The 144,179-nt window shown below is 42.6% G+C and overlaps 2 protein-coding genes across 5 annotated transcripts; both read right to left on the bottom strand.

Moving 5' to 3' along the window:
- Positions 1-49,465: 49,465 nt before the first annotated feature.
- Positions 49,466-52,582, bottom strand: LOC139556103 (H2.0-like homeobox protein). 3 transcript variants are annotated; one of them, XM_071369642.1, is made up of 4 exons: positions 51,997-52,582; positions 51,309-51,470; positions 50,890-51,074; positions 49,466-50,172 (listed from the first exon to the last, which is right to left on the bottom strand). In XM_071369642.1, the coding sequence occupies exons 1-4, from the start codon at positions 52,430-52,432 to the stop codon at positions 49,855-49,857; spliced, it is 1,101 nt and encodes a 366-aa protein (XP_071225743.1). In that variant the 5' UTR covers positions 52,433-52,582; the 3' UTR covers positions 49,466-49,854. The 3 variants fall into 3 exon arrangements, with proteins under 3 accessions (XP_071225743.1, XP_071225744.1, XP_071225745.1); XM_071369643.1 differs by lacking the exon at positions 51,309-51,470 and having other exon boundaries at positions 50,890-51,092; positions 51,997-52,581; XM_071369644.1 differs by lacking the exon at positions 51,309-51,470 and having other exon boundaries at positions 51,997-52,580.
- A 24,293-nt stretch (positions 52,583-76,875) lies between these two features.
- On the bottom strand, positions 76,876-111,224 carry LOC139556101 (solute carrier family 35 member F6-like). Of its 2 annotated transcripts, none has more exons than XM_071369641.1 (6): positions 111,206-111,224; positions 85,586-85,658; positions 85,231-85,402; positions 83,251-83,466; positions 78,063-78,173; positions 76,876-77,763 (listed from the first exon to the last, which is right to left on the bottom strand). In XM_071369641.1, exons 2-6 carry the CDS (start codon positions 85,646-85,648, stop codon positions 77,285-77,287), a joined length of 1,041 nt encoding a protein of 346 aa, XP_071225742.1. In that variant the 5' UTR covers positions 85,649-85,658; positions 111,206-111,224; the 3' UTR covers positions 76,876-77,284. The 2 variants fall into 2 exon arrangements, with proteins under 2 accessions (XP_071225742.1, XP_071225741.1); XM_071369640.1 differs by lacking the exon at positions 111,206-111,224 and adding an exon at positions 88,462-88,657.
- Between the last annotated feature and the right edge of the window lie 32,955 nt (positions 111,225-144,179).

Raw genomic sequence — 144,179 nt, 5'->3', positions numbered from 1 at the left:
AAATAAAATTAAACCATCTAGTGTTCAGCGAAATAACCACACGATGTCAAATACAGGTAGCCTAGTCAATTAATTAACATTCTGTTTGCTCGAAAATTGCTAAATGTTTTAAAAAAGTAAGGCCCGGATCCATAGAGACACATACCAGCTCTACTGATAGTACTGCTACTACCAGCAGTACTACACCTGCACCTGTCGATGACACAAGTTGTTCTGCTTCCACGAGCACATCCAATGCTTGCATCAGTAATTCTACATTTGTTGTAAGTCCAGCTAGCATGGAAACTGACAGTTGTGAATCTGATGCAGCCGAAGAGCTACTGCCCCCTTACCGGGAAAGCATCGAACAAGAGAGGCGCAAATAGAGGCGCAAATATGATGAGAACTACATTGATTTGGGGTTCACTTATTTTGGGAGTAGTGCCTTTCCTCAGCCACAGTGTTATATGTGTAAAAGTACTATCTCACAACTCGATGAAACCTTCACTCTTGCGCAGACATTGAGAAACAAAACATGCCAATTTAAAAAATAAGCCACAGGAGTTTTTGGAGCGAGAATTAAGACGACTTTCGAGTAGTAAGACATGTATAAAAGCAACAGATACCATTAATAAGAATGGGCTCGAAGCGTCTTATATGGTGAGCTACCGAGTGGCTAGGACAGGCAAGCCCCATACTATTGTGGAGGACTTCATTTTTCCTGCTGCCGCGGATATGTCTGGGACAATGCTGGGGGATATGGTCAAAAAAACTATACAGACAATGCTTTCATCAAGCAACACTGTTTCACGACACATCAGTGACATGGCAGGAGATGTTTTGAAATAATTACTGCTTCGCATACAAGCCAGTGCATTCTATGCGTTACAGCTGGATGAGTCAACAAATGTGGCGGGCCTGGCACAGCTCCTGGTATATATCCGTTACGTTTATGGGGGGTCAATTAAGGAAGACGTCCTCTTCTGCAAACCACTGGAAAGCAGGACAACAGGAGAGGATATTTTTAAAGTACTGGATAGCTTTGTGACATCAAATGGACTTTGGTGGTCAAGATGTGTTGGTATCTGTACTGATGGCGCAAAATCCATGACAGGGAGACATAGTGGAGTGGTAACATGCGTGCAAGCAGTTGCTCCCGACACCACTTGGGTACACTGCAGCATCCACCGAGAGGCTCTTGCTGCCAAGGGAATGTGTGACAGTTTGAAAGACGTTTTGGACACTACAGTGAAAATGGTTAACTTTGTTAAAGCAAGGCCCCTGAACTCTCAAGTATTTTTTGCACCATGCAATGATATGGGCAGCGACCATGTAACACTTATACAACATACAGAAGTACACTGGTTATCAAGGGGCAAAGTATTGACACGTTTTTTTGAAATGAGAGATGAGCTTAAAGTTTTCTTTACTGACCATAATTTTCACTTGTCTGACCGATGCGTGATGACGAGTTTCTCACATGACTGGCCTATCAGGGTGATGTTTTTTCTCTCCTGAATGATCAGAATCTAGGATTATAGGGACTCTCCGCAACTATATTCAATGTGCGGGACAAAATTGAGGCCATGATTAAGAAGTTGGAGCTCTTTTCTGTCTGCATTAACAAGGACAACACACAGGTCTTTCCATCATTGTATGATTTTTTTGTGTGCAAATAAACTCAAGCTTACGGACCATGTCAAATGTGATATAGCGAAGCACCTGAGTGAGCTGGGTGCGCAATTACGCAGGTACTTTGTTCGAAACGGACGACACAAACAACTGGATTCGTTATCCCTTTCATGCCCTGCCCCCAGTCCACTCACCGATATCTGAACAAGAGAGCCTCATCGAAATTGCAACAAGCTGTTCTGTGAAAATTTTATTTAATCAGAAGCCACTGCCAGATTTCTGGATAGGGCTGCGCTCAGAGTATCCTGCCTTGGCAAATCGAGCTGTTAAGACACTGATGCCCTTTGCAACCACGTTCCAATGTGAGAGTTGATTCTCAGCCCTCACTAGCATGAAAACTAAATACAGGCACAGACTGTGTGTGGGAAATTATTTAGGACTGAGACTCTCGCCAATACAACCCAACATTGCAGAGTTCTGTGCATTCCTTTAAGCATACCCTTCTCATTATGAGTTTTTACCATTTTTTGATGAACAAATACAGTTTTATATGTAAGATGGCTAAATAAAGAGCAAAATTATTTATTATTATTATTTGTGCCCTGGTCCTATAAGAGCTCTTTGTCACTTCCCATGAGCCTGGTTGTGACAAAAACTCACACTCATTCTTATGTTTAATAAATGTATCGTATAGTGTGTATGTGGCAGGCTTACAATGATGGTGCAAAAAACAACATTTGAGAGTGTACTGACCCTGGTGCTAGAGGGGGTATGCAGCTGGAGTTTGAATGTTTGAAGGGGTACAGGACTATAAAAAGTTTGGGAACCACTGCTCTAAACCAAGTCTGGTGTGACTACTTCAGAGCCAACATTGACCAAGAGGTCTTTGTACCTGGCCCTTAGAGAGTAATTTGGTAAACGAAGAATGTATTTCAGCAAACGTATAGCTATGTAAGTCAGGTTTGTGAGGACAGAGGTGTGCAGATTGGGGATTTTCGTAACTGTTGTAGGGTTCAACCAAACAGTCAGCAATTCCTCAGGCTAGAGACAATGTCAAAGAAATAATGTTCTCTGGTTTGGCACTGTAATTATTTGGATCCAGGAGGACCTTTACTTTGGCCCAATTCCTACCCTCTAACATTTCATTAGCAAAAAGCGGGAGTCATGTACTCATGTTCTTCAAACGAGCAGTGGGGAATTCCTCAATGTAAGTAATGCTACCATCGCAGATGTATTACAGGTGTGCCATAATGTGTGACAACAGCTCCAACTACAGTAAACTGAATCCAATAGGCCGTTTATACACATGTGTTCGTCAACGTTTTCCCTTTGGACACACTGGATCTCTCTGACATGAACTTTCCAATAGACCTAGCTTCAACCCAAGGGAAACAGTTTATTATAACTTCTAAAACATATAATAATAGTACAAGGAAACCTCAGATTCCTGCCTGGGACCTTAAAGGGAATGTTGGAGGAATTTTACAGCACTGTTAAAGGTAAAGGTTCTAGTTTTCCTGCAAACGGAAGAAGAAATGATCTTGCCTGGCTTACAATGCAGTGAATTCAAGTATTTTAACAAGTGACTACTTATACGAGAGTTCAGCTGTTCCATAAGATGTCCCTCTCAGTCGGCAGAGTTGCTGCACGTGAATGTTAGAGTCCCGGGAAAGGGGAAGAGTATTGGGAGCCTTCAATAGGGTATTGAACTCTGAGGTGGGCGACTTCTCTATACGATCATTTCAGATTTAATTGTGGTGGATACGGCTGTTGAATTATGGCCTTTTCGGACGGCAGACTGACAGCATGACAGTTTCATAGGGAGAGAGAGGATGTTAAAATGGAATCCTGGCCAAAGGATCATCTGCAAGGAGTCTCTTGAAATCGCTTTGGAATCGTTACTTATAGCACCATAGTCCTGATCTCTTTTAGATCGACATACCAAACCTACTACCAATGGCGTATGTTACTTGTGTTTGAGAGATGCTTTACACTTTTCTTTTTAAATTGTCTATTTTTTCGCTTTTTACATACAATGTAAAGTAGGGAGTATTGATGTATGTTATGTTGATGAGTTAATGATACCAGTGACAAAATAATTTTTTAAGTACCTGTTTAAGTTTTCTCAGGTGTCAGTTTCTTGTGTTATTTTTGGGATGCAGCCTTATCGTGCCTTGTTGTTAGAGCCATAACGGAGACACACTGTATGTCAAAACTAAGTGGCATAAGTATAATGTCACCTAAAGTGACAAGATGTCACGCCCTGACCTTAGTTATCTATGTTTTCTTTATTATTTTGGTTAGGTCAGGGTGTGACTAGGGTGGGTATGCTAGTTTTGCATTGTCTAGGGGTTTTGTAAGGCTAGGGTACGTAGGTCTAGGTGATGTGTAGGTTTATGATGGCCTGATATGGTTCCCAATCAGAGGCAGCTGTTTATCGTTGTCTCTGATTGGGGATCATATTTAGGTAGCCATTTTCCCTTTTGTGTTCGTGGGTTCTTGTCTATGTGTAGTTGCCTGTTCAGCACTCATTTGTATAGCGTCACGTTTCGTTTTGTTATTTTGTTAGTTTTGTTCAGTGTTCATTCTTATTAATAAAGAAGAATGTACGCATACCACGCTGCGCCTTGGTCTCCACCTTTTGACGGCTGAGACACAAGAACCCACAACAAAAGGACCAAGCAGCGTGAAAAGGAGGAGCAGCGTTTTATGGAGAAATGGACATGGGAGGAGATACTGGATGGAGCAGGACCCTGGACGCAGGCGGGGGAGTATCGCCGTCCAAAATAAGAAATAGAGGCAGCAAAAGCTGAACGGCGATATTATGAAGAGAAATACAAACAAGGCAAGCACGAGAGGCAGCCCCAATAAAAAATAAATTTGGGGGCACACGAGGAGATTGGGTGAGTCAGGTTGGAGACATGAGCCAACTCCTCGTGCTTACCGTGGGGAGCGTGTGACTGGTCAGGCACCGTGTTATGCAGAAATGCGCACGGTGTCTCCAGTTCGCATTCATAGCCCGGTGCGCTCTATTCCAGCTCCTCGCATTTGCCGGGCTAGAATGGGCATCCAGCCAGGACGCATTGAGCCAGCTCTATGTTCCAGATCTCCAATGCGTCTCCACGGCCCAATGTATCCTGTGCCTCCTCCCCGCACTCGCCCTGAGGTGCGTGTCCCCAGCCCGGTACCACCAGTGCTGGCACCAAGCACCAGGCCTCCAGTGCGCTTCCCCAGTCCAGTACGGCCTGTGCCTCTTCCCCGCACTCGCCCTGAGGTGCGTGTCCTCAGCCCGGTACAACCAGTAACGGCACCACGCATCAGGCCTCCAGTGCGCTTCCACAGTCCAGTACGGCCTGTGCCTCTTCCCCGCACTCGCCCTGAGGTGCGTGTCCTCAGCCCGGTACCACCAGTTCCGGCACCACGCATCAGGCCTCCAGTGCGCTTCCACAGTCCAGTACGGCCTGTGCCTCTTCCCCGCACTCGCCCTGAGGTGCGTGTCCTCAGCCCGGTACCACCAGTTCCGGCACCACGCATCAGGCCACCAGTGCGCTTCCACAGTCCAGTACGGCCTGTGCCTCTTCCCCGCACTCGCCCTGAGGTGCGTGTCCTCAGCCCGGTACCACCAGTTCCGGCACCACGCATCAGGCTTCCAGTGCGCTTCCATAGTCCAGAGCTTCCGGCGACAGTACCCAGTCCAGAGCTTCCGGCGACAGTATCCAGTCCAGAGCTTCTGGCGACAGTACCCAGTCCAGAGCTTCCGGCGACGTTTCACATTCCGGAACCTCCAACGACGGGCCACAGTCCGGAACCTCCAACGACGGGCCACAGTCCGGAACCTCCTTTGACGGGCCACAGTCCGGAACCTCCTACGACGGGCCACAGTCCGAAACCTCCTACGACGGGCCACAGTCCGAACCTCCTACGACGGGCCACAGTCCGGAACCTCCAACGACGGGCCACAGTCCGGAACCTCCTACGACGGGCCACAGTCCGGAACCTCCTACGACGGGCCACAGTCCGAAACCTCCTACGACGGGCCACAGTCCGAACCTCCTACGACGGGCCACAGTCCGGAACCTCCAACGGCGGGCCACAGTCCGGAGCCTCCAGCGACGATCCCCAGTCCGGGGGCCTCCAGCGACGATCCCCAGTCCGGAGCCTCCAGCGGCGATCCCCAGTCCGGAGCCTCCAGCGACGATCCCCAGTCCGGAGCCTCCAGCGACGATCCCCAGTCCTGGGCCTCCAGCGACGTTCCCCGGCCCGGGGCCTCCAGCGACGGTCCCCGGTCCGGGGCCTCCGGCGATGATCCGCAGTCCAGAGCCTCCGGAGATGATCCACGGTCCGGATCTACAAAGGCGGAGAGATCAGTGTAAAGAGGGGGGGCGGCGTCCAGAACCAGAGCCGCCACCGAGGGTAGATGCCCACCCGGACCCTCCCCTATAAGTTCAGGTTTGCGGTCGGGAGTCCGCACCTTTGGGGGGGGGGGTACTGTCACGCCCTGACCTTAGTTATCTATGTTTTCTTTATTATTTTGGTTAGGTCAGGGTGTGACTAGGGTGGGTATGCTAGTTTTGTATTGTCTAGGGGTTTTGTAAGTCTAGGGTACGTAGGTCTAGGTGATGTGTAGGTTTATGGTGGCCTGATATGGTTCCCAATCAGAGGCAGCTGTTTATCGTTGTCTCTGATTGGGGATCATATTTAGGTAGCCATTTTCCCTTTTGTGTTTGTGGGTTCTTGTCTATGTGTAGTTGCCTGTTCAGCACTCATTTGTATAGCTTCACGGTTAATTTTGTTATTTTGTTAGTTTTGTTCAGTGTTCATTCTTATTAATAAAGAAGAATGTACGTATACCACGCTGCGCCTTGGTCTCCACCTTTTGACGGCCGAGACACAAGACTACTAAGGTTAAAAAGTCAACATTCTGACATATTTCTAATGAGATAGGTCTGGTGTCAGGGAATGCCAACAGGCAGCGTACTGCATAACCTTACCTGTGGATAAGCAGAGGTTTATTTCAACTGTTTCTGGCATGCATTTTGGACCACTATACCATCACCTTGCACCCATGAAAAAATACAGTTGAAGTTGGAAGTTTACATACACCTTAGCCAAATACATTTAAACTTAGTTTTTTCACAATTCCTGACATTTAATCCTAGTAAAAAATCCCTGTCTTAGGTCAGTTAGGATCACCACTTTATTTTAAGAAAGTGAAGTGTCAGAAAAATAGAGGAGAGAATGATTATTTCAGCTTTTATTTCTTTCATCACATTCATCACGTTTGTCAGAAGTTTACATACAGTCAATTAGTATTTGGTAGCATTGCCTTTAAATTGTTTAACTTGAGTCAAACGTTTCGGGTAGCCTTCCACAAGCTTCCCACAATAAGATGGGTGAATTTTGGCCCATTCCTCCTGACACAGCTGGTGTATCTGAGTCAGGTTTGTGATGGCCACTCCAATACCTTGACTTGGTTGTCCTTAAGCCATTTTGCCACAACTTTGGAAGTATGCTTGGGGTCATTGTCTATTTGGAAGACCCATTTGCGACCAAGCTTTAACTTCCTGACTGATGTCTTGAGATGTCGCTTCAGTACATCCACATAATTTTCTTTCCTCATGATGCCATCTATTTTGTGAAGTGCACCAGTCCCTCCTGCAGCAAAGCACCCCCACAACATGATGCTGCCACCCCCATGCTTCATGGTTGGGATGGTGTTCTTTGGCTTGCAAGCCTCCTCCTGTTTCCTCCAAACATAACAATGGTCATTATGGCAAAACAGTTCTATTTTTGTTTCATCAGACCAGAGGACATTTCTCCAAAAAGTACGATCTTTGTCCCCATGTGCAGTTGCAAACCATAGTCTGGCTTTTTTATGGCGGTTTTGGAGCAGTGGCTTATTCCTTGCTGAGGAGCCTTTAAGGTTATGTCGATATAGGACTCGCTTTACTGTGGATATAGATACTTTTGTACCTGTTTCCTCCAACATCTTCACAAGGTCCTTTGCTGTTCTGGGATTGATTTGCACTTTTCGCACCAAAGTACGTTCATCTCTAGGAGACAGAACGCGTCTCCTTCCTGAGCGGTATGACGGCTGCGTGGTCCCATGGTGTTTATACTTGTGTACAATTGTTTGTACAGATGAACGTGGTACCATCAGGCGTTTGGAAATTGCTCCCAAGGATGAACCAGACTTGTGGAGGTCTCCAATTGTTTTTCTGAGGTCTTGGCTGATTTCTTTTAATGTTCCCATGATGTCAAGCAAAGAGGCACTGAGTTTGAAGGTAGACCTTGAAATACATCTACAGGTACACCTTCAATTGACTCAAATTATGTCAATTAGCCTATCAGAAGCTTCTGAAGCCATGACATCATTTTCTAGAATTTTCCAAGCTGTTTAAAGGATAGTCAATTTAGTGTATGTGACCAACTGGAATTGTGATACAGTGAATTTTAAGTGAAATAATCTGTCTGTAAACAATTGTTGGAAAAATGACTTGTGTCATGCACAAAGTAGATGTCCTAACCGACTTACCAAAACTATAGTTTGTTAACAAGACATTTGTGGAGTGGTTGAAAAACAAGTTTTAATGACTCCAACCTAAGTGTATGTAAACTTCCGACTTCAACTGTACCTTTTGAAACCTTTGCCTCCTGCTGTGTTACTAACATTAAACCATATTTTACTGGATTATTATGGCACACTTATGCCATCCATACTCTGTTGTGGTTAACACTTAAATTCTGTGACACCCCCAAAAAGTATTATGTTGGAAGAAAACCTTGTATCTCCAAATTTGATATTACTGATTACTGATACAATTACAGCTAAATGTATATTTTAAAATATTTTAAATAATTCACCCCCATTGCTATGGCAAACATAAATTAGTAATAAAAAACAGCTGTATTGATGCCTAAGGTGTTACCACCAAGTAGTGACTGAGATGAGAACGCCTAAATACAAACAAGGCATCTACAGTGCCTTCCGAAAGTATTCAGACCCCTTGACTTTTTCCACATTTTGTTAGGTTACAGCCTTATTCTAAAATGTATTTTCCCCATCAAACTACATGCAAAACCCCAAAATGACAAAGCAAAAACAGGTTTTTAGAAATTTTAGGAAATGTATTTAAAACTGAAATATTACATTTACATAAGTATTCAGACAGTTTACTCAGTTGTTTGTTGGTGAATCTTCAAGGCCTGAGGCCTGAGGCCAATTTTGATTCTCATATCAAAGGGTCTGAATACTTATGCAAATAATGTATTTCTGTTTTTAATTTGTAATACATTTGCAAACATTTCTACAAACCTGTTTTCGCTTTGTCATTATGGGGTATTGTGTGTAGATTGCTGAGTCTAAAAAAATTTAATCCATTTTAGAATATGGCTGTAACGTAACAAAATGTAGAAAAAGTCAAGGGATCTGAAAACTTTCCGAAGGCACTGTGTTTAGTATTTAGTTTGACTTTCTGTTGTATTTTCTGTTGTATTTTTTGTTGTATTGTATATTTAAATGTAAAAAAAAAAATCTGTTTCCCTTTGACTGTTTGGAGTAGGCAACAATATATTAAAACTGTGCAAGTTGGGAATACTATTGAAAGCACATAAATATTTTATTAATCCCCAAGGGGAAATTGGTTAAAATGGCATTGTATCTAGGACAAGTCAGACCACATGCACAGAGCTGAATACTCTGCCACCTGTTCTTTGTCCTTATTAGTCGCCAGACCAAAGGTTAAGTTCGCTATATCTCTGTACAAACTACTGCTCTGTGTAAAGGATCAACCAAAGACTAAATGCAGAACTTGGTCACACTTTACCTTAAATGTACATTAATTAATATGTAACTAAATAGTAAGACAAGTATTTATAACATAGTAGTTAAATGTAATATAGCGAACAGGAAAATGGACCGTAAACATTTTCTCAGAGACAAAAACTAACTTGTCATATAAAAAATAAAAAAACATCAAATTGATTTCTTTCCAAGATCTACATAGACTTTTCCGGGTTTGCGATTTCTTTACTGCTTGCAGATTAGAGGGGCGTACATAATTTGTATATACACTGCCCTCCCTTTCTCTCTCACTTTCCCTCTCTCTCTCTCTCTCCACCGCATGCCGTGCATTCCTCCATGTTTGCTCATGCAGAGTCCTCCCTGTGGAGCCTGGGTCTGACTTTCCCAAAGCCGATATTAATATCACAGGCCATTGTGATGGAGTTATTTTCATGGAAGTCCCGGAGGAAGTCACGTGGCTATGATTAGTCCCTGGAGAGCCCAGAGTCTCCATTAAGCTCGTTGTTTTAACTCACATAACCATCAATGAAGTGGAAAAGTTGAGGAACTAGCAATCACTGTGGCCGGCTGTTTTTATGTTGTTGAGCACCTATATTGTTAATGGGCTCAGAACCTTTTTTGAGGGGAATTATTCTTAAGCGGATGCTAGTTTTCAAAATGAACACACGTTTGTGCATTTTACTCTGACCCACTAACATTAAGATTGATAACATTGGGATCTGGTGGTTAACACGCTGTTTAAGCCCAGGGAAAGAAGAAAAAAGTCCAGAAAAAGAACAACATAAGGAAAAGCACAAGGATGCACACACACTCACCAATGACACACAAGGGTGAGTCCCAATGCATCGGCCATCAGGAAGACAACTTGAGTTAAGCTGGAAAAAAGCGCCCCTGAAATACATTTACTCTGTCAGGTTGCTACTTAAACACACATGACTGAAAAAACAGACATTGCCACATGCATGTTTCTTCTCATAATTCTGTAAATTCACCTCTCTTCTTGACCTTAAGGCTTCCATTATCCACTGGGCCACTTCCAAGGAAATGTGCAGTACAGAACTGGGCCAAAGAGTCAGTGGCTGAACAGTTTTCAGATGGACTATTGGTGATCTCCACCATGTCCAAAAAGGCCCACTTCACTATATCCCGCCCTGAGGGAAACTTGGACCCGCTCCTGATCAGCATTTTCGAACTGAGATTACTCTTGATACTTAACTGAATGCTCATTCTCGAGTTTCTGGAAAAGGGTGCGCCAGGAATCCAAGATAACGATTGTCTTTGTAACCAAGAGAATAAAAGATTAGGAGAAAATCCCAAGAAGGATGAGCTTTTTTCCCTTTTTGCGAAATTGAGAAATAAATAAGAAAGAAGGTTTCGACTGTCAATGGACATAACCTACCATGAAATTAATGGGTTTGCAAGCGTAGAGGATGACATAAGTCTTCAGAGACTGTCTGTTCTTCCACTTTAGGGGTTGATGTAATGACTAGAAAACTCAGGCAGATGTATAAAATATAGTAAATATTTTGGGGGGGATTACTGACAATGTATATCCTTGTTTTTTAACTTTAACTCAGGAAAGTGACATAGGTCGAAGTGAGGTTGTGAAAGAGCTCTGTCGTCCATTAATACTTGAGGAAAAATGAACAGCTGAAATATAGGAACTAGTTGTCCCTGTCAGGCCTACTGGGGGAAACCTCTCACCTCATCTGGACTACTGGGTGAAACCTCTCTCCCCTGTCTGGGCTACTGGGGGAAACCTCTCTCCCCTTTCTGGGCTACTGGGGGAAACCTCTCTCCCCTGTCCGGGCTACTGGGGGATACCTCTCTCCCCTCTCTGAACTACTGGGGGAAACCTCTCTCCCCTGTCTGGGCTACTGGGGGAAACCTCTCTCCCCTGTCTGGGCTACTGGGGAAACCTCTCTCCCCTGTCTGGGCTACTAGGGGAAACCTCTCTCCCCTGTCTGGGCTACTAGGGGAAACCTCTCTCCCCTGTCTGGGCTACTGGGGAAATCCTCTCGTCCCTCTCTGAACTACTGGGGGAAACCTCTCTCCCCTCTCTGGGCTACTGGGGGAAACCTCTCTCCCCTGTCTGGGCTACTGGGGAAATCCTCTCGCCCCTCTCTGAACTACTGGGGAAATCCTCTCGCCCCTCTCTGAACTACTAGGGGAAACCTCTCTCCCCTGTCTGGGCTACTGGGGGAAACCTCTCTCCCCTCTCTGGGCTACTAGGGGAAACCTCTCTCCCCTGTCTGGGCTACTGGGGGAAATCTCTGTCCCTGTTGTCTATAGGTTCTCTGGGAGGTCTTCACACAGAGGAATACCCAGTGTTGTACTACTGTAACATTTCCCAATTCCAGGGACTGAATCGACTGGCAACAAATCACTGACTTGGAGGATGGTATGTTTTGACCATTACCTGCCATTGAGGCATTGAGGACAGAAAGGTTTTCACTGGACAGGTTGTTCTAATAAAATCAATGGTTGTTTTTTTGGGAAGACCAAGTTGGACATCTCTTTGTGCAAATGGAGGACTTTTCAGTCATCTGTTTTAAACATTCCATTGGCTCACATCTGCATGTCGTCCAAAACTATGTAAGTTCCCATCACTTCCCTTATTAATGTCAGCTCCATGTTGAGCGCTGCACTACACAAACACCCACACACATGTTCATAATACACGCGCAGCAAGACTCAGGCGGGCCCCATTTGACCCGCGTGTTAAACAGACACACATGTAATACACCTTCTATCCCCGCTCGTTCCCCCTGCTTTTCGACCCCCGATAGGGACCCCGGGAAAATTGAAGATCCACATGGAGCCTGTGACACCACCGGTCCTCGCTGTTTTCCCCAATCACCAGGACCAGAGGAGACCGGGGCCGAGCCGGGGTGGGGCTGGGGGTGGGGCCGGGGGTGGGGCCGGCCCTGGAACAGGTGCAGTGAGCCGGACTTCTTTTTCTTTGTTTGCTCCTCAGGAAATCATAAAGCAAATATATTGAGGGAGGACGGTTTTCGGGGTGCCCTGTGAGCAAACTGAGAGGGGAAACGGATCAACGAGCAGCCACCAGGGACAGTAAATCAACAGGCTAAAAGGAGAGCTGAATGTACTGTGGAGGCCCCGGGAGCCCAGCCCAAGGCCAGGGCCTCTGTCAGTCAGGGCCTGGTGTTAATGTCAAAGCCAGCTGGGGCTGGCAGCGCGCGCCTATAAGGAAATGATTGAGCTGTCTGTGTCAATCGCCAGTGCTCCACTAGAGGCCATCGTGTCACAAGGAAGGAGCATGCAGCATTTGGGGGAAAACATTTATGTAACAGTATTTTCTCTGAAAGTTCCCTTTTTTAATGTACCAGATTTCACTGACCATTTTATTTCAAGACACCACAAAACCTTTTTGTCATCAGACTTTTATGGCATTGATATGAATAAATGACTTTTACGGTTGTTTGTAACATTGAAAACCCAACATTGTTTTTACACTGCTGTTACTCGCTGTTATTATCTATGCATAGTCACTTTACAAATTACCTCGACTAACCTGTACCCCCTCACATTGACTCAGTACCGGTACCCCCTGTATATAGCCTCGTTATTGTTATTTTATTGTTATTTTTTATTTTTTACTTTAGTTTATTTAGTAAATATTTTCTTAACTCTATTTCTTGAACTGCATTGTTGGTTAAGGGCTTGTAAGTAAGCATTTCACGGTAAGGTCTACACGTGTTGGATTTGGCGCATGTGACAAATAACATTTGATTTGATTTGGATAGCAAGATATACAGTGTACCTTCATTCAAGATATACAGTGTACCTTCATTCAAGATATACAATGTACCTTCATTCAAGATGTACAGTGTACCTTCATTCAAGATACGCAATGTACCTTTATTCAAGATGTACAGTGTACCTACATTCAAGATGGACAGTGTACCTTCAATCAAGATATACAGTGTACCTTCATTCAAGATATACAGTGTACCTTCATTCAAGATACACAATGTACCTTCATTCAAGATATACAGTGTACCTTCATTCAAGATACACAATGTACCTTCATTCAAGATATACAGTGTACCTTCATTCAAGATGTACAGTGTACCTTCATTCAAGATACACAATGTACCTTCATTCAAGATATACAGTGTACCTTCATTCAAGATATATAGTGTACCTTCATTCAAGATATACAGTGTACCTTCATTCAAGATACACAATGTACCTTCATTCAAGATATACAGTGTACCTTCATTCAAGATACACAATGTACCTTCGTTCAAGATGTACAGTGTACCTTCATTCAAGATATATAGTGTACCTTCATTCAAGATATACAATGTACCTTCATTCAAGATGTACAATGTACCTTCATTCAAGATATACAGTGTACCTTCATTCAAGATACACAATGTACCTTCATTCAAGATATACAATGCACCTTCATTCAAGATATACAATGTACCTTCATTCAAGATATACAGTGTACCTTCATTCAAGATATACAATGTACCTTCATTCAAGATATACAATGTACCTTCATTCAAGATATACAGTGTACCTTCATTCAAGATATACAATGTACCTTCATTCAAGATATACAGTGTACCTTCATTCAAGATATACAATGTACCTTCATTCAAGATACACAATGTACCTTCATTCAAGATATACAATGTACCTTCATTCAAGATATACAGTGTACCTTCATTCAAGATATACAATGTACCTTCATTCAAGATATACAGTGTACCTTCATTCAAGATATACAATGTACCTTCATTCAAGATATACAGTGTACCTTCATTCAAGATACACAATGTACCTTCGTTCAAGATGTACAGTGTACCTTCATTCAAGATATATAGTGTACCTTCATTCAAGATATACAATGTACCTTCATTCAAGATGTACAATGTACCTTCATTCAAGATATACAGTGTACCTTCATTCAAGATACACAATGTACCTTCATTCAAGATATACAATGTACCTTCATTCAAGATATACAATGTACCTTCATTCAAGATATACAGTGTACCTTCATTCAAGATATACAATGTACCTTCATTCAAGATATACAATGTACCTTCATTCAAGATATACAGTGTACCTTCATTCAAGATATACAATGTACCTTCATTCAAGATATACAGTGTACCTTCATTCAAAGCATTCCCCAGGAAGCGAATGCTACAAGGTGCGGAGGCTGTTCCACTGGCTCTTCAGAGTAATGCGACATCACTAATCAATTGGTTGTGCCTGTGCGAGCTCAAGTGAGATATCCCTGTCCCTCTGTGCAATGCCTGAGCACACACAAATTTCTCGCCGGCTCAAAATACAGCCCTATCTGCTACTGCACTTGATTTCAATCGTCGTCAATCAGTACCATATGCGGTTCCCTGCATGCCTGCCCACTCTCTCATCCCCACGAACCCCACCAGCACCACCATGCTCAGTGCCACACACATTCTCCCTCCCTGCCCGGAGTTCCTTTTTTTCTTCTTTTCCTAGTTTACAAATTAGCACAGCTGACGTTTACTGCTACTTCAAAAGGGGGCCAGCTTGGCCAGTAGAAGTGGGACCCACTTGATTACACACTGCAAGTCCTGTGAATGGACCATTATCATGGTCTGTAATAGTCACAAGCTGGTCTGGCCCAATGTTTCTGATTGAGCATTTCAACACATCATATAGGGAAACAGCTGTAGTACAAATTAGCCCTTTCGCTGTGACGTTGACGAATGTGCTGCTTGGGTTGCTTAAAAGCCCTGTAGAGTTTCCAGAGCCCACACTCCCCACATCGCCTCTTCACCCCCGCATTCTCCATTCCACCAGCACCTCCTTCCCCATTCCTACACTTGTTATTCCAGATAATGATCTTACAAAGATTTGAAATATTGAAAGATTTTGGTTATGTTTCCAAACCAAGGACTGGACTAGCCTACCTGATTAAATAAAAATAAAATAAAAAGCGTAAGCTGACACGTCGAAATTGATATCAGTTTGAGCGTGACATGACAACGGGTCATTGTCTTTAGTTATGTGGCTTACCGTGTTAAATGGAGAAGTACAGTGTGAGAGTGTGTATGATAATACATAGAAAGTATGACATGTTGCCAGTCGGAATGTCACCTCAGTCATTTGAAAAGTCAGTTCCAATCCACACAGTGTGGTCAGAGGGAAAGTTATGAAGGACACAGTTTCAGTTGTTTAGACATGGAAAACCTCCCTTACTGTTAAGGTGTTGCAAATGAAAACGAAGATGAGCGTTTCCAGAGAGAACTGAAACTTTTTTGGGGTGCAACCTCTGGGGGTAGCTGGATATAAATATATGTTCTGAGGTTCAAGTAACAGGACAATAAAAGCTACTTCTTCAATTTGATCTGTGCTTCAAATGGAAAAAAAACTCTACACAAAAAACATGCCACCAAAGATATCATCATATCATTCTCTGAAATCATTGCAGTGTCATGATACATTCAAAGTTATGCCTCTTTATTTTAAGACATATCTCATGAAAAATGTCAAAATGTTGACATTTAATCATTGTAGTTATATAGTGACATATAACTAATACTGTACGTCAGTATACGTGACATATAACTGCAAATGCATATGCCACTATTTTTACATATTCTAATGAGACCATGTTGTTATTCTAGCTCCCTCAAACTCAACTCTGGACCTTGAAGCCAGTTGCACTGCTTGTTTTAATTGTTCCCCTCTAATCAGGGACTGATTTAGACCTGGCACACCAGGTGGGTGCAATTAATGATCAGGTATAACAGAAAACCAGCAGGCTCTGGACATCAGAGGGTCAGAGCTGAATAACCCTGTAAATCTAGCTATTTGGTGAGGTTTTAGCTTGTTGTGGAGAAAATACACACTGTCCCTTTGCTCAAAGTAAAAGTCAGCGAAACCACAGTGACTTTTCCAGTTTTATTCAGAAAACGATATTAATACCACAGCAGCATCTTTACTTCCTTATTCTGATAATGACACATTGTCACTACTTCCTGTTCTGTTGTCATGGTGCTCAGTATTACACTTTAGTCTAATCAATACAAAGACAATAATAATTTACTGATAAACACAAAGATAAACATACAAATAGTGGGCTTAACTGACCACAAAATTCCTTATACATCACGCAATAGTCTCAAAAATACAGTTTATGAAATAATGCCCCACCCTATGGGTCGATTTCTTTAAATGCAACTTATGTTTGATGAATGATCTGTAAATTCAACAGCTAAGATTCGTGTTGTCTGCTCCAACTCAGGTCTGCTGATCTAAAATGAGAACGTCATAATAAATAAGGAGACCACATGGAATAAAGTTTTTAAACTCACAGAAGCTGGGGGATTTTGATGTTGTAGATTTAGCCTGACCAGGCCTCTGAAGTATAGCCAAACTAGTCTGCTCCAGTCTTTTGATGGGAAACATCCATACTCACATAGGCAAATGAAGGGCGAGGCTCAATGTTATTCTCCAGCCCTTTAACTATGAAGTGGTGAAGGCAAGTTAAATATCTACCCTTAAATTTGACTCAGTAGTATTGGCTGAACATTGGCAGGGTGTACCTTTGTCCTGAATGCCTAGCCCTTTACGCCGCAGAAATCCTGATGCTCCAAACCAATCGCACCACTTGGGATTATTATTAATACGGTTGCACATATGTTCACGGGCCATATACCCTGGCCTTCATTCTCCTCTTACTGTTTTATATATTTTTTGGTGCCATACATGAGAGTAAGAGGGGTCACCTCTGGTTGTTGTTTTAGAATCAGACCCCTGGAAAGTATAAAACTGTCTATGTCTTTGTACAAATATAAGGCTCGGGGTATGAACAACTCAGCACATTTTCTGGGTTAGCAACCAAAAGAGGCAGCTATGCAGCATTGTTACTGTGTCACAATGGCCACGATTACCGTGACAAGGCCTGGGATGTGTCAAATTTCTTAACACTGGGGTTGACAAACTGTTTGGGGGTAGATTATATACTTTTTCAAAGAAACCAAGGTCTTGGAACAATTTGGGCAGACTCTAAACTGCATATTTCATCCAAATTTCTGCCAAGAGGGTAACAAAATCTCACATCCCACTGGCAAAATTAACGTTTATGAGTGTTTTTTGAAAGGGCTCTAGCTACCTCAGACCTGAGCTTTTTAAAATTATGCTTGGGCTACCAGTGCCTGTGAAAGGATTTCAAAGTATTAAAGAAAACATTATTTTCTACTGCCCATACTGAGAATAAGAGCAATTTCCCCTCAACAAATCATTTCATTTATGAGAATGAAGGAAAAGCCCTCGCTTCTAAACTTTTAGTTCATCAAACACAATGTAGTTTCTTCACCTCTGTGATTTTTTTTTTTTTTTGCAATATAGTACCGTAGTGATTTGCACAGAGAGAGAAATTGGAAGTAAAACAATGAGATTATAAACACGGCATCCATATTATTGTCTTTATGTCCGTTTCCACTGACTTAATGACAGTAAAAGTATGGGTGTTTTTGAGATTTGGGGGATTAAGTGTAATGGGTTTGATGTAACCTTTGGCTTGCTGTTCTGCTGGTTTGGACAAAAATAATATAATCCCCCCCATCCTTTCATATTTATTTTAAAAAGCAGATTTTTTTAATACAGTGTGAAATATCAAGATAGAGGACCCACCCATATACACATACCCATGTGGGTTTTGAGATGTGCCTACTGTACATGATAGGTCCGGTCTATATTCCCTTTGAACTCATGATATCTTCAGTCTAACATACTATGAAGTGATTTCATTTTCTCATTGTGCCAATCTGGTTGGGGAGCTTATACCCCTTTCACACTATCGTTCTGACTCGGACCGTACAGTGATGGCTCAGATATTTTATTTTCACATTGTCCTTTTCAGCATGGTTCCAGCCACTACGGTGGATGCTTAACCAGGCCAGCGCAGTACAGCTTGGTTAGGCTCAGCCCAGGTCGGCTCAGTAGTGTGAAAAGCCTTTTTTTGGTGTCTCCTGACCCCACTACAAAAGCAGGTACTGGCCCTAGCCTTGCTGCTAGGGGTTAAAGCCAGAGAAAGCCCTTCACTCGGGGAGATGAAATGTTGCGTGGACGTGAATGAATATGTGTGTACTGCTACACCCAGAGAGAGGATATGGGAGCCCTTTATCACCTTCCCGAGCTGTTGAAGAAAAATAATGCCCCTCTGTTATCCTCATCACCGACACAGCGAGCAACGTCTGAGGGGATATCCTGCTGGGGAACCGAACACATTTATCCTGCTCCGTGGTGGTTTTGGTGACACAAGATTTACAAAATGTTCCACCCGCCTCCACTTACCTCTACAATATTCCAAATATAGAGTAATGGGCCTTAGTTCCTCTGTTATTTCAGAAAACGGGATTGTCCGAACGATGCCAACTTCAGTGAAATGAAAACCTGAGGACCAATAGCGGTGGGGCGTCCTCATCACCCTCGGCAACCAGGACTTTGGGATAACTGACACATATCAATCTCATGGAGAGGGGTTAGGATTCTTCATGAATGGTTGGGAAATGATTTCACTTCAGGATGGTTTATGTTAGTAAGACCGGCTAACATTGCTTGAGTTTTTTTTTCTATGCACCTAAGGTATTTTCAACCATAGTCTTGTGTTATAGAATATAAAACAATTAACTAACTCAAAATGTGTGAAATTACGAATAAATATGTTGAACATGCAGTATTTGAACTGCAATAGCAGACCATGATTTTCACTGTATTCACAGGGTTGCAAAAAAGAGGGTGGAGATTACTCAGCGTCCAATTCATGACTTAAGCAAAGGTTTCAAACCACGGTGAAACAATTCTGTGGGCTGGGTAAGGAGGAACCACTATGTAGTTCAAGTAATTCAAAACATCCACTCACCATAATGCACTGTGTGGTTTTGGATTTCTGGAAAACTTAAATACTTAAAACAATCAGAGCAAAAAAACAAGTCTCCCTCTATGTCAATAAACACTTTCACTGACCAAAATAAATGTTACATCTATTTTTTATGCATTTCTGAAATGTGTTTAGGGTCAAAAGGCTGCTTGCTGTTTGTATTTGTATGAGCAAACATCATAATCCGATCATCCCTTTGTCTGACCCAAACCACGCTTGTGGTCTGGGCCCCTGTCATGCGGACGAAGGCAATGACATTAACATTGGAAACCAAAGGAAGTTTGGGTAAGGGCCACCCAGGCTGTCCAGGGGTCTGGAGAACCAGGGAAAGTGTATCTTGGACAAGTCGCTGGGCTACTCTTGCATTTCCTATTATTAATTTTACGCACTGCTCCGTAAATCATACCTGTGGTTTAGAATGGTCTGGAGGGTCTCTCTCTCTCCGCTCTCTTTCTCTCTCACTCTCTCTCTCCTTCTCTCCCTCTCGTCTTTCCTTTTTTCTCTCTCTCTCTTCTCTCTCCTCTCTCACTCTCTCTCTCCTTCTCTCCCTCTCGTCTTTCCTTTTTTCTCTCTCTTCTCTCTTCTCTCTCTCTCTCTCTCTCTCTCTCTCTCTCTCTCTCTCTCTCTCTCTCTCTCTCTCTCTCTCTCTCTCTCTCTCTCTCTCTCTCTCTCTCTCTCTCTCTCTCTCTCTCTCTCTCTCTCTCTCTCTGTCTCTCTGTCTCTCTTCTCTCTTCTCTCTCTCTTCCCTCCTCTCTCTTCTCTCCTCTCTCTTCTCTCTCTCTCTCTTCTCTCTCTCTCTCTCTCTTCTCTCTCTCTCTCTCTCTCTCTCTCTCTCTCTCTCTCTCTCTCTCTCTCTCTCTCTCTCTCTCTCTCTCCATCTTGAACATCTCATCCCTTGGTACTGAGGTAGAAAGTTTGTGAAGTTCAGGTCTGTTTCATGGATGTAGTCATAGTGTAAAGTTAAAGTAGTCTGGACAAGTTGGATTTTTTTTACTTCTGGTATAGTCTTGTTTCTGGCACATTTGTGTTATTGCAGTGTCAGAGATACTTTAGTAAAGAAACTGTGGTGAATACTGGCTACTAGTTTCACCCTCTGCCCTACAGCTTAAGCAGAAGCATAAATGGGCCTGCTTTCTCAATATCATGCACACAGAGAGGTCAGTGGGGGTGGGGGTGGGGGGGGGGGGTGGCACTGAAAAAGAAAGAGAAATTCATTCTGATGCTCAACTTGTGGACGGCTAACTGATGAAGTATTTTGTATCTAAAGTTCAGACAGTATAGACAATCCAGTCATTATAGTAACATCACTATCATGTCAGCATCCTGTGACATGTAACTAATATGTCAGCTTGAGAGACACATAGCACCTTTTTTTCTAAGAGTGTGGTTATCCCCATAGGATAATATTTTGGAGAACCCTGTTTGGTTCCAGGTAGAACCCTTCTCACAGAGGGTATGGCACCCAAAAGGGTTCTACCTCGAACCATAAAAGGGTTATCCTATGGGGACTGCCGAAGAACCCTTTAATAAACCTTTTTTCTAAGAGTGTACAATGGTTCAATGTCACTAACATGTTAAGAATGTTTTATATGCTTCAAAATCTAATTGGCTTTCGAAGAGCATGACAAAACTGGTATTTCTCCCAAAGCAACATGCCCCTCATTGGGAAGTACTGTACCCATTGTGGGCAACCCCAGTCTCTGGTCTCAAAATACAGCATATACTTTTCATACAGACAACATCAAACAGTGGCCGGGCCCACAAAATGACTAATCTCTTATCCTACCCCGGATTTAAATGGATCCGTTTTTTCATTTAATGGACTTGCCAAACCATTCCCCATTTATAGAAGTATTTTAAGCAGAACCCTCAGAGGGACTATCAGGTACATCTTTTGTTTAATACAGTAACTCCATTCATTCCTTTTTGTTATTCTTGGTGCTTTAATCCCATTTGCAAAAATTAGATTTGGATCTCCTTGGCGATTCCAATCGGTCAACACTGTATAAGAAAACTGTCTGTGAAACCTCAAGTGATCGCTAAAGCCATTTATCTAATTGTTTTTTTGGCATGCTCCAAGAAGAAATTGTGACTGCTATTAATAAAAATTGGATAGTTTACTTTGACATCCCTTGAATATGTTATGGTAAAAGAATGTGAGGCACACAAATCAGCTGGTGGTACATTTACCTGGTACATTTTTGTTACATCTACATTTCGGGCAAAGGTTAGAAAATACCATTGTTGTTATTTTATTTTCTAAATCTCTAGTTATTATATCTAGTTATTTAGATCATTGTAAAAATGTACTTCCTTCTCAGAAATACTTCAAATAGAACTTGAAAATATAATTTGCTCTATACTCAATTTAGCTCCACTAAATTATTTAATCATTATGATTATTTTAACACTTAAAGTGTTATTTATATACTGTGTAAGTGTCTATCCTAATCCTAATGTTAGGATTAAGTAGACTTAATTTCTAGTTTCCCTAGTAGATTTACAGCACGTTTCAGATAATATATACTGAAAAACAGAAATGTCCCTTTTTTAGGGCCCTGTCTTTTAAAGATAATTCGTAAAAATCCAAATAACTTCACAGATCTTCATTGTAAAGGGTTTAAACACTGTTTCCCATGCTTGTTCAATGAACCATAAACAATTAATGAACATGCACCTGACACTAACAGTTTACAGACAGTTGGCCTTTAAGATCACAGGTATGAAAATTTAGGACACTAAAGAGCCCTTTCTACTGACTCTGAAAAACACAAAAAGAAAGATGCCCAGAGTCACTGCTCATCTGTGTGAACGTCCCTGAAACATGCTGCAAGGAGACATGAAGACTGCAGATGTGGCAAGGCAATAAATTGCAATGTCCGTACTGTAAGACGCCTAAGACAGCGCTACAGGGAGACAGGACGGACAGCTGATTGTTCTCGCAGTGGCAGACCACGTGTAACAACACCTGCACAGGATCGGTACATCCAAACATCACACCTGCGGGACAGGTACAAGATGGCAACAACAACTGCTCGAGTTACACCAGGAACGCACAATCCCTCCATCAGTGCTCTGACTGTTGTAAGGCAGGTCCTCACCAGACATCACCGGCAACAACGTCGCCTATAGGCACGTTCCTGCAGGCTCATCCTGACATGACCCTCCAGCATGACAATGCCACCAGCCATACTGCTCGTTCTGTGCATGATTTCCTGCAAGACAGGAATGTCAGTGTTCTGCCATGGCCAGCGAAGAGCCCGGATCTCAATCCCATTGAGCACGTCTGGGATCTGTTGGATCAGAGGGTGAGGGCTAGGGCCATTCCCCCCCGAAATGTCCTGGAACTTGCAGGTGCCTTGGTGGAAGAGTGGGGCAACATCTCACAGCAAGAACTGGCAAATCTGGTGCAGTCCATGAGGAGGAGATGCACTGCAGTACTTAATGCAGCTGGTGGCCACACCAGATATTGACTGTTACTTTTGATTTTGACCCCCCCTTTGTTCAGGGACACATTATTCCATTTCTGTTAGTCACATGTCTGTGGAACTCGTTCAGTTCATGTTCCAGTTGTTGAATCTTGTTATGTTCATACAAATATTTACACATGTTAACTTTGCTGAAAATAAACGCAGTTGACGGTGAGAGGACGTTTCTTTTTTTGCTGAGTTTATGTATAGTTACTACTGTGTAGTTACATTCTCTGGATGGATAGATCATGAAACTAATAAAGATTACTTGGAATGTGCCTTTAAGCTCTCCAGCAAGTCTCTGTGTGAATGTGTTTAGATTCGATGTCATCTAAAAGCATTAGTTACTATGTAAACACAAAGGAACAGGCCTTAACCAGACACAAAAGAACAAGCAACAATCAAACAAGTCACCCGAAAGATGAGTCTAGTTGTATCACGAATAAAATCAGCTTTTTTTTAGTATTGCAAGAAATCCTAAAATACTGGTAAGAGGTTAGAGTGGCTGGGTGGGGAGGTCGGTGCACAAGTCATTCTGTAAAAACACCGGGCAGACAGTTCAAGGAATGTCCAAACAAAGCCGGTGGACATCTATCATATCAAAACCGTTTTACGTTTTATTTGGGTCTCTGGTATCTCTCATCCCTCTTGGAACATGACAGTAATTACAGCCATCAAGGTGTTTTGGCCGGAGCCATCGGCCAAGAGCGCCGAGACTGCTTCTCCTCAGTGCCTTTCGGCAGTGGATGCTTGACATCATCTCCCGTTTATTTTAAAAGGGCCTGAAGTATGTAATGGAGGTCTAATTGCAGACAAGTCAGATTTATACCGAGAGCTGTCGCCCCAGCCTAATCCATGCATCAACTTAACTGTTACTTGGTGAATAATCTTATAAACAAGATAAAGTATAACCCATACCAGAGAGAGAGAGGAGGGAACATTCTATACGGAATGCATCGTGAGTTGGCGGCTGGCGCTACTTATTCATCGCTAGCGGCTAAAAAGAGTGAGTCCTCCTCGCAAATTGTATCTGAGATGATGCCACTGATATTGAGGGAGTGGAGAGAATTGGGGTGATAAATGTTGACATGTTTGTACAGGACCTAGTCCATAAAACAATCAGCGATGACACAGAAAGATTACCACATCTGTATATTTTCACTTTTCAGTGCAATTCTATATTTTGGGGTATGCCCTGCCCTGGCCTGGCCTGGCTTAAAGCTGCATTAAGTACCTTTTTAGGCGACCTGACCAAATTCACATAGAAATGTCAGATATAGATCTGTCATTCTCAAAGAAAGCAAGTCTAAGAAGCAGTAGATATGTTCTATGTGTGCTATTTCTATGCTTTCTCCCTTAAGTTTTGTTTTTGTATCTTTGAATTTTGGTTTTGTACACCAACTACAAAGAGCTTAAAATACAATCTTTTTTGTTATGGAAAATATATTTTGCAGCGGTATAGATGGTACAATGATTTTGTCACATAAACTGAAATTAGGCGAATATTAAGAATTTTAGCAACCAGGAAATGGTGGAGAGATTTCTGCATAGTGCACCTTTAACACTGAATAAAAACTTGTCACTTAAAACTCTGACTAATAACTTTTACACTTTGCATTTGTAACACTGACTAAACACTTCCCATCTACAACACTGTCTTAGTCCTCTCAAGTTCTTACAAATAGTTGCGGTCCAGGTGTTTTCATTACCAAGACTGATTACGAACATCCATGGCCTGTTTCTTTGCTATGCTCACACTCAGTCTGTCAACAGAGGCAGAAATGATGGGTTAGTCCTCCTGCAATTTCACTAAAATAGAAATGATTGACTTAACTGGTCCGCACATTGGCAATGAGGCCGTCATTGTAAATAAGAATTTGTTCTTAACTGACTTGCCTAGTTAAATAAAGGTTAAATAAATAAATAAAATGAGAGACGGTTGAACATGGAAGATGGCTTGTCAAACTCTGAGAGTTGATTTACTTTTCTAGATGAGGAGATTACAAACTATACACTATACGTGCTTGCTTTGCCACTTAAACTGAAATTAGGCTAACTATTCTAATTTTAGCAACCAGAAAATGGCGGAGCGATTTCTGCATAGCGCAGCTTTAAAGCAAGCAGCCAAATGCTTGGCAAGGCCTTTGAATTAGTACCGAAGCAGTCGTCTTGCTTCTACGTTCCATTGACTGATGAGACATATCCAAATTTCACGCGTGTGAGGGATGTTGTCACCTTTTCTCCTCTTACATATGAAATACTAAACAGAATATGGCATATATCATTTTAATTGCTATAAAAAACATTATGGTGTAAAAGACGGCTTGATTGATCTGCAGCAGTCATTATGTGTTCCTCCATTAGGTTTCTCTGTATTCATTTCTATGATGTCATCCTTTTCCACATTATAAACGTGTTCCGAGTGATTTAACAATTAACAACCACATATTAATTCAAAGGGATATGGTACTGCTACATCATGTATAAAAAGACTCCAATAAAACTGGGTTCCTGAATGGAAACATGGCCCCTCTGGAGAGAGCAATGTGCATAACATCAACAATCTGCTAATGAAATGTGAAATGAAGAAAGTGACCTTTATTGGCCTCGCTGCTGTACCCCTACTCCCATTCATCAGCTGCTTCAGACGCCACTAAAAGCAGGCTTTACAGCCAGCTGACGCGCTCGCCCTAAAATATGTTCTAGAGGATACACAGAACGTGTCGATGAGGTGGTATTTCTCAGGCCCCCTTGTCTGTCCGTTGCGCAGGATATGGAGTCAGGGAGAGGGAGGGCGAGAGGGAGAGAGAGAGTGGGGAGGAGTGTGGAGCTCTAAAGCATGGTTTTGACCTCGTTGAGCTGGAACTCACAGTGAGAGGCTCATTAATTCCATTTGGACATAAATTGGTTAAAAATCGGAACGCGTGGAAGACTTCCAGACATACACAAAGAGTTATGAAATCTCAAGCCCTCCCCCGCCCCTCATTCCCCCCCTCCTTCTCTTGCCCCTACTTCCCTCCCTCTCTGTCTCTGTCTCCCTCTCTCTCCCGTCCCCATTCCAAACGAAAAGCATTTCTAAATCGCTCCACGTAAATCACCCAGACTGTTCGGAGGAGTTCTCTAATGCCGATCTGCGGGGAGGCGGCCATAGGAACGTTTGGTGCTTATTAGTCTGCAAATATGGTGTTGTTTTATGCGATTATCAACTGCGAATGATTTTTCACTCCCATCCATTTTCGAAGCCCGGGCTTGTCTTTTGTTTGGGAAAGGAGGTGAAGGAACTGCAGAGCCGAGTGGGAAGCCCAATAAATTACACCAATGCACACATTTAAAGCGGCTCATATTCCTGCTGGCCTGTTATCAAGACTACTCCAGCGAGAATGTAAACTACCTCGCTCTCTCCCCCCTCCCAGGCCCAATATTTAATGTTATCTCCTTCTTAAAACATCTCTGTTTATGTAATAACAAATAAAGGCAGATTATTTAAACTTTTTCTCACTATTTCATCGGCCCCAGGCAAATAGTTGTCTAATGGTGCTGTTGGTCTCATTAATTCAAAGAGATACACCACTGGGTAAAATAAACATGTTAAAGTCTGGGTTGGTGGAGTGAGTCACACCTCCAGTTTACAGAGACAGAGATTGTTTCTCTTAAAGAAACATGGGGCCCACACAAGGAAAGATCTGGAAAGGAAAACAAACATAATCCTGACTGACGATAAAGCTAGAGACTAGTCCGTTTCACACCAAGTTTATTTGGAAACACTCTGACTAGGTCAGAGTGGAGCTAATGAGACAGCAGCCTGTCCAGTGTGGATTCATCACTGCTATATCGCGGTTATCAGGCTCTGCCGTGCTCCAGTACTTTTAATCAGGCTCACCGCTGGCCACTCCCTATCACCAGGAGCCGTCACCATCCATCAGGCCCCACAGACAGGCCCAGGGAGCACGGCTTTGGAGTGCATTAGTAAATTATGGCCCGGTGGCTTAGTCGCTGTGTCCGTCATGTCTTCGACACACTCACGTGCACGCACGTACACACACCCACGAAGGCACGCACACACACACACACACACTTATCTCCTGGGCACTGCTCTGTCACACTCTTTATGTGTGTGTCTGGACTGTCTGTCTTCTGATTAATTTAAGTTTTAAGGTGATTTAGTGTTGCTGGTGTTAAAGCAACATCACTCACACTAAATGACAGAGTCTGGGTTCTTTCCCCTCTTGCAGGAATAAAGCCCTTCCACTGGTTGAATCAACGCTGTTTGCACTTTATTTTAACCCCAAAAATATGTTACGAAGTTCAATCAATATGGAAAACATATTGGATTTGCAAAAGCCATCAATGTAAGAATATTTCGGGGGGTTGTCTCCATCCAACTTTTAACCTAAACCCAATGACATGGTGACCTTTTTTGTTGATTTCACATTGAATTCACGTTCGTTGAAAATTCAAACAAATGTAAATCAAAACTAGACTTTGAACTGATGTCTGTGCCCAGCGGATATTTTGTCTTTTCATGATGACATGAAAATTAAGAGAAGTGTGTCTGGGGGAAAATGGTGCTACAGTTACAGCACATTATATATTTTAAAGGATAGAGTTTGACTACTTTAATTTTGAGAATAATACCAGACTTATTTCTATTTATGTTTAGTATAGGCTATTTTATGTGTTTTGTAATCTCCTCATCTAAAGAAGTAAATCAACTCTCAGAGCTTGACAATGCATCTTCCATGTTCAACCGTCTCTCATTGCCTATGTACGGACCAGTTATGTAAATAATCTCTATTTTAGTGAAATTGCAGGAAGACTAGCCCATCATTTCTGCCTCTGTGTGTGAGCATGAGTGTGACTGAGTGTGAGCATAGCAAAGAAACAGGCCATGGATGTTGGTAATCAGTCTTGGTAATGAAAGCACCTCGACCACAACTATTTTCAAGAACTTGAAAGGATCGATTGGAAGTGTTTAAGTGTTAAGTCAGTGTTACAGATGCAAAGTGTAAAAGTTATTAGTCAGTGTTTTAAGTGTAAAGTTTTTCTCATTGTTAAAGGTGCACTATACAGAAATTGTTCCACCCTTTCATGTTTGCTAAAAAGTTAATAGTTTGCCTGGTTTTAGTTTGTGTGACAAAACAAGCAAGTATAGTGTGAAGAATCAATGTACCATCTAAACCGCTGTGAAATATATTTTCAATACCAAAATATTGTATTTTCAGCTGTTTGAAGCTGGTGTACAAAATCGAAAGTAAAAGACGCAAAAACGAAACTTAAGAACAGGAGGCATAGAAATAGTGCATATAGAACAGATATACTGCTTCTTAGACTTGCGTTCAATGACAATAACAGATCTATACCTAACATTTCTATATACATTTGGTCAGGTCACCCAAAAAGTTAAATATTGCGGCTTTAAAGGTGTAATGTAAAAAATGCTTAGTCAGTGTTCTAAGTAGAATGTTTAGTCAGTGTTATAGATGGATAGTGTTAAAATGGTTAGTCAGTGTTATAAGTGTACATTGTTAAAAATGTTTAGTCAGTGTTATAAGTGGATAGTGTTAAAGTGGGATTAATCAGATCACGATTTGTCGGCTATGCACCATTTAAAGGCAATATTTCCTTGTTTGCAGAGACCACATTCACGTAAACGTTGCATATGTCAGCTCAATCAGAAATTCCTTTTAAACAGCAAAGCGCGATTTGACTGAATCCTGGCCAAAATGTTTAGTCAGTGATTTAGGTGTAAAGAGTTACAATAGTTTGTCAGTGGGTATGTTTACATGCACACAATAATACGATTATTGTGAATAATCAGGATAATATAATAGTTTGATAAAAATGTTTACATGCTGTCAGCGGTGACCTGTCATTCAACGTAGTTTGAGCCCCACCTGTTTAGCAAAAAAGATATATACACTAACAGTTTAGACACACCTACTCATTCCAGGGTTTTTCTTTATTTTTTACTATTTTCTACATTGTAGAATAATAGTGAAGACATCAAAACTATGAAATAATATACACTACCGTTCAAAAGTTTGGGGTCACTTAGAAATGTCCTCGTTTTTGAAAGAAAAGCACATTTTTTGTCCATTAAAATAACATCAAATTGATCAGAAATACAGTGTAGACATTGTTAATGTTGTAAATGACTATTGTAGCTGGAAACGGCTGATTTTTTAAAACGGAATATCTACATAGGCGTACAGAGGCCCATAATCAGCAACCATCACTCCTGTGTTCCAATGGCATGTTGTGTTAGCTAATCCAAGTTTATAATTTAAATGGCTAATTCATCATTAGAAAATGCTTTTGCAATTATGTTAGCACAGCTGAAAACTGTTGTCCTGATTAAAGAAACAATAAAACTGGCCTTCTTTAGACTAGTTGAGTATCTGGAGCATCAGCATTTGTGCGTTCGATTACAGGCTCAAAATGGCCAGAAACAAAGGACTTTCTTCTGAAACTCGTCAGTCTATTCTTGTTCTGAGAAATGAAGGCTATTCCATGTGAGAAATTGCCAAGAAGCTGAAGATCTCGTACAACGCTGTGCACTTCTAGGCAGAGTTCCTCTGTCCAGTATCTGTAACGGTTTTCTTCCTGGGATGAAGGAGAGGACCAAAACGCAGCGCGGCTAGTGTTCAACATGATTTAATAAAGAATATATTAGAACACTACAAACAACAACATTTTAATCTTTTCTTTTTATTGGCCAGTCTGAGATATGGCTTTTTCTTTGCAACTCTGCCTAGAAGGCCAGCATCCTGGAGTCGCCTCTTCACTGTTGACGTTTAGACTGGTGTTTTGCGGGTAGTATTTAATGAAGCTGCCAGTCTCTTTTCCAAGTTTAAAAGGATAAACATTCACATGCAACACCATGGGCCAGAAAACATTGAATACATTGGCCATGCTGTCAATCCAGCATGACTTCTGCCGCTTTCAAAACAACTGGAAACTCATAACTGGGAAATCTCTGACTTCAGTGAGTTCGTGACAACTGGGAACTCTGAAAAAATTAGCTCTGATTGGGAAAATACATTTTAAAAGGACATCCAACTCCGAATTCCAAGCCGGGAACTCTGTTCTCTTTCTAGAGCTCCGACCTAAAGATCACTGATGTAATGATTCAACCTTGTGTTTTTTCCAGAGTTCCCAGTTGTCTTGAAAGCACCATAAATCCAGAGAATGGCAGACTTTTATGACAAAGTTTGATGACAAAATTTGCCCACAAGAAGGACCGACGCGCCACCTTCCTGCTCAAGTGAGCACAGCACAACGATGATTCCAAAAATGTATTGTATACTGCTGCATAAATGATGTAATATGCAAGGGAGATATGTATACTGTAGCTAAGAAAGTAATACTAAGTGTATGTTGCGTAGTAAGCAGTTAGTAGCTTATGTGTCTCACCCTAGTAATTTGGTCTCTCATAACTTAGCCTACTGTTCTGACTTGGTGGTGCACATGTATAGCCTATAGCCTGTTTCAGAGAAATGTCATCATTGATTATTGTAAGAGCTTTCATTGTCCCCTTATATGCCCCCTTTACCTACGGTTCTGACTTGGTGTCAAAGGGGATAATACTCTAAGAACGGCCCATGTTCTGAATTCTGTCACTGTACATTTCCAAGTGCTGAACAAATAGTTATATTACTTACTTACTTACTTTATTGTCCCCATGGGGAAATTTTGTTGCAGTGTCATGTACACATTTAAAGTGGCGTTAAATACAAAACAAGATTGACAATACAACTTTCAATAACAGTCACGCACCAATAAATAAAATAAAATTTTAAATTTTAAATTTTAAAAAGAAGAAAAGACTAACCTGCTGGCCTTGGGAACATTTGCCCGAGCTATTTAAGAGGGATATCACACCTGGCACAAATGATTGTCTCGCTCTATTTTTCCTGCTGAGGGGTGCCCTATACCTGCGCCCAGAGGGGAGTAATTCAAAGTCCAGGTACAGGGGGTGACTTGGGTCTAAAATGATTTTGTGAGCCTTACGGAGGGCCCTGACCTTAAAAATCTCATCCAGGCCTGTCTGTTTGACTCCAAGTACCTTGCTTGCTGTGCTAATAATCCTTCTCAGCATGTTTCTCTGACTGACAGTGGCATTGCCAAACCAACAAACAATACAAAAAGTTAAAATACTCTCAATAAAGGATTTGTAAAACAGAGTCAATATAGTACAGTCTATATTAAAAGAACCCAACTTTTTTAGAAAGTACAGTCTCTGTTGGCTCTTTTTGTAGATCTGGTCTGTACATTTACTCCACTGAAGCTTACTGTCCAAAAAGACACCCAGATATTTATATTCCTCTACAATTTCTATATTCTGGCCTCTGATAGATGTTGCAGAGGTAGGTGTTGTACGCTTCCTGAAGTCTATGCACATCTCTTTGGTCTTGTTAGTATTGAGGACCAAGTGTGATTCCTCACACCACTCTACAAAGTCATTTAGGACCGGGCCATGATGTTCCTCGTCATCATGCAACAGGCTGATCAAGGCAGTGTCATCAGCGAACTTAACGAGGTGTCTGTCAGTATGGGAACTAGTACAACTATTAGTGTACAAGATGTACAGAAGTGGGGACAAAACACATCCCTGAGGAGAGCCTGTATTCGTATTGCGTATATCCGACACATGGGGACCTATTTTGACTCGCTGTGAGCGTTGGCTCAGGAAGTCCAACAGCCACAAAACCAGCCCCCCATCTAAGGAAAAGTCCCGAATGAGTCTCTGTGCCAGAATGTAGGGCTGGATTGTGTTGAAGGCAGAAGAAAAGTCAACAAACAGAACCCTGACATGGGATTTGGTACCTTCTAGATGTCTATAGACCATGTTAAGGAGGGTAAGAATGGCATCATCAACTCCTCTGCTGGTCTGATAGGCAAACTGAAATGGGTCGAGGAGCTTCTGGGTGACACTGAGAATATGACTTTTCACAATTTTCTCAAGGCATTTCATAACTAAGGATGTCAAAGCGACAGGGCGATAGTCATTCAGCACAGAGGGATTCGATACTTTAGGAATTGGTATAATTATTGATTTTTTCCATAATACTGGAACGTGTTGCTGGTTGAGTGAGGATTGGAAAATGTCTGTAAAAACACCAGCCAGTTGTTCAGCACAGTGCTTTAACACATGCCCACTTATTTTGTCTGGGCCTGGGCTTTTGTATGTGTTACATCCCCTGAACAACTTTAGAACATAAGACTGTTGAACAACAACTCTCTCAGACATTTGTAATGATGCTTCCATTTGTTTTACCTCCGACACGAAGTTGTCTGATTCAAATCTTGAGAAGAAAACATTCAGTTCATTAGCCATGTTCTGGCCCTCATATCCCCCAAGGTCAGCACTGGTTTTCCCCCTGCCTATATGGGGGGCGCTAGCCATGGATTTAATCCCTTGCCAGGCCACCCTTGCGTTTCCTGAGGAGAGGGTCCTCTCCACCCTTTGCTTGTATGCCTCCTTGTCCACCAGTATCTGTCTTTTTATCTCACGTTGTACATCTCTTAAAGCCTGTCTATCACCCCCAGCATAAACTGCCTTCTTCCTATCAAGTAGTGATTTTAGATGTTTTGATATCCAAGGCTTGTTGTTAGGGAAGATTTTACAGGTCTTAGTAGGCACAACTGACTCAACACAGAAGTTTACATAGTCTGAAATAACCTCTGTGAGTTCATCCAGATCAGAGCTGCTGTCCTCAAATACCTCCCACATTGTACAGTCAAAACACCCCTGGAGACAAGTGATACTGTTGTCATTCCAGATCTGGACAGTTTTAACTGTGGGTTTCTCCCTCTCCAGGAGGCGACAGTAAGTTGGCCTGAGGTAGACCACATTGTGGTCTGATGTCCCCAGAGGAGGTCTGGTGGTGGCAGAGAACGCCTTTGGTATTGTCCCATAGCACAAATCAAGAGTCCTATTTTTCCTAGTGTGACATTTCACATACTGATGGTATGTGCGCAAGACTTTGCGCAAGGTACAGTTGTTAAAATCCCCTAAAATAAATTTGGGTGCGTCGGGGGAGATGGATTCCAGTTTCTGTGACAGATTATAAATAATCTCTGATGCCTTTGTTATATTAGCTTTTGGTTGAATGTACACAACGGTAACAAACAATTGGGGGAACTCACGGGGCAGATAGTAAGGTCGCAGTGACACAGAAAGCAGTTCAATGTCGGGGGTACAGAGTCGCTCTCTTACCAGGATCGATTTACACCACTGGTCCCTGACAAGCAGGCAGACGCCGCCGCCGTGAAGTTTCCCTGTGACTGTCAGATCGCGGTCCGCTCTGACCAGGGTGAAGCCGGCCGGCTCCACTTCTCTGTCCGGGACTCTGTCATCCAGCCAAGTCTCAGTAAATGCCAGCAAACAGGCCTCCCGGTATTCGTGTTGGAAGCGCAGATTCGCTGACAACTCATCCGATTTCCCCCTCAGTGACTGGGCATTAATCAGCAAGGTGGTGGGTAAGGGAAGTTTGTTCTTAATTTTGACTGCTGCTATTGACTACGTCCGTCTTAGCTCACTCATTAATGTCTTAATTGAAATTCCCGATTGCCTCTATTCCGCTCATTGTTCCCTTATGTCATAGTTTGTACATCTCAATTGTCAGTAGAAACCACATTTGTTTAAGCAAGTCAGCCATATCAGCTATGTTTTTTTTAAAAGGCAGTACATGAGGCTGAATGAACTGTTTTGCTGCCAGACAAGGCTCTGCTGTTAGCCAGGTGTAGCAGTGGTAAGGATTCACTCCATGGTGCGGAAAAGAAAGCTCTGCTGTTGGGACAGCTTTATGTAGGCCCTAACAGTTTGTGGGCACCGTTATAGTGCAATTAATGTATTGTTTAGTGTTGCGATGTGTTGTGTAGTGGCTTTGTTGGCATGCATCTAAAAAAAAATGGAAGTTTGCCCCACCACGATTTACATGCTAAAATCGCCACTGCATGCTATATCAAAGCGACCATGTTGTTTTGGGGAAACCTGTTATTCTTAGCTCCGACATATAAAGTTTGTAAGTGAAAACTATTTCTAAAATACATACTTTTCTGAACTCACTTCACTCATGCAAAAGAGGGAGGCTCACGCTGCGGGTGCTATCTTGCTGCGGGTGCTATCTTGCTGCTGGTGCTATCTTGCTGCTGGTGCTATCTTGCTGCTGGTGCTATCTTGCTGCTGGTGCTATCTTGCTGCTGGTGCTATCCTGCTGCTGCTGCTATCTAGCTGCTGCTGCTATCCTGCTGCTGCTGCTATCTTGCTGCTGCTGCTTATGACACTAAGGGTATTCAGACAATTTGGTCAATTACACAATTATGTGGTTAGAAAACAGTACACAATCTGAAGTGTTCAGACACCATAGTACTGTTAGGAAAGCCCCTCACCACCAAATTCATATCCTTTCTTGCTTGATCACAGTGCAATTAACTGCATGTGAAAGATTATTTGGAAGTGGGAATCCCAAAAGCCACTCACACACTCAATACTTCTGGTTTGTGTATAGCTACATGATCTCAGTATAGGGTATCATTTAATGTTGTTATCACCAAAATACCTGAGTTCTCCATTTGGACCATCTCAATTATTTGACAGGTTCAAACGAGGAGAGTAAGGAAAAAAACAGTCTGGCAGCTCCTGGGTAAATATGACATGGCTACATTAAACATGTTTCAGTTGTGAATTAACCTCGGCTGGTTCTAACCCCCCCCCCCCCCCCCCCATGCAGCCTGCCGGGCCTCCACAGTAATTACAAGGCTGTGTAACATGTCTTTACGGTGGTGCGGCAGTGTGGCCCGACCTGCAGCTGCTGGCTGGGTGTAAATCTTAGAGCACTGCATCCCCTCACAGACCCCTTAATGAAAGCCAGATGGCTGCCTGTCTGTTTAAGGCTCCTAATCAATAGCCCCGCTCATCGCAGCCCCAGCCCAACTCGTACTAACAGTTTGTTATGAGAGTATCTGAATGGCGTGTCTTGTAGAGCAAACAATTGGAAGTGTGTCAAGAGTGAGATAAACTAATTGGATTCTGGACATTAGTTTTGTTAGGTGGGATTCGTGTTGGGATATGTGGTTTAGGGGGTGGCGTGTGCGTTCGTGTGTGTGTGCTGGGTCAGGGAAGTGATCCCTCTCTATGGCCTCAACAAGCTACATGACATCTCCAGGTCTGTTCCTTGCTCTCTCAGGGAATTTTGGGAGATGGAGGAATTTTACAGAAAAGTTTTTTCCCTGTCCAAATAAATAAGCTGAAGTGGCACTCGAAGCGATTCAGTGCATCTCCATTTCCTGTGACTGTTTCCTGCAGTCACAGAGGATTGTTTTATATCTCAATCAACAAGCTCGTGGTGGGGAAACATTCCATATACATTGTTCCCTGGAAAAAGCACTGAGTACACTGCTGCACAGTGCTCCCAGTCAGAGAGGCAGAGGTAGGCTTCAGGAGAGGAGTGTGTAGAGGTCACGACATCGAGCTTGTAGTGATCACCTGATGCCTGAGTTCAGAGGGGGAGAGGGTGGAAGGAGAGAAGAGGGGGAGAGAGAAGGGGAGAGGGTGGAAGGAGAGAAGAGGGGGAGAGAAAAGGGGAGAGGGTGGAAGGAGAGAATAGGGGGAGAGAGAAGGGGAGAGGGTGGAAGGAGAGAAGAGGGGGAGAGAGAAGGGGAGAGGGTGGAAGGAGAGAAGAGGGGGAGAGAGAAGGGGAGAGGGCGGAAGGAGAGAAGAGGGGGAGAGAGAAGGGGAGAGGGCGGAAGGAGAGAAGAGGGGGAGAGAAAAGGGGAGAGGGCGGAAGGAGAGAAGAGGGGGAGAGAGAAGGGGAGAGGGTGGAAGGAGAGAAGAGGGGGAGAGAGAAGGGGAGAGGGTGGAAGGACAGAAGAGGGGGAGAGAGAAGGGGAGAGGGTGGAAGGAGAGAAGAGGGGGAGAGAAAAGGGGAGAGGGTGGAAGGACAGAAGAGGGGGAGAGAGAAGGGGAGAGGGTGGAGGGACAGAAGAGGGGGAGAGAGAAGGGGAGAGGGTGGAAGGAGAGAAGAGGGGGAGAGAGAAGGGGAGAGGGTGGAAGGAGAGAAGAGGAGGAGAGAGAAGGGGAGAGGGTGGAAGGAGAAAAGAGGGGGAGAGAGAAGGGGAGAGGGTGTAAGGAGAGAAGAGGGGGAGAGAGAAGGGGAGAGGGTGGAAGGAGAGAATAGGGGGAGAGAGAAGGGGAGAGGGTGGAAGGAGAGAAGAGGAGGAGAGAGAAGGGGGAGAGGGTGGAAGGAGAGAAGAGGGGGAGAGAGAAGGGGAGAGGGCGGAAGGAGAGAAGAGGGGGAGAGAAAAGGGGAGAGGGTGGAAGGACAGAAGAGGGGGAGAGAGAAGGGGAGAGGGTGGAAGGACAGAAGAGGGGGAGAGGGTGGAAAGAGAGAAGAGGGGGAGAGAAAAGGGGAGAGGGTGGAAGGAGAGAATAGGGGGAGAGAGAAGGGTAGAGGGTGGAAGGACAGAAGAGGGGGAGAGAGAAGGGGAGAGGGTGGAAGGAGAGAAGAGGAGGAGAGAGAAGGGGAGAGGGTGGAAGGACAGAAGAGGGGGAGAGAGAAGGGGAGAGGGCGGAAGGAGAGAAGAGGGGGAGAGAGAAGGGGAGAGGGCGGAAGGAGAGAAGAGGGGGAGAGAGAAGGGGAGAGGGTGGAAGGAGAGAAGAGGGGGAGAGAGAAGGGGAGAGGGTGGAAGGACAGAAGAGGGGGAGAGAGAAGGGGAGAGGGTGGAAGGAGAGAAGAGGGGGAGAGAAAAGGGGAGAGGGTGGAAGGACAGAAGAGGGGGAGAGAGAAGGGGAGAGGGTGGAAGGACAGAAGAGGGGGAGAGAGAAGGGGAGAGGGTGGAAGGACAGAAGAGGGGGAGATAGAAGGGGAGAGGGTGGAAGGAGAGAAGAGGAGGAGAGAGAAGGGGAGAGGGTGGAAGGAGAGAAGAGGGGGAGAGAGAAGGGGAGAGGGTGGAAGGAGAGAAGAGGAGAAGAGAGAAGGGGGAGAGGGTGGAAGGAGAGAAGAGGGGGAGAGAGAAGGGGAGAGGGCGGAAGGAGAGAAGAGGGGGAGAGAGAAGGGGAGAGGGTGGAAGGAGAGAAGAGGAGGAGAGAGAAGGGGAGAGGGTGGAAGGAGAGAAGAGGGGGAGAGAGAAGGGGAGAGGGTGGAAGGAGAGAAGAGGGGGAGAGAGAAGGGGAGAGGGTGGAAGGAGAGAATAGGGGGAGAGAGAAGGGGAGAGGGTGGAAGGAGAGAAGAGGAGGAGAGAGAAGAGGGAGAGGGTGGAAGGAGAGAAGAGGGGGAGAGAGAAGGGGAGAGGGTGGAAGGAGAGAAGAGGGGGAGAGAGAAGGGGATAGGGTGGAAGGAGAGAATAGGGGGAGAGAGAAGGGGAGAGGGTGGAAGGAGAGAAGAGGGGGAGAGAGAAGGGGAGAGGGTGGAATTAGAGAATATGGGGAGAGAGAAGGGGAGAGGGTGGAAGGAGAGAAGAGGAGGAGAGAGAAGGGGGAGAGGGTGGAAGGAGAGAAGAGGGGGAGAGAGAAGGGGAGAGGGTGGAAGGAGAGAAGAGGGGGAGAGAGAAGGGGAGAGGGTGGAAGGAGAGAAGAGGGGGAGAGAGAAGGGGGAGAGGGTGAAAGGAGAGAATAGGGGGAGAGAGAAGGGGAGAGGGTGGAAGGATAGAAAGAGGTAAAAAAAGATGTAAACCACACATGATTGATTAATTGATTAATCTGTTAAATTTATAGGCTGTTATTACTAATGAAATCACTCTAGAGGGAAGAAATTAATTACACTTTGTCAGTAGTACACTAGTACACTAGTATTTATAAAAAATATCATCAAACTCTAGGAAGGCTATCATCAAACTCTAGGAAGGCTATCAACAAACTCTAGGAATGCTATCATCAAACTCTAGGAATGCTATCAACAAACTCTAGGAATGCTATCAACAAACTCTAGGAAGGCTATCAACAAACTCTAGGAATGCTATCAACAAACTCTAGGAATGCTATCATCAAACTCTAGGAAGGCTATCAACAAACTCTAGGAATGCTATCAACAAACTCTAGGAATGCTATCATCAAACTCTAGGAAGGCTATCATCAAACTCTAGGAAGGCTATCATCAAACTCTAGGAATGCTATCATCAAACTCTAGGAAGGCTATCATCAAACTCTAGGAATGCTATCATCAAACTCTAGGAAGGCTATCAACAAACTCTAGGAAGGCTATCATCAAACTCTAGGAAGGCTATCATCAAACTCTAGGAATGCTATCATCAAACTCTAGGAAGGCTATCAACAAACTCTAGGAATGCTATCATCAAACTCTAGGAAGGCTATCAACAAACTCTAGGAATGCTATCATCAAACTCTAGGAATGCCGCCATCGTAAGTGCATATACAGTTGAAGTCGGAAGTTTACATATACTTAGGTTGAAGTCACTAAAACTCGTCTTTCAACCACTCCACAAATTTCTTGTTAACAAACTATAGTTTTGGCAAGTCGGTTTGGACATCTACTTTGTGCATGACACAAGACATTTTTCCAACAATTGTTTACAGACAGATTATTTCACTTATAATTCACTGTATCACAATTCCATTGGGTCAGAAGTTTACATACACTAAGTTGACTGTGCCTTTAATGAGCTTGGAAATTCCAGAAAATGATATCATGGCTTTAGAAGCTTCTGATAGGCTAATTGACATAATTTGAGTCAATTGGAGATGTACCTGTTGATGTATTTCAAGGCCTACCTTCAAACTCAGTGCCTCTTTGCTTGACATCATGGGAAAATCAAAAGAAATCAGCCAAGACCTCAGAAAAACAATTGTAGACCTCCACAAGTCTAGTTCATCCTTGGGAGCAATTTCCAAATGCCTGAAGGTTCATCTGTACAAACAAGAGTACGCAAGTATAAATACCATAGGACCACGCAGCTGTCATACCGCTCAGGAAGGAAACGTGTTCTGTCTCCTAGAGATGAACGTGCTTTGGTGCAAAAACTGCAAATCAATCCCAGAACAACAGCAACTGCACATGGGGACAAAGATCGTACTTTTTGGAGAAATGTCCTCTGGTCTGATGAAACAAAAATAGAACTGTTTGGCCATGATGACCATCGTTATGTTTGGAGGAAAAAGGGGGAGGCTTTCTAGCCAAAGAACACCATCCCAACCGTGAAGCACGGGGGTGGCAGCATCATGTTGTGGGGGTGCTTTGATGCAGGAGGGACTGGTGCACTTCACAAAATAGATGGCATCATGAGGTAGGAAAATTATGTGGATATATTGAAGCAACATCTCAAGACATCAGTCGGGAAGTTAAAGCTTGGTCGCAAATGGGTCTTCCAAATGGACAATGACCCCAAGCATTCTTCCAAAGTTGTGGCAAAATGGCTTAAGGACAACGAAGTCAAGGTATTGGAGTGGCCATCACAAAGCCCTGACCTCAATCCCATAGAAAACTTGTTGGCAGAACTGAAAAAGCATGTGCGAGCAAGGAGGCCTACATTCCTGACTCAGTTATGGATGGGTCAAAATTCCCCCAACGTATTTTTGGAAGCTTGTGGAAGGCTTCCTGAAACGTTTGACTCAAGTTAAACAATTTAAAGGCAATGCTACCAAATACTAATTGAGTGTATGCAAACTTCTGACCCACTGGGAATGTGATGAAAGAAATAAAAGCTGAAATAAATCATTCTCTCTTCTATTATTCTGACATTTCACAATCTTAAAATAAAGTGGTGATCCTAACTGACCTAAAACAGGGAATTTTTACTAGGATTAAATGTCAGGAATTGTGAATAACTGAGTTTAAATGTATTTGGCTGAGGTGTATGTAAACTTCCGACTTCAACTGTGTACTGTAGATAGATATGTCATCCATATGAAAGCCCAGGCCATTTCAGGCAGAAGGCCAAAGAGAAAGGCGAAGAGCGCCAGGCCTGATGCTGACGGCTCTGTCTGGAGTAACTGGGAATAACAGTGGGAACAACTCTATCTCAGCTGATAAAAGCAACTGGCTCTGGCAACACTGCGTAAAGTTTTATAGTCAGATATGCACAGATGATCAGGCCAGCTGTGCGGTGTCATATATTCCCAAACAAACCCTGCGGGGCCTGAACTTTCACCTCTCACACACATAGGTTACAGAGCTCAGGAGCACACAGACACACACACACACACGCACGCACACGCACGCACGCACGCACGTACACACACACACACACACACACACACACACACACACACACACACACACACACACACACACACACACACACACACACACACACACACACACACACACACACACACACACACACACACACATACACACACAGACACACACAGACACACACACAGACACACAAACACATACATACACACAGCCACACACACACAGACACACACTCAAATTCCTGCAGGTTGTGTAGAACACACACATACATAGCCATTCATACAGAGGCTCTGTCTCTTACACAGGTGTAAAACATATTGCCCTTTCTATCCCAGAGCCTTGTTGTGTGTTACAGCTCTGTGGATGCAAATATGAAAAGCAATAATGGTTTCTCACCCGTGTCTGTTGGAAGGAAACATGAATATAGGATGTGAAACCATGCAGTGCTTTCTATAAATTGCCTGTGTTCTCTCTGCTGGTGTGACTACACTCTGGCTGCTGTGGCAATAGGCATGCAGATGCAGATGCAGTGACGCAGACACAAGCACACAGGCACACACACATGGAGACACCGATGCAGACACAAGCACACAGACACACACACATACACATGGTGACAGCGACGCAGACACAAGCACACAGACACACACACGGAGACACCTACAAATACGCATGCACAGACACACTCAGTCGTGCGTACACACGGTCCTACTCAGCTGATTAGTTTGGTCCAAGGCATCATCACACCAACACCAGCCAGCGGTTCTGTTGCCCCTGGTACCCACTAAGTCTGAGTCTGCTCTGTTTATTTTGGAACAAGAGCAAGACTAATTAAAGTGATGCTTTATTTATTTTCTCTCTCTTTGCCCTCTCTTTCTAACAAGCCCTCGATAATCCCTCAGTATCAGTGAAGGCAAAGTGTGTGCTCAGGAGTGTGTTGACACAGTGCGGCTCCCTCACACACATACACACCTACACACAGATACACACACACACACACACACAAAAACATAAAACACACACACACGGTCAATGGAGCTTGACCAAGACTGGTGCTACAACACAGGGCCAGAGGGGTATCCTACGAAGCAAGCTAGATCTACTCAGGGTTTTCTAAAGCTAACCAGCTTCAGTTAGCTTCACATTCCAGCTCAGATGTCATCCGTACTACAACAGTGGATATTGCTCTTCTGCATGCCGCTAACTCTAGCAGACATGTAACTGCCCGTGCGTGTCGTACATGGCTAGTCAAACGTCAAATTCTTAATTGAGACAATGCTGACTATATATATACATACTGTATAAAAATAAGAGATTATATATTTTTTGATGAATAAAAAACAATGCTGACACATCAATCCATGGGCTTACACGCGGGAAGCAGGGGTGCTGATAAAAATATAAAAACATTTAAATGAAAAAAATATTAAAATTCACCAAATTTGTGCACTAGGCCTTTATTACTCCTGTATGAGTAGAGAAAGATACCTGTCAGCAGAGCGGGGAGACAAATGTAATTGGACTATGGATTTTACAATGACGCCTATAGTTGGCCACATTTGCCTCAAATAAACCCTCTGTTATTCGAGTGTGAACACATTTTTTTGTGATCCATTAATGATCCGCACAAAGAAAACCTTTGTTGCTGTTGGAGAAGTGTGAGAAATAGATTATTTCTTGTTATTCACAGTTTGGTGTTTCATTTCAGCTGCTCTTCTTCAAATAAAAGACCATCTGTGAGCCTTGATAAGCCTGGAAAGGGGAAATGAGTAAACCTCAGACTATGCAGAGGACACTCAACATTTCTCTCCTCGACGCCAGGTAACCTCAATGATGTATGCAGCATCAATGATGTATACAGGGAGACATGGGCTCCCCTAAATGCAACAAAAGTCAAACTTTGAGGGGTCTCTAAATATTGATAATTTGAAAGAGACGCTCGCCGACAGCAAGATGCATCAATCTCACCGGAGAAAGTGAGCGAAACAGCGCCCCTCTGTCTCAGTACGTGTAGCCCATGTATCTGATGCTGTCTGGACAAAATGAGTATGACATCATCAGATACATGGGCTACACATACTGAAAACGATGGTCCCTGTTTCTCTCGCTCAAATACTTTCTCCAGTGAGATAGATTCAGCCACTTGCAAATTGAAGGAAGATTATTAAAAATGGAGAGACAAGAAAGTCATTATTTCTTAAGATTAATTTATTTTTGTTGTTAAAAAATGTTGAGTAAGCATGGCTTCTCTTGGCATCCATGAATACTGTGTAGGCCTAATGACAATCTCAGAATGTCGTTACACTTATGGTGTTTGTGACAGATGTTTCTTTCCACTCATCAGATGGCAGGTGCACAGTGCACTGTTTAGATGCTGGAATTATTTTGGAGTGGACAAACATGCAAAGGTAGCCTTCTTTTTCAAGTGATTTGTTTGACAATCAGTCTTTACTATCTTTACTACATGTCTTTACTATTATGCCCATGCCCCTCCCCCTCGGGTATGATTCACGTTGGTATGCAGTATGAGGTTATGTGTGATTCTTTAACACATTGGGGTGTTGACAGATATTACAGTATATGGCCTAGAATGACAACATGGTCTCAATAGAATATGTAAAAATAGTGGGAGGAAATGTTTGTGTTTCAGCCTTTGTTCTTTAAAAAAATATATATTTACAATATATCTATAATAAATACATGTATTAAATATATTTACAATATATTTAAATATAATTACATAGTCTACTGTAGTTCAGATGAATCAGTAAGGATTGAATATCTCATACATCAGGGTGGGAAAAGCCCTACAATATTACCCAGTGTACAATTAGCTTGAGCCCTTGCCATCACCAAGTGAAACATAAGAACCAAACACTCCTCCAACCAACAAATTACCGTGGAAATCCTGCTGCGAAAGGCGAGTTGAATCAAAGAACAACTCTCTCACATATATTTGGTCTGCCATAGCCGCCCACCACCAAGCTTGGACTGTCTGAAACTCAACATAAATCTCCAAGCCGCAGCCTCAGTTCGGCTCCATTTTAGAAACAGGGAATGAACGTTTTGGTTGTCTTCATGTTTGATGACAGTCATGTGAAATGAAAGAGATTTTCTACACCCACCCTTTTGTGTTTGTTTCTCAGCAGGCAGTCCCGTCATGGCAGAGCCATAATCCCCCACCTTGCATCTCCATCACTGTGTGAATGGAAAGGAAGGAGGAATAGCAAGCCTCACCACTCCTAACAATTTACTTTATTCCACAAGGTTAGCTCAGGACAACTGGGTCTCGTATCTGTTTTAAAACGTTTCCTTTATAAGGTTACATTTAGAAAAAAAGAGTGTGGGGGGGGATCAGAAAGCCTTTAGATTAAAACTAATGACCGTTGGCAATCAGCTGTGTCTGTGTATGCGTGTGCTGAGGGCTGAGGGTAGCGAGAGGTGGTGAAAGAGCTCTTAAGTAGTCGTATCCAGGTCGCAAGCGTTCTCCTTTCTGTCGGCCGTCCAAGGACAACTAAGCCTAGTCCAGTGGGAGAGCTTTTGCTCAGCCAGAGAGAGAGGAGGGTGTGGTGGGGTGGAAAGGGGGAGTCGCAACGGGGTGTTCACTGCCCCATGGTGCCCTGCTGGCTGTGGTCTCCCTGTCAGTGCAGCAGTAGGTAACTCTGGAGCCAAGGTGGAGTGAGAAAGGAAGGGAGAAAACTCTGAGAGAAACCATGAAAAATGTGGAGTATGAAAATGTCTCCCTTGGTTTATGGCAGCACAGACAACCTTCCAAGAGCAACACATCTTTAAATTTAACTTGAGATGCCTTTTTCCCCTCCGCTCCTCAACAGTTGGCAATGGCTCGGTTTCGAAAGCAAGGCCAAGTTGCTTGGAAACTGCGACCATGTTAAAAAAACACTTAATAATGTGGCGACAGGCTTCTGTATAAGGAGCTCAGCTTCCAGCTTCGGTGAACATGTTTGGTTCAGACTGAAACTTGGGCAGGTCTAGCTAGAATAATCTGAAATTCCAAGTGATCAGATCTCAGAAAACTGACATACGGTATAATTTACCATTGATAAAAGGGAGAGAGACAAATGTTGTGACATTGGTTGTCCAGGCAAAAGTGAGAGGATATATTGATACCTACTTTTGAAAATATAATTCATAAAAAATGTAAATACATTTCCCACATATCCCTGTTTTGGCAAAATGTTACATTAATATTCAAATTAAGCCCTCTCCTGGAACCGGTTTGTTAATGGGATAGTTCACAGATTGATTGAGCTTTCCTAGTGCAATTAAACCAATGGAATAGTCCCAAAAGCACAAAACCCGCCTATTTGACTGTCTAGGCAGGCTCAAGCAAAGCAAACACTCAGAAGGTCTGCTCCAGAGGCAGTAGTTATTTTGATTAATTTGAGGACGAAATCTCTTGAGATGCACCATCTTGTTTTCAAGTGTCCCAAAACGTAAAAGAGTTTTACAGCATAAAAAAGTTGTTGTACAACTACTAATAGGCCTACATCTAATAATGTAGCTGCTACTACAAATATTAATACGGCTAATAAAACTAAGTACCTATTATATAAACATACATACATTTTTACAAATATCTTCACATGGTGATGTTTCAATTAGTTTGTTCTTAACATTTTGGAAGGGCTTTCTTAAATTGACTGTGTGATTTTAATGCGGTGATTTCTATAGGTAAATGATTCCAGTCAGTTGGGCCTTTGTTTCTGAAAGGTTTTACTCCAACCTCATGATGTACCCTTGGAATTTACAATTGTTGCTGTTGTTGAAAGGAGTAGTGTGAGTCTTGTAAAGTTAGTTGTTCCTTAATGCAGTATATACAGGAACATTTAAGTTGATACATTTAAAAAGAAGTTGGTACCAATGCAGGTATGAGTGTCTTTTGATTCTATTCAAACCGTTCAAGGCTGAAGATTCCATACAGGAACACAGAAACCTCCCAACTGGATTTTCAATAAAGTCTCATAAATAAAGGTTGTGATAGATGTTATTCCATTGAATTGGTTTAAAATTATGACTAGAAACAACACACCACACACACACACACACACACACAGAGAGACACCGACACAAACACACACACACACACAAATCAAGGCTTTGATGGATCAAACATACCTCTGGTGCAGAACCCCATACCTCCAGAGAGTAGACACTTCCCGTTAGAGAAACTGAATAAAATGCCCCATTGAGATGAACAAATGTAATGCACCTAAAATGTAACTGTCCTGAACACTTCCTAGCTCAAAGTAACTGTCTGACTTACTTGAAAAAAAAAGTGTTTATTTTCCTTTTGGGATCAGTTTTTGCTGTTTTGAGCCACTGTATTCGGTACAGATGCAGATGGAACAAATTGAACATGATTTGAAAAACAACTCCCAAGGGTTACGCCTCAAAAACAAATAATGATATCTGAATGATTGATGAAATAACATAATTAAAAATGAACAAAGGGTCTGTCCTTTAGGATTCTGCACTTGTATAGACTTTGAAACCCAGCAAGTAAATGATGTGGTAAACCGGTTTAGAAACAAATGCTGTATGTCAAAACACAACTCAAAATAACAACACAAAACACAAGTCAAAACACAACTCAACCTGAGTGCTTTTGGCTTTGGTCACTTTTGCCTTCAGGTCTCCAGGTCTCCAGTTTTCCAGGCACTGGAGGAATCATGATGTTGCTTTTTGTCTTTCAAGTGTGACACTGGCTGCTAACACTGAGATTTGTGGCATTACAGCAGACTTCTCCATCAGCCTATCAACCAACCTCACAGATAATGCCTCAAGGACCTTGAGACTTCACACTCATAATAATCGCTCAACCAATGTGTTTGGAAGCAGAACCTCCATGGTTTTTCCAACGGCAATTTGTTTTAAACAGTTACTTTTTCAAAAGGTTGAATATGAGGAAATCTGTGAGGCTGATTTGTTTTATGGGCTAGCCCAGCTCTGAATTGCCAGGACATATAGGACAGGTTTTAAGGGAGGGAGGGAGACTGACATTACATATGAGCCAGATGGATTTTCTCCTATCCTGGTCATAAAAGTTCTTAGGACAGTTCACAAATCAAGGCCTTGCAGTATTATGTTAAGCGTTTGGGATTGTTATTGTTATTTTATGTTTGTAAATACTCATGTAATTTACAACTTTTCAAGGATCATTCGAGAATCAACCCACCCTGACGTTTTATGTGTGTGCTTAACAGTTGATACTTGGCTGATAAACTGTCTAGAGCTTTGAGGCTATATTCCATGGAAACATGGTCAGCGTAATAACAGAAGAACAACCAACTTTCTACAGTTTTGAATTAAGACCTGGGATTATAATACTGCACCTAAACTACTTTATAGCTATAAGCTCTTTGTTTTATGTGCAAGGGCATTTTATTTATTTAGTCGAATGGTTTTTGGTGTAAAATGTCCTCTGAAAGGAAAGAAGAGGGCAGCAGGTAGCAGGCGAGGAGAGGGGAAAATGAAAAGTGAAATTCAAGATGGTGCCGGGCTTAAACGGAAAACGTCCGTTCTCCAGGGGCCAGTCGTCTTTCCGGAGAAGAGGAAAGTGGACCCCACGGTGGAGAGAGCTTCTGGTGGTCTGAGCCGGGCTGACTCCCAGGGTCAGTGTCTAGGAAGTTGTTTCCCTGACACAAGCCTCAGAGAAAGGTCCTTTCAATGGTCACAATGGTCTCAACCTCCTTGATGTAATGATATTAATGTACTAGGCAATGCACCTCCCAAACGAAAGTTGATATCATGAAGCTGCTTCCATATTTGGATTTTGGAGTAATCCCTATAGGCCTATCTGAGATGGGTTTACTTTTAGCATTTGTTGATATGGCTGGAATAGTGGCAAAACTACTACAATAGGCCTCATAAAAGTAATGGTATTTTATATAGATGAATACTAGAATTGGCCATGTTTGTCAGTAATGTCATTTATTGAGCTTTATTAATGCACCTTATCAATAATAGTCACATGACACGATCAAGTCAATGCACCCTATCAATACAATATGTTCATACATGTTCAAGTTTAAGCAACATGTGGACTACACCGCCATTCAACTACAACACCCCCAGTCTGATGACAGGGAGGATTTGACATGTTTCATTGAAGAGAGAACAGGGACGTTATAGATTTATGAGTGTCTTTTAACATCTAATAATTCTCACAGACACTGATGGACATAACAGACATGTAACATTGGGAGAGGGGGGCTGCATAATTGTGCTAGGACATCAGGTTGTTATTCAACGTTAAAACGTGCAATTGGCTGTATTTCATTCAGTGTGCAGAATGTGTACATGTATTTCAAGATTAAGTTATCTGGAATGTACTCCAGTTCATAAAGTTGAGGCACGCTGTTCCCTTCAATCAATATTCACTTTGAAATGTATTACAATATGCATTTTTTATGCTATTACAATTTAGAATATATTTCCCTTGTATATTTTTCCTAATGATAATATATCATCATTTGACTTCTGACAATCACATTTGTCTATTTCCTTTATCTTCGTGCATTCAGCTAATAAGAGATTTGTGTTTGTATAAATGATATACTTTCATTCAGAGACTTCTTTACAAATGTTGAATATTTTGGTCAACTTTACAGGCCTACACACAAAGAGGCTACATTACATTAATTTGCAAAGTCCCATGTAAGCCTAGGCCATGCTGATATAGAACATACCATTGCCTTATAGGAATGTGGTGAGAATTATATAAGACGTTTATAAATGTGAAGTGTATTGCCTTGTTGCTGTAATCAATTAAATATATATGTTTTTAAAACAGGGCATTTAGCAACCAACTTTATTGCTTGTCGGCCAGTTTAAGAGAGAAGCATTAGAGGTCCATACATGGAGTAGGGGTTGATTCTTAGATCTAGGGCTACTCATCCGTTTCGTCGATGATATCTGGAGCCAGCGAATGTATACAAACTATAAATTCCCCCTCTTCTCTGCGCTCTCTTTGGAGCGCCAGATTTATTCTGAATAACATTCTTTGGAGGAAAGGGCTTAGCCTTAGCGGAATTACATTAACATGCCCAGATAAAGGTCTTGGAAGCCAAGAGATGTCCAAATGTTCATTTATCAAGAGCTTATGATTCCGATAGGCAACAAACGGTCTTTGTGAAGTAGCCCTAGCGAGGCTTGACAGGATGGCATCGTTATCCTGTCTCTGTGATGCATGCTATTGGTGTTGCGCGTATAGGCATGTTTTCACTTTAATCTCCATATCCAACTCTTGACTCCGCTTTAGAACATTTGTATTCACATTTCTCATCAGGAAAACCCAAAAGGTATTTTAAGGCTTGAAATGCTAAATTAGGCCAAACCCACAAATGTGCAGGTATCACTAAAGAGAAAGAAAAAATGTGCTTCGATAGTATTATACAACTATTGCACAGAATATGTTCACACTTCCAGTGGGTCTGGACCAAGTGAAGTAATAAGCCCTACCACCTTAGGTCCATAATGCTGCACTACAATGTTGGCTCTAGGGCTATAAACTAATAAATAGTGATTAGGCCTATTTTTACTACAAGAAGTTTGACATAACCTGCTATCAATAACATAGGCTTGTGGCATGTGTTTAAATGCAATTGAAAAGTTGCTATTACGCCATTATTGTGTGTGCAAGTAGCATAGTGGACTGCTAAATAAGGCGTATCTAATTATTCATTACTTCGGCTGACTCAACATCATTTGTCACTCACTGACTCAGAATTATGAGGAGGCCTATTTGTGGGCAATTTTTTTGTTGCCATCACCTTATTTTAGACACTTTAATTAATCTATGTCAATTATTTACATGGAGTTAATCAATGCAACAGGACAAGATAGCGTACATTCACTTGGGCAAACTGCTCGTTGAAAACGCATGTGGAATTTATTTTTCTTAACGACTTGCCTAACTTGCATTCGTAAATACAAACGATGAAATGGTGTTGGAATTGTGAGAGAGTATGACTAAGTCATTTGAAAAGCCCTGATAAGTGTGATCTACTTAGAGCAAATTGACGAGAGGTTAAATGCTCCACCATGTTTCGACTGGGTCAATAACTGTGTCCATTTCGGCTTGAGTGTACCCATGCTGCTTGGCTTATACCCAGAAATCGAAATATGACTTAATGAATGACGTAATTGTAATATATAATGATATATTAGGTATATGGATAATTTAAACAGGAAACATAAGCACATTCCAGCCCTCATAGCAATGATACCTTCACACAGTGAAATAAGGCCTACGTGGCAGTGAAGTCCAATACGAATTCATTTAAGGCTACTCAAATAAACGTTAATATCCACTTCAGAGCACTGTTTTGAGAGCGAATATTATAGGCTAGTCAAGACCTTGTCAGGTGTGAAGTTGTCTCTCCTTCAGTGTTGTTTTCCATATTCATTTGTCCCCTAAAGAGAAGGTAATAATGCCCCCAAAGTAATAATATTCTATATACATTCAATTATTTTTTTTAATCGAAAATCAAAATTAAGAAACTTTTTATTTACAATATTTTCAGTGCAAATAATTATTGACCAACATATAATACAACAATATTTATCAACGCTTCCACAGTAAATTACATGTAACATTGTGTCATGTTTTTGGATTTCAGGACACGGAATAAGTGGTTCAGATTAAAATTCACAACAGAATATTTCCTTCAGTTGAGTAAAAAGTCATGCACATCGCCTAATACTAACTGACCGAGCTGAAAGATGGAGGGAGTCATAATATCCCATACACGCTGTAGAGTATCCTACTGGCCCTCCACTTTACGACAACTGCGCTCTGTATATCAATTTTTTCAAAATAATATTTATATTAAATTATACATTTTACATTAAAAAAAATAACGTTTGACTGTGCACTCATATTAACATTTGCGATGATGGCACAGCTTCTGTAAGGGCACTGACTGAGTTCGCCTCCTCGGTACTCACAGGGATGGCCCCGGTCATGATCACACTAGTCTTGTTGTGCTCAGAAATGTCCATGTCACTCTTGTCCTCCTGTCCATCCTCGAAATCGGACTCGCTTGCTTCGCTCTCACACTCGGACTCTTCCGGCTCCTTGGACTCGGCCTCTGTCAGTGACTTGTCCGGCGTCTCCTTCTCCTTGTCTTTCTGTGCCTGGGCTTCTTTCGAATGCCTCCACTTCATGCGCCTGTTTTGGAACCACACTTTGACCTGCCGAGAAAGTGCACGAGCTCGTTTAGACGTCGTCGGCCTGAGCCCGAGGCCTATTACTCGCCAAAAGGTTGACAATGAAATATGCTTCATAGAAATATGACCCATAGAGCGACATAGTGGAGAGCATTAAGGCCAGCCTCTACGCAACACAACAATACCTTCTTGATAAGGAAATCATAGTCTACATTTCTAATTAAACAACTTTACAGTAGCCTAGGTAGGCTACAATTAAGTTAATGTAGAATAAAATAAAATAAACGATTTTGCGTAAAGATGGGCATACATGGCGTAAAGGTGGTCCTAGCCTACAAGAACAACACAAATACTATTAAAACATCATATATATATTACATTTGTATTGCTTAACCCTAATGGGGTTAGGTAAAACTATAACTTTCATCCGTTTGCAATAATTCGTTGTAATCGACTTTCATTTCCTTAGAAGTTCTCCATTGCGAAATTGTGTAGTTGCCTACTGGGCTATATTACCGGGCGTGTCCTCCTCTGAGTGGAGGCTTCCTGTCGTAACAGCACAAGGCCAAGTTTGATTGTTTTACACTATTATGTCTTTCCATCTCAAGAATCAAGGATTCTAAAAAAATAACTCCAGATTTGCATGGTCTATGCTTAAACATGGTTAATTGAAAAGGCCTGCTTGTCCATACAATAGCCCAATTGAGGCTTATAGGTTACAGTAACGTGCACGTATCTTACCTGTGCGTCTGTTAGGCCAAGCATTGCAGCCAGTTGTTTTCTGTCGGGTTTGGTGACGTATTTCTGTATTTCGAAACGTTTCTCAAGCCCTTTTCTTTGCAGATTGGAGAAGACCGCCCGCGACCAGGACCTCTTCCTTTTGTACGTCTGTGGCATCGTGTCTTTAGTAAGGACAGCATATGGACCTGTATAAATAAAGGGACATAAAGGTTGAGCAATGTTATTTATTCGTTCAAAATTCAAAGTGTAACGATCTTTGGTCAGTTATACTCTGCAAAAAATACAAGAACAACAGAACATATGCCTAAGGTTTAAAAGCAAAGTCTGAATTTGAAAGGCTATGTAAAAATATTGTTCGAATCCTTAAATGCGCTGTGTGCGTAAAAAGGCCATTTGAAATATGCGGACGGCTACACTACCTGGAAAGGTGTCCTGAAACTGATGCTGCCCTGATTGCCTGGCGCTGTTTAGTGAGCTCATCATGGAGGACGCGTCGCTCATCCCCGGGTCTATGGATGCGAAGTACTGGCTCGCTGGCTGGATCCCTGACTGACGGTTCGAGCTAACAATGGACGTGAGATCTGTCACAGGGCGAGAGATAAGTAAGAAATTACCGCAACGTATACACGAGTATTCAACGCTGAAACTTTTCAGCTAAAAATTAACTTTTGTGTGCGAGTCTGAATGTTGTCTGAAGCTAGAAAGTTCCTAGTTTTATAGTTTGGCAACTGTGGAACCTTGGATATTCATATAGAGGTTTTTCTATGAGTGCGTAAAGGATAAAGAGTACGTGTTGCCTCAGTGGTGTTGGTGCCTTCAAGGTCAGTACTTCAAATCAAATCAAATCAATTGTATTGGTCACATACACATATTTAGCAGATGTTATTGCGGTTGTAGCGAAATGCTTGTGTTCCTAGCTCCAACAGTCCAACAATGCAACAGTACTTTGTAAACGTATCTTGAAGTCAATTTAGCCATCTTATAAAAATGTGCCTTTACAACATTATGGCATTCTTAAATGCTTTCTTTGGCAGTGAGATAACCTTGATGTAGGCTATACATGAGTTATTTTAGAGAATTCAGTGAAAAGTGAACTTCAAAGCATACCTCTTAAAGACGATATGTCTTTTGTTTTGGGGTCGAAGTCTGTTGACAATATCCGATCGATTCCGAACTTGAGGTCCTTGCTTGAAGGTGGGGGAGCTTGTTGGGAGCTGAGACTCGTTCTAGATACCGAAGTTAAGTGTATTCCGTGTCTGTGATAAGGAGACCCGGGGTTCACTCTCCCACCGTAGATCGACTGCTCTGGCCCCACCGGTGAAGGACGCAATGGCGATCCAGAGGCGTGAACCTGAGAACGGTGTCCCATATGAGTCATGAGGGCCGAGGATCCCGGGATGTTCTCAGCATCACCGACCTGCAAAATGTCAGCAATGCAAAAGGAGGGCTTCTTCATTGTATCCATAGCGAAACCACCCGCGCAATAAGCAGACCAAAGACTAAAATTCGATGCGTAAAACGGGTTGAGTCCGGCCGTATACATCCTTAACTCGTAATGTTGCCCCTCGGTTTATCAGAAACGACAATACAACAATAAATTCGGCATACAACTTTTAGTTAAGTGTATCCAGAGAAAGCTGCCGTCTTTATGTAAGTGCCAGAAATCTTTATCAAACAACTCTGAAATTTTAGTCTTTGGTCTAAGTACTTCCACAGTGAAGTTTCTCCTCTGACACTGATTGGTTGCTTTTTAGCCAATAGAAGTTTGGTCTCGAACACCGAAACACGCCCTTGTGATGGAGATACGCATAGTTAAGTGTTGCTAATGACAGCGACATGCTCGTTGACCTCTTGAATATCTTCATAAACATTTTCAACTGCAGCCACCGACACCATCATCATCTTCGTCACCATCTTCATCGTCTTCATGGATGGCAGCAGCAACAACAACAATAAATGCAAGTGCAATATGAAAATGTGAAAATATATGTTATACTAATGTCATGTAATGTAATAGTAATGTAACAGTAATGTTTATTCTTGCACTTAGCTTTTAGACATTCGGCTTTGTTTCTGAATAAGACGTAGATAAAAATCTGATCTCTAGGCTTTAGGCCTGCAAATGGAATCATATGTTCATATTATTTTCTGCTAAACATTAGGGTGGTTCGGTTGAGTTTGTATCGTTGAAATGGAAAAACAACTGACTTTCAAACGATGTAGGCTCCAAAAAGTTAACACGGTCAATAAATAAGACCTTATTTATTTGAAAAATAGCTTCTTTTTTTTGCTTCATAAGCGTACTAAATTTCAGGCAATATCATCAATCGAACATCTTAAATACATCTGGGTTACAAGCCAATTTAAGAGAAGTAACGTGATCTACATGATATAGGCTAGAGTGCAGGAAACTAGAGAGTTTCTATTAGAATTCAGGTCATCCTGTTTTTGATGGGCTGTGATTCGTGCTAAATGAGCCTGTTAGATTTGTCCTGAAATAGAACCTGTTTTAGTATTTTAGGATACAAGCGAAATCTTTATTTCATCCGGAGTAGAGGAGGGAAACTTTATAATGACTGTTGCAACTTCCTTTTTCAATATTTGTGCAACTTTATCTCGACCTGCAAGTTGCATGGTGACGCAAATCCGCCCCTATGCTCATAATAAACAGAGGAAATCTATTCCCCTCTAAAACGAAAAGACAATAACTTCAGAGGCCATACTTCATCCGTATTCGAGACTCGCATGTTTCTCACCGAGTAACGAACATAATGGGGGACTGATTATTATGACAATGACAAAATATCAAAGGGTAAATTAGATGTTATTATTATTGTAGGGATGGGAATGTAAGTGTTGTCATTTTCAATTCGGGGGAACATTTAGACACTAGGCTACTTGCAATATAGCCTAACTAGTCGTTAGATTGGCTTTTATAACACATAGGTAAGGCAACAGCCATATACCAGATATTTATACAGTGCTTTTTATTAAACAGGAGTCATCATGTATTACAATAAAACATTGAATGAATGTATAAATACTAAATAATCCAAATTATCTGTTAAAGGTGAAGTCTAATAATAATACAAAATAAACAACAACAACAATAATAATAATACTTTACTTTTAATAATGAACAATCGTATTCATATTGATAATGATGAATAATAACATACTTTATTTTTTATTAAAATATAAACACATTTTACTCATGGCTACAATTTAGTAGTGTGTGTGTGTGTGTGTGTGTGTGTGTGTGTGTGTGTGTGTGTGTGTGTGTGTGTGTGTGTGTGTGTGTGTGTGTGTGTGTGTGTGTGTGTGTGTGTGTGTGTGTGTGTGTGTGTGTGTGTGTGTCCTACACATTCGATTGTTAGCTCCCAAATTCCCACATCACACATCAGGCCCATGCATGTACTGTTTTCAATCCATTGTCATTACGTGCGCGTCTCATCCTCCAACTGCATTCATTAGACTTGATTCATTCCCGGAAGAAACTATGACCCTGGCCTGACTGCCTCCTGTCACGGTGTTTTCGAGTGACACTTTTCCAGGTTAAATTAGAAATGAAATGTAACGTTTACCCTGGATCATGCAGTTAACACAATCCAGGGAAAAGGATGTAGCAGAGGCACAGCGGGATAACAAGCCTCAATTATTTCAGGTTCTGATGAGCCTTCAGAGGGAAGCATACATGGGCGGATTGGCCATCTGTCAATTCTGGCAAATGCCCGAAGGACCATCTTTTATTTGGGTGGGCTGGTGGAAATATATATATATATATATACATATATATATATATACACTGAACAAAAATACAAACACAACATGTAAATTGTAGGTCCCATGTTTCATGAGCTGAAATAACAGATCCAAGAAATGTTCCATACGCACAAAAAGCTTCTTTCTCTCAAATGTTGTGCACAACTTTGTTTACATCCCTGTTAGTGAGCATTTCTCCTTTACCAAGATAATCCACCCATCTGACAGGCGTGGCATATCAAGAAGCCAATTAAACAGCATGGTTATTACACAATAAAAGGCCACTAAAATGTGTAGTCTCAAGTTTTGAGGGAGCATGCAATTGGTATGAGTATGGCAGGAATGTCCACCAGAGCTGTTGCCAGAGAATTGAATGTTAATTTTTCTACCGTAAGCCGCCTCCAACATCCTTTCAGAGAATTTGGCAGTATGTCCAACCGGCCTCACAACCGCAGTCCACGTGTATTGGCGTGATGTGGGCTAGCAGTTTGCTGATGTCAATGTTGTGAACAGAGTTCCCCATGGTGGCAGGTATGGGCAGGCATAAACTACGGACAACGAACACAATTGCATTTTATGATGGCAAATTGAATGCACAGAAATATCGTGACGTGATCCTGAGTCCATTGTGAGGCCCATTTATTTTAAGGTATCTGTGACCAATAGATGCATATCTGTATTCCCAGTCGTGAAATCCATAGATTATGGCCTAATTTATTTATTTCAATTGACTGATTTCCTGAAATGAACTGTAACTCAGTTAAATCTTAGAAATTGTTGCATGTTGCATTTATATATTTGTTCAGTATATTTTAAATGGGCCTGTTTTTTTAATGAATTTTGCACAATTTCTCGGTTTTCATAATAATCTGTATTGAGCATTTGGCTGACCAGTGGGCAACGTCCGGCACCCCATACCAAGATGGGCCGGCCCGGTTTTGTGATTGGCTGTGCTGAGGTGTCGCAAGTTCACATTCACAGTCAAACGCGCATCATCAAAAATAAGTGAGATCTGCTCTGACTCTCACTCAGTCAGAACTGAAACTCATGGATCATAAAAAAAACGGAAAGATAGTGCTAAAAAAGTTAGAGAGATAAAAAAGGCTATTGATGCCGACGCTGCTAAATGTCCGAAATTAACCGATTTATATGCAAAAAGTTCTGCTGGTCCGAGTGCTGTGTCTGTGAGAAATGACAGACCAGCTGCTGCTGCCACTGCACCATGCAGTTGAAGTTGGAAGAAAACCGAGAAAGACACTCAGGCACACTGACACCGATTATGTAGCCTACTGCTGCAAGTCCGGACTAATATTCTGGCTTTATATTGTATGACATAGTAGGCTAATTAAGGAAGGGGGGATTCGGGGGAACATTTAGACACTAGCCTAACTAGGCGTTAGATTGGCTTTTATAACACAGGTAAAGCAATAGCCATCTACTAGATATTTATACAGTGCTTTTATTAAACACAAGTCATCATGTATTACAATAAAACATTGAATGAATGCATAAATACTAAATAATCCTAATTAATCTGTTAAAGGTGAAGTCGGGATCTCTCTGTATTTTAATTGTTCTATCAATGTTTAGGCTATTTGCTTCGCTTGTAAATCTGTGTCTCTTCAGGCAGCAAGGCAACTAGGGTTTTTGAACTGTAGCAGAGAATGGTTGCACCTGACCTCGCCTGCCTTCCATATTTGAGTATTGTATTTCCATTGTTAGAGCTCGACTTGCCAATACAATAGATAATATTTGACTGTGGTGACTAGGGACTCTCGTGTCAGATTACATTCCCGCATAAAATCAATTTTTTTCATCCGAGAGACCGTCACTGATTTGTGAAAGGATACGCATGCGCGACACTGTCAAACGAAGCCCAAAACTGGAAATCTGTACGCATCCAGAGAAACTAGTCCCGTCGTTCTATGACAAACACAGAAAGGTTTAAATTGAATTCAATAGAGGAAAACAGAGAGCGCAGAGGACAGACTCTGACACAGATGTACTGCCAGTTCCTTAATGTTTTGTCTGTATATGTAGCCTAGTATTAAACACAGCTAAGTGGGTAGGGTGGAACACATAGGTGATGTCAGGCACTCATTTGCAATATAAGGAGTTAGGCTGTTATAAAGTATTATGAGCCAATTGTCATCTATTATGCATTGATATAGTGATTTTTTTCTTTGTCTGAAAATGTTTGTTTATTCATTCACAACTAGGATGTTGCTGGGCCCAGTACAGGCAGTGTGGTCTCATCATCTCCCGGTCACAGTGATGCTAGGCGCAGCACAGGCAGCTCAGCTGAGTCAACTGTAGTGAACATAGGAAGACAACACAGAGAGAGAAACACACACACACACACACACACACACACACACACACACACACACACACACACACACACACACACACACACACACACACACACACACACACACACACACACACACACACACACACACACACACACACACACACACACACACACACACACACACACACACACACACACAATACTGCTGCCATTATTCACCTTTATACACATCCCAGTATATGCTGTAGTATTCATAGTCAGTGACAACCCTGTTTTGAGCCCCACATTTTTAGCAACAAAAAAAATGCATGTTATTTTGGCGTTAATACATGTCACATATCAGTTTGCACACTCTCTATATATAAACTCCCAGTAATTTATTGGGTAAATCATGCTAAACCGCCACTGTTCATAGTATATTCATAGTATTTTCTGGATATTCCTATATTGTGTATATATTTGTATTACCATTCCTACTAAAATATTTTTTTATTACTTGTTTGTGTATATATCTATATATATATGTGTGTGTGTGTTGCACTCTTAAGGAGAGCCTGTGAATATGTATTTAACCTCAACATTTACATATTGTATTCTGTGCATGTGATCAATAGACTCGCTGTGATGTGGGCTGGTGTGGCTAAAATGCTAGGACTGAATTTTTGGCCCAGTCCGCCCCTGTTAAAACATGAAGACAAGCTGAAACATGTCAAAGCACTGGAGTCTTTATTTTACACTCTGGAATGTCATACAATAGTGCCATTTCATTGGTCAATCATTTCATATGTGATTGAATGTTATGTTTGTCCAGTTCAAATGAAAGTATAACCCATGTGACATACTGTAGGCCTATTCAGTGATTGTTTCAGTTCTATTATAATTGTTATTGCCTTTAGTTTTCAATTACATCACTGCAGGATTGTATTACAAAACCATAACAAAATATGGGTGTCATAAGACCAATAACATTCTAATAGCATATTGTCAATTTATAAAAGGAATTGTGCTTTGCATTGGACTGTATGTTGGAAAGGTTGGTTGAGGCTGTCAGAAATTCTTTAGGCTACTGTATAAACAAACAAACATGTTGAAAATAAAATGTAAAACTACAAGTCAACACTTTTTGATTAAAAACAAAGTTTGACAGCTACAGTACAGCTGACCATTGAGAGCCAGCATTCACAAGCCTATTGTTGTCAGTTGATTGCTCTGTGTGTATTTTACAGGAAGCCTTATCAGACCTCAGGAAAACTGAATGAGCTGCTCAGCCAACAACTGTCTCGGATCAAGAAGTTGGGAGGGACGCAAATTAAATCATTTCCATTATTAAACAGAGAATTATTACTCCCCTTTGGTAAAACTTAGACCTAGGCCAAGATTACTATTTCTGGAAATGTTTGTCTCAGGAAGGAACTTTCACAGATTTAATGGGACCTGGGCCATTGTACATGGCCTTCTGTATGGCATGGTGCCATCGTTTCCACAGCAACAAAAAAAGTTAAGGGAGTTATCCAAAGTGAATTGAAAACAGGTTTGTCCCATTTATGTGACCCCAAATGTGTCTTTTATTATATTCAATAATATTTTAATCAGTTCTGTTCAATAGCCACCATGTTATGAGGGAACCCGGCTCTCCACATGTGTGAAAAGGTCTCGAGATGTTTTTGAGGATTGTTTCAGGGTGTTTGTCCAGCCAATGGTGCAACAAACATCAATTGTCTATGTTATGACTGTGGTCCATATGAGTAATCCCATAAACTCTGTGGTAGGGGTGGGACAGGCTAGCACATCAAATAAATCCCCACAACAGGCCTCTGTAAACTATTAGGACATAGACCCAACTATCCAGGTTTTTAATCTGATAGGGGAGAGCTCTTAATGTGTTCATGTATTTGTGATGGTAACATCATGTAAATGCATTAGGACCCTTTTGGAGACTGTGTTTTATATATTATTTATTTTATTCTAGATACTTGGAGGCCTATCCATGTTGATCTGTTGCTAAGGGCCTGGTCAAGTGGATCGAAGCTAGTTCCTTGGATACAGTGGCCTGGGAGCCCCAGCTGCCCATCAGTGAAGACGGGACTCATCACGCAGGAAACATAAACAATGAAATATCAAAATCCTCCAGCGCTGATCATGGGAAAATGTGGAAACCTCAAGGATTTTATCCTACCCTTTAGGCCAGCAATCACCATCAGGAGAGTTCACAACCAAAGCTGAATGTCTCCACTGTTCCTGTGGTTTAAGGCCATATTAAACTAAAACTTAAAATGATTAACCAAAAGACATCATTACAATCACATTATTGTGAAGTTGTTCCTGAAAGGCTACAGTGTGGGCGAAATGACCCCCCCCCCCGTGTGGTCATAGAATAGCACAGTTCTCCTGGCTTTCCCCCACACAAGAGGACGTAGATAAAGACATTAGGTGGTCATTAGGTGGTCATTAGGAGTGGTAGACTAACCACACTCTCCTCAGTCTGCCCTGTCGTTTAAACAATCGAAGAGCTTCTTTAATGGAAGCTTTTAAATATGATGGTGTCCCACTGTCTGTACATTAACAACTTATGTGTTTACTTTAAAACGGCCCTGGCGCAGATTAAAGTCGCTCCCCTCCGTGCCTCTTGTGACTGGTGCCTTTAAGGTCTTCCGATTACTCGCTGGGTCAATGTACACAGGGTTAAACCATGTTTGCTGAGCACTCTGGGGTCGCAGTGCTAAATAGGAGAGGAGACTAATGGAAACGCAAAAGGTCATCATAACAAACCATTACTGCTTCTTCTCTCCAGTGTCCTGGCATGCATCCCAGGAGGCCAAAAAGAGAAAAGGCACCTCGCACATAATGACGCCCATGTGACCGTTGGCTCGGGTCGCACTCCCCAACCCCGCGCAAAAAAAGGAAACTTCTCAATTTATAGACTCTATTTAAGCATGGTCTGTGACTGCCAGTGATCAATTTTGCATGTGTTTACCACAACCCTTCACTATTGAGGAAAAGCAGAGCCTCCCAGTGCGGAGGAGATCTATACCCGTGTCACACTGTCCCAGGAGCAGCGCTTGCTGCGTCAATTAATTGTAATAACACGCCACTATGGAAACAAATGTGCAAATGATCGGGTGGGAATTCTAAACAACAATGGAACCGGAGGCTGCAGAGTAGCAGGTGCTGACAGTATGTGGACACGCCTTCAAATTAGTGTATTCGACTATTTCAGCCACACCCATTGCTCACAGGTGTATACAATCTAGCACATAGCCATGCAATCTCCATAGACAAACATTGGCAGTAGAATGGCACCGGTCAACTGTAAGTGCTGTTATTGTGAAGTGGAAACGTCTAGGAGCAACAACAGCTCAGCTGTGAAGTGGTAGGCCACACAAGCTCACAGAACGGGACCGCTGAGTGCTGAAGTGCATAGCACGTAAAAATTGTCTGTCCTCGGGTTGCAACACTCACAACCGAGATCCAAACTGCCTCTGGAAGCAACGTCAGCACAATAATTGCTCGTTGGGAGCTTCATGAAAAGAGTTTCCATTTCCGAGCAGCCGTACACAAGCCTAAGAAGACCATGCACAATGCCAAGCATCGACTGGAGTGATGTAAAGTTCGCAGCCATTGGACTCTCAGTGGAAACACGTTCTCTGGAGTGATGAATCACGCTTCACCATCTGGCAGTGCGATGGATGAATCTGGGTTTGGCGGATGCCAGGAGAACACTACCTGCCCGAGCACATAGTGCCAACTGTAACATTTGGTGCACGAGGGATATATGGGGCTGTTTTTCATGGTTCTGGCTAGGCCCCTTAGTTCTATTGAAGGGAAATCTTAATGCTACAGAATACAATGTCATTCTAGACGATTCTGTGCTTCCAACATTGTGGCAATAGTTTAGGGAAGGCCCTTTCCTGTTTCAGCATGACAATGTCCCCCTGCACAAAGCGAGGTCCATATAGAAATCGTTTGTTGAGATCGGTGTGGAAGAACTGGCCTGCACAAAGCCCTGACCTCAACCCTATCGCCCTATCGAACACCTTTGGGATGAATTGGAACGCTGACGCCTAATCGCCCAACATCAGAGCCCGACCTCACTAATGCTCTTGAGGCTGAATCGAAGCAAGCTCCTGCAGCGTGCGTGCGTGATCCCGTGTGTGAGCGCGTGTGTGCCTATACATCTCACAGATTACTAGAGCTGGATAACGTTCGATATCTATAATAGGCCTGGAACATTACCTAGGCCTAGTTATTTTGACTTCAGAAAATGATGTTGTTATACCTCTCTACTTGATTTGTGGTCGCTACCAAAACAATTAAATCAAGGTTATGATCGGGCGTGTTCACACAAAGCGACATTTTACACCTCAGGTATCAACTTGATGGATTCCAGTTTTGTCAACGCCCCAGAGCTGTCTAAACAGACCGTGTTTTACGACCTCTGAAAGTACAGCTGTCAAAATTACGAATAGCCTAAATCGGAATTGTCATTAAAACAGAAACATCATCTAAGCAATGACAAAATAAAATAATAACATAAATTGAACACTCATAATGGTTATTTTGTTTAATTTCCGAGTCGTCATCGCTTCTAAATCCACATAGGCCTAATTCAATCACGAATCTGGGTATTAATTTGACATAGGCATAAATCAAATTGTATAGCGTCGAATATAGACTAAAGTAGCCTAGCCTATAGCAAAAACATGAATAAATTATTAATTTTGTGAGTAAGACAAGAAGCCTACGTCCAATTCTTTCCTATATTCCTATATATCCTATATTCTTTCCTTGACGTCTTTGGGTGGCAGTAGTGTTTTCACTAATCAATAAATCTGCGTTTCCTTTTTTGTGCAGTTTTCATTATGGACGTCTGGACAGCCACAGAAGGCAACAATGCACTTTCACTTATCAGGATCACATCCCAGGGAGAAGAGGTCCGGAGGAGAACATCCATAGATCCAGTTAAAAACACAACAGTAATACTTTTCCACACTATCCCAAGCGCCTTATATTTCATGTACCGTTTTAATATAAATTGCCTTTCAGAACATATTTTCTCGTGCCAACCTAAGGGCACATCGACACGTTTTCACCTAGTCGGCTCGGGGATTCGAACCAGCGACCTTTCGGTTACTGTCCCAACGCGGCCTCTTAACCGCTAGGCTATCTGCTGTCCATATACAGATACTACAGTAGCCAATTTTTTTGTTATGCAAATTAGTTACTTTGGAGGCACGTCAAGCTACTTTGGTGCTATGAACACTCTTGTGCCTTGTGCATATCAGTAGTCTAATTGAATTTATTCATGCTATTTTAAAAAATTAATTAAAGTGATTATATTACATTAAATGTGTTTATTGCTTGTCAAATAATAATTATCTCTAGAGGCTATCGTTTCCAAAGAAGGGTTATTAAATTAAGGCTTTTGGGCAAGTAAACTACACGCAATAAAATTATAATATGTAATGTGAAGACAATAATGTTCAATTATCCAATCAACAGATTTCAGGCCCACACACACACTAAAAAAAGTATAAACGCAACATACAACAATGTCAAACATTTTACTGAGTTACAGTTCATATAAGGAAATCAGTATATTGAAATTAATTAATTAGGCCCTAATCTATGGATTTCACATCACTGGGTTGGGGGTGCAGCCATGGGTGGGCCTTGGAGGGCATAGGCCCACCCACTTGTCAGCCAGGACCACCCACTGGGGAGCCAGGCCCAGCAAATCAGAATGAGTTTTTCCCCACTAAAGGGCTTTATTACAGACAGACATACTCCTCAGACGATCCCGCAGGTGAAGAAGCCGGATGTGTAGGTCCTGGGCTGCGGTTGTGAGGCCGGTTAGAAGTACTGCCAAATTCTCTAAAACGACATTGGAGCCAGTTTATGGTAGAGAAATTAACAATCAATTCTCTGGTAACAGCTCTGGTGGACATTCATGCAGTCAGCATGCCAATTGCACACTCCCTCAAAACCTGAGACATCTGTGGTATTGTGTTGTGTGACAACTCTGCACATTTTAAAGTGGCCTTTTATTGTCATGTTGTTTAATCAGCTTCTTGATATGCCACACCTGTCAGGTGGATGGATTATCGTGGCAAAGGGGTAATGCTCACTACATGTTGCGTTTATATTTTTGTTCAGTGTAAAAAAAACAACACTTAAAACATTGCCTTTATTAAAATGTTCATAAGGTGCAGGCCTAGCCTACCTGGTCGCGATGATACCCTACTTATAAATTATTTAGACTACATTACTAAGATAATGGGATCACCTAAACTATTATCACAGAGCCTCTCCATTTTAATCAAACACACTACTTATTCACCGATTAGGCTACAGTATTTACTGCATCCTTTTAATATAGTCTAACACCACTCTTGAAATCGGATACATTTTTTGGTCATAAATCCGTCTGATGCACATTGTTTTTTTTAATGCGCTCAACTATGTGATCAGACATTCTGATCCTCATGCAGGTCTTTACTTGGGGTCCTTATTATAGCATAATAAACTCAATACACAGGTCAACTTTAACAAAATGCTGCCATCTAGTGGTGGTTCTTAGAAACAATCTGGCACCTAACAAATGAAAATGATCACGACTGCTTTTCCACAGGCAGCCCAAACCTGAGCTTTTAACCAATTATTGGCAAAATAGCTAATCTGATTGGTCGAAGACGCAATTAGTGTGTGGGGGGATCAGATAATTAGGCACCTGTGTAAACGCAGCCATAGAGACATAGGCCTATCTATGAGCGTTATGGCAGTGACTGTAGAATATTGCACAAAAATAACGGAAAACATTAACAAAATGTCAGTCAGACTCGAATGCTGAGGGCAATGCAATGAAATCTGTTGACCTGGGTTCAGTTATGTGTAGAAAAACATGCTATTTTTCTCTAAATCATCACTGCACGTCCCATCGACATCTCAATCCGGATAACACTTTGGGCTATGTATAGTGCATTGAGTGTGAGCCAGTCGAACAGGGTTCCGGTCGAACAGGGTTCCGATATAGAGCCCATGAGACTCGTTCAATCCAGGAGCAGTGAGCATATTTTGGACCAGGCACATCTTCACTTCAACACGTAGGCCTAGGCTAATGCACAACATGCTTGTCAAGTGCGAATAATTTACGACAGGTGGGATTCATCCCGTTAACTTATCCCAATAAACAATCTATTTGTCTTTCCTCATAGCACAAGTTCAGCTGTGGTAAGAATGTTAAAGATTCAGCTGTCCACTTGTGAATTGACAGTCTGCTGTCGAACTGAACTGCCCCTAAAGAGACACTTTCGATTCAGTTTCATTGTTCCATTTTAGGCTAAATGGCAAGTTTTAAAATGGGAGCACACGCGGTTTCTTTTGTTAGGCATGCGTAGTTTATCCAATTAGCCCATTTCACTTTTCAGAATCGGCCATCAAAATTACATTAAGTCTTCTACTCTTAGGATGAAAACTTTGAGCTTGAATGACCAGGCATACCCAGGTTTTCAGAACAAAATTATATTGGGTTGAGTTGAAGCCATAGCCATTTTACTACATTACCACATATGTTACAACCAAGCCATGACATTTGATGGAAATATTCACTTTCAGTTTCCTGTAGGGGGAAACCCAATCTAATGGCACCACAAAATCTGAGAAAACACATGATCAATCACTGACTGGACTTTCCAGATGAGCCAGCTGCAGTTAGTCTATTGGAGATTGTTGGAGTTGGCATTGAGGTTATGCTCGGGTTTAACCTCTGACCTCAATAAGGGCCTTAACCATTAGGGAGGAAGTTCCATGGAAGCAGACAGGGCCAGGCTGACATTAAATCCAGCTGGTGGTCCTGTGGTGGTCTGATAGGACACAGGTGACACCTGCACTGGATATGATATTAATTTTACACATTAAAGCTGGAATTATTAATGGTGAAACGGCCACATCCGTTTGCAATATTACAACAACAAAGTTACTGCAAACTTTTTTCCCCCTGGACATCATTGCACAGCAAAAACTTTTTTTTTTTACCCTGATGCATGACACTCCCCACATCTGCCAAGTCAACAAAACAATAACAATGGCCATGGGATGGACAGTGCTGCTGTTTCCCCCTACTGCAGAGTCCATATTTCAAACCGAGGTAAGTTGGTTTTATATTCACACATTCGGACATTCAACAGACATTTGGCAAAAGCCATTTAAAAATTTAAAAATCAATAACTAATTCACAGTTTATCACAGAATCATCAAATAGACATTATCTATCTATACGGGTCTAGCATACTTTTACAACCTTTGTTTTGACTAGAAATTCCAGTTTTGACTTGATAGAAATACATTAAATCTATAAAATGCAATTTCAAGCGGTATAAATCAATAACTAATTCACCGTTTGTCATACAAACATCAAACTAGGTATGATTTATTCTATAAATGTCTATCATACTTTTACAACCTTTGTTTTGAGGACAAATTCCAGTTTGACTTGATAGAAATACATAAAATCTATAAAATGCCATTTACAGCAGTATAAATCAATAACTACAGTTGAAGTCAGAAGTTTACATACACCTTAGCCAAAAATATTTAAACTGAGTTTTGCACAATTCCTGACATTTAATCCTAGTAAAAATTCCCTGTCAATTAGGATCACCACTTTATTTTAAGAATGTGAAATGTCAGAATAATAGTAGAGAGAATTATTTATTTTAGCTTTTATTTCTTTCATCACATTCCCAGTGGGTCAGAAGTTTACATACACTCAATTAGTATTTGGTAGCATTGCCTTTAAAATGTTTAACTTGGGTCAAACGTTTCGGGTAGCCTTCCACAAGCTTCCCACAATAAGTTGGGTGAATTTTGGCCCATTCCTCCTGACAGAGCTGGTGTAACTGAGTCAGATTTGTAGGCCTCCTTGCTCACACACACTTTTTCAGTTCTGCCAACAAATTTTCTATAGGATTGAGGTCAGGGCTTTGTGATGGCCACTCCAATACCTTGACTTCGTTGTCCTTAAGCCATTTTTCCACAACTTTGGAAGTATGCTTGGGGTCATTGTCCATTTGGAAGACCCATTTGTGACCAAGCTTTAACTTCCTGACTGATGTCTTGAGATGTTGCTTCAATATATCCACATAATTTTCCTTCCTCATGTAGCCATCGATTTTGTGAAGTGCACCAGTCCCACCTGCAGCAAAGCACCCCCACAACATGATGCTGCCACCACCGTGGTTCACGGTTGGGATGGTGTACTTCGGCTTGCAAGCCTCCCCCTTTTCCTCCTAGCATAACGATGGTCATTATGGCCAAAAAGTTATATTTTTGTTTCATCAGACCATAGGACATTTCTCCAAAAAGTACGATTTGCCGTTGCAAACCGGAGTATGTCTTTTTTATGGCGGTTTTTGAGCAGTGGTTTCTTCCTTGCTGAGCGGCCTTTCAGGTTATGTCGATATAGGACTTGTTTTACTGTGGATATAGATACTTTGTACCTGTTTCCTCCAGCATCTTCACAAGGTCCTTTGCTGTTGTTCTGGGATTGATTTGCACTTTTCGCACCAAAGTACGTTCATCTCTAGGAGACAAAACGCATCTCCTTCCTGAGCGGTATGATGGCTGCGTGGTCCCATGTTGTTTATACTTGCGTACTATTATTTGTACAGATGAATGTGGTACCTTCAGGCGTTTGGAAATTGCTCCCAAGGATGAACCAGACTTGTGGAGGTCTACCATTTTATTTCTGAGGTCTTGGCTGATTTCTTTTGATTTTCCCATGATGTCAAGCAAAGAGGCACTGAGTTTGAAGGTAGGCCTTGAAATACATCAACAGGTACACCTCCAATTGACTCAAATTATGTCAATTAGCCTATCAGAAGCTTCTAAAGCCATGACATAATTTTCTGGAATTTTCCAAGCTGTTTAAAGGCACAGTCAACTTAGTGTATGTAAACTTCTGACCCACTGGAATTGTGATACAGTGAATTATAAGTCTGTAAACAATTGTTGGAAATCTTACTTTTCATGCACAAAGTAGATGTCCTAACCGACTTGCCAAAACTATAGTTTGTTAACAAGAAAGTTGTGGATTGGTTGAAAAACTAGTTTTAATGACTCCAACCTAAGTGTATGTAAACTTCTGACTTCAACTGTATATGGTGCATTGGTTTCTCTCAGCAGAGACACTTTAGCTCAACATGAGCTGTGTGGATTTAAAGAGTGGGTGGGATTTGCATTCAGTGAATGTAGACATTGTGAATGTACTTTTGACAATATGCAGATGTAATTTAATGAGGATGTTTTTGTGCAAAGGACATTGGACAGACATATTCGACAATGCTGTGAAATTGAAAAGGCCAGCACTGACTTCTTAAGAAACAGACTTAACACAACATATGGTATAAACAGAAAGAGCAAGCTAGTTGAATTCCCTGTTTTTAATCTTATACAGTAAACACCACAGGATATAATCATTCTTGAAGGCATTGATCCATTAGAAATGAAGTGTGTGTTGAAACACCTTGTTCTTTCAGGACAATTGGACTTGGACACTTTAAATGCTGCTCTCCTTGATTTCCCCTACTCTTCCCTGGTTGTAAGAGCTAATGAGTTTTAATGACTCCAACCTAAGTGTATGTAAACTTCTGACTTCAATTGTAATTCACTGTTTGTCACATAAACATAAACCTAGGTATGACTTATTCTAGAAATGCTATCATACTTTTACAACCTTTGTTTTGAATAGAAATTCCAGTTTTGACATGACAGAAATGCAGAAAATCTATAAAATGCCATTTAAAGCGGTATAAATCAATAACTAATTCACCGTTTGTCACAGAAACATCAAACTAGGTATGATTTATTCTATAAATGTCTAGCATACTTTTACAACCTTTGTTTTGAGGAAAAATTCCAGTTTTGACTTGATGGTAATACATATCTATAAAATGGCATTTAAAGCGGTATAAATCAATAACGTTTCACTGATTATGACATCATCAACCTAGTTATGATAAAGCTATATAAATCAATAACGTTTCACTGATTATGACATCATCAAACTAGTTATGATTTATTCAATAAATGTCTAGTATACTTTTACAACCTTTGTTTTGACTAGAAATTCCCGTTTTGATTTGATAGAAATACATAATCTCAAATATTGCATTTAAAGATAAAGAAGTCTAATTCAGTGATTGTCTCAGAAAAAAGTGAAAATATGGATTTATTTGCAATAACTTTAAAGAAATGTTAATTTCAAGTGCAATTTGCTATATATGAAGTTAGACAATGTTTACATAAAGTTGTACAATGTTTACAATGTTAAATGTTATGCCACATCAATGTTCACATTTTTTTGTGCAACAGTTCCACATTTAAAGTAGTTACAAGGCACAACAGTCATTTATTTATATGTCTCTAATTTATCAGCAAAGAGGCCCCTGCCAATCATTTTCTATTTTGGCTTTGTGGAAGTCCTTCTTTGTCATCCCCAGACAAGCTGAATGGTACCATCTTTGGCACACAGAGCATTCTATCTGCTGTATTAAAAACATAAAACAGGGTTATGTTTATTTACATGTAAATAACAGTTCTGGAATACCCAAATTCTGTTACATGCTTTTGCAATTAGGAACATTCTCAAATGTAATTGGATTTTTGTTCAATTGCTAAATTGACTTTAAATGACATGCATTTGACCACAACCCTGACAGAAGCACACAAGGTGTTAATCATCGTTGACTATTCAGGCAATATAAATCAGATAGTAATAAAGGCATACATTTGCAAAAAAACATATGTGTTGATAAAAAAGATATCACACATCAATGTTGTAATATCAAACATTACAATAATGTCAGTCTTTGAAATCCAAATCAGTTTAATCATCACTTGTGCCATATACGTGTGTACCTATTACAGTGAATTGCTGTCATAGTATGTATCTAGTATCTCTCATAGTAGAATAATAACATAGAGTCATGATAATAGAACATTAGAGCAATAACTAGTGTTGCAAAGGGCCGGAAGTTTTCCGTACATTTTCCATGGGAAGTTAAGTTAACTCCTTTTGAGCAGCATCTGTCTGTTATACGTTTGATCAATGGGTATAATGGTAAATCTGGTCCTCATAGGATCACTTGGATATATAGAGTTGGAGGTTAAGAAAAAAATATGAAACTAGGACATTAAAACACTGGCAGAATTCTTTCATCCACTCACATAAAATATGTATTTTAAAGTATAAATACCCTTCTAAGACCACTCTCTTTCTGGGCGTTTTAAAAGGTTTGCAAATAGTTATTTCTGCAAGGAATGTGAATTGAAAGGGATTTGGTAATACCAATGTAGGTGACGTAGTTTCTACACTGGTATAATTTGTATAATGTGTGGTAGTTGCACACCTCCCTGCTGAATTATATAGAGCTGATTTGGGCCAATAGATTTTTTTCCCCATGATCTTTTGTGAAAAAACAAATTTTCACATAGGCTTTGTGCTAGCAGTTTAAGAGAGAAAGAGAGCAAATAGCATAGGGACAGCCTGGTTGAAGTCTTGGTTTTTAATGATTAGTGCCAGTAGATTGCAGAGGGGTTCACATACAGTTCAGAGGCAAATCATAATGTATACGTTTAGCCCAAAAACCAAACATGTACCCTCTACTTCTTATTTTAGTGCTTTAAAAAAAAATCCACCCTCTGGTATCTTTCAGTATCCATGCTAATATATACACACACACACACACACACGTTATGGTTCACTCTTAGTTTTCCTTATCTCCACTGTGGAATGTCCATGTTGATCCTCTTGGTCTTCTTTATCCATCCACCGGTCTTCTTTGTTAGTCAGGCCTGACCCCTTCATCACGTAGTTTTTTCCTGTAATCTAATATGACTGAAGATGCAGAATTTTCTGCCAGGCCCCTTCTAATAGGGTATAATAGACTCGTTAGAACTTTGACCACACGCCCTCTAGACGGACTACATGCCCTCTATCAAATCAAAACTGGAATTTTTACTCAAAACAAAGGTTGTAAAAGTATGCTAGACATTTATAGAATAAATCATATCTAGTTTTATGATTGTGACAAACAGTGAATTAGTTATTGATTTTTACATTTTTAAATGGCTTTTGGCGAATGTCTGTTGAATATAAAACCAACTTTACCTCGGTATATTACAAGTGGAAGTTCAAAGGGACATTAAAGCGGAATGCCAAGTTATGATGCGATTTTTGCCACAATTGTATCATGAATAACCTTTAGTGCAGAATTTCTACTATACTGATGATTTTTGATCATAATGTAGAAATAATACCCATTTCAACTCTATAATCTAGCACATTCTCCACACAAAAACATCTTATTTCATTATTTTAAAAAGCATTTCACCAAAAACCCTCTCCATTTCTCTTTTTTTGAGCCAAGTTCATTGCATCCAGTCAACATTTCACATGACACTGCAAATCACAAACAAATCTATGTCCTAATCAAAAGGTGCAGCATAGGTCTCAAAAAAAGCCTAAACATTAATATTCTATGTCCTGAAAACCGTTCACCTACGGAGAGTGGTAGGCTGCTCAACTAACCTATTTAATCTATGGCAAAGCCTTAGTGATAGCGCCAGCAATATTCACAAAGGCTACTCAATGATAGAAAAATATATACCAAGAAGCATGTGCTTTTTACAACATTTACATGTGCTAATGAGCCAGTCAATGAATATATGTGCTTCTACACCTGCATTGCTTGCTGTTTGGGGTTTTAGGCTGGGTTTCTGTACAGCACTGAGATATCAGCTGATGTACGAAGGGCTATATAAATACATTTGATTTGATTTTGATATATGAATATAGCCAAAACCAATGCAATCATGCAGGAATTATTGAATCATAGATCCCAAATCACACTTGAGGTAGTGCATTGATATTGGCACTCAAACAATGTCAGTCATTCTTCAACAAGTATCCGTTGGGGAACATTTCAGCTAACTGCGGTCATTGGTAAATGTACAGAGCAATAATGGAAAACCATTTAAAAAAGCATGAAACTAATGGCTCGCAAGTTCCATGTTGCAATATCTCGTCTAAAGGCCCTATTCACGCTGTAAAACTGAAGCGTTACAGATTCCGCTATAGAAATGTAAAGGTAATTTCCGATTGCGGTAAACGCTGCAACTTTTCAGGGAAGTCAGGAACCAATATACTCAGTCAGTTAGGAAAGCTAAGGCTAGCTTTTTCAAACAGAAATGTACTTTCTGTAGCACTAATTCCAAAAAGATTTGGAACACTAAAGTCCATGGAGAATAAGAGCACCTCCTCCCAGCTGCCCACTGCACTGAGGCTAGGAAACACTCACCACCGATAAATCTACACTAATCGAGAATTTCAATTAGCATTTTTCTACGACTGGCCATGCTTTCCACCTGGCTACCCTTACCCTGGCCAACATCTCAGCACCCCTTGCAGCAACTTGCCCAAGCCCACCCCCCTCTTCTCCTTCACCCAAATCCAGACAGCTGGTGTTCTGAAAAGAGCTGCAAAATCTGGATCCCTACAAATCAGCTTTGCTAGACAATCTGGACCCTTTCTAAAATGATCCGCCAAAATTGTTTCAACCCCTATTAGTAGCCTATTCAACCTCTCTTTCGTATCGTCTGAGATCCCCAAAGATTGGAAAGCTGCAGCGGTCAACCCCCTCTTCAGAAGGGGGAGACACTCTAGACCCAAACTGTTACATACCTATATCCATCCTGCCATGCCTTTCTAAAATCTTCAAAAGCCAAGTTAAACAGATCACCGACCATTTCGAATCCCACCATATCTTCTCCACTATGCAATCTGGTTTCCGAGCTGGTCATGGGTGTACCTCAGCCACACTCAAGGTCCTAAACGATATCATAACCGCCATCAATAAAAGGCAGAACTGTGCAGCCGTCTTCATCGACTTGGCCAAGGCTTTTGACTCTGTCAATCACCGCATTCTTATCGGAGCCTCTATCAAGAGCCTTTGCTTTTCAAATGACTGCCTCGCCTGGTTCACCCACTACTTCTCAGAGTTCAGTGTGTCAAATCGGAGGGCCTGTTGTCTGGACCACTGGCAGTCTCTACAGGGGTGGCACAGGGTTCAATTCTCAGGCGGACTCTTTTCTCTGTATATATCAATGATGTCACTCTTGCTGCTGGTGATTCTCTGATACACCGCTACGCAGAGAACACCCTTCTGTATACATCTGGCCCTTCTTTGTACACTGCTAACAGACCCCCAAATGAGCTTCAACGCCATATAATACTCAAATCAAACTTTATTTGTCACATACACATGGTTTGCAGATGTTAATGCAAGTGTAGTGAAATGCTTGTGCTTCTAGTTCCCGACAATGCAGTAATAACCAACGAGTAATCTAACCTAACAATTTCACAACAACTACCTTATACACAAGTGTAAAGGGATGAAGAATTATGTACATAAAAATATATGAATGAGTGATGGTACAGAACGGCATAGGCAAGATGCAGTAGATGGTATCGAGTACAGTATATACATATGAGATGAGTAATGTAGGGTATGTAAACATATAAAAGTGTCATTGTTTAAAGTGGCTAGTGACACATTTTTTTACATTAACTTTTCCATTATTAAAGTGGCTGAAGTTGAGTCAGTATGTTGGCAGCAGCCACTCAATGTTAGTAGTGGCTGTTTAACAGTCTGATGGCCTTCAGATAGAAGCTGTTTTTCAGTCTCACGGTCCCAGCTTTGATGCACCTGTACTGACCTCGCCTTCTGGATGATAGCGGGGTGAACAGGCAGTGGCTCGGGTGGTTGTTGTCCTTGATGATCTTTATGGCCTTCCTGTGACATCGGGTGGTGTAGGTGTCCTGGAGGGCAGGTAGTTTGCCCCCGGTGATGCGTTGTGCAGACCTCACTACCCTCTGGAGAGCCTTACGGTTGTGGGCGGAGCAGTTGCTGTACCAGGCGGTGATACAGCCCGACAGGATGCTCTCGATTGTGCATCTGTAAAATTTTGTGAGTGCTTTTGGTGACAAGCCAAATTTCTTCAGCCTCTTGAGGTTGAAGAGGCGCTGCTGCGCCTTCTTCACCATGCTGTCTGTGTGGGTGGACCAATCCAGTTTGTCCGTGATGTGTACGCCGAGGAACTTAAAACTTACTACCCTCTCCACTACTGTCCCGTCGATGTGGATAGGGGGGTGCTCCCTCTGCTGTTTCCTGAAGTCCACGATCATCTCCTTTGTTTTGTTGACATTGAGTGTAAGGTTATTTTCCTGACACCACGAGGGCCCTCACCTCCTCCCTGTAGGCCGTCTCGTCGTTGTTGGTAATCAAGCCTACCACTGTAGTGTCGTCTGCAAACCTGATGATTGAGTTGGAGGCGTGCATGGCCACGCAGTCGTGGGTGAACAGGGAGTACAGGAGAGGGCTCAGAACGCACCCTTGTGGCGCCCCAGTGTTGAGGATCAGCGGGGTAGAGATGTTACCTACCCTCACCACCTGGGGCCGGCCCGTCAGGAAGTCCAGTACCCAGTTGCACAGGGCGGGGTCAAGACCCAGCGTCTCGAGCTTGATGACGAGTTTGGAGGGTACTATGGTGTTAAATGCTGAGCTGTAGTCGATGAACGGCATTCTCACATAGGTATTCCTCTTGTCCAGATGGGTTAAGGCAGTGTGCAGTGTGGTTGCGATTGCGTCGTCTGTGGACCTATTGGGGCGGTAAGCAAATTGGAGTGGGTCTAGGGTGTCAGGTAGGGTGGAGGTGATATGGTCCTTGACTAGTCTCTCAAAGCACTTCATGATGATGGAAGTGAGTGCTACGGGGCGGTAGTCGTTTAGCTCAGTTACCTTAGCTTTCTTGGGAACAGGAACAATGGTGGCCCTCTTAAAGCATGTGGAAACAGCAGACTGGGATAAGGATTGATTGAATGTCTGTAAACACACCAGCTAGCTGGTCTGCGCATGCTCTGAGGACGAGGCTGGGGATGCCGTCTGGGCCTGCAGCCTTGCGAGGGTTAACACGTTTAAATGTTTTACTCACGTCGGCTGCAGTGAAGGAGAGTCCGCAGGTTTTGGTAGCTGGCCGTGTCAGTGGCACTGTATTGTCCTCAAAGCGAGCAAAGAAGTTATTTAGTCTGTCTGGGAGCAAGACATCCTGGTCCACGACGGGGCTGGTTTTCTTTTTGTAATCCGTGATTGACTGTAGACCCTGCCACATACCTCTTGTGTCTGAGCCGTTGAATTGCAACTCTACTTTGTCTCTATACTGACGCTTAGCTTGTTTGATTGCCTTGGAGGGAATAGCTACACTGTTTGTATTCGGTCATGTTTCCGGTCACCTTGCTCTGATTAAAAGCAGTGGTTCGCGCTTTCAGTTTCGCGCAAATGCTGCCATCAATCCACGGTTTGGGAATGTTTTAATAGTTGCTGTGGGTACGGCATCGCCGATGCACTTGCTAATAAACTCGCTCACCGAATCAGCGTATTCGTCAATGTTGTTGTTTGATGCAATGCGGAACATATCCCAATCCACGTGATCGAAGCAATCTTGAAGCGTGGAATCAGATTCGTCGGACCAGCGTTGAACAGACCTGAGCGCGGGAGCTTCCTGTTTTAGTCTTTGTCTATAGGCAGGGAGCACAAAAATGGAGTCGTGGTCAGCTTTTCCGAAAGGAGGGCAGGGGAGGGCCTTATATGCGTCACAGAAGTTAGAATAACAATGATCCAGGGTTTTGCCAGCCCTGGTAGCACAATCGATATGCTGATAGAATTTAGGGAGTCTTGTTTTCAGATTAGCCTTGTTAAAATCCCCAGCTACAATGAATGCAGCCTCAGGATATGTGGTTTCCAGTTTACATAGAGTCAAATGAAGTTCGTTCAGGGCTATCGATGTGTCTGCTTGGGGGGAAATATATGCGGCTGTGATTATAATCGAAGAGAATTCTCTTGGTAGATAATGCGGTCGACATTTGATTGTGAGGAATTCTAAGTCAGGTGAACAGAAGGACTTGAGTTCCTGTATGTTGTTATGATCACACCACGTCTCGTTAATCATAAGGCATACCTCCCCGCCCCTCTTCTTACCAGAAAGATGCTTGTTTCTGTCGGCGCGATGCGTGAAGAAACCAGCTGGCTGTACCGACTCCGATAGCGTGTCTCGAGTGAGCCATGTTTCCGTGAAGCACAGAACGTTACAATCTCTTATGTCTCTCTGGAATGCTACCCTTGCTCGGATTTCATCTACCTTGTTGTCAAGAGACTGGACATACGGCGTCGTTGTTTTGGTTCGCCGGCTGGGATCTGATCCATTGTCCTGGGTGGTGGGCAAAACAGAGGATCCGCTCTGGGGAAGTCGTATTCCTGGTCGTAATGATGGTGAGTTGACATTGCTCTTATATCCAATAGTTCCTCCCGACTGTATGTAATAAAACCTAAGATTACCTGGGGTACCAATGTAAGAAATAACACGTAAAAAACGAAATACTGCATAGTTTCCTAGGAATGCGAAGCGGCCAACTCTGTCGGCGCCGGAACATGAAGGCCACTCCTTCTGTGGCCTGCAACTGCATTTCAATGCTAGTTAAACTAAGTGCATGCTCTTTAACCGATTGCTGCCTGCACCCTCCCGCCCGACTAGCATCACTACTCTGGACGGTTCTGACTTAGAATATGTGGACAACTACAAATATCTAGGTGTCTAGTTGGACTGTAAACTCTCCTTCCAGACTCACATTAAGCATCTCCAATCCAAAATTAAATCTAGAATCGGCTTCCTATTTTGCAACAAAGCCTCCTTCACTCATGCTGCCAAACATACCCTCGTAAAACTGACTATCCTACCGATCCTTGACTTCGGCGATTCATTTACAAATTAGCCTCCAACACTCTACTCAGCAAATTGGATGCGGTATATTACAGTGCCATCCGTTTTGTCACCAAAGCCCCATATACTACCCACCACTGCGACCTGTATGCTCTCATTGGCTGGCCCTCACTACATATTCGTCGCCAAACCCACTGGCTCCAGGTCATCTATAAGTCTTCGCTAAGTAAAGCCCCGCCTTATCTTAGCTCACTGGTCACCATAACACCCACCCGTAGCACGCACTCCAGCAGGTATATTTCACTGGTCATCCCCAAAGCCAACGAAGTGTTGGCCGCCTTTCCTTCCAGTTCTCTGCTGCCAATGACTGGAACAAATTGGAAAATCACTGAAGCTGGAGACTTGGATCTCCCTCTCTAACTTTAAGCTGTCAGAGCAGCTCACAGATCACTGCACCTGTACATAGCACATCTGTAAATAACACACCCAACTACCTCATCCCCATATTATTACTCACCCTCATGCTCTTTTGCACCCCAGTATCTCTACTTGCACATCATCATCTGCACATCGATCACTCCAGTGTTAATGCTAAATTGTAATTATTTCGCCTCTATGGTCTATTTATTGCCTTACCTTCCTACTCTTCTACATTTGCACACACTGTACATAGATTTTTCTATTGTGTTATTGACTGTACGTTTGTTTATGTGTAACTCTGTTGTTGTTTTTGTCCCACTGCTTTGCTTTATCTTGGCCAGGTCGCAGTTGTAAATGAGAACTTGTTCTCAACTGGCCTACGTGGTTAAATAAATATATAAATAATGTTGGCTCAATTGTAGTCTCCGCTAAAGAGGGAACATTGACATTTGTACTGACCTCTTTCTGACTTCCCCTGGTATGAAATCATGGACTTGTATTAACTTAGGTCTCTATCCAACCCGCATCGTGCAAGTTCAGCTTTACATTTTTAAATCAACGTTCCCGCTTTTTTTTATGACTTGTTAAACAAAATCATTTTATCTGAGCAATTGTTTTAGTATAAAATACAATTTCCCACCAAAAATAGAAAACAATATAGCTCAGTATTTGTATGATTTATTTTAGTTGTTTTTGCTCATCTTTATAAAGTGTGCCAACAATTTCAGTCGTGATTGTATCTATCAATGACCACAGTATGGCACTCTATCAAAACAGTGTTATGCTTAACCGTTTAGTGATTTATAAAATGCCTGCCACCATTAACACACATATTTAACTGATGCTGCAACAAGCCATAAAGAAGGCTATTCCAAGATCCTATAAACATGTCACCTGAAACTTACTACCAGGAGTGAACACAATTTTAAAGACTGGGTCTTGTACAGTAATCTGAGAAATGTGTTGTCCTCACGGTGTGGTCAGGAGTATGGCGAGGTTGTCATATCGATGTCAGACCCCCGCTCCCCCCACCATCACCACTTTCAGCATGTTGCAAGTTCATCATGTCAGTTAGGTCTCCTCCTGCACCCTTCCCTCATCCAGCAGTCTTGCCCTCTCTGCTGGGTTGCCCTCCTCTTCCTCCACCATGTTGGCGCAGCACGGAATCTTGGCCAGCAGGGGGCGATGAAGCCCATTATACAGCGCTGCACCCACCAACAACACAATGAAACCCAGAACCTGTAAACCATGGAACTGCTCCCAGCCCAGAGCCAGACTGACCACCCAGATGACCACGGTGCGCAGACTGTCCAGCACCATGCGCGTGGTGGCACTGATTTCCTTGGTGACGGAGATGCCGGCGAAGTTGAAGAAGGCGATGGACACAGTGTTGCCGAGCAACGCCAGGACGATCATGGGGTTGTGGCCGATCTGGCAGAAGGCGTCCAGCGCGTCCTCGAGAACGTGTCGGGGGTTGTTGCTAAAGCTCCCCACCGGGATGTAGAAAAAGGGGATGAGGAGCAGCGAGAGGATGAAGAAGCCAAAGAACCCTAGAGAGATGGAGGAGAAGAAGGCTGGATGAATTACTAACGAGCTACAAACATTCTGTCTTTGATACGGCACTAAAGGTGACAACACAGACATTATGATTATTTCCACAGAAACAAAAGAGACATGTCAAACAGGTTACTAAGTACTACTTACACATGTAAAAATCTGGTTGCTACGCTTGCATATCTTAACTGTAAGCTTCACTCTCAAAGCTGTACAAACACCATTGCTACATTCTGTAGCTAGAGTTATACATTAACCCAATGCATACACCCAGAAACGTATATGTTCACTTTACCTTCAGTGCCCACTGCCCGTAAAGGATGAACGTCGTGCTTGTAGACAAACTTCTCCTCCAGAACCATCTGGACAGCCGCAATGACCTGGGCCATTATGATCAGAAGGTCACCTGGGGGTCAGAAGAGATGGGTAAGGCCTTTACATGGTAGTTCCTCATTGGATATTTGTTTTGGCAAGATGTTGCTGCTGAGGGAAAACCAGTATCTGGAGAAGCAAAATGTAAAAAGTAAATATTGACTCCAACTCAATCATGGGCCTTGTTTGGATTGAACACCACTCAAATATATCCTTCCTTCCAACTTTCCTTTGGGTAATCACTGATCAGACTACACTTATTTTTTAGTTTGTAGATCAGCTTTAATATTACAGATACAGTTGAAGTCGGAAGTTCACATACACCTTAGCCAAATACATTTAAACTCATACACTACATACACTCAATTAGTATTTGGTAGCATTGCCTTTAAATTGTTTAACATGGGTCAAACGTTTCAGAGAGCCTTTCACAAGCTTCCCACAATAAGTTGGGTGAACTTTGTCCCCTTCCTCCTGACAGAGCTGGTGTAACTGAGTCAGGTTTGTAGGTCTCCTTGCTCGCACACACTTTTTCAGTTCAGCCCACACATTTTCTATAGGATTGAGGTCAGGGCTTTGTGATGTCCACTCCAATACCTTGACTTTATTGTCCTTAAGCCATTTTGCCACAACTTTGGAAGTATGCTTGGGGTGGGTCACTGTCCATTTGGAAGACCCATTTGCGACCAAGCTTTAACTTCATGACTGACGTCTTGAGATGTTGCTTCAATATATCCACATCATTTTCCTTCCTCATGTAGCCATCTATTTTGTGAAGTGCACCAGTCCCTCTTGCAGCAAAGCACCCCCACAACCTGATGCTGCCACCCCCGTGCTTCACGGTTGGGATGGTGTTCTTGCAAGCCTTTTTTCCTCCAAACATAAATGGTTATTATGGCCAAACAGTTCTATTTTTGTTTCATCAGACCAGAGGACATTTCTCCATTTCTCCATGTACAGTTGTAAACCGTAGTTTGGCTTTTTTAATGGCAGTTTCTGAGCAGTGGCTTCTTCCTTGCTGAGGAGCCTTTCAGGTTGTCGATATAGGACAAATTTTACTGTGGATAAAGATACAGAAGTATCTGTTTCCTCCAGCATCTTCACAAGGTCCTTTGCTGCTGTTCTGGGATTGATTTGCACTTTTCGCACCAAAGTACATTCATCTCTGGGAGACAGAACGCATCTCCTTCCTGAGCGGTACGACGGCTGCGTGGTCCCATGGTGTTTATACTTGCGTACTATTTTTTGTACATATGAACGTGGTACCGTCAAGCGTATGGAAATTGCTCCCAAGGATGAACCAGACTTGTGGAGGTCTACAATTATTTTTCTGAGGTCTTGGCTGATTTATTTTGATTTTCCCATGATGTCAAGCAAAGAGGCACTGAGTTTGAAGGTAGGCCTTGAAATACATCAACAGGTACACCTCCAATTGACTCAAATTATGTCAATTAGCCTATCAGAAGCTTCTAAAGCCAAGCTGTTTAAAAAGGCACAGTCAACTTAGTGTAAGTAAACTTCTGACCCACTGGAATTGTGATACAGTGAATTATAAGTCTGTAAACAATTGTTGGAAAAATTACTTGTGTCATGCACAAAGTAGATGTCCAAACCGACTTGCCAAAGCTATAGTTTGTTAACAAGAAATTCGTGGAGTGGTTGAAAAACGAGTTTTAATGATTCCAACCTAAGTGTATGTAAACTTCTGACTTCAACTGTAGATTGTGGCTGCTATCAATGTAATTGTCTGCATCATTTCCAATCCCACATTCATACACACACACAAACTCAGCAAAAAAAGAAACATCCTCTCACTGTGAACTGCATTTATTTTCAGCAAACTTAACGTGTAAATATTTGTATGAACATAACAGGATTCAACAACTGAGACATAAACTGAACAAGTTTTACAGACATGTGACTAACAGAAATTGAATAATGTGTCTCTGAACAAAAGTAACAGTCAATGCAGCTGGTGGCCACACCAGATACTAAGTACTGCAGTGCATCTCCCCCTCATGGACTGCACCAGATTTGCCAGTTCTTGCTGTGAGATGTTACCCCACTCTTCCACCAAGGCACCTGCAAGTTCCCGGACATTTCTGGGGGGGAATGGCTCTAGCCCTCACCCTCCGATCCAACAGGTCCCAGACGTGCTCAATGGGATTGAGATCCGGGCTCTTCGCTGGCCATGGCAGTACACTGACATTCCTGTCTTGCAGGAAATCACACACAGAACAAGCAGTATGGCTGGTGGCATTGTCATGCTGGAGGGTCATGTCAGGATGAGCCTGCAGGAAGGGTACCACATGAGGGAGGAGGATTTCGTCCCTGTAACGCACAGCGTTGAGATTGCCTGAAATGACAGCAAGCTCATTCTGATGTTGCTGTGACACACCACCCCAGACCATGACGGACCCTCCACCTCCAAATCGATCCCGCTCCAGAGTACAGGCCTCGGTGTAACGCTCATTCCTTCGACGATAAACGCAAATCCGACCATCACCCCTGGTGAGACTAAACCGGACTCTTCAGTGAAGAGCACTTTTTGCCAGTCCTGTCTGATCCAGCGACGGTGGGTTTGTACCCGTAGTCGACGTTGTTGCCGGTGGCGTCTGGTGAGGACCTGCCTTACAACAGGCCTACAAGCCCACAGTCCAGTCTCTCTCAGCCTATTGCGGACAGTCTGAGCACTGATAGAGGGATTGTGCGTTCCTGGTGTAACTCGGGCAGTTGTTGTTGTTGACGTCCTGTACCTGATCAGCTGTCCGTCCTGTCTCCCTGTAGCGCTGTCTTAGGCATCTCACAGTACGGACATGGCAATTTATTGCCCTGGCCACATCTGCAGTCCTCATGCCTCCTTGCAGCATGCCTAAGGCACGTTCACACAGATGATCAGGGACTCTGGGCATCTTTCTTTTTTGTGTTTTTCAGAGTCAGTAGAAAGGCCTCTTTAGTGTCCTAAGTTTTCATAACCGTGACCCTTAATTGCCTACTGTCTGTAAGCTGATAGTGTCTTAACGACCGTTCCACAGGTGCATGTTCATTAATTGTTTATGGTTCATTGAACAAGCATGGAAAACAGTGTTTAAACCCTTTACAAAGAAGATCTGTGAAGTTATTTGGATTTTTACAAATGATCTTTTCAAGACAGGGTCCTGAAAAAGGGACATTTCTTTTTTTGCTGAGTTTACATGAAATTAGTTGCAAAATGAATAGGAAATATAGTCAAGACGTTGACAAGGTTATAAATAATGATTTTTAATTGAAGGAATAAATTGTGTCCTTCAAACTCCGCTTTCGTCAAAGAATCCTCCATTTGCAGCAATTACAGCCTTGCAGACCTTTGGCATTATAGTTGTCAATTTGTTGAGGTATTCTGAAGAGATTTCACCCTATGCTTCCTGAAGCACCTCCCACAAGTTGGATTGGCTTGACGGGCACTTCTTACGTACCAACAGGTCAATAGGGTTGAGATCCGGTGACTGTGCTGGCCACTCCATTATAGACAGAATACCAGCCGACTGCTTCTTCCCTAAATAGTTCTTGCATAGTTTGGAGCTGTGCTTTGGGTCATTGTCCTATTGGAGGAGGAAATTGGTGCCAATGAAGCCCCGTCCACAGGGTATGGCACGGCGTTGCAAAATGGAGTGATAGCCTTCCTTCTGCAAGATCACTTTTACCCTGTACAAATCTCCCACTTTACCACCACCAAAGCACCCCCAGACCATCACATTGCCTCCACCATGCTTGACAGATGGCGTCAAGCACTCCTCCAGCATCTTTTCATTTTTTCTGCATCTCAGGAATGTTCTTCTTTGTGATCCGAACGCCTCAAACTTACATTTGTCTGTCAATAACACTTTTCTCCAATCTTCCTCTGTCCAGTATCTGTGTTCTTTTGCCCATCTTAATATTTTATTTTTATTGTCCAGTCTGAGATATGGCTTTTTCCTTTGCAACTCTGCCTGGAAGGCCAGCATCTCGGAGTCGCCTCTTCACTGTTGACGTTGAAACTGGTGTTTTGCAGATACTAATTAATGAAGCTGCCAGTTGAGGACTTGTGAGGTGTCTGTTTCTCAAACTAGACACTAATGTACTTGTCCTCTTGCTCAGTTGTGCACCGGGGCCTCCCACGCCTCTAACTATTCTGGTTAAAGTCAGTTTGTGCTGTTCTGTGAAGGGAGAAGTACACAGCGTTGTACGAGATCTTCAGGTTTCTTGGCAATTTCTCTCATGGAATAGCCTTCATTTCCCAGAACAAGAAGAGACTGCCGAGTTTCAGAAGAAAGTCCTTTGTTTCTGGCCAGTTTGCGCCTGTAATCGAACACATAAATGCTGAGGCTCCAGATACTTAACTAGTCTAAAGAAGGCCAGTTTTATTGCTTATTTAAATCAGAACAGTTTTCTGCTGTGCTAACATAATTGCAAAGGGTTTTCTAATGATCAATTAGCCTTTTAAAATGATAAACTTGGATTAGCTAACACAACGTGCCATTGGAACACATCAGTGATGGCTGTTGCTGATAATGGACCTCTGTACGCCTACGTAGATATTCCATTAAAAATCATCAGTTTCCAGCTACAATAGTCATTTACAACATTAACAATGTCTACACTAACTCTGATCAATTTGATTTTAAAAGGACCAAAAAAAAAGTGCTTTCTTTCAAAAACAAGGACATTTCTAAGCAACCCCAAACTTTTGAAAGGTAGTGTGTGTGTGATATATACACACACACACATTCCCCCTTTATTCTTTTCCCCTTACCGTACCACCCCTCCCCTAATTGTAGCAAACTAATGGACAACAACACTTAAGCTTACACTTACAGCTTTGGAAAGCTTGCGTTCACATGTCTGTACAGCACTTCGAGATATTAGCTGATGTACGAAGGGCTATATAAAATAAAATTGATTGATTGATATACAATCATGAGTTAGATCTGTGAATAATTCAAGTGTGGAAGAAGGGAAAGATTATTTTCGATCAGGACCCTAACATTTCCACTAAGTGGCTACTCATTATCCTCTTAACAATGTGTTCTAACCCAGGCATACCTGTGACACAGGAAGTATTCCCTTCCAACCCACCATTCTTTCTCTCTTACCAGTGATGACCTCGCTGAGTTTGTGTGAGTCGTCCTTGTTTCCACTTATGAAGTCGGCCAGGCCCACCATCACCAGGCCCAGAATAGTGACAAAGATGCCCGTCCACTGACTGGCCACCAGGCGGCGCCCCAGGAAGGCCACCGACAGCAGGCCCGTGAAGATGATCACCGCCCCACGCAGCATCTGGAAGCTGGAGGCACTCGTCATGTTCAGGGCTGGGGAGAAAGGATAGAGTCACAGAGGGTAACAGACAGACCTTGGTTCAAATAGGATTTGGTTTATTTCTTGTTCCAGGCTGTATCACAACCGGACGTGATTGGCCCAGCATCGTCTGGGTTTGGCCGGTGTAGGCTGTCATTGTAAATAAGAATTTGTCCTAAACTGACTTGCCCAGTTAAAAGAAAGGTTAAAATAAATATATATATATATACACATACATACACACACACACACACACACACACTACTCTGGATGGTTCTGACTTATAATATGTGGACAACTACAAATACCTAGGTGTCTAGCTAGACTGTAAACTCTCCTTCCAGACTCACATTAAGCATCTCCAATCCAAAATTAAATCTAGAATCGGCTTCCTATTTCGCAACAAAGCATCCTTCACTCATGCTGCCAAATATACCCTTGTAAAACTGACCATCCTACCGTACCTCGACTTCGGCGATGTCATTTACAAAATAGCCTCCAACACTCTACTCAACAAATTGGATGCAGTCTATCACAGTGCCATCCGTTTTGTCACCAAAGCCCCATATACTACCCACCACTGCGACCTGTACACCCTCGTTGGCTGGCCCTCGCGTCATACTCGTCGCCAAACCCACTGGCTCCAGGTCATCTACAAGTCTCTGCTAGGTAAAGCCCTGCCTTATCTCAGCTCACTGGTCACCATAGCAGCACCCACCCGTAGCACGCGCTCCAGCAGGTATATCTCACTGGTCATCCCCAAAGCCAATTCTTCCTTTGGCCGCCTTTCCTTCCAGTTATCTGCTGCCAATGACTGGAACGAACTGCAAAAAACACTGAGGCAGGAGACTCATATCTTACTCACTAGCATTAAGCACCAGCTGTCAGAGCAGCTCACAGATCACTGCACCTGTGCATAGCCCATCCAACTACCTCATCCCATACTGTATTTATCTTGCTCCTTTGCACCCCAGTATCTCTACTTGCACATCTACCATTCTAGTGTTTAATTGCTATATTGTAATTACTTCGCCACCATGGCCTATTTATTGCCTCACCTCCCTTATCCTACCTCATTTGCACACACTGTATATAGACTTTCCTACTGTATTATTGACTGAATGTTTGTTTATTCCATGTGTAACTCTGTGTTGTTGTATGTGTCGAACTGCTTTGCTTTATCTTGGCCAGGTCGCAGTTGTAAATGAGAACTTGTTCTCAACTAGCCTACCTGGATAAATAATGGTGAAATGAAAAAAAAAAATATATATATATATATATATATTTTAACAATAGCCTGCCTGGAGTGGCAGATGGGTGGTGGTTGCACTTTTGGAACTATCCAATTGTCTCAACTGGCAATTAATTTCTGGCAAAAGAAAGCAAATACTAATTGATCCCAGGTCCACAGACAGTCAGCACAAACTTTCAGTATGATGACCCAGAAATCGAGACTTCTCGGTTATTGTGTTCCAGTTCCTTAAAACAAATGGGAGACACTTCACAAGAACTTAAAGGGGAATACAGTTTAAAGTTGTGCCTCTGACGATAATATTTTATAGATCATTTGGACTTTGTTTGCAGTTTTTGAAGAATATTTTGTAAGAATCAAACTTGGAAGCCCTTTTTGGTGTGAATTGTCAAATGATGAAAATATTATGTAAAGTGCGATGGAATTAAATGGCGGCCCAAGCAGCGAGCGACACATTCCCAGAAAACTCTGGAGCACACTGCAACACAAAATGAAGATAAATATCTAGGATGTTGGGATCACGTACCAACATACATGATGGAGGTAGCGGTCATGTCACAGAGGGCAGGGGGGAGGAAGAGGAGGGGGTTGAAGCTCTGGCCCGTGTTCATCTTGGGCTCTGGTCTTCGTCTGTCGTGACAAAGCAGCATGTGGAAAACGGCCAGACAACTGAGCTCCCCCAGGAACATCCCTACGGCCTAGAGAGAGAGAGGGAGAGACACAGAGCGATGGGGGGGGGGGGGGGCAGTGAGCCAGAGACACACAGTTGAGACAATGACAGCATTTAGGAACCTTCCCATCATAAACATCAAGTAATTAAGTTAGGTCTAGCTTATATAGTTATATTCAGTGTTTTTTTATGAGGGGAAGGGAGACTGTACCTGTACAAACGGGTGGTTGAATGTGTGTTCAGTGGAGTCTTTGCAACCCTTTGCGGAGAACATGTCAGCCCATCTGAGGGAGAACAAGAGAAAGTTTATTAAGTTTGCTCAAGAATGTCACACTAACAGAGTCAGAAACCAGAGACCAATCTGTCTCCTTTCAAATACTTGCGCTTGATTGAGCTTGCTTTGCGCAATGGAACCAACAATATAGTCCCAAAAGTTCAAACCACACCCATCTGGCACTCCAGGCAGACTCAATCAAATGCTCAGTATGATACGGTGACAAAGGGGTTAATGAGTGACTTAGTCATCTGTGCCTAGCTACCTGAACACCCGCTGACTTTTATAGTCCAATAGGCCTGATCAGTAGAGGCATGACCAGCATGTGAGTTCTCCTTGCTGATTGAATATAGACTAAGGGCTGTGGTCACAGCACCTCACAAAGTGATGATGTGGCCCTTTCCTCACAGTAGCAGTCTGCGCTCCATATCACCACTGTACCCAGTTGAGTAACTGTTTGATTGACTGAATTTAGCTGTTGATCTGAGGAAGTTTTACATTCACACATTGCCAAGTCCAATAACATATACAGTTGGTTAAATCAACTCAAAGGTCTACTGACATCTACATTTTAAATCAACAAGAGAAAATTGTTCTCAGTTCAAGATAACATTCTCCTCAGTGAAGCACAGAGAGTGAAGTGTTTGGTTTCTGGTGACTGCTCTGGAAAGAAACCCAAAGAAAGCAGATGAAACGTGATCTCTCTATTTGCTACATTGTCTCATTGCACTGAGCAAGAGCAACCATGTATTTTATACAGTATTCCAGTACAGTTGTGATTTGAGACATACTGATGGGACTTGCCAGACTAGACCACGTTGATAAAGTGCCATTTCCACATGACATAAAAGAGCACACGGTAGCACAACTACGACCTATAGGCCCAGTCTATATCACATTTTGCATGACAGCAAAAGAGAAGTTGAGACGCCAAGCCATAGTTTAGAGAAGTCTGCTTTTTTTGTGGCAACAAAGCAAATGTGATTTGCAGAGACAGCAGTGTCCTCGCGCTTCATGTCATCAAAATACATGTATTAATCAACAGTGACGCAAGAGCACGTGAAAGGTTTCCCTCCCTGTGTTTGGCACTTGTCTAATGTCTAGCAATTTCACAATTTCAAATTTAGTCATATATTGCATTTAGGCTACACCTAAGCTAAGCTAGTAAGCAAACATACAGCTTCTAATTCTCAACCAGTCATTGTTTACAGACAGATTGGCTCATTACTGACCAAAGCAATTTAAAACAGGCATTTAGGCCTACAACAATGGCATCATGGAAATCTAGCTTTTTCCCAAAAGTACAATAAAATGTCAAGTAGCCTCGCCTAACTTAGCCTACTGTAAAATATATAAAGAGATTGAGCCATAATAATTCAGTTCACAAGGATTCAACAGTGTAATAAACATTGTGGCCCAAATCTTGATGTCTAGGAGAGTGGTCACCAAACTTTTGAGTCAAGATCACTTTCTGAGTCAAAATGCAAGAAAGAGATCTACTGCTCGGATTTATTTTTAACATGTCTTAAATGTAAGCCTATGCAACATTATCCAATTAAAAACAGTTCTGTAACAATGAGGTTTGTGCAGTAGGCTATAGGCCCAATACAGTATCACTGCATATTGGCTAAGCTTGAATTTCCCTGCTAATGTTCTTCTCAGACCATTTTGAAATTATATTTAAAAAAAAATTGTAGGTATATGAGAACATTGGTAATACATAATTTGTTGTATTACTTTTGAGACACAGCTGAGTGAGCATAATAATTGTATTTTTACTGGACTGATGGCCTGCATCTGATGGTCAGTATGAGAGGAGGGAGCAGCGGTGAGGTTGCCTCTCACCCGACTCACAGTGCCTCCTCTCTCTCCCGCCATAGGCTGAGAAAAGGGGACACAGTCTTCCAGCTGATGGTGAAACTTAAATCGCACTGCATTACTTGTGTCTCCTGCGCCAATTCATGTTGTTACTCCTATAACCAGAGAAAGTGAAATATTCCTCGATTTTAACAAATACACAACCACAAATAATTACAACGCAAGCTTATCAAAACACTGCTATACGCATTCATTACAGCTGCAGTGCTGGTAACGCAATTTATGACTAGTAAAACTGTTGAAAAAAAGTGACTGCTCTGATCGACAATTTAAACATGAACTTACTCATATTGTGATTAACAAGAATGTCACACTAACAGAGTCAGAAACCAGAGACCAATCTGTCTCCTTTCAAATACTTGCGCTTGATTGAGCTTGCTTTGAACAATGGAACCTACAATATAGTCCCAAAAGTTCAAACCACACCCATCTTGCACTCCAGGCAGACTCAATCAAACGCTCAAAGTTTAATACGGTGACATAGACGTTAATGAGTGACTTAGTCGTCCGTGTCGCGGTGTGAAAAATATTTCAAATCTCACATTATCAACTTTGCTGTACGTTTGAGTATTCTTTTTACAGTCTATCGCTCAAGGAAACTGCAGACTCTGTGATCTAAACTATCGGATTGGCCAGCGGTAGAACTATAGGTCCACCTAATTTGCTCTCTGGGACTACCGGGTAGGTAAAGTTCTATCTTCAATGGTTCAAAATGGGAACACTTTGCCTTCCCGGCGCTAGGACAGGTGAATCAAGCGCACCTACCGCGAAACGAATAACACAATTAGGGACCCAAGGCTTTATCGTTTTTTTTTTTTACATAAATGTTTGTTGAACGAATAGGAATGGCTTTGCGATCAACCAGATGTTCAACACTGGCCTATGCCATTGGCTACATCGTAGACCGTGACAACATGAATGAAGCGTTCACTTACTTTGCCGATAGCGTGTTGATAGAGCCGGTTGTGAGCATAAGACCCGCAAGAAAGAGTTGATACTTTGTCCAAGCCATGTTGGACGTGCCGGGATAGAAAATACAACTACTATATACTTTGTTTCAAACGCAGCGACTTGTGTTCACTATTTCTGCCTACAGGAATTAAATCACATGACTTCGAGTGTGTCAGCTGACCGAGTGCGCACAAGCAGTTAAAGGATAGTTCGTTTCCTGTTGTGGTTTTGTCATTCAGTCCGAAGGACTGTAGGTTTTGTTCCCAAAAAACGACCTTTAGACACATACGATTATAATGTATCAGGGAACAGTTCCTATTCATGGGTGATATATATATATATATATAAAGAGAGAGAAAGAGATAACCCATTTTAGTCTATCAATCAAGTTAGGATAGCTAGCTTGTCTAACTATCTTAGCTGGCATGCCTCCTGGCATGGTTGGTAGACTTAAGAAAAGCAAGCAATAACTAAATGTACTGAATAAGATTCACATTCCTTTAAATATTTTACCCAGATTTTTAGCAGAGATGCAGAGAAGCATATTTAGTTTCTTAAATAAACACGAGTCAGTAGGATACAGACAGTTTAAGAGGTATGCTTAGATATGCAAAACAATTTACATATTTCACTGCTCTATTTCACTAGGATGAGTCGCACAGAAAAAGCCATAACTCAGACTGGCCAATGAAAAGATTAAGATGGGCAAAAGAAGGCATCTGTTTCTCAAACAAGACACTAATGTACTTGTCCTCTTGCTCAGTTGTGCACCGGGGCCTCCCACTCTTTCTATTCTGGTTAGGGCAAGTTTGCGCTGTCCTGTGAAGGGAGAAGTACACCACGCTGTACGAGATCTTCAGTTTGTTGGCAATTTCTTGCATGGAGTAGCCTTCATTTCTCAGAACAAGAATAGACTGACGAGTTTCAGAAGAAAAGTCTTTGTTTCTGGCCATTTTGAACCTGTAATCGAACCTACAAATGCTTATGCTCCAGATACTCAACTAGTCTAAATGTAACGGATGTGAAATGGCTAGCTAGTTAGTGTTGGTGCGCACTAATAGCGTTTCAATCGGTTACTTCACTCGCTTTGAGACCTTGAAGTAGTGGTTCCCCTTGCTCTGCAAGGGCCGCAGCCTTTGTGGAGCGATGGGTAACGATGCTTCGTGGGTGACTGTTGTTGATGTGTGCAGAGGGTCCCTGGTTCGCGCGAGGGGATGCCATAAAGTTATACTGGTACATTGATGCTGTTGACCCGGATCACTGGTTGCTGCTGAAAAGGAGGAGGTCGAAAGGGGGGTGAGCGTAACGGATGTGAAATGGCTAGCTAGTTAGCGGTGGTGCGCGCTAATAGCATTTCAATTAGTTACGTCACTCGCTTTGAGACCTTGAAGTAGTGGTTCCCCTTGCTCTGCAAGGGCCGTGGCCTTTGTGGAGCGATGGGTAACGATGCTTCGTGGGTGACTGTTGTTGATGTATGCAGAGGGTCCCTGGTTCGCGCCCGGGTTGGGGCGAGGGGGTGGACTAAAATTATACTGTTACATAAAGAAGGCTCGTTTTATTGCTTCTTTAATCAGAACAACAATTTTCAGCTGTGCTAGCATAATTGCAATTATCCTTTTAAAATGATAAACTTGGATTAGCTAACACAACATGCCATTGGAACACATTAGTGATGGTTGCTGATAATGGACCTCTGTACGCCTATGTAGATATTCCATAAAAAATCATCCGTTTCCATCTACAATAGTCATTTACAACATTAACAATGACTACACTTTATTTCTGATCAATATATGCTAACATTACCTAGCTAGCGAACTACATTTGTTTATCTAAACTAAAATCTAGCTAGGTAGCTTTCATAATACGTTGGCTAGACATTCCAAAGCATATCAATGTAAGCCAGCTGCTATCTGGCAATGTGATTTGTAACTTTGCAAGCTAACGTACTACCGCAGAAGCTAATGTTATGTGTTCTATTTAGAGTCCGATCTCATCAACATTTGCAGAGGCATCAACATCAAGCTCAGCACCAGGAACTATTGTATGTCACCTTCTAAAATCTACAAAATCTTTCCATGACTCCATGATGAGCAAATAAATATATTGGAGTTCGGCATAAACATGCTCCATGTCTTGTTGTCATAGTTGGTGTGTTTACAAGTAGGCTACAACTTCTACTGTAGTTTTCTCTGTATTATGGAGGCTTAATTGATTGTTCATGCAAGGCTTGAATTCTCAATTGGAGAAAATTAGCTGTTAGTAAGGAGGGGATGGTGTGGGTGACTGACTGACAGGTGATGGTTGGGGGTGGTATTGTGTCTAAAGTAAAGAATGTATGATCTATTGACATGAGGGGGGGGGGGGGGGGGTGGATATAGTACCTTGTTTGAGTTTGTATTAATGGGGACAAAGTAGTAAAATGTTGTCTAATCACTGACTACTGTGTATCCTACTCCTGCTGCTGATGATGACCTTGATGCCAACTTTAGTAGTACAGAGCCTGTAGACTCAGTGAATGAAAGCTTTCAGTCTGGAATAAGCTCAAGCTCAACATCATCTGACTTTGAAACAAGCCAGGACAGCCAAAGGTATTTATGAAATCACAATACCCTCTCGAGAAAACAAAATCACCAATACCCTAAACTGTCTACAAGTCAAGCACCCCTCAAACTCTTCACATCTTTGCTAACAGCCCATCTCAATGCCCCAACATTGACTCTGAGTGTAACAAAACAAATACCAGTACGGTACCCTTTTTTGTTTACAGATGAACATGTTTTAGTGTATGGTTATGTAACGGTATAACTTTCGTCCAGGGACCCTCTCCACACATCAACAACTGTCACCCACGAAGCATCGTTACCCATCGCGCCGAAAAAGCAGTGGCCATTGCAGAGCAAGGGGAACAACTACTTCAGGTCTCAGAGCGAGTGACGTCACCGACTGAAACGCTATTAGCGCGCACCACCGCTAACTAGCTAGCCATTTCACATCGGTTACAGTTACACATCCTCATGATCAGTCTTCGTGTTTTACACATCCTCATGATCAGTCTTCATGTATTTCCAGGAGACTTGCAGTACATACAGTACATACAAATCTTCTACAAGCGGTCGAAGCAGTGGGTGGTGAAGAACATCGCCATAGCACCAAAGCCTGCTAAACCAGCTGCCATTACCCAACACAAGAACACATTCTAGAACCTGCCTGGAACATTCAACCAAAACAACATCCATATTCAGTTAGACTGATATTGTAGTATAATATAGAATGCCTAGTATTGTCACACCCTGATCTGTTTCACCTGTCTTTGTGCTTCTCTCCACCCCCATGCAGGTGTCGGTCATCTTCCCATTATCCCCTGTGTATTTATACCTGTGTTCTCTGTTTGTCTGTTGCCAGTTCGTCTTGTCTTGTCAGGTCTTACCAGTGTTCTTTCTCACATTCCTGTTTCTCTAGTTCTGTTTCCAGGTTTTTCCCAGTTCTGACCATTCTGCCTGCCCTGACCCCGAGCCTGCCTGCCGTCCTGTACCTGCCTGACTCTGACCTGATCATGAACGTCTGCCTGCCCTCGACCTGCCCTTTGCCTGCCCCGTGTTTCTACTAAATGATCTGAGAACTGTACTATCCTCCTCCCGTGTGCATCTGGGTCATATCCTGAGCCGTGATAAGTATGCTCACAACTGCATTGTGGTTTAGATATGGCTAGCTGTTGTACATATGTATATAATGGTGTTTTATATAATATTTTTTACAAGTGCACTGACAAGTGACTAAATGATTCCAGCTGCGTCAGAAACAAATAGTGTTGACTTCAACTTTTGGATCAATTCATTGTGATATTCATGAAATGTATTTGAATAAACTAGCTTCAATCTTACTACTAAAACTAATTATGCAGGGAGTTGGTGCATCATTTAAACTTGAATTTGTTTGCAAGTAAACATGTTTCAATAAAACAGTAGATTAGTCTCAATATAGCAAATAAATAGACATCCTTTATTCAAGACAGTTTATTTGCTCTGGAGACACAGCAGTATGCAGGAACATCTGTGGCAATGTATGACATTCACTATAGTGAATAATTATGTCTGAAACACTCTCTCATCACTCATAATTATGTAGGGAGACTTGAAAAACACCCCAAATAGTGTCTAGCGGTGAAGTCTCCCTTTAAGCATAATGATTATGGCTTTAGATTCCAGGAAAAAGCTGTTTCAGGTGTTTGAAAAATGATAAATTCTCCAACTTACGGACCACCCCCCAGCCATCCTCATGTACTTTGTGCCCCCTCAGATTTTTGGGGTGGATGATGCCCCTGGCCCTGGCTTTTAGTGATTTTTTTTTTTGGTCCCTGAAAAGCTCACATTTTATTAAACATTGCAATAAAAGTATATAAACAAATGCATATATTAGTGTAAAACAGTGGTTCCCAAACTTTTTATAGTCCCGTAACCCTTCAAACATTCAACCTCCAGCTGCGTACCGCCTCTAGCACCAGGGTTAGCGCATTCTCAAATGTTGTTTTTTTGCCATCATTGTAAGCCTGCCACACACACACTATACGATACATTTATTAAACATAAGAATAAGTGTGAGTTTGTCACAACCCGGCTCGTGTGAAGTGACAAAGAGCTCTTATAGGTCCAGGGCACAAATAATAATTTAATAATAATCAATAATTTTGCTCTTTATTTAATTAACCATCTTACATATAAAACCTTATTTAACTCACCACAGGTTAATGGGAAGGGTGTGCTTGAAAGGATGCACATAACTCTGAAATTTTGGGTTATATTGGCGAGAGTCTCAGTCTTAAATCATTTCCCACACACAGTCTGTGCCTGTATTTAGTTTTCATGCTAGAGGACTGAGAATCCACTCTCACGTAGGTACGTGGTTGCAAAGGGTATCAGTGTCTTAACAGCATAATTTGCCAAAACAGGATACTCTGAGCGCAGCCCAATCCAGAAATCTGGCAATGGCTTCTGATTAAATTCAATTTTCACAGAACCGCTTGTTGCAATTTCGATGAGGCTCTCTTGTTCAGATATTGTTAAGTGGACTGGAGGTAGGGCATGAAAGGGATTATGAATCCAGTTGTTTGTGTCATCCGTTTTGGGAAAATACCTGCATAATTGCGCACCCAACTCACTCAGGTGCTTCGCTATATCACATATGACACTGTCCGTAAGCTTGAGTTAATTTCCACGCAAAAAAATCATACAATGATGGAAAGACCTGTGTGTTGTCCTTATAGCTGCGGAGAGTTCCTGTAATCCTAGATTCAGATCATTCAGGCGGAAAAAAACATCGCCCAGATAGGCCAGTCATGTGAGAAACTTGTCATCATGCAAGCGGTCAGACAAGTGAAAAATATGGTCAGTGAAGAAAACTTTAAGCTCGTCTCTCAATTTAAAAAAATTTGTCAATACTTTGTCCTGATAACCAGCACACTTCTGTATGTTGTAAAAGCGTTAGATGGTCGCTGCCCATATCATTGCATAGTGCAGAAAATACACGCGAGTTCAGGGGCCTTGCTTTAACAAAGTTAACCATTTTCATTGTAGTGTCCAAAACGTCTTTCAAGCTGTCAGGCATTCCTTTGGCAGCAAGAGCCTCTCAGTGGATGCTGCAGTGTACCCAAGTGGCGTCGGGAGCAACTGCTTGCACGCGCGTTACCACTCCACTATGTCTCCCTGTCATGGCTTTTGCACCATCAGTACAGATACCAACATGAGCAGCAGCTACGTTTGACTACATACAGACCGTTAGTAGAATTCCAGCGAGAGAGTAACGGTTAATGTGATTGGATGTTAATTATTTGACTAGGATACCTGTATTTGACATTGTGTTGTTATTTTGCTGAACACTAGATGGTTTAATTGTATTTTTGGCAGTGAAACGAGGCTACTCAGGCGATAAAAAAACCTAACCCAAATGTATAGCCCCGTTGGAAAATATAAATGGACTGTTTGAAAAAGGTCACATTCAACCTAGCCTGGTTGCTGTCTCTGTTCAGCTATTACATACCACTCCTTGCAACTCCTGTCATTTGCCAAAGAAACGTTCCCCTGCTCAAACGTTGCATGCATCAACCTATGGTGGCGTGCCACGTCGTCGACTGTGCCACCTACGGACAGATTGCTATAACATATGTGATTAGTTGAAATGTAAAATACCTATCCAGGCATTTGTAAGATCTGGCATGTGTCAACAATGCCTGGGGCAGAGGAACGCACCCTAAATGTTCAGCTCATGATGGAGCTTGCATCATGTTCACAAGTTTAAGGACCAGACATTGAAATGGGTTTAGAATATTTATTAAGGCAATTGAATGGATGTGAGAAGAATTCAGGAGATGAATGAGAATGGGCCAGATGAAGGATCCGGTGGGGATCCCCCCAGGTTTAATTAAAATAAACAATTAAGTATTCAACGTTGTCATTCGTGGACTACATTATGGCATAAAGCACTACAGAGGGTAGTGCATACAGCCCAATACATCACTTGGGCCAACCTTCCAGCCATCAAGGACCTATTTATTTTTTTTACCTTTATTTAACTAGGCAAGTCAGTTAAGAACAAATTCTTATTTTCAATGACGGCCTAGGAACAGTGGATTAATTGCCTTGTTCAGGGTCAGAACGCCAGATTTTTACCTTGTCAGCTCAGGGATTCAATCTTGCAACCTTTCGGTTACAAGTCCAACGCTCTAACCATTAGGCTACCTGCCGCCCCTATATACTAGGTGGTGTCAGAGGAAGGCACAAAAAATGTTCAAAGACTCCAGTCACCCAAGTCATAGACTGTTCTCTCTGCTTCTGCACAGCAAGCGGTACCGGAGCACCAAGTCTAGTTCCAAAAGGCCACCATTTGATCAAATGCACCCACCCCCCCTACAAATTACCTGGACTAACCTGTACACCCGCACATTGACTCTGTACCGGTATCACCTGTATATAGCCTTGTTATTGTTATGTCATTTTATTGTGTTCCTTTTTATAATTTTTTAAAACTTTCGTTTATTTAGTAAATATTTTCTTAACTCTATTTCTTGAACTGCATTGTTGGTTAAGGTGCTTGTAACTAAGCACTTCACAGTAAGGTCTATATCTGTTGAATTTGGCGCATGTGACAAGTACAATTTGATTTGAAATAAAGGTTTAATTAAATCAATAACAATTCAACTTTGCATTCAGTTATTCGCCGGCTGTGCATTGTCTCAGAGAATAGAAATTACAGAGTATTTTTAATCCATGCTAACATCCAGACACAAAGGTCACTACACATTCATACATTCATTGATCCATAGATAGCTGATGTTAACATGCATTCATGATATGAAGGGTTAATGCTTCTGTTATTAGAATCAATGGCTTAATTGTCCTTAGTATTATTCTAGTACATAGGCTAACTCAGAGACTTTGCCACAGAAATGGAATTATCAATATTGACATGTAAATCTCCCATGATTTGGCTCAATTGAGGTCACATGAATAACTTGCACCAACCTCCAGGTTACTTGCTGTATTCAAATACATTAGGAATCATTGAATGTTTCAAATATGAACAGCAGATGGCAGCCAAGTCCAAAGTTGTTTGGCTGGCTCTGGCTTGTTCTGTCTCTGAGTTGCTCAGGGCTAGTGTTGATGTCAATCAAGGCAGGTCGGTGAGCAGAGCAGTTTTGTCAAGGACAACCATCATACTTAAAGAAAGGCCCCCAGACGTCACATAATACACACCGACCCGGCTTGATTGACATGAATACGGACAAGTCTTTTTCCTCAGGCATCATTTCAATCCCATGATGTTCACTGCCTCGACTAATATTAATTCCTTAAAATATTGAGGCATGAAAGCGATGCATAACATATAAGTTAGTAAGATAACATAGATAAGAGTCTAGGGTTTTAAGTTCAGATTGGTTTAGAATGACCTCATATCCAGGGCTCAGGTCCTCTCATCTGATGATTATTAAATGAACTGAAATGGGCTGCCTGTTGCATTCCCTCCTGCCTGCGTGTCTGTGCACTCTCCACAGAAATAGCACTTGTGATGAGAATGGTTTTAGGGCAGGCAAATGCCAGGGACTACTTCTCAAGCCACTGAGCGAGTTAGGAACCCTTCTCTCTCTCTGTGAAGCCACTTGTCTTTCGTCACTGCAGACTGGAGTCCTCTCATCTCTCACCCCCACAAGGTCTGTTCAAGTGCCTCTCCACGTGACACAACAAATCAGCTCTCGCCTCGATCCTCTGAGAATGGTATTCCTATGTACTGTATCTTGTCAAAGTGTTTGTACAAGGTTTGCCCAGGCTTCCACTCTCATCTGGAGATGGGTATGGTAAATACTGCATAGCTAGGGCTCCCAAACGGGAACAGACTATTGTGCTCAGGTTGTTTACCATTTTGGGATAGTGTTTGCAGTCAACGTTGCATTATGACATTAAAAATGAAAGATCACATCGAGCAGTAAGACAAGATACTGTAGGTGCATCGTTGGATCACTTTGATGAGATTGTGTTACTGAGCGGCATACATTTTTCAGTGCTCCCACATTTTTAAAAGCAGTTGAACTGACAGACGGTTGATGCGGCAAGGTTGATGCAGCAAAACATTTGTGTACCTCACAAAAAAACTAAATGCCTATGCAACATATGCTGCAAAAATGTTTACCCATCTACAGACGTGCCCTTGAACTGCTGTAACATCTGTGTGAAGGAGACACATGCAAAAAAGATGAATAGCTAGAAGCATGTTGATTTCATACCGTCTGACCACGAAAAAACACTTGATTGACAGCTGCATCCAGTTTTGTCAGGTGGGACCTGAGGGAGAACTGGAGAAGAGGATGTCGGGGAAAACTGTACAGGCTGTTCTGTTGTCGAACCAAGTAGAACGCAGAAAGGTCAGATGGGGAGCTCTGTAGATGCCGGTTAAGGAGTTTGACGTAATGGCAAACCTGTTCTGTCAACCTGCCTACTAAATAATCTAAACCGAAGTTTGAAGAAGTAGTCTATTTCCATGTTTTATGGATATAGACTAGATCAGGGATGGGCAACTTTGATGAGGGTGCGGGCCACAAAAAATCTGAACTCATCATGAGGGGCTTCAGTGGCAAGCCACACCCACACATGCAATCAGAGCGGGCCAGTTGCCCATCCCTGGACTAGAGGCATGAAATGAAGGAGAAATAGACAGGAGATACAGTGTGGAGAAAGGACAGTAGGGCCGGGATTCAATCCCATGCAGGCAGGGGGAAATACAATAGGATATGTCCCGGAGGCCACTGCCTTAACGGCACAACCAAGCCTGGGCATCATGATCCTGCCTTACATTAACCTAAGGTACACACATGATCCTATGGTTGTCTGATGCTCCTATGTTGTAGTTCAGTGTATGGGTGGATTATGTGCTGTCTGTGTATTGTGAGGGTAATATTATATTTGGTCAAATGAACTAGGTTATTTTAGCTCTTCATCATATTATGCTCTTACAACATAGAGTTGATGAGTGCATGTATGTAGATGTGGTAACAGTGTTTGCAATTAAATCATGAATTAGTCGTACGTCCTACTACTGAGTGTGAATAAAAAATACAACCTTATATCCCCCCCCAAAAAGTAATGTACATTGGAATCAATCTGTCTGTGTGTGTGACACTGAGAGGCTCATTTGACAGTGGGTGCTTTTGATGAATAATGATACATAACACTGGCTCAGGTCACAGCCACCTATAAGCCTATCAAAAGCAGCAAGGCACTTAGGAAATAGTGCCTCCAACTTAATCAAGCCTGTTGCTAAGCTACATCTTTCCAGACTAATTTGATGTCTTTCCCAGACTCCCTAATCAATCTAATTGTGATCTTTCATCTCTTTCTTTTATTTACTTCTTTGATTTTCCCCTCTGGTCATTGAGAACCAGAGGCCTCATTTCGCACATGAAGAGACGAACAATGTGTTTATCGCTTGAAATGGCTCAACCCCAGCCATAATGCCTTGATAGTTTAAACCAGAGTTTCCCTAACTTGGTCCTGCCCCCACTGGGTGTACTTTTGGTGTTTTGCCCTAGCACTGCACAGCTGATTCAAATAACCAACTCATCATCAAGCTTTCATTATTTGATTCAGCTGTGTGTAGTGCTCGGGCAAAAGCCAAAACGTACACCCAGGGGGGGTAGAACCGAGTTATGTTAATTCAAGCTTGAGCATGTCCGCTGCCAGTTCGGAAGTCTTTAGAAAGGCTTACATAAGAGCCAGTAAAAATAAAAAGCTGTATTTAATATTGCACAGACCATAACACAATACTGAGCAACCTTTTCAAGAGGTGCAGCCCTCTTGGCATAATGGTTAAGATGTTGGCTTGACAGTTGCTGGACAGAGGTTCGAGTCTGATTTGGGGGTAATATTATTTTCAGCTAACCAGACGACACAATTATTTTTTATTTTTTTACAGATAGCCAGGGGCACACTACAACACTCAGACATCATTTACAGATAGCCAGGGGCACACTACAACACTCAGACATCATTTACAGATAGCCAGGGGCACACTACAACACTCAGACATCATTTACAGATAGCCAGGGGCACACTACAACACTCAGACATCATTTACAGATAGCCAGGGGCACATTACAACACTCAGACATCATTTACAGATAGCCAGGGGCACACTACAACACTCAGACATCATTTACAGATAGCCAGGGGCACACTAGAACACTCAGACATCATTTACAGATAGCCAGGGGCACACTACAACACTCAGACATCATTTACAGATAGCCAGGGGCACATTACAACACTCAGACATCATTTACAGATAGCCAGGGGCACATTACAACACTCAGACATCATTTACAGATAGCCAGGGGCACACTACAACACTCAGACATCATTTACAGATAGCCAGGGGCACACTACAACACTCAGACATCATTTACAGATAGCCAGGGGCACACTACAACACTCAGACATCATTTACAGATAGCCAGGGGCACACTACAACACTCAGACATCATTTACAGATAGCCAGGGGCACACTACAACACTCAGACATCATTTACAGATAGCCAGGGGCACACTACAACACTCAGACATCATTTACAGATAGCCAGGGGCACACTACAACACTCAGACATCATTACAGATAGCCAGGGGCACACTACAACACTCAGACATCATTTACAGATAGCCAGGGGCACACTACAACACTCAGACATCATTTACAGATAGCCAGGGGCACACTACAACACTCAGACATCATTTACAGATAGCCAGGGACACACTACAACACTCAGACATCATTTACAGATAGCCAGGGGCACACTACAACACTCAGACATCATTTACAGATAGCCAGGGGCACACTACAACACTCAGACATCATTTACAGATAGCCAGGGGCACACTACAACACTCAGACATCATTTACAGATAGCCAGGGGCACACTACAACACTCAGACATCATTTACAGATAGCCAGGGGCACACTACAACACTCAGACATCATTTACAGATAGCCAGGGGCACACTACAACACTCAGACATCATTTACAGATAGCCAGGGGCACACTACAACACTCAGACATCATTACAGATAGCCAGGGGCACACTACAACACTCAGACATCATTTACAGATAGCCAGGGGCACACTACAACACTCAGACATCATTACAGATAGCCAGGGGCACACTACAACACTCAGACATCATTTACAGATAGCCAGGGGCACACTACAACACTCAGACATCATTTACAGATAGCCAGGGGCACACTACAACACTCAGACATCATTTACAGATAGCCAGGGGCACACTACAACACTCAGACATCATTTACAGATAGCCAGGGGCACACTACAACACTCAGACATCATTTACAGATAGCCAGGGGCACACTACAACACTCAGACATCATTTACAGATAGCCAGGGGCACACTACAACACTCAGACATCATTTACAGATAGCCAGGGGCACACTACAACACTCAGACATCATTTACAGATAGCCAGGGGCACACTACAACACTCAGACATCATTACAGATAGCCAGGGGCACACTACAACACTCAGACATCATTTACAGATAGCCAGGGGCACACTACAACACTCAGACATCATTACAGATAGCCAGGGGCACACTACAACACTCAGACATCATTTACAGATAGCCAGGGGCACACTACAACACTCAGACATCATTTACAGATAGCCAGGGGCACACTACAACACTCAGACATCATTTACAGATAGCCAGGGGCACACTACAACACTCAGACATCATTTACAGATAGCCAGGGGCACACTACAACACTCAGACATCATTTACAGATAGCCAGGGGCACACTACAACACTCAGACATCATTTACAGATAGCCAGGGGCACACTACAACACTCAGACATCATTACAGATAGCCAGGGGCACACTACAACACTCAGACATCATTTACAGATAGCCAGGGGCACACTACAACACTCAGACATCATTTACAGATAGCCAGGGGCACACTACAACACTCAGACATCATTTACAGATAGCCAGGGGCACACTACAACACTCAGACATCATTTACAGATAGCCAGGGGCACACTACAACACTCAGACATCATTTACAGATAGCCAGGGGCACACTACAACACTCAGACATCATTTACAGATAGCCAGGGGCACACTACAACACTCAGACATCATTTACAGATAGCCAGGGGAACACTACAACACTCAGACATCATTTACAGATAGCCAGGGGCACACTACAACACTCAGACATCATTTACAGATAGCCAGGGGCACACTACAACACTCAGACATCATTTACAGATAGCCAGGGGCACACTACAACACTCAGACATCATTTACAGATAGCCAGGGGCACATTACAACACTCAGACATCATTTACAGATAGCCAGGGGCACACTACAACACTCAGACATCATTTACAGATAGCCAGGGGCACACTACAACACTCAGACATCATTTACAGATAGCCAGGGGCACACTACAACACTCAGACATCATTTACAGATAGCCAGGGGCACACTACAACACTCAGACATCATTTACAGATAGCCAGGGGCACACTACAACACTCAGACATCATTTACAGATAGCCAGGGGCACACTACAACACTCAGACATCATTTACAGATAGCCAGGGGCACACTACAACACTCAGACATCATTTACAGATAGCCAGGGGCACACTACAACACTCAGACATCATTTACAGATAGCCAGGGGCACACTACAACACTCAGACATCATTTACAGATAGCCAGGGGCACACTACAACACTCAGACATCATTTACAGATAGCCAGGGGCACACTACAACACTCAGACATCATTTACAGATAGCCAGGGGCACACTACAACACTCAGACATCATTACAGATAGCCAGGGGCACACTACAACACTCAGACATCATTTACAGATAGCCAGGGGCACACTACAACACTCAGACATCATTTACAGATAGCCAGGGGCACACTACAACACTCAGACATCATTTACAGATAGCCAGGGGCACACTACAACACTCAGACATCATTTACAGATAGCCAGGGGCACACTACAACACTCAGACATCATTTACAGATAGCCAGGGGCACACTACAACACTCAGACATCATTTACAGATAGCCAGGGGCACACTACAACACTCAGACATCATTTACAGATAGCCAGGGGCACACTACAACACTCAGACATCATTTACAGATAGCCAGGGGCACACTACAACACTCAGACATCATTACAGATAGCCAGGGGCACACTACAACACTCAGACATCATTACAGATAGCCAGGGGCACACTACAACACTCAGACATCATTACAGATAGCCAGGGGCACACTACAACACTCAGACATCATTACAGATAGCCAGGGGCACACTACAACACTCAGACATCATTTACAGATAGCCAGGGGCACACTACAACACTCAGACATCATTACAGATAGCCAGGGGCACACTACAACACTCAGACATCATTTACAGATAGCCAGGGGCACACTACAACACTCAGACATCATTTACAGATAGCCAGGGGCACACTACAACACTCAGACATCATTTACAGATAGCCAGGGGCACACTACAACACTCAGACATCATTTACAGATAGCCAGGGGCACACTACAACACTCAGACATCATTTACAGATAGCCAGGGGCACACTACAACACTCAGACATCATTTACAGATAGCCAGGGGCACACTACAACACTCAGACATCATTTACAGATAGCCAGGGGCACACTACAACACTCAGACATCATTACAGATAGCCAGGGGCACACTACAACACTCAGACATCATTTACAGATAGCCAGGGGCACACTACAACACTCAGACATCATTTACAGATAGCCAGGGGCACACTACAACACTCAGACATCATTTACAGATAGCCAGGGGCACACTACAACACTCAGATATCATTTACAGATAGCCAGGGGCACACTACAACACTCAGATATCATTTACAGATAGCCAGGGGCACACTACAACACTCAGACATAATTTACAGATAGCCAGGGGCACACTACAACACTCAGACATCATTTACAGATAGCCAGGGGCACACTACAACACTCAGACATCATTTACAGATAGCCAGGGGCACACTACAACACTCAGACATCATTTACAGATAGCCAGGGGCACACTACAACACTCAGACATCATTTACAGATAGCCAGGGGCACACTACAACACTCAGACATCATTTACAGATAGCCAGGGGCACACTACAACACTCAGACATCATTTACAGATAGCCAGGGGCACACTACAACACTCAGACATCATTTACAGATAGCCAGGGGCACACTACAACACTCAGACATCATTTACAGATAGCCAGGGGCACACTACAACACTCAGACATCATTTACAGATAGCCAGGGGCACACTACAACACTCAGACATCATTTACAGATAGCCAGGGGCACACTACAACACTCAGACATCATTTACAGATAGCCAGGGGCACACTACAACACCCAGACATCATTTACAGATAGCCAGGGGCACACTACAACACTCAGACATCATTTACAGATAGCCAGGGGCACACTACAACACTCAGACATCATTTACAGATAGCCAGGGGCACACTACAACACTCAGACATCATTTACAGATAGCCAGGGGCACACTACAACACTCAGACATCATTTACAGATAGCCAGGGGCACACTACAACACTCAGACATCATTTACAGATAGCCAGGGGCACACTACAACACTCAGACATCATTTACAGATAGCCAGGGGCACACTACAACACTCAGACATCATTTACAGATAGCCAGGGGCACACTACAACACTCAGACATCATTTACAGATAGCCAGGGGCACACTACAACACTCAGACATCATTTACAGATAGCCAGGGGCACACTACAACACTCAGACATCATTACAGATAGCCAGGGGCACACTACAACACTCAGACATCATTTACAGATAGCCAGGGGCACACTACAACACTCAGACATCATTACAGATAGCCAGGGGCACACTACAACACTCAGACATCATTTACAGATAGCCAGGGGCACACTACAACACTCAGACATCATTTACAGATAGCCAGGGGCACACTACAACACTCAGACATCATTTACAGATAGCCAGGGGCACACTACAACACTCAGACATCATTTACAGATAGCCAGGGGCACACTACAACACTCAGACATCATTTACAGATAGCCAGGGGCACACTACAACACTCAGACATCATTTACAGATAGCCAGGGGCACACTACAACACTCAGACATCATTTACAGATAGCCAGGGGCACACTACAACACTCAGACATCATTACAGATAGCCAGGGGCACACTACAACACTCAGACATCATTTACAGATAGCCAGGGGCACACTACAACACTCAGACATCATTTACAGATAGCCAGGGGCACACTACAACACTCAGACATCATTTACAGATAGCCAGGGGCACACTACAACACTCAGACATCATTTACAGATAGCCAGGGGCACACTACAACACTCAGATATCATTTACAGATAGCCAGGGGCACACTACAACACTCAGACATAATTTACAGATAGCCAGGGGCACACTACAACACTCAGACATAATTTACAGATAGCCAGGGGCACACTACAACACTCAGACATCATTTACAGATAGCCAGGGGCACACTACAACACTCAGACATCATTTACAGATAGCCAGGGGCACACTACAACACTCAGACATCATTTACAGATAGCCAGGGGCACACTACAACACTCAGACATCATTTACAGATAGCCAGGGGCACACTACAACACTCAGACATCATTTACAGATAGCCAGGGGCACACTACAACACTCAGACATCATTTACAGATAGCCAGGGGCACACTACAACACTCAGACATCATTTACAGATAGCCAGGGGCACACTACAACACTCAGACATCATTTACAGATAGCCAGGGGCACACTACAACACTCAGACATCATTTACAGATAGCCAGGGGCACACTACAACACTCAGACATCATTTACAGATAGCCAGGGGCACACTACAACACTCAGACATCATTTACAGATAGCCAGGGGCACACTACAACACCCAGACATCATTTACAGATAGCCAGGGGCACACTACAACACTCAGACATCATTTACAGATAGCCAGGGGCACACTACAACACTCAGACATCATTTACAGATAGCCAGGGGCACACTACAACACTCAGACATCATTTACAGATAGCCAGGGGCACACTACAACACTCAGACATCATTTACAGATAGCCAGGGGCACACTACAACACTCAGACATCATTTACAGATAGCCAGGGGCACACTACAACACTCAGACATCATTTACAGATAGCCAGGGGCACACTACAACACTCAGACATCATTTACAGATAGCCAGGGGCACACTACAACACTCAGACATCATTTACAGATAGCCAGGGGCACACTACAACACTCAGACATCATTTACAGATAGCCAGGGGCACACTACAACACTCAGACATCATTTACAGATAGCCAGGGGCACACTACAACACTCAGACATCATTTACAGATAGCCAGGGGCACACTACAACACTCAGACATCATTTACAGATAGCCAGGGGCACACTACAACACTCAGACATCATTTACAGATAGCCAGGGGCACACTACAACACTCAGACATCATTTACAGATAGCCAGGGGCACACTACAACACTCAGACATCATTTACAGATAGCCAGGGGCACACTACAACACTCAGACATCATTTACAGATAGCCAGGGGCACACTACAACACTCAGACATCATTTACAGATAGCCAGGGGCACACTACAACACTCAGACATCATTTACAGATAGCCAGGGGCACACTACAACACTCAGACATCATTTACAGATAGCCAGGGGCACACTACAACACTCAGACATCATTTACAGATAGCCAGGGGCACACTACAACACTCAGACATCATTTACAGATAGCCAGGGGCACACTACAACACTCAGACATCATTTACAGATAGCCAGGGGCACACTACAACACTCAGACATCATTTACAGATAGCCAGGGGCACACTACAACACTCAGACATCATTTACAGATAGCCAGGGGCACACTACAACACTCAGACATCATTTACAGATAGCCAGGGGCACACTACAACACTCAGACATCATTTACAGATAGCCAGGGGCACACTACAACACTCAGACATCATTTACAGATAGCCAGGGGCACACTACAACACTCAGACATCATTTACAGATAGCCAGGGGCACACTACAACACTCAGACATCATTTACAGATAGCCAGGGGCACACTACAACACTCAGACATCATTTACAGATAGCCAGGGGCACACTACAACACTCAGACATCATTTACAGATAGCCAGGGGCACACTACAACACTCAGACATCATTTACAGATAGCCAGGGGCACACTACAACACTCAGACATCATTTACAGATAGCCAGGGGCACACTACAACACTCAGACATCATTTACAGATAGCCAGGGGCACACTACAACACTCAGACATCATTTACAGATAGCCAGGGGCACACTACAACACTCAGACATCATTTACAGATAGCCAGGGGCACACTACAACACTCAGACATCATTTACAGATAGCCAGGGGCACACTACAACACTCAGACATCATTTACAGATAGCCAGGGGCACACTACAACACTCAGACATCATTTACAGATAGCCAGGGGCACACTACAACACTCAGACATCATTTACAGATAGCCAGGGGCACACTACAACACTCAGACATCATTTACAGATAGCCAGGGGCACACTACAACACTCAGACATCATTTACAGATAGCCAGGGGCACACTACAACACTCAGACATCATTTACAGATAGCCAGGGGCACACTACAACACTCAGACATCATTTACAGATAGCCAGGGGCACACTACAACACTCAGACATCATTTACAGATAGCCAGGGGCACACTACAACACTCAGACATCATTTACAGATAGCCAGGGGCACACTACAACACTCAGACATCATTTACAGATAGCCAGGGGCACACTACAACACTCAGACATCATTTACAGATAGCCAGGGGCACACTACAACACTCAGACATCATTTACAGATAGCCAGGGGCACACTACAACACTCAGACATCATTTACAGATAGCCAGGGGCACACTACAACACTCAGACATCATTTACAGATAGCCAGGGGCACACTACAACACTCAGACATCATTTACAGATAGCCAGGGGCACACTACAACACTCAGACATCATTTACAAACAAAGCATTTGTGTTTTGTTAGTCTGCATGATTACCAGTAGGGATGAACAGGGATAATCTCTTGATTATTGCGTGAGTTGAACCATTTTCCTGTCCTGCTAAGCATTCAAAATGTAATGAGTACTTTTGGGTGTCAGGGAAAATGTATTGAGTCAAAAGTACATCATTTTCTTCAGGAATGTAGTGAAGTAAATGTAAAAGTTGTCAAAAATATAAACAGTTAAGTAAAGTACAGACACCCCCCAAAAATACTTTAAAGGAGTTTTACTTAAGTACTTTACACCACTGCTCCCAAGTTGTCCTATAATAATGTGGCCACAGCAACTCGAGGCAGGCCCAGTTACTCAGAAAAGCTTAACCCCGCTCTCTTGCCTCCTCTTCAATCAAGCAGTTTTTCCTCGCTCACCTAGAACCTAACACTTCAATATTGACTAAATATGTATAATTTAATTTGTAAAATGATTTACCTTTTATACAGTATGTGGCATAAACACAACCAGTCACAATGTTTTATTCTGATTAGGCTTTTTCAAAAATGTCCTGTAGGCATGCGCATAAAATATCCCTGTCACGCCCTGGCCTTAGTATTCTTTGTTTTCTGTATTTTTTAGTTAGGTCAGGGTGTGACAGGGGAGATGTTTTGTGTTTTGTCTCGTATTTGGGTGGTTGTATTGTATAGGGGGTTTTTGTTGAGTGTATGGGTTTGGGTTCAGTAGAGAGGTTTAGGAAAGTCTATGGTTGCCTGGTTTGGTTCTCAATCAGAGACAGCTGTTTATTGTTGTCTCTGATTGGGAGCCATATTTAAGGCAGCCATGGGCTTTAGGTGATTGTGGGTATTTGTCTATGTTGAACGTTAGTAGCTTGTGTGTGCACTTTCGTTTATAGCTTCACAGTCTTTTGTTTTGTTAGTTTTGTTGTAAGAGTGTTTCGTTTCGTGTTACGTCTTCATCAAAATAAAAGGAAGATGTGTTTCTCACACGCTGCGCCTTGGTCCTCTCTCTCACCCAGAGACGATCGTGACAATCCCAGAAATATTCCATAAGCACAAAAAGCTAATTTCTCTCAAATTTTGTGGACAAATATGTTACCATCCCTGTTAGTGAGCATTTTTCCTTTGCCAAGATAATCCATTCACCTGACAGGTGGCATATTAAGAAGCTGATTAAAAAGCATGATAATTACACAGGTACACCTTGTGCTGGGGACAATAAAAGGCCACTCTAAAATGTGCTGTTTTGTCACACAACACAATGCCAAGTCCAATTGTCCTGAAAGAACTAGGTGTTTCAACACACACTTAATTTCTAATGGATCAATGCCTTCAAGAATGATTATATCCTGTGGTGTTTACTGTATAAGATTAAAAACAGGGAATTCAACTAGCTTGCTCTTTCTGTTTATACCATATGTTGTGTTAAGTCAGTTTCTTAGGAAGTCAGTGCTGGCCTTTTCAATTTCACAGCATTGTCGAAAATGTCTGTCCAATGTCCTTTGCACAAAAACATCCTCATTAAATTACATCTGTGTCACGCCCTGACCATAGAGATCCCTTGGGGTTCTCTGTGGTGCAAATGGTCAGAGCGTGACTAGGGGGTGTTCTAGTCTAATATTTCTATGTTGGTGTGAGTATGGTTCCCAGTTGGAGGCAGCTGATTATCGTTGCCTCTAATTGGAGATCATACTTAGTGTGGTCCTTTTCCCACCTGCATTTGTGGGATATTGTTTTGTTTTGGTTTAGTGCTATGTGCGCTACGAACTGCACGTTAGTTTATTCTTTGTTGTTTTTTGAAGGTTCACTTTAATAAATATGTGGAACTCTATTCACACTGCGCCTTGGTCCGCTCATTATGTTTACGACGAATGTGACAGAATATCCCACCACTACAGGACCAAGCAGCGTACCATGGAGGTAAAGGAGAGCTGGACATGGGAGGAAATAATGGGTGGATGCGAGACCCTTCCTTGGCGGGAGTCGCCAAGGAGTATAGGAGGCCAGCGACGACACCGGGGTCCGTGGCCACAGAAACCCCAAGATAGTTTTTTTGGGGGGGCACAAGGGGCTGTCGGTTGAGCCGAGGAGAGAGCCAGAGACTGTCGGGGAGTCGATGGAGCTGTTGGAGGAGGGAGATCAGAGAGAGATGTTGGTTAGGTGTATTCTGCAGCGCATTCGCCCTGAAGAGTGCCTTCCCAGCCCGGTATGTCATGTGCCGGTTCCTCGCACTCGCCCTGAAGAGCGTGTCATCAGTCCGATGAAACCTGTGCCGGCTCCATGCACCAGGCCTCCAGTGCGCCTCCCTAGCCCGGTACGTCCTGTGGCGGCTCCCCGCACTCGCCCTGAAGAGCGTGTCATCAGTCCGGTGCCACCTGTGCCGGCTCCACACACCAGGCCTCCAGTGCGCCTCCCCAGCCCGATACGTCCTTTGCTGGCTCCCCGCACTCGCCCTGAAGAGCGTGTCATCAGTCCGGTGCCACCTGTGCTGGCTCCACGCACCAGGCCTCCAGTGCGCCTCCCTAGCCCGGTACGTTCGTGCCGGCTCCCCGCACTCGTCCTCCAGTGCATGTGTACAGTCCGGAGTCTCCAGTGACGGTTCACAGTCCGGAACCTCCAGCGACGGTTCACGGTCCGTAGCTTCCAGCGACGGTTCACAGTCCGGAGCTTCCAGCGACGATTCACGGTCCGTAGCTTCCAGCGACGGTACACGGTCCGTAGCTTCCAGCGACGGTTCACGGTCCGGAGCTTCCAGCGACGGTCAGCGGTCCGGAGCTTCCAGCGACGGTCCATGGCCAGGAGCTTCCTGCGCCGGTGCCATGACTGGAGCCTTCCAGCCAGATCCGCGGTCTGAACGGGGGCTACGTCCCGCACCGGAGCCGCCACCCTAACCCTCCCCATCCAGCTTCAGGTTTTGCAGTCGGAGTCCGCACCTTTGGGGGGGGGAGTACTGTCACACCCTGACCATAGAGATCCCTTGGGGTTCTCTGTGGTGCAAATGGTTGGAGCGTGACTAGGGGGTGTTCTAGTCTAACATTTCTATGTTGGTGTGAGTATGGTTCCCAATTGGAGGCAGCTGATTATCGTTGCCTCTAATTGGGGATCATACTTAGTGTGGTCCTTTTCCCACCTGCGTTTGTGGGATATTGTTTTGTTTTGGTTTAGTGCTATGTGCGCTACGAACTGCACATTAGTTTATTCTTTGTTGTTTTTTGAAGGTTCACTTTAATAAATATGTGGAACTCTACTCACGCTGCGCCTTGGTCCGCTCATTATGTATACGACGAATGTGACAATCTGCATATTGTCAAAAGTACATTCACAATGTCTACATCGCTGAATGCAAATCTCACCCACTCTTTAAATCCACACAGCTCATGTTGAGCTAAAGTGTCTCTGCAGAGAAAACAATGCACCATATATCTCTCTCTCCTTATTGACAGTTTGAATTTGAACACCATTGTACAATAGAACCAAGTCCTCATGAATTCTTTAGAATATTGCATCAACATCAGTTGCATCAACTGAGCCTAAAGCATTACACAACTACATTTTATCTGTATAGAAAATGATCTGTAAAGCAGTGGGTTTCATGGAAAACAACAGGTCTGATCTTATAAGGTACCGATCTACAATTTCATATAAGAATGCATAGGTGCATTTCTGAGGTCCATCTTCAATCATGGCTAATATTTTCGGGTGAGACAACTGTTCCAAACTTTTCACTAGGAAGGTATGTAAATGAAAGAATATGTCTTTGATGGCAAGGCCACTGTACTGTACCTTTCAGCCTACATGCATTTTGCCCAATCTCCGATTCCACTATGCTAAACTGTTATTTTATGGCATGGTCCTGCATGTGTGTTGTTGAAAGTCTGGCAAATGGATCTTCAAACATATCAAATATCTCTGTTGACTGAATTCTGAAATACCATTTTGAGCTGATCCCTCAGGTTGTTGAGGTTGTTGAGTAATCCCTGGTACTGCTGCACCCCAGCCACAATGTTGTTAATGCTTCTCTGAAAAACATAAGAACAAAATAGGGAGAATTTAACATTAATCAGACACTGCTGGATCATGCAGATCATGCAAAAACATTAAAGGGAGGATGACTTGTGATGATGATATACGGTGCATTCGGAAAGTATTCAGACCTTTTGACTTTTTCATTGCAGCCTTATTCTAAAATTGATACATTTTTCTCAGAAATCTGCACACAATACCCCCTAATGACAAAACAATTTTTGGGAAATGTTTGCAAATGTATTAAAAATAAAAAACAGAAATACCTTATTTACATAAGTATTCAGGCCCTTAGCTATGAGACTTGGAATTGAGCTCAGGTGCATCCTGTTTCCATTGATCATCCTTGAGATGTTTCTACAACTTGATTGGAGTTCACCTGTGGTAAATTAAATTGATTGGACATGATTTAGAAAGGCACACACCTGTCTATATAAGATCCCACAGTTGACAGTGCATGTCAGAGTAGAAACCAAGCCATGAGGTCGAAGGAATTGTCTGTAGAGCTCCGAATCAGGATTGTGTCGAGGCACAGATCTGGTGAAGGGTACCAAAACATTTCTGCAGCATTGAAGGTCCCCAAGAACACGGTGGCCTCCATCATTCTTAAAGTTTGGAACCACCAACACTCTCACTAGAGCTGGCCGCCCGGCCAAACTGAGCAATCGGGGGAGAAGAGCCTTGGTCAGGGAACCTGATTGTCCCTCTGAAAGAGCTCCAGAGTTCCCCTGTGGAGATGGGAGAACCTTCCAGAAGGGCAACCATCTCTGCAGCACTCCACCAATCAGGCCTTTATGGTAGAGTAGCCAGACGGAAGCCACTCCTCAGCAAAAGGCACATGAGTTTACCAAAAGGCACCTAAAGGACTCTCAGACCATGAGAAATAAAATTCTCTGGTTTGATGAAACCAAGATTGAACTCTTTGGCCTGAATACCAAGCGTCACATCTGGAGGAAACCTGGCACCATCCCTACAGTGAAGCATGGTGGTGGCAGCATCATACTGTGCGGCTGTTTTTCAGCGGCAGGGACTGGGAGACTAGTCAGGATCAAGGGGAAGATGAACGGAGCAAAGTACAGAGAGATCCTTGATGAAAACCTGCTCAAGAGTGCTCAGGACCTCAGACTGGGGCGAAGGTTCACCTTCCAACAGGACAAAGACCCTAAGCACACAGCCAAGACAATGCAGGAGTGGCTCTGGCAAAAATCGCTGAATGTCCTTGAGTGGCCCAGCCAGAGCCCGGACTTAAACCCGATCAAACATCTCTGGAGAGACCTGAAAATACCTGTGCAGCAACGCTCCGCATCCAACCAAACAGATATTGAGAGGATCTACAGAGAAGAATGGGAGAAACTCCCCAAATACAGGTGTGCCAAGCTTGTAGCATCATACCCAAGAAGACGTGAGGCTTTAATCGCTGCCAAAGGTGCTTCAACAAAGTACTTAGTAAAGGGCCTGAATACTTATGTAAATGTGATATTTCATATAATATTTCCGTTTTTTTTATTTTGATAAATTTGCCAACATTTCTAAAACCCTGTTTTTGCTTAGTCATTATGGGGTATTGTGTGTAGATTGATGAGGGAAAAAAACAATTGAATACATTTTAGAATAACGCTGTAATGTAACAAAATGTGAAATGTCAAGGGGTCTGAATACTTTCTGGATACGCTGTATTTGGGCACAGCTCTTGGCCAATACTGTCCTGTACTTCTGTACTCCTGTCACATTCAAAGAAATCTTTCATCCATCCATTTTGTGACTCTACACAGAAACATAACTGCGACAGGAGGTGTATTTCTCTTGCTGTCTACACGAAAGCAGCTGCATGTCTGGCCATAATTCTGTCCTCCGAGTCCTGGCTTATGCTGCTCGCCTATGAAATCAAGAGTACAACGTTTTAGGCTACACCTTGGTGTCTGTGTGTGTATTGTGCCGGTATAGTCAAAATAGCAATTACACGAAGTACAATCTAACTGGTTTATCCACAAAGTCACTTAGCTAACTACTTAGTGGTAACGTTACCAACTTTGGGACCTCGGGTTGGAAGGAGGGGAAGCAGAGCTGCTGGAGGTAGGCCCAGAGGAAAGTGGCAATGATTCTGCTGGAACGATTAGATCCTGTGGTCCGATGGGTTAGGGTTCTCATATCTAAAGCCAGCGTATGTGACTTGTTTCAGGAAACTAGGCATATGTCATGCGTATCTACTTCACAGGAGAGGCATTTGAACTTAAATATAATGCGTTTTTGGCAGAGATGCTTTCTGGAACATGTGAACTTTAATGTGCCTTAATAACAAAAGTGTAAATAGGAATAAAATGGTTAAATTACGAGCCCAGTTGGTTTAGCCACAGAAAAAGACAGGAAAAAGACACACCTTCCCGCTAGCCATGATTGGCTGAGATAATGGATGGGCTGGACATGCAGAGAGATGAGTTCAGAATGGTGTGCCATGTAGCATGCTTCTGTCTATAACATGAGCTGCTCAGAATGTGTAGTTAATCCTTTCTAATGCAGCTCTTTTGAAAGATAACATGAAGAACTGCAAAATTGTTGCTAATGCTCTCCACTGTCTGTAGGACCGAGTTTTAAAATCAGTGGAATGTCCGGTGGAAGAAGAGTATTATAGCTAAGGTGTTTTATTGCAAATATGCGAAAGCAATCAAAAAAAGAACACACAGAAAGCTGTTGTATAAAACAAAGGATACTTAAAGTTACTAGCTCGGTATTTGAAGTTGTTATATTATCATTAGTAGTCTATCAGGTAAAAGCATATGCTTATTATTCATAATTTCTCAAATATTTATTAGCTAATCATTCAGTTGAATACGCTATGCTACAGCCATTGAATTTGTCTTTGAGCGTTAAGGGACGTTAATTGTCACGCTGGTATAAAGGGATCGGGAGACAGGCGCAGGAATGCGTGAAATTTATTTTTATTTTGCAAATTACAGCGTGCCGTGTAAAGGCACGGGGACGAAGACCAAACCAACACATATACAAAACATAGGGTAGAAACCCAAACAAAAGAGTGAGGAGTACCTCGGATAAATACACAATCGCATAATGATTATCACACGGGAGGAGACCCGTAATCATCTGCACAATATACGTGGCACAAAAGCTAAAACAACATAGCACAGGTACTCACAGGACCAACGGACATTGGAACAATAATCGACTGGACAATGGTGAACAAAGAGCACACTTATACAATTACTAATCAAATTCGAATAGGGACCAGGTGTGCGTAATGACAGTTCCGGAGGGATCCGTGACAATAATGGCTAGCGCTGTCCACAACATTATGTTATATATTTTTTATTTTTCAATCTTGAAATACAAGGGCAAATGTTATTAATCAGTGACTGAAATTTTGCAATACGTGATATTCACTTCCAGACTTGGAGACTTGGAGATTGCTCAGTGTTGTAGAATGCCTCTTTGAATAATGGGGCGTGGTTTTGGCTTAACTGCGTTGGGAAAAAGAAAGACGAGTGACAATGATTGAATGTAAGGGTCACCCCATTATCAAACATATAACGGTGAAAGACAGCTATGTTATTCCATTCAGTACGATATTTTATTACGACAGATATCTCTATTTTGGTTTGTGTTTTACCGTGAATTTGTGAATTTAATTGTTTAAAACATTTAAAAACATGCACAATCAACTGTATAGATGTGACAAACTCCCCGTGGTTTGAGAATGAGATTGTACTGTCCACAAGCTAGACAAGAAGCGCACCTGCCACCCAACATTCCTTTTCAAATCCAGCAAGTTCAACTTTCTAGTTCAACTGTCATTAACAGCAGCCATGACATTGTGTGTGTGCCTGTGCAAACATTATAGATTTATCAGCAAACGTCTACATCAAGTCATGGACAGATTGGATGATATTTCAATTGCAACCCTTCAAAGTAAACTGTTGATTTTAATTTTTATCTAAGTTAGCTAGCTAGCTAACGTTAACGTTATTTATAAACTGGGTGGTTGAAGCACTGATTGCTGATTAGCTGACAGTGGTGGTATATTAGACCGTATACCACGGGTACGACAAACCATTTATTTTTACTGCTCTAATTACGTTGGTAACCAGTTTACAATAACAATAAGGCACCTCAGGGGTTTGTGGTATATGGTCAATATATCATGGCTACGGGCTGTATACAGGCACTTCGTGTTGTGTCATGCATAAGAACAGCTCTTAGCCGTGGTATATTGGCCATATACCAAAATCAAATCAAATGTATTTATATAGCCCTTCTTACATCAGCTGATATATCAAAGTGGTGTACAGAAACCCAGCCTAAAACCCCAAACAGCAAGCAATGCAGGTGTAGAAGCACAGTGGCTAGGAAAAACTCCCTAGAAAGGCCAAAACCTAGAGAGGAACCATGCTATGAGGGGTGTCCAGTCCTCTTCTGGTCATGTTCCATTCTAGTTAATGTTGGCAAGATGGTGTCGCAAGTCATTTCAAGCAAAGACCATTTAACCAAGAAATGATAGCTAACATTAGCTAGTTCTTCAGCCAGTTTAATTTCATGTGGCATCTGTATGTGCCTTTTAAAATTCCCCATTATGTTGATATCAGCTGTGAAATATAACTTTATTCTGTAAATTTGCGTTTTATTTTATGTCAAATGCTCTAGTTGCAAAGTTGCAAAAACCATGAAACTTACTGACCAGCTAACATTAGCTACCTAATTAGCTAGCTAGTGAACTAACCTATTAGCTACCACGATATTGCTAATGTCAGCATGGTAATGTTATCATTACTAGCTAACCGTTAGCAAAATGGCATCGCAGGGGTTATCAAAATGGAAATGGGTACGGTTGGGTACTTCCAGAGTAACACGTTGTAACTAAGGACATTGATGTCTACTTAATTGGACGTATTTATTTCAGCTGCCAATATCACTGAAGACCTGTTGCCAAGCCTCTCCTGTGATGATATCAGAGATCTCTTACCAGGTCCAGAACATTTCTTAAGGAGAAAAGCCATATTGCAAGTGGCTCATCAGGATCACGAGGAAAGATTTCAATTTACACCAGCTAGTACACTTATTATTGCTATAAATGTTCGCAGCTCTTAATTTCATTTCAAACAACGTAGAAAACCACATTTATTGCCTAAAATGCAATGTCTATCTGATGCATGTTTTTACAGGGACCAGATTTAGATCAGCAAAATGTGAGACCTTGTGCACAAGGCACCTCCAGTACCAGACCCAGTGACCCCAGCACTCTCCGGTCCAGTAATCCCAGCACCTCCAGAACCAATGGCAGGGACCCCAGTACTCCCTGGTTCAGTAACCCAAATACCTCCACCAGAGCCAATGGATGTGCCTCCACTCACAGGTCCCGTTTTATATCCAGGCCCAGTGATAATGAAAGGTGTCCCTCCAAAAGCATGAAGTTACCCAGCCCAGAATATGTCATCTACACAGACAAGGAGTTAGAGCAAGCCAGAAGATATTACTTTGAAAAGCAGCTTGTTGGGCAAGAGCAAGATTGCACACTCTCAAAATAACTTGGCTGTTGTCTACTCTGTAACACGATAACCAACATAATATCCATAATACGAGCTACAATAGAGGACTTCAAGTATCCATCGAAGCGTAAAGTAAATTCAATGGCCAAACGACTGGTAGAATATTACCCTATGCTGAATTAAAACCATTTTCCTGTCCTGCTAGGCATTCAAAATGTAACAAGTACTTTTGGGTGTCAGGGAAAATGTATGGAGTAAAAAGTACATTATTTTCTTCAGGAATGTAATGAAGTAAAAGTAAAAGTCATCAAAAATATAAATAGTAAAGTACAGATACCCCTCAAAAATACTTAAGTAATAGTTTAAAGTAGTTATACTTAAGTACTTTACACCACTGATTGTAAATATGAATGGGTGAGTGATCATCTTGTATACTGCTATTCCGTCTAATCATTGTGGATGTGGCTATTCAGTAATTAACAGCAGTAATCTCTGCATTGTTGCGTCATGTGCATTTAAAGGGATACTTCGGGATTTTGGCAATGCAGACCTTTATCTACTTCCCCAGAGTTAGATGTCTCTGTGTCCAGTATGAAGGAAGTTGGAGGTAGCTAACTAGCATTAGCGCAATGACTGGAAGTCCATGGATATCTGCTAGCACGCTATTAGATACCCATAGACTTCTAGTCGTCATGCTAACGCTAGTTAACAATTGTGCTAGCACTAGTTAGCAACTTCCTTCAAACTGCATGCAGAGACATAAATAGTATCCACAAGTTCATCTGACTCTGGGAAAGTAGATAAAGGGCCTCATTGCCAAATCTCGAAGTATCCGTTTAAAGGGAGACATATCATGTGTCATGAATATGTATGAACTTTCCAATTTGTAAGTCGCTCTGGATAAGAGCGTCAGCTAAATGACTTAAATGACACAAAACTGTCTCCAGACTACTGATGAAGAGACTACAGAATGTTTGGACCTCTCAGAAGACCAAGGACAGAAAGACAAAGGATGCTACACCTGGAAAGAAGCCCAAGGACGCCACACTTGGAAAAAAGACCAAGGGCCCTACACCTGAAAGGGAGAAGAAATAGCGGCCTCAGTTTGGATCTGGATTGAACGACAGCATCCATGATGCATCAACCGATGACTATGACTGCAGTTGTGTTGGCTCCACGGTGCTTCTTGGCAAGTCCCAATTTAGATCCAGCACCCCAGAGAGTGAAGAGCACGATGATGATAATACTCTGTTTACAAACAACACATTTAAATCTTGTGTCAACTCAAACATTAAGAAGCTGTCACTGTTTTGGAATATGCCCTTATCGGGCTGTTGCACTGTCCGCTGGTTTATAGTTTAAAAAGAGTTTAAACTCAAAAGGCTAAACTTGATTGCTCTCAGCACTCGGGCCTAGGGCTGATTTCCAAACTAGTCCCTAAACCCCTCAAACTCAACTCTGGACCTCGAAGCCATTTACACTGCATTTTTAACTGTTTCCTCTAATCAGGGACTGATTTAAACCTGGAACTCCAGGTGTGTGCAATTCATTATCAGGTACAGTATCATTATTCTTATCTGATAAAGGTTACTATCACAATGGCAGCACTTAAACATTTTCTCACATCATGTGAATACCCAGATAGGTGTTCAAGTGACCACAAGGTGGAAACCGGTCGCATTCCGCTTCGCTCCTCAGGTAGTATCACATTTTCACATTCTCATTTCATTTCATTACATTTCATTACAGTACAACGGTTTGATTTGTTTAATCTTAGCTAGCTACTTAGCCGTCTTTGTATCAAAGATAATTGCGTAGCTAGCCAGCTATTCTTCGTTCTTTTAACGTAACTTTTAACGTAACGTAGTCAACACTGCTACCTAGCCAGCTAGCCACCGAACAGCAACACTGTAGTAACTATTACATTCAACGGAACGACTCGATTAGTGTAGTGTTAGCTAGCTACATAGTTGTCTTTGCTGTCTTTGTTTCTAAGATAACTGCGTAGTTTAGACTAATTCGGTTAGCTAGCCAGCTATTTTTCGTCCTTTTAACGTAACGTAACGTAGTCAACACTGCTCGCTAGCCAGCTAGCCACCGAATAGCAACACTGTAGAAACTATTACATTCAACGGATCAACGGAACGATTGATTAGTGTAGTGTTAGCTAGCTACATAGTTGTCTTTGCTGTCCTTGTATCTAAGACAATTGTGTAGTTTATACTAATTAACGAGCCAGTTACCGAGGTTACATAGCTAGCTACCGTGGTTACCTAGCCAGCGATACTCTCAAACAAAGTCAACAACGCAGCCACTGCTAGCTAGCCCACTTCCGCAGTACTGTATCATTTTAATAATTTTGGTCAATAAGATTTCTGCAACGCAAGCTTAACTTTCTGAACATTCGAGACGTGTAGTTCACTTGTCATTCCAATCTCCTTTGCATTAGCGTAGCCTCTTCTGTAGCCTGTCAACTATGTGTCTGTCTATCCCTGTTCTCTCCTCTCTGCACAGACCATACAAACGCTTCACACCGCGTGGCCGCGGCCACCCTAACCTGGTGGTCCCAGCGCGCACCACCCACGTGGAGTCCCAGGTCTCCGGCAGCCTCTGGAACTGCCGATCTGCGGCCAACAAGGCAGAGTTCATCTCAGCCTATGCTTCCCTCCAGTCCCTCGACTTCTTGGCACTGACGGAAACATGGATCACCACAGATAACACTGCTACTCCTACTGCTCTCTCCTCGTCTGCCCACGTGTTCTCGCACACCCCGAGAGCTTCTGGTCAGCGGGGTGGCGGCACCGGGATCCTCATCTCTCCCAAGTGGTCTTTCTCCCTTTCTCCCCTTACCCATCTGTCTATCGCCTCCTTTGAATTCCATGCTGTCACAGTTACCAGCCCTTTCAAGCTTAACATCCTTATCATTTATCGCCCTCCAGGTTCCCTTGGAGAGTTCATCAATGAGCTTGATGCCCTGATAAGCTCCTTTCCTGAGGACGGCTCACCTCTCACAGTTCTGGGTGACTTTAACCTCCCCACGTCTACCTTTGACTCATTCCTCTCTGCCTCCTTCTTTCCACTCCTCTCCTCTTTTGACCTCACCCTCTCACCTTCCCCCCCTACTCACAAGGCAGGCAATACGCTTGACCTCATCTTTACTAGATGCTGTTCTTCCACTAACCTCATTGCAACTCCCCTCCAAGTCTCCGACCACTACCTTGTATCCTTTTCCCTCTCGCTCTCATCCATCACTTCCCACACTGCCCCTACTCGGATGGTATCGCGCCGTCCCAACCTTCGCTCTCTCTCCCCCGCTACTCTCTCCTCTTCCATCCTATCATCTCTTCCCTCTGCTCAAACCTTCTCCAACCTATCTCCTGATTCTGCCTCCTCAACCCTCCTCTCCTCCCTTTCTGCATCCTTTGACTCTCTATGTCCCCTATCCTCCAGGCCGGCTCGGTCCTCCCCTCCTGCTCCGTGGCTCGACGACTCATTGCGAGCTCACAGAACAGGGCTCCGGGCAGCCGAGCGGAAATGGAGGAAAACTCGCCTCCCTGCGGACCTGGCATCCTTTCACTCCCTCCTCTCTACATTTTCCTCTTCTGTCTCTGCTGCTAAAGCCACTTTCTACCACTCTAAATTCCAAGCATCTGCCTCTAACCCTAGGAAGCTCTTTGCCACCTTCTCCTCCCTCCTGAATCCTCCTCCCCCTCCTCCCCCCTCCTCCCTCTCTGCAGATGACTTCGTCAACCATTTTGAAAAGAAGGTCGACGACATCCGATCCTCGTTTGCTAAGTCAAACGACACCGCTGGTTCTGCTCACACTGCCCTACCCTGTGCTCTGACCTCTTTCTCCCCTCTCTCTCCAGATGAAATCTCGCGTCTTGTGACGGCCGGCCGCCCAACAACCTGCCCGCTTGACCCTATCCCCTCCTCTCTTCTCCAGACCATTTCCGGAGACCTTCTCCCTTACCTCACCTCGCTCATCAACTCATCCTTGACCGCTGGCTACGTCCCTTCCGTCTTCAAGAGAGCGAGAGTTGCACCCCTGCTGAAAAAACCTACACTCGATCCCTCCGATGTCAACAACTACAGACCAGTATCCCTTCTTTCTTTTCTCTCAAAAACTCTCGAACGTGCCGTCCTTGGCCAGCTCTCCCGCTATCTCTCTCAGAATGACCTTCTTGATCCAAATCAGTCAGGTTTCAAGACTAGTCATTCAACTGAGACTGCTCTTCTCTGTATCACGGAGGCGCTCCGCACTGCTAAAGCTAACTCTCTCTCCTCTGCTCTCATCCTCCTAGACCTATCGGCTGCCTTCGATACTGTGAACCATCAGATCCTCCTCTCCACCCTCTCCGAGTTGGGCATCTCCGGCGCGGCCCACGCTTGGATTGCGTCCTACCTGACAGGTCGCTCCTACCAGGTGGCGTGGCGAGAATCTGTCTCCTCACCACGTGCTCTCACCACTGGTGTCCCCCAGGGCTCTGTTCTAGGCCCTCTCCTATTCTCGCTATACACCAAGTCACTTGGCTCTGTCATAACCTCACATGGTCTCTCCTATCATTGCTATGCAGACGACACACAATTAATCTTCTCCTTTCCCCCTTCTGATGACCAGGTGGCGAATCACATCTCTGCATGTCTGGCAGACATATCAGTGTGGATGACGGACCACCACCTCAAGCTGAACCTCGGCAAGACGGAGCTGCTCTTCCTCCCGGGGAAGGACTGCCCGTTCCATGATCTCGCCATCACGGTTGACAACTCCATTGTGTCCTCCTCCCAGAGCGCTAAGAACCTTGGCGTGATCCTGGACAACACCCTGTCGTTCTCAACTAACATCAAGGCGGTGGCCCGTTCCTGTAGGTTCATGCTCTACAACATCCGCAGAGTACGACCCTGCCTCACACAGGAAGCGGCGCAGGTCCTAATCCAGGCACTTGTCATCTCCCGTCTGGATTACTGCAACTCGCTGTTGGCTGGGCTCCCTGCCTGTGCCATTAAACCCCTACAACTCATCCAGAACGCCGCAGCCCGTCTGGTGTTCAACCTTCCCAAGTTCTCTCACGTCACCCCGCTCCTCCGCTCTCTCCACTGGCTTCCAGTTGAAGCTCGCATCCGCTACAAGACCATGGTGCTTGCCTACGGAGCTGTGAGGGGAACGGCACCTCAGTACCTTCAGGCTCTGATCAGGCCCTACACCCAAACAAGGGCACTGCGTTCATCCACCTCTGGCCTGCTCGCCTCCCTACCACTGAGGAAGCACAGTTCCCGCTCAGCCCAGTCAAAACTGTTCGCTGCTCTGGCACCCCAATGGTGGAACAAACTCCCTCACGACGCCAGGACAGCGGAGTCAATCACCACCTTCCGGAGACACCTGAAACCCCACCTCTTCAAGGAATACCTAGGATAGGATAAAGTAATCCTTCTGACCCCCCCCCCCCCCCTTAAAAGATTTAGATGCACTATTGTAAAGTGGTTGTTCCACTGGATGTCATAAGGTGAATGCACCAATTTGTAAGTCGCTCTGGATAAGAGCGTCTGCTAAATGACTTAAATGTAAAATGTAAATGTAAATGGATGCATGTTGGAATGTTTTGCTAACTGTTCTTATCTGGTACAAGTTACTATCCCAAACATACAGGCAGCTCTTAACCTTTTTTGCACACCATGCAAACCCGGGATGCATGAGTGTTATAATGTTTTAAATGATCTGATACAAGTGACTATCACAAACATACAGGCATTGCTCCTACCTCCTTTTTTGTGTATGTATATACAGCGTTAGAAGGCTGCTGTCAAGCTTAGCCATGAACACGCTGAATTCAAATGTAACCTTAAATAATACAATACTATGTCAAAGAAATTGATTAATGTGACTCTTTTTAAAGCAATTTTATTTCTAATGACTTGATTCAAGTATTAATGTGTCAATTTAAGATTTCAAATAATAGAAATATAATCTTATTAAATATTCTAGTATTAAGTACTTGTGCCTTATTATTGTGCAATGAAACTGTATCTATGTTGCTTATATATTGTGGATAAAGAGTTACATGTCTAACAGAACAGAGTGTTCTTTAATGGAAGCCTCTCCAACATAATCCAGTTAGAATCAGGAATTCCCCAAGGCAGCTGTCTAGGCCCATTACTTTTTGCAATCTTTACTAATGAATTGCCACTGGCTTTGTGCAAAGCCAGAGTGTCTATGTATGCTGATGACTCAACACTATACATGTCAGCTACTACAGTGACTGAAATGACTGCAACACTTATCAAAGAGATGCAGTTAGTTTCAGAGTGGGTGGCAAGGAATAAGTTAGTCCTAAATATTTCTAAAACTAAAAGCATTGTATTTGGGATAAATCATTCACTAAACCCTAAACCTCAACTAAATCTTGTAATAAATAATGTGGAAATTGAGCAAGTTGAGGTGACTAAACTGCTTGGAGTTACCCTGGATTGTAAACTGTCATGGTCAAAACAAATTGATACAACAGTAGCTAAGACGGGGAGAAGTATGTCCATAACAAACCGTTACTTTACCTTCTTAACAGCACTATCAACAAGGCAGGTCCTACAGGCCCTAGTTTTGTCGCACCTAGACTACTGTTCAGTTGTGTGGTCAGGTGCCACAAAAAAGGACTTAGGAAAATTGCAATTGGTTCAGAACAGGGCAGCGTGGCTGGCCCTTGGATGTACACAGAGAGCTAATATTTATAATATGCATGTCAATCTCTCCTGGCTCAAAGTGGAGGAGAAATTGACTTCATCACTACTTGTGTTTATGAGAGGTATTGACATGTTGAATGCACCGAACTGTCTGTTTGAACTACTGGTGCACAGCTCAGACACCCATGCATACCCCACAAGACATGCCACAAAAGGTCTCTTCACAGTCCCCAAGTCCAGAATAGACTATGGAAGGTGCACAGTACACTACATAGAGCCATGACTACATGGAACTCTATTCCACATCAAGTAACTGTAAAATTATATGTAAAAAAACACCTTATGGAACAGCGGGGACTGTGAAGCAACACAAACATAGGTACAGACACATGCATACACACACACACACACACACATGATAACATATGCACTATACACACATGTACACATGGATTTTATACTGTAGATATCTGGTAGTTGTGGAGTATGGGCCTGAGGACACACTGTGTTGTGAAATCTGTGAATGTATTGTAATGTTTTTAAAATTGTATTTATTTAATTTTTATTTCACCTTTATTTAACCAGGTAGGCTAGTTGAGAACAAGTTCTCATTTGCAACTGCGACCTGGCCAAGATAAAGCAAAGCAGTTCGACACATACAACAACACAGAGTTACACATGGAATAAACAAACATTCAGTCAATAATACAGTAGAAAAAGCTATATACAGCATGTGCAAATGAGGTAGGATAAGAGAGGTAAGGCAATAAATAGGCCATGGTGGCGAAGAAATTACAATATAGCAATTAAACACTGGAATGGTAGGATGTGCAGAAGATGAATGTGCAAGTAGAGATACTGGGGTGCAAAGGAGCAAGATAAATAAATAAATACAGTATGGGGATGAGGTAGATTGGATGGGCTATTTACAGATGAGCTATGTACAGGTGCAGTGATCTGTGAGCTGCTCTGACAGCTGGTGCTTAAAGCTAGTGAGGGAGGTAAGAGTCTCCAGCTTCAGAGATTTTTACAGTTCGTTCCAGTCATTGGCAGCAGAGAACTGGAAGGAGAGTCGACCAAAGGAAGAATTGGCTTCGGGGGTGACCAGTGAGATATACCTGCTGGAGCGCGTGCTACGGGTAGGTGCTGCTATGGTGACCAGTGAGCTGCGATAAGGCGGGGCTTTACCTAGCAGAGACTTGTAGATGACCTGGAGCCAGTGGGTTTGGCGACGAGTATGAAGCGAGGGACAGCCAACGAGAGCATACAGGTCGCAGTGGTGGGTAGTATATGGGGCTTTGGTGACAAAACGGATGGCACTGATAGTCTGCATCCAATTTGCTGAGTAGAGTGTTGGAGGCTATTTTGTAAATGACATCGCCGAAGTCAAGGATTGGTAGGATAGTCAGTTTTACGAAGGTATGTTTGGCAGCATGAGTGAAGGATGCTTTGTTGCGAAATAGGATGCCGATTCTAGATTTCATTTTGGATTGGACATGTTTAATGTGAGTCTGGAAAGAGAGTTTACAGTGTAACCAGACACCTAGGTATTTGTAGTTGTCCACATATTCTAAGTCAGAACCGTCCAGAGTAGTGATGCTGGACGGGCGGGCAGGTGCGGGCAGCGATCAGTTGAAGAGCATGCATTTAGTTTTACTTGCATTTATGAGCAGTTGGAGGCCACGGAAGGAGAGTTGTATGGCATTGAAGCTCATCTGGAGGTTAGTTAACACAGTGTCCAAAGAAGGGCCAGAGGTATACAGAATGGTGTCGTCTGAGTAGAGGTGGATCAAAGAATCACCAGCAGAGAGAGCGACATCATTGATGTATACAGAGAAGAGAGTCGGCCCGAGAATTGAACCCTGTGCCACCCCCATAGAGACTGCCAGAGGCCCTCCGATTTGACATACTGAACTCTATCGGAGAAGTAGTTGGTGAACCAGGCGAGGCAATCATTTGAGAAACCAAGGCTGTTGAGTCTGCCAATAAATTGTGATTGACAGAGTCGAAAGCATTAGCCAGGTCAATGAATACGGCTGCACAGTAATGTCTCTTATAGATGGCGGTTTTGATACCGTTTAGGACCTTGAGCGTGGCTGAGGTGCACCCATGACCAGCTCTGAAACCAGATTGCATAGCGGAGAAGGTACGGTGAGATTCGAAATGGTTGGTAATCTGTTTGTTAACTTGGCTTAGAAAGGCAGGTTAGAATAAACTGCCTTAATTTTGCCTGACCCCAGGAAGAGTATCTGCTGCCTTGGCAGCAGCTAATGGGCATCCATAATAAATACAAATACAAATATCAAGTAAAAAAATCCCTTTTTACTACTTTTGAGATCACTAGCGCTTTCTCAACAACTAGCTTCTACTTATTTCAAGAACTCTTGTCGAGTGAAATTTGCTCATGCCATTGCCAGAATGTTTTACTTAATTCAAGCAGTTGTTTCCCCATTCTATGTTTAAAAAAAATATTTTTGAGGATGGATTTTTAGCAGTGCAGATGTAATGAAATTGGCAGCCCTCTATATCCCTTAGAGAATATGTAAACAATCAGTCTGCATCATCGTAATAACTGTTATTTTCAACTGAGGCATGCCGAAGCATTCCTGGATGCCATTTTCCGAGGAGATCAGAGATTCAAATTGGAAAGGCATTCAAACTCAACTGAACACGCACTGTGGACACGGTCATCATTGCCAAAGCTTGAAATCTCAGGTGGCTGTTGACATAAAAGGGAAAAGAAGGGGATAAAGGCTGGATGCAGAGAGAGGGAGAGAAAATACAACATGATGGCAAAGTCTTCTATGTAACCCTCAGGCCAGTGTAAAAAAAATCTAATCAGTAAATCAGATGAAAATGCGTAAAGAGGAGATAAAACGGCCTCTTCGTGTTGTAGAAGAATAACATTGGTCCTGTCTTTGTCAGTTGCTTTATAACTGTGTCACATTCCTGAAGTTGTTTGTCCGTGTTTTGCTTTCTCAGCCGCAAGTGCGATCTCACGTTTCCATATTTGGCTGTGAAGACTGCGACAGATATCTCTCCAAGTTGGAGAGTGAGCTCACCTAATTTAGTTGGATCTTAAATCTCCAATGGCAAAACACAAACTCTGCAGCCCTCAAATCTCGGTACTGCAAAAAACATTAAAGGGATAATTTGACAAAATTACATATTTAGAGAAACTATCTAAGTCAGTGTCAACTGTTAAGAATGTTTTTAATTTCATGCCCAAATCATCTCTTGAATGAATTGTGTTGCTCAAGGCCTTGGTTTGAGGTTATTTTGAAATTATATGTAATTTTGCTGAACTGTCACTTTAATGGTGTTATATTAACAAGTTAGGTTTTGTGTGTTTGAGTCACATGGAGAATCTCAATTGCATACTCCTTGCGTCTTCTCTCGTCTCCTTCTGAAAACCCATTGGATGAGAAAGCCAGAGGTCCGTCCCAGATTTCATTGTCGGAGACAATGACAGGACTGATTCTAAGCAATTAGCCACTATTGTCTTTCAGACCTTCTCTCTCTCTCATACACTCTCTCACATGTAATAGGCCTACTCTATTATAAACTATTGTCACATGGCCTTCATGTATTGTCCAACAAGAGCATCACACACTCAACGGTACACAGGTAACAAAAGTTGATCAGCACATGAGACAGCCAACCCCTGGTTAGTGTGTCTAATCATCATGCATCAGCCAAAGTCACAGCAGGTTGTCATTGGTTATGCAATCACTCTCCAGTGGTTCTCTATGTACTTTTGGATAAAATCGATGCTCTCAAGTTCTCGTGTTTGCCAGAGGAGGCTGTTGAATGCACTTGTCCATGAGAGAATCACTGTGCAGGCATCAGCGCATCCCCGAAGAGATGGCAGAAAGAAACAACAACAACATAGGCCAAGGGCGAAATTGTGGTGCAGGAACGAACGGTAGACAGGGGACAATGGGGGGGGGGGTACTGCCCCAGATTATTAAAAACATTTTCAAACGCATTTCCTACAATTCTACACAGTTTTACATGACTTATTATGCCTATCTTTAGGGGTTATTTTGAGGGGTATATGGAGGAGTATTTTGAAAATTCAGTATAAGTGGAAAGATAAGTGGAAGGCCCACATTTCTTTCCTGCATTTCAATACATCTAGCCATGTGGCAGAGATAATTTTTTTCCATTTTATAATGCTATTCTACACATTTTGTCATGAATCTGAGAGAAAATATTGCAGTTTTAAAGCAAATTTTCTTCTACTCCACACATTTTGACATGAGGTTGAGAGGAAACTGTTCGGTAGAAATCTCACTTTCAAAAGTTAATATTCTCTTAATTCATACCCAAATAATGTTGTTGACTCATCCTATACTCTTATTTGTGGCCAAAGCATACATTGGAGAAAAAACACTTGTATCTCAAAAATGCTTGCTATTTCGTCACTGAGGATGATGTCAACCTCCTGAGGAGGATGAGCTGGCCAATCGGTGGTCTACTCACATTAACATTTTTAATGACTACACCCACACCATTCTGTTGAGCAGTGCTAGAAAAAGTACCCAATTGTGAGACTTGAGTAAAAGTATAATTACCTTAATAGAAAGTTACTCAAGTAAAAGTTAGTCACCCAGTAAAATACTACTTGAGTAAAAGTCTAAAAGTATTTGGTTCTAAATATACGTAGGCATGTAATTGCTACTTAAGTATCAAAAGTAAAAGTATAAACAATTTCAAATTCCTTATACTAAGCAAAGCAGACGGCGCGATTTTCTTGTTTAAAAATGTACAGATATCCAGGGGCACACCCAGACGTCATTTACAAATGATGTATTTGTGTTTAGTGAGTCCACCAGATCAGAGACAGTAGGGATGGCCACATGTTCTCTTGATAAGTGCCTGATTTGGACCATTTTCCTGTCCTGCTAAGCATTCAAAATGCAACGAGTACTTTTGGGTGTCAGGGAAAATGTATGGAGTAAAAAGTACATTATTTTCATTAGGAATGTAGTGATATAAAAGTAAAAGTTATCCCAAAAAATAAATAGTAAAGTAAAGTACAGATATCCCAAAAAAACTACTTAAGGTGTACTTTGAAGTATTTTTACTAAAGTACTTTACACCACTGCTGTTGAGGTATGCCCACACCATTCCAACAAAGAAAAGTACAATTTCTTACCAATCTCTACAGCTTCCATCCAAAAACAAATCTTGTGAAATGACATCAACACATACTGGAGGAGTTGCTGGCTAGCTACAAGTATCTAGCTTAGGTAACGAACTGAGCTAGACATGGGATGCATGACCGGAATGACACATCGATGAAACACCAGTAAAAAGTTTGGACACACCTACTCATTCAAGGGTTTTTCTTTATTTTTACTATTTTCTACATTGTAGAATAATAGTGAAGACATCAAAACTATGAAATAACACATATGGAATCATGTAGTACCCAAAAAAAGTGTTAAAGAAATCTAAATATATTTTATATTTGAGATTCTTCAAAGTAGCCACACTTTGCCTTGATGACAGCTGATGAGTCCAAATTAGATCTTTTTGGTTCCAACCGCTGTGTCTTAGTGAGACACAGAGTAGGTGAACGGATTATCTCTGCATGTGTAGTTCCCACCGTGAAGCATGGAGGAGGAGGTGTGATGGTGTGGGGGTGCTTTGCTGGTGACACTGTCAGTGATTTATATAGAATTCAAGGCACACTTAACCAGCATGGTTACCACAGCATACTACAGCAATACGCCATCCCATCTGGCTTGCACTTAGTGGGACTATCATTTGTTTTTCAACAGGACAATGACACAACACACCTCCAGGCTGTGTAAGGGCTATTTTGCCAAGAAGGAGAGTGATGGAGTGCTGCATCAGATGACCTGGCCTCCACAATCATCCAACCTCAACACAATTAAGATGGTTTGGGATGAGTTGGACCGCAGAGTGAAGGAAAAGCAGCCAACAAGTGCTCAGCATATGTGGGAACTCCTTCAAGACTGTTGGAAAAGCATTCCAGGTGAAGCTGGTTGAGAGAATTCCAAGAGTGTGCAAAGCTGTCAGCAAGGCAAAGGGTGGCTACTTTCAAGAATCTCAAATATAAAATATATTTTGATTTGTTTAACACTTTTTTGGGTACTACAATAACACAATAACATTTATGAAAAAATCTGAATGATTTATGACATGTATGACATGTAAAGAAAACCTATGCATATTATATGAATCAAAACATGTTTGCATGAAATATTGCATGAGAATCCATTCCGTTAAGCGTTATCTCATTATTTATTTACTTATTTATTTATTCTCTATTGCCATCAATTGTGAAGGACTACTGTCCTTTTCAGTCTCCAATGTTGTGTGTGAATTTCACTGGATCGTGTTGAATCAGGTCTGGCTAGTTATCTAACCTCCTCAACGCGAGCGGTAACACGATACAGAGAGCTGGAGCTGTTGAGCGGGCTTCCACAACATCTTCGGGGAGGACACCTAATCATAACTGACCCAGGAGCAACGCGGCATGTTTGACGCTAATAGGCGGTGAAGTGCGAAACATTTCAGTGCTCAGCACTCAGTGGTACTCCCTTTGAAAGAAAGTGCAGTAAGCACCGTTGCCATGGAGTCATTAGGAATTTTGTGGTTGTATAATTCCTTCTGTACAGCGCTTACTTAAGCAATAAGGAACGAGGGGGTGTAGTATATGGTCAATATATCACGGCTAAGGGCTGTTCTTATGCACTACTCAACGCGGAGTGCCTGGATACAGCCCTTAGCCGTGGTATATTGGCCATATACCACAAACCCCCAAAGGTGCCTTATTGCTATTATAAACTGGTTACCAATGTAATTAGAGCAGTAAAAATAAATGTTTTGTCATACCGTGGTGTATGGTCTGATATACCACGGCTGTCAGCCAATCAGCATTCAGGGCTCGAACCACCCAGTTTATAAATATCTCTAGAACACACAGGGGGATAAAATCTATATATATTCACTCTCACAAACCCTGTTGCAACGTTGCCTCAGTAGGTGAGGTTTGATGAGGATGTTACTGCTGGGCGTTTCCATGTACAGTTGAAGTCGGAAGTTTACATACACCTTAGCCAAATACATTTAAACTCAGTTTTTCACAATTCCTGACATTTAATCCTAGTAAAAATGCCCTGTCTTAGGTCAGTTAGGATCACCACTTTATTTTAAGAATGTGAAATGTCAGATTAATAGTAAAGAGAATGATTTATTTCAGCTTTTATTTCTTTCATCACATTCCCAGTGGGTAACAAGTTTACATACACTCAATTAGTATTTGGTAGCATTGCCTTTAAATTGTTTAACTTGGGTCAAATGTTTCGGGTAGCCTTTCACAAGCTTCCCACAATACGTTGGGTGAATTTTGGCCCATTCCTCCTGACAAAGCTGTTGTAACTGAGTCAGGTTTTTTAGGCCTCCTTGCTCGCACACACTTTTTCAGTTCTGCCCACAAATTTTCTATAGGATTGAGGTCAGGGCTTTGTGATGGCCACTCCAACACCTTAAGTGTGTTGTCCTTAAGCCATTTTGCCACAACTTTGGAAGTATGCTTGGGGTCATTGTCCATTTGGAAGACCCATTTGCGACCAAGCTTTAACTTCCTGACTGATGTCTTGAGATGTTGCTTCAATATAGCCACATCATTTTCCTACCTCATGATGCCTGTCACGCCCTGGCCTTAGTATTCTTTGTTTTCTTTATTATTTTAGTGAGGTCAGGGTGTGACATGGGGAATGTTTGTGTTTTGTCTCGTTTTGGGTGGTTATATGGTAAAGGGGGTGTTGGGTTTAGTGTATGGGTTTGTGTTGAGTGAATGTTTCTAGGTATGTCTATGGTTGCCTGAGTGGTTGTCAATCAGAGACAGATGTCTTTCATTTGTCTCTGATTGGGAGCCATATTTAAGGCAACCATAGGCATCATGCGTTTGTGGGTAATTGTCTATGTGTAGTGTTTGTGTCAGCACTATTTGTCTATATAGCTTCACGGTCGTCAGTTTGTTATTTTGTTAGTTTGTGTATAGTGTTCGTTTCGTGTTTTCTCTCTTCTAAATAAAAGAAGATGTATGTTTCACACGCTGCGCCTTGGTCCAATCTCTCACCGCAAGACGATCGTGACAATGCCATCTATTTTGTGAAGTGCATCAGTCCCTCCTGCATCGAAGCACCCCCACAACATGATGCTGCCACCCCCGTGCTTCACGGTTGGGATGGTGTTCTTCGGCTTGCAAGCGTCCCCCTTTTTCCTCCAAACATAACAATGGTCATTATGGCAAAACAGTTCTATTTTTGTTTCATCAGACCAGAGGACATTTCTCCAAAAAGTACAATCTTTGTCCCCATGTGCAGTTGCAAACCGTAGTCTGGCTTTTTTTATGCCGATTTTGGAGCAGTGGCTTCTTCCTTGCTGAGCGGCCTTTCAGGTTATGTTGTTATAGGACTCGTTTTACTGTGGATATAGATACTTTGTACCTGTTTCCTCCAGAATCTTCACATGGTCCTTTGCTGTTGTCCTGGGATTGATTTGCACTTTTCGCACCAAAGTACGTTCATCTCTAGGAGGCAGAACGCATCTCCTTCCTGAGCGGTATGACGGCTATGTGGTCCCGTGGTGTTTATACTTGCATACTATTGTTTGTACAGATGAACATGGTACCTTCAGGCGTTTGGAAATTGCTCCCAAGGATGAACCAGACTTGTGGAGGTCTACAATTTTCTTTCTGAGGTCTTGGCTGATTTCGTTTCATTTTCCCATGATGTCAAGCAAAGAGGCACTGAGATTGAAGGTAGGCCTTGAAATACATCCACAGGTACACCTCCAAGTGACTCAAATTATGTCAATTAGCCTATCAGAAGCCTCTAAAGCCATGACATCATTTTCTGGAATTTTCCAAGCTGTTTAAAGGCACAGTCAACTTAGTGTATGTAAACTTCTGACTCACTGGAATTGTGATACAGTGAAATAATCTGTCTGTAAACAATTGTTGGAAAAATAACTTGTGTCATGCACAAAGTAGATGTCCTAACCGACTTGCCAAAACTATAGTTTGTTAACAAGAAAATTGTGGATTGTTTGAAAAACAAGTTTTAATGACTCCAACCTAAGTGTATGTCAACTTCTGACTTTAACTGTAATTCTGTTACCAAAAATCTGCATATCTTTAAGATATTTTATGATTTCACTCCGTCATGAAGAGGGAGGATAATGAAAGTTCACAGAAGTAACAAGTAATGGTAGACCTACCATTTAGTTGGAGTGATTTTACTAGTTTTGCTTTTATGAATTATTAAGTGATTAAAACCCATAATTCCATTACCAAATTGGTCATGCATTTACTGAAACTGAATTGGCTACAATGGGAAATCATAATAGTCACAAACCACAGTCGAGTCACCTGCTACCTTCCACTGGCATTCTGTGATGCTCAGCTCATAACTGTTTTCTTTGTTTTTCTGTCATCTTATGGTCAAACTAAGAGTGTTGAAACAGTCTGAGTCTGGACAACCCCTCTCTCTCTGACTCTCGCTCTCACTCTCCAGTTAATGTCACCATTCCCAGCTCTGGCACACCCCTCTCTTTCCATTTACTGTAACCAGCATCCTCAACTGCTGGCTGTGCACCGACGGACAAAGGATGTCCATGGACATTGAAAAGTAGTAGAAGTTTGGTCAGTCTACCTTGGCCGGACCAGACTGTGTCGAATCTGAACCTATGATAGACATAATTATGTTTTACAAATTGTTTAGTGCAGTACAAGTACAGTGAGTAGAGCATAGTAGAATACAGTACAATACAGTACAGTGAGTAGAGCACAGAAGAGTACAGTACGGTACAATATAGTACAGTACAATACAATTCAATATAGTACAGTAAATTTAAGTAGAGTATAGTACAGTAGAGTACAGTATTGTGTTACCAACCTTTTTTGATTACTGTGCACCCAAATGAATATTGCTCTGCCCGGAGTACCTTTGATATACTCCCACATGTGCATTTTACCAGTAAGCCTATGGTCTCATGAGTCATCTCAAGTAGCCCATGTGGATAGGCCAAGTACGCCCAGGGGGCCTAGTACCCCTGATTGGGAACCACTACTCTACTGTTCTCTACTGCAATGTACTGAACTCTACTCATCTGTGCTCTGCTCTTCTGTATTGTACTACACTGTACTTCACTTTGGTGTGCTGTGCTGCTCTGTGATGTCCAAACTTGTGAAACATGAGGAGAATGGCATTCATATCCATAATTGTGCATTTCTGTGTATTACAGATCAGGGATCTGTGATGTAATTCCGTTACCGTAATTATGTTACTGGAGATAAATCCACTTCACTTACTGTAGTTCAATAACCAAAGGGATTTTTTTTTAACTCAATGTGCCATGTCAGAGCTGACACTCCATTCTTTCTGCAGAGTTTCTGGAAAACGTCGTCACATATACAACTGAGGGAGATTTTACCGAAATGATGCTACCAAAGTTTGCATCAGCACATTTCTTCCACTAAACTCGTTTTTGTAAAATTTTCAGTGGCATTTCCCTACTACAAGTTAGGAGGTATCCTTCATTAGTATAAATATACCTCGAGTTTCCATCCCTTTCTGTCTTTATCTATTATATGCAGGCTTAAATCAATATTTAGATTTGCATTGCAGCACCAACGGTCAAAGGTCAGATGTAAAAAAACAACTAATAAATAAAATGTTAAATATCAATAAAACGAAATCTATTCTAGGGTAGAATAGAAGTGATATATACAACCATAGATGTTTTGGGGGTTGTGTCCATTGCTAGTGCTTCCAATAGATGCTTATGTTGAAGTGTAGAGCAAGAATTACAGTTGTGTTTGATTTGCTCTGCTCACAGGTACAGTAGATACTTCCATAATACGACAAGGGTGTGTGGTTACTGGACTGAATACCAGCTAACCTTACCCTTCCATAATACGACAAGGGTGTGTGGCTACTGGACTGAATACCAGCTAACCCTAACCCTTCCATAATACGACAAGGGTGTGTGGCTACTGGACTGAATACCAGCTAACCTTACCCTTCCATAATATATAAAGGTGAAATAAATAAATAAAATAATATGACAAGTGTGTGTGGTTAAAACATTTTTTTGTTGTAAATTGTTATTTTTTTTGTACTGGCTACTGGACTGAATACCAGCTACTCTTACCCTTCCATAATACGACAAGGGTGTGTGGCTACTGGACTGAATACCAGCTACTGTAAGGTCACAAATATAGTGGACCTACACTGCCTTCAGAAAGTATTCACACCCCTTGACTTTTTACAAATTTTATTGTGTTACAAGGAGGGATCTTGTCATACATTTTCAAGGATATTTAAGTAAAACCTGTAATTCGGCCACTCAGGAACATTCACTGTCTTCTTGGTAAGCAATTTCAGTGTAGATTTGACAGTGTGTTTAAGGTTATTGTCCTGCTGTAAGATTAATTAATCTCCCACTGCTGGTGGAAAGCAGACTGAACCAGGTTTTCCTCTAGGATTTTGCCTGTGCTTAACTCCATTTTGTTTATTTTTTATCCTGAAAAACTCCTTAACGATTACAAGCATACCCATAACATGATGCAGCGACCACTATGGTTGAAAATATAGAGAGAGGTACTGTAATATGTTGTATTGGATTTGCCCCAAACATGATACTTTGTATTCAGGACAAAAAGTTAATTGCTTTGCCACATTTTGCCACAATTGTATTGTCTTACTGTTATGGATGGGGTGGTATCTGTATTGGGTTTGGTCTTTCATGTTTGTAATTGGGGAGCTACTTCCTGACTGGGGCTGTTTGGAGTTGGTCTCTCCCTCCTTTCTTTCACTCACTCACTCACTCACACTCACTCACTCACACTCACTCACTCACTCACACACACACTCACACACACACACACACTCACTCACACACACACACACACACACACACACACACACACACACACACACACACACACACACTAAAGCTCTCCATTAACTTCTACATCTGTTCAGGCTGCACACAGAATCTACAGATGACCATAAAGCCGTTAAGCCAGACGTTTTAAACACACTGATCTAACACATCGCTCTGTGTGCCACCCAAGTTTGGGGAGTAATGGATTACAGGTCATCCCTTACATGTAAGGGATTACAAAAAAACAGTAACTGTAATCCCTACATTCAGAAAGGATGTTTGTGAAAAAAAATCTTTGACACTTCTCTGTTTTCTCAATGACATTCAAATCAACATTGAAAAAAGGCGCAAGTTTAAGTTTGTTCCACCTGAGCAGTCCCCTCCTGTACTCCCTGTTCACTCATGACTGCACAGCCAGGCACGTCTCCAACACCATCATTAAGTTTGCCGATGACACAACAGTGGTAGAGCTGATCACCAAAAACAACGAGACAGCATTGTCATGACGTTGGCCTGTGGGTAAGGTTTATGACCCCCCCCATAAATACCTTTCTCCCTTCCCTCTCTCTTGACTCTACAGAGGGACTCTTGAATAGCCTTTGTTAAACAGAGATTCTGGGAACATCAGAAGGTGTGGGAAAATGAACCATATTTTGGTAATCCAACTAGTTGAACATATGCGTTGGTACTTAATGAATATGATGTCAGTTCGGTTGTCATCTGAGACATTCTCATCAATGATAGGATGACATAAACAGTACAGTGGAAAGTCTACACATTATAGTTATCAGATTCACATGGAATTGTTGTGCAATTCAAATGTTTTAATATAAAATTATTGGTGAAAAGATTAAATGTAATTTTAGCTTCCAAATGAGAGATTTGGGTTTTCATAAGGTTAGGGCTCTGCTCAATCAGTGGCCCGCCCCTGTGAAGAGACATGGGTTATAAAACTATGAAAACACACCCTTCTCCCTCCACTATATAAGCCCTTGACGAAAATGTAACCTTCTGTTCCGGGTACTTTAGGATGACGATCCGATGTCAGAAGGGTTCAGATAATAACTACAGAACGAAGCCAACCTCAGCGTGAGCTTTGGTTGCGAATGGTATGAACTTTGAACTCTTATTCACTACAGAAGTGATACCTCCAAGCCGTTGAGTTAGCAACAGCAGCTGCAAACGTGGGCTAGGAATGAACAGACAGAGTATCCCGTCTACCACACAACGACGTTACTACAACGTATTCAATTTATCACCAGAGACATTCTTTCAAGGACAAAGGACTCTGTTGGCCAACACGACCAGCATCTATGACCAACCTACCGAAGCGCAGCTCAGAGTAAATATTTATTGCATTTTCCTTTTCCAAATGGGCGTTAATTTAGAATGCATAAGATTCTGTATTTACGATAGAGTAGCTGCCTAATGCCCGATAGAGACATCGCTTCTCCCTTTGTTCTTCAGTCTTCCCGCTCCTTCACTCAAACCCAGCCCCCTTTCCTTTGGGTAACCAGCTGTCATATCTGTTCCGTCCGCTAGGGACGTTTTCCTTTATGACGTAATTTGTAATCAAGGTATGATTCATTCTGTATATATGTAATTCTATGTGATTAGTTAGGTATTTAGTAAATACATAATTAAACCCAATTTTGTATTGCTGATTCAACTTGTTAGCCAGGGTTCGTGAAGATAACCAAGAATTTACAACTTTCAGATGAGACTGAAATAAGGTGACGATTAATATTGACTGCTATTGATGTAAAATATTACTAGGTCTTTAAGAGTTTATTCGGAAGATAACTGCTCTATAAATATTATTTCGTGGTGCCCCGACTTTCTAGTTAATTACATTTACATGATTAGCTCAATCAGGTAATATTAATTACAGAGAAAGGATTTTATAGAATAGCATGTCATATCACATATCACTTATAGCCAAAGACACAACAGATATAGGGAGGAGATCAGAGACCTGGCCGTGTGGTGCAAGGACAACAACGTCTCCCTCAAACGTCATCAAGACTAAGGAGATGATTGTGGACTACAGGAAAAGGAGGACCGAGCACGCCCCCATTCTCATCGACGGGGTTGTAGTGGAGCAGGTTGAGAGCGTCCAGTTCCTTAGCATTCACATCACCAACAAACTAACATGGTCCAAGCACACCAAGACAGTCGTGAAGAGGGCACGACAAAACCTATTCCCCTTCAGGAGACTGAAAAGATTTGGCATGGGTACTAAGATCCTCAAAAAGTTCTACAGCTGCACCATCGAGAGCATCCTGACGGGTTGCATCACTGCCTGGTATGGCAACTGCTCAGCCTCCAACCGCAAGGCACTACAGAGGGTATTGCGTACTGCCCAGTACATCACTGGGGCCAAGCTTCCTGCCATCCAGGACCTCTATACCAGGTGGTGTCAGAGGAAGGCCCTAAAAATTGTCAAAGACTCCAGCCACCCTAGTCATAGACTGTTCTCTCTGCCTCCGCACGGCAAGCGGTGCCGGAGCGCAAAGTCTAGGTCCAAGAGGCTTCTAAACAGATTCAACCCCCAAGCCAGAAGACTACTGAACACCTAATCAAATGGCTACCCAGACTACTTGCATTGCCCCCCCCCCCCCCCCTCTTTACGCTGCTGCTACTCTCTGTTATTCTCTAAGCGTAAGTCATTTTAATAACCCTACCCACATGTATATATTACCTCAATTACCTTGACTAACCGGTGCACTGGCACATTGACTTTGTACCGGTACCACCTGTATACAGCCTCACTATTGTTATTTTACTGCTGCTCTTGAATTATTTGTTACTTTCTTTCTTTTTTATTTAGGTATTTTTCTTAAATCTGCATTGTTGGTTAAGGGCTTGTAAGTAAGCATTTCACAGTAAGGTCTACACCTGTTGTATTCGGCGCAAATAACATTTGATTTGATTACATGTAGAAAGTCACCTACCCAACAGTGCTACAGTTCCTTTAGGGGTTCCTGACAGTGCAGTGGCTCCTTTAGGGGTTCCTGACAGTGCAGTGGTTCCTTTAGGGGTCCCTGACAGTGCAGTGGTTCCTTTAGGGGTTCCTGATAGTGCTGTGGTTCTTTTAGGGGTTCCTGACAGTGCAGTGGCTCATTTAGGGGTTCCTGACAGTGCTGTGGTTCCTTTAGGGTTTCCAGACAGTGCTGTGGTTCCTTTAGGGGTTCCTGATAGTGCTGTGGTTCCTTTAGGGATTCCTGACAGTGCTGTGGTTCCTTAGGGGTTCCTGACAGTGCTGTGGTTCCTTTAGGGGTTCCTGACAGTGCAGTGGCTCCTTTAGGGGTTCCTGACAGTGCAGTGGCTCCTTTAGGGGTTCCTGACAGTGCAGTGGCTCCTTTAGGCATTCCTGACAGAGAATGACTGTGAGTTTTTGTCACAACCCGGCTCGTGGGAAGTGACAAAGAGCTCTTATAGAACCAGGGCACAAATAATAATATAATAATAAACAATACTTTTGCTCTATATTTAGCCATCTTACATATAAAAACATATTTGTTAATAAAAAATGGTAAATAACTCACCAACGGTTAATGAGAAGGGTGTGCTTGAAAGGATGCACATAACTCTGAAATGTTGGGTTGTATTGGAGAGAGTCTCAGTCTTAAATCATTTCCCACACACATTCTGTGCCTGTATTTAGTTTTCATGCTAGTGAGGGCTGAGAATCAAATAAAATGAAATTTTATTGGTCACATACACATGGTTAGCAGATGTTAACGCGAGTGTAGCGAAATGCTTGTGCTGCTAGTTCCGACCGTGCAGTAATATCTAACAAGTAATCTAACAATTTCACAACAACTACCTTATACACACAAGTGTAAAGGAATGAATAAGAATATGTAAATATAAATATATGGATGATGGCTGAATGGCATAGGCAAGATGCAGTAGATGGTATAGAGTACAGTATATACAAATGAGATGAGTAATGTGGGGTATGTAAACATTATATAAAGTGGCATTGTTTAAAGTGACTAGTGATACATTTATTACATCCAATGTTTTATTATTAAAGTGGCTAGAGATTTGAGTCAGTATGTTGGCAGCAGCCACTCAATGTTAGTGATGGCTGTTTAACAGTCTGATGGACTTGAGATAGAAGCTGTTTTTCAGTCTCTCGGTCCCAGCTTTGATGCACCTGTACTGACCTCACCTTCTGGATGATAGCAGGGTGAACAGGCAGTAGCTCAGGTGGTTATTGTCCTTGATAATCTTTTTGGCCTTCCTTTAACATCGGGTGCTGTAGGTGTCCTGGAGGGCAGGTAGTTTGCCCCCGTGATGCGTTGTGCAGTCCTCACTACCCTCTGGAGAGCCTTACGGTTGTGGGTGGAGCAGTTGCCGTACCAGGCAGTTATACAGCCCGACAGGATGCTCTCAAGTCCAAAGAATCCACTCTCACATAGGTACGTGGTTGCAAAGGGAATCAGTGTCTTAACAGCGTGATTTTCCAAGGCAAGAAACTCTGAGCGCAGCCCTATCCAGAAATCTGCCAGTGAATAAATTACATTTTCACAGAACCGCTTTTTGCAATTTCGATGAGGCTCTCTAGTTCAGATATTGGTAAGTTGACTGAAGGCAGGGCATGAAAGGGATAACGAATCCAGTTGCTTGTGTCATCCGTTTCGGGAAAGTACCTGCGTAATTGCACACCCAACTCACTCAGGTGCTTCGCGATATCACATTTGACATTGTCAGTAAGCTTGAGTTAATTTGCACACAAAAAATCATACAATGATGGAAAGACCTGTGTGTTGTCCTTGTTAATGCAGAGAGAGAAGAGCTCCAACTTCTTAATCATAGCCTCAATTTCTCCTGCACATAGAATATAGTTGCGGAGAGTTCCTCTAATCCTAGATTCAGATCATTCAGGCGAGTGTAACGCTCGTCGTATGAAGTAGAAGGAGACCAAGGTGCAGTGTGGTAAGCGTTCATGATTTTTAATCAAACTGAACACTGAAACAAAATAACAAAGTAGAACAAAACGAAACAGTTCTGTCAGGTTCAGACACAAAACAGAAAACAACTACCCACAAAACACAGGTGGGAAAAAGGCTGCCTAAGTATGATTCCCAATCAGAGACAACGATAGACAGCTGCCTCTGATTGGGAACCACACTCAGCCAAAAACAAAGAAATAGAAACATAGAATGCCCTCCCTAATCACACCCTGGCCGAACCAAAACAGAGAATGAAAACCTCTCTATGGCCAGGGCGTGACAGTGAGAAACAACATCACCCAGATAGGCCAATCATGTGAGAAACTCGTCATAATGCAAGCGGTCAGACAAGTGGAAATCATGGTCAGTAAAAGATAACTTCAGGCTAGTCTCTCAATAAAAAAAAATGGGTCACTACTTTGCCCCTTGATAACCAGTGCACTTCTGCATGTTGTATAAGTGTTACATGGTCGCTGCCCATATCATTGCATAGCACAGAAAATACACGAGAGTTCAGGGGCCTTGCTTTAACAAAGTTAACCATTTTCACTGTAGTGTCCAAAACGTCTTTCAAGCTGTCAGGCATTCCCTTGGCAGCAAGAGCCTCTCGGTGGATGCTGCAGTGTACCCAAGTGGCGTCGGGAGCAACTGCTTGCACGGGTGTTACCACTCCACTATGTCTCCCTATCATGGTACCAACACATCTTGACCACCAAAGTCCATTTGATGTCACAAAGCTGTCCAGTACTTTAAAAATATCCTTTCATGTTGTCCTGGTTTCCAGTGGTTTGCAGAAGAGGATGTCTTCCTAAATTGACCCCCCATAAACGCAACGGACATATACTAGGAGATGTGCCAGGCCCTCCACATTTGTTGACTCATCCAGCTGTAACGCATAGAATTCACTGGCTTGTATGCAAAGCAATAATTGTTTCAAACATCTCCTGCCATGTCACTGATGCGTCGTGAAACAGTGTTGTTTGATGAAAGCATTGTCTGTATAGGTTTTTGAGCCTTTTCCAGCATTGTCCCAACCATATCTGTGGTAGCAGGAAGAATTCTCCACAATAGTATGGGCCTGCCTGTCCTAGCCACTCGGTAGCTCACCATATAAGACGCTTCAAGCCCCTTCTTATGAATGGTATCTGTTGCTTTTATACATGTCTTACTACTCGAAAGTAATCTTAATTCTCGCTCAAAAAACTCCTATGGCATATTTTCCAAATTGACATGTTTGGTTTCTAAATGTCTGCGCAAGAGTGAAGGTTTCATCGCGTTGTGAGATAATACTTTTATATATATAACACACTGTGGCTGAGGAAAGGCACTACTCCCAATATAAGTGAACCCCAAATGAATGTAGTTCTCATCATATTTGCGCCTTTTTGATGGTCCAACGTCCCTGTCTGTTGTTCGGTGCTTTCCCGTGTCTCTATGGATGTGGGCCTTACTTTTCTTAACCATTTTCTCGTTTTCGAACAAACGGAATGAGCAGAAGCTACGTTTGGCTACATACGGACCGTTAGTGAAAGCGAGAGAGTAATGGTTAATGTGAATGGATGTTAATTATTTGACTAGGCTACCTGAATTTGACATTGTGTTGTTAATTCGCTGAACACTAGATGGTTTAATGTTATTTCTGGCTGTGAAACGAGGCTACTCAAGCAAGAGAAAAAACTCACCCAAATGTATAGCCCCGTTGGAAAATATAAATGGACTGTTTGAAAATGTAATAAATAAATAAAATTATATTTGATTTATTTATAAAAAAGATGCTCTAGGGGTTCCTGACAGTGCAGTGGTTCCTTTAGGGGTTCCTGACAGTGCAGTGGTTCCTTTAGGGGTTCCTGACAGTGCTGTGGTTCCTTAGGGGTTCCTGACAGTGCAGTGGTTCCTTTAAGGGTTCCAGACAGTGCAGTGGTTCCAGACAGTGCAGTGGTTCCTTTAAGGGTTCCAGACAGTACAGTGGTTCCTTTAGGGGTCCCTGACAGTACACTGGTTCCTTTAAGGGTTCCAGACAGTGCAGTGGTTCCTTTAGGGGTCCCTGACAGTGTAGTGGTTCATTTAAGGGTTCCAGACAGTAGAGTGTTGATAGTAAATCTAGACCGTTCATTGGGTGTGACTCAATTTTGACACATCGACTGACCATCGACTGACCATTTATTTGTCCTGGAGGATGTTTACCTTATAATCCTCTGCTCCGACTGAATGTTGAAATGCTCGTGGTGACGGTATTGCAAACCATGCCCGCTGTTTGATCATGTGCGTAAGTTGTCCCCAAACCTCAGCTGAGTGAGCGAGCTACGTGCGTTATCAAACTGACATTTTTTTTGCCTAGTGCCAAAAGCTTGCTGCATAGGGCCGCCGCACTGGGCTCGTCTCTGAAGCCAGGGGAGCAGAATGATTACGAGAATGTTGGGGGGGGGCTGTCAGGCAGCAGCAACAAACACACACACAGCTGGGGGTGGGCTGGGGAGGATGGAGTGGGAGGGAGTGGCAGGGGGCAGATGCTGTGCTGTATCTAGTGTCAGTATAACATAAGCCCCCTGCCACTCCCTCCCACTTCAAAGCTGGAGGTTACGGTTGCATAACACGGCTAATGTCAACCCCATCGCATGAGATGAGACCCTCCCCGGGATCCTTGGCGCTGGCTGCCATTTTCCCTCTGAGTTCCAGGCATCAGCTAAACAATCACCCATTACAGCTGATTTGAACCATCTTTCACGACCAAGCACTCTGTCACCGAGACCAGCCTGCTCAGTTGAATGGGTGTGAAATGAAAGTAAATAGCAGCGTCGGATAAGATTGAATGGGGTCAACGTGCCCTTATTCATCTGATCTATTTTAACACTTCTCTCTATATGACATTTATTTGTCCTGAGCCTCCGTATCCCCTGTGCACACACAGACAAGTAAACACACACATGTATGCCAAACACACACACTCACACACATACCTGGTCCAGTGGATCCTCTGCATATAAAGGCATCAGTGGGAAATCAGGCTACTGGAACTCTACTGTGAGGGAGGAGAGAGAGTGAGGAAAGAAGACAGGGAGTGAAAGAGAGAGAGGAGAGGGAGGGAGGAGAGGTGGCAGGGAGGGAGAGAGAGAGCAGAGAGAAGGAGGGAGGAGAGTAGGCAGGGAGGGAGAGAGCAGAGAGAGAGTGAGGAGAGGAGGCAGGGAGGGAGAGAGAGGGAGGAGAGAAGGAAAGATAGAGAGGAGAGGAAGGAGAGGAGGCTGGGAGGGAGAGAGAGAGAGAGGAGAGAGAAGGAGTAGAGGAGGTAGGGAGCCAGAGGAAGGAGAGGGAGAAGATGAGGCAGGGCGAGAGGGAGGGAGGAAAGAGAAGGAGAGAGAGAGAGAGAGAGACAGAAAGGCAGACAGACAGACAGACAGGAAGACAGACAGAGACACATTCATTCCCCAGACTCCCCACTCCTCTGCCAATACAGGGACACATTCAGTCCCCAGAGTCTCCCCAATCCCCTACTGCCCATCTCCCCAATCGCCATGGACAGTGGACATAACTTTGTTCCGAGTTTGTTCTGGGAAAATATGCAGAAATAGGACTTTATGCATTGCAAAATTATGAGACCAAATATAATTTTAGATTAAATTATCTGTTAAAGTGAATGACAAATGTTTCTGTAGAATCATTCAAACTTTCTTCACTTTCTATATCAATACGAATATTAATCCCAAATAAGAATAAAAATGAAAATAAGAATTTATTGTCACGGCCGTCAACAGAAGTGGACCAAAGCGCAGCGTGGTGAGCGTAAATATTCCTTCTTTTAGGTGATGACGCTGAAAAAAACA

Source organism: Salvelinus alpinus, chromosome 27, assembly GCF_045679555.1.
Source record: "Salvelinus alpinus chromosome 27, SLU_Salpinus.1, whole genome shotgun sequence".
Lineage (NCBI taxonomy): Eukaryota > Metazoa > Chordata > Actinopteri > Salmoniformes > Salmonidae > Salvelinus > Salvelinus alpinus.
Note: the sequence above shows the minus strand (reverse complement) of the source record. Positions and strands in the feature narration are given on the sequence as shown.

What these genes read in the sequence shown, in the direction of transcription:
- LOC139556103 (XM_071369642.1), bottom strand. Translation starts at nt 52,432, where the DNA reads ATGTATACGGCCGGACTCAACCCGTTTTACGCATCGAATTTTAGTCTT. An exon ending in AGACATATCGTCTTTAAGAG is followed by an intron (nt 51,471 to 51,996) that starts GTATGCTTTGAA and finishes GCCCTGTGACAG; the next exon opens with ATCTCACGTCCATTGTTAGC. An exon ending in GTTTCAGGACACCTTTCCAG is followed by an intron (nt 51,075 to 51,308) that starts GTAGTGTAGCCG and finishes TTATTTATACAG; the next exon opens with GTCCATATGCTGTCCTTACT.
- LOC139556101 (XM_071369640.1), bottom strand. Translation starts at nt 88,538, where the DNA reads ATGGCTTGGACAAAGTATCAACTCTTTCTTGCGGGTCTTATGCTCACA. An exon ending in ATCAACACGCTATCGGCAAA is followed by an intron (nt 85,659 to 88,461) that starts GTAAGTGAACGC and finishes GTTCTCCCTCAG; the next exon opens with ATGGGCTGACATGTTCTCCG. An exon ending in TCAACCACCCGTTTGTACAG is followed by an intron (nt 85,403 to 85,585) that starts GTACAGTCTCCC and finishes CTCTCTCTCTAG; the next exon opens with GCCGTAGGGATGTTCCTGGG.